Source organism: Phalacrocorax aristotelis, chromosome 3 (assembly GCF_949628215.1).
Source record: "Phalacrocorax aristotelis chromosome 3, bGulAri2.1, whole genome shotgun sequence".
Taxonomy (NCBI): domain Eukaryota; kingdom Metazoa; phylum Chordata; class Aves; order Suliformes; family Phalacrocoracidae; genus Phalacrocorax; species Phalacrocorax aristotelis.
The window spans coordinates 17,158,985-17,300,489 of record NC_134278.1 but is presented as its reverse complement, the minus strand read 5'-3'; the positions used below and the strand labels follow the sequence as shown (position 1 = coordinate 17,300,489).

Here is a 141,505-nt window from a genome sequence, read left to right as displayed (position 1 = left end):
TATCAGAGTTCAGAATCATACAGCTTATAATATAGTAGAAATAAAATGTTCTAATAATAGGGCTTGATGCTAAACGGAGACTGTCAGACTATTGCTGACAATGCAGTTTCCTCCTCTCTCCTACCACAAAGCTATGAACACAGTCCTCATTTACTTAAGGAATGAAAAATAATTCAACTTTTCTTGTTAGCAATGAATATGTTAAATCAGGCCCAAATAGTTTAAATTCAGGGATTCTTAGATTTTCCGTGGCAAAACCTTTTGTATACTGATCCTACTTTTTAACAAGTGTTGAAATACTAGGTATTTCTAAAAAGATGGGGGGGAAAATGCTGCTTTACTAAAATTTAAGGAACAGAAGGACTCAAGTAACTGTGCATTGGCAATTCAAATTGCAAACTTGGACAAAATAAAGGAAAAACTGATTCAAAATTCAATCGATACAGTAGATTTTAGTTCTTTAATTTTTATTTTTCAAATATATAACCTGTGAGGTAAAAGGCAAGGTGATGAGTACCTCATCCTCCACCTGTGGTGCATATAACTGGTATTGTTGCTGAAAGTGTGATGAATGCAAGGGCAGTTTACCCCAGAGCCTGATCGTCCCTCATGGCCTCTTCTTGCCTGGACTGCCAACTTCCACCTGCAGTCTTCTAGCTTTGTACAGCTTTCTGAGAAGGGTGGGTGTTGAAGAGTGCTCTTTTGCAGGTACATCTAAAAAAGGGGAGGTTTGTATGTCTCAAAGTACAGTAGTTAATACTAACTAATTTATTTCTGTGCTAAACAATGTTTAACCTTTTGATTTACCTTTAGGGGGTGGCTGTTGCCTTCATTGATCAGAATTGCACAAACCACTGCATATTTGCATAACTGGATGTGCTGTCGTTGCATAAAAGATGCTTGTAAAACATTCAGCACTATGCCACAGTATTCAGAATTCAATACCAGAAGTGTTTGTTGAGTGGATTAAGAAACAGTAGAACTCAAAAGTAGTTTTCAATATCAAGATTTATTACTGACTAGCCTCTTCCTAAGGAAATTCTGTAGGAATCAGAACTACTGTAGTGTACTCTTATTTTCTGATCATTGACAAAAATACAATGTAAAGTCCTGTCTGATAATCCAAGTAGTAAATTACAATTACTGGGACAGAGCAAATGGTTCACAGTAAAGAATTCTTGCTTAGCCCATCCTCTCCAAACGGAGAGAAAAATGAATTGTTAAGTGAATAATTAAATATCTGTTCTTGGGTTACTGTATCTTGGAAACTGTTTCTGGAAAGCATGTGGGTTCATATGAGGCAAATACGTCCTCACAAGTTCCTGTCTTGGTATGACGGTGTGGTTTTAAAAAAAACCAAACTATGAAAGTCAACTGCTAAGAGGAAATGTAGATTGTGGTGTTTGCATATTAATGGTATATTGCTGTATTTGGCACTTTAAAAATTGAGGACTGCAGAAAAGATCCATGACAATAATTCAGAACCTGGAGAACATCCTTTGTACTGAGATCCTTAAGAGCTGAGCACATTTGCTTGAAAGGATTTAAAGGAAATATGAAAACAGCAAAAAAAAAAAGCTGGAAAAGGAGAGAAGAAAAATCAAGTACCAAATATAGCACAGAAAGGCATAATCAGAACCTAATAATTGGAAACTGAAAGAAGATGATTTGAATGAGAAGATATCACTTAATTAGATACAATTTATGGATTTAATACTTTTAACAGTGGGTAAATCAAAATGATTCAGTGATTTTAGCACTGAACATATAAACTGAATGAAATGCAGAAAGTGATGTTTAAAAGGCTTTCATTTGTGTTGCAAACTTTTACAGTGATACGATAGTTATATAAGACGGTAATTACATTATCATGCGTCCCTCCCTACCCTTAAGGTCTTTGGCTTTAACAAGTTTGATGAAGAAGGGGAAAGAATTTTAAATTGCATGAACTGCCATAAAATTCAGTTTTCTAACTTCTGAATATTTAAGTTTAAAAAAATCAGACAGTGTCAACATTTTTGCATGCATTAAGATACACAGATCAAAATAGCAACAGAAAGAGATGAAAACTATGCAGAGAAAACATTAAATATTCAGCATTACCCTTCAAATCTTTATAGGCAAATTGTTTTATTTAAACCATCTGAATTACAGTTGTACTTAGAGTTCTGCCTTGTTTTCTCCCTACCCTGAAGTCAGCTGACTACCTCTCCTCCCTTGTGATACATGCTTAGGCACCATGGTAGGGCAATCTGCCAGCTTTTAAAGGATTTACGACACCAAAAATGTACATCTCCTAGCTACTTGACACACTTAGCAGAAAACCAGTACAATTACCTCCTCTCACAGGGATATTTTGGTTTGAAAATAACGTTTTTATCAACCTTCTACTCAAGTCTATGCAACACATTAAATCTTTTTCCATTGTGAATAATCTCACAATACTCCCTATGCTGTGTATTATTTATCTAAATAATAAAATTGTTGGCTTGTGGAAAAGGTTTCAAGATGCTAGACTTCGAGATTCTGAGAACGAATGCCTTTCAAAAGAGGTCATACCTAGCTGTGCTGGCAAGGCTAAACTTGTCATCAGTTTGTGGCATTACTGTGTGGCTTTAACAGATGCATCATTTCCTCGTAGCATGCAGAGGACCTAGGATATTTTTCGTACTTAGACCTTCTAATGTATGATGCTGCTGTAATTAAAAGAACATGGACTGTGCGCTGCATTTGCCAGTCAGGTTTTCAAGCGCTCCACTGATACAGTTGTAGTCTTACAAGCGTTTTGATTATCTGTCTGTTAAATATAGGCTTTGAAACTGTTCTGAAGTGCTAGTCCAAATTTGGGCTCTTGGAGTAAGTGTTAAAAACCTGAATCATCAGCACATTGTATTCCTAACAGGGCATTGACGCTGTTTCATGTATTTTTAGAACGTAAAAACAACTCTCAACCTAAGTGTGGAGAGCATTCTTTTGTATGGAGACAGTAATTTCAAGCTAGTAAAGATGGTATTATTTTTTCAGCAGTTGTAATGCTTTGACTTGGTACGGCCAAAGTAGTGGAAACGTTTTAAGGGAGAGGAAAAAAAAATTGATGGACATTGCTGGTCTTTTGCAGTGTAAGGATGTGGTTCCAGCATCTGTTTAAGGTGATCCAAGTTTCTCTTGCTGTGGTCCTGCTCTTTCTCTTGCTCTGGGTGCTAGCATTCATCTGGTTTATGGTATCCTAGTTGAAAGAAGTAGATCTGCAGAAAACTAATTTTGCAAAAGAAAGCTTCACTGGACATTTTAGTGCAAATTAATTTGCTTCACTGCAGTCTCTTTCCACCCTGTGCTGGCAATAATGTTCCTGCAGTCAGCTGAGTCTGGAAATCTGTCTGGTTGAAATCAGACCCTGGAAAACAAAAGACTAGTTCTCAATCTAATCCTCTGTCTGAGAAGTCACACAAGTGCTTTTGTCAGCAGGGAGGAGTGTGTGGCAGAGGACTGAAGGGGGGGTGGGATTTCCCATTTCAGAGGCAGCAAGCTGTTAGGGTGGTTTGGCTGCAATCACCACTATGCCACACCCGAAGGGAGGTCTTGATTGTCCTCTTCCAGCTGTTACTGGAACCTCCTGTGCTGGCTCAGGAGGTTGCTGCTCTCAGTGTCTTGGTACCAGCTCTTCAGATCTGACAGCTAATTGTGTGATTGTGCCTTAACACGTTGTCAGCCAAGGCTTATCGTCTGCTGAGCCAGTAATGGATCACTGTTGCTGAAAGAGCAAGGTCTTGCTTCCCTTTCTACTTTCCTCCTGCCTGTGTGATATATCTCCTTCTCTCTGCCAACTCTCATGCTTATTGGAGCCATCTGTGAACCTCCTCAGTTCATTAAATGATGGGAAACAAACCTTTCTTACCATAGGGGATGGGTAGTTTTCTGTTGTTGAGAGTTACATTTGTGAAGAGGATGCTGAGTGACAGGAGCACACAGCCAGACCAGGAGGAGGGAAGTATGACTAGTTATGTTGAGCTTTTAGGTTAGCTCTCTCCGTTTTGTGAAACCATCCCTCAAGTTTAAGGTCTTCAATTTAGTGCAGCTGACCTTGAATAAAATGAGCTAAGGAGCTGTTGTGCAGGCTGCTCAGCAGATCAGGCGGGACGGCAAGGCAAGCTACTGGTGCTGGGTTTGGATGATAACCTCACTGAGTACGTAGACCAGTGGACACCTCCACTCATGGTGGGAGAATGCTATTTACACTGGTTGAGGAAACCTACTTGAAATTTCGTTAGCAAAATGTACATCACACAATTTGATTAGAAAGGATTGTGCAGCAGCTTTTACCTCTTGATTTGAAAGACTAATACGCAGAGCTTCAGGAAAAAAAGTATTGGGCAATGTGATTTTTCAGAAATCATTATAAATGATGGGTTAATTCTAACTGAGATAATTTTTATTAAGAAATGCACTTTTCATTTTATTCCTGGTTTGAATTTTTTAAATTAAACTGAAAATTCAGTTAATGTTTAAAAAATTAGGATGCAACCGTAAACTTTGCAGTAATTAGCCTTAAATAGAACTTTAGTCAACTTCAACAGATATACGCTACATAACTTGCAAAAAAGTGATGATTAGGGCACTGGACTGGGAGAGCGAAGGTGAGCTTGTGAATTGCTGTAGGCTGAGGAGGGAGGTGAATCCTCCTCAACAGCGGCTGCACTGTCTCTGAAGACATTGTTCTACCTTAGTTTTGTTTGTTGGGTTTTTTTTTTTGGTGGTTTTTTTTTTTTTTTTTTTTTCTCCAGACACATTTTGAACGAAAGTGGCAGATTACTGTGCTTTAGGAGGAACTCAGTGTTTCAGGTTGTGGTATTGGATCCAACTAGCAATTGAAGTGCTTAGGTACTGCCCTGCATTGGGAGCAGATGCAGAGCCCAGCCTTGCAACCACTGTAGGAACCCAGGAAGGACTTGTAGCGTTCGTAGACCAAGAAGTTACTAATCTATGTAGCATGATCCGAGAGGTACGGTGTAGATAACACAGCTGGCAGGAAGGAAAGCTGTTTTCAAAACTCTGATATTATTTAAAGAATGGGGTCTTCTCTGTTTGGAATGTTAACTTATTCCAGTTCTGTGCACTGTTTTAACAGGATTGTTTTGGAGGAGACAGGAAAGCAGTTCTAGCTTAGGGCTCTGGGAGACCACTAGTATGCTTTAATAGGGAATGAGGGTAATGGCTATTCCCTTGTGAGGATCCATGCTTGTTCAGTGCTTGCTTTGCCTGGTGTGAATGTCAGCTAAGATGTTAGACAAGAGCAGGCCTTTGGTGTGGTGGTGCCTTTGTATTGGTTAAGTCCCATCTCTTATATATCTATATATCTAGAGAGATATGAAAAAGTCAAGAAAAATCCCAAATAATACTGTCAACCACTTACAAAAGCCAGTTTTTAAACAAAAAAATGCATTATTTGGATGTGAATAAATAATAAATTATTTTGTATTTATTAGTATACAAAATAATTTCTATTCATACCTGAATACTTTTTTTAAAAAAAATCAGAATACTGATGTAATTAACGGGGTTTCAGTGCTGTGTGTCTGCTCATCATTCTGTGACTTTCCTCCCTGCCTCATTACCTGACTCAAAGTCCTCCAGCAGAAAGTATGTATTTTAAAAGTAAAATTTACTTAAGGCTTTAGAATTTTGGAAAAAAAAAATCCATACCATTCAAAGGAGGCTTAAAACAGTTTCAGAAATGCAGTAGCTGAAGAAAGTCCCAAACAAACTCCATATAAGTGTGTTGATTGTAAGCTTACTGCCATAACATTATTATTGGTCAGTCACATGTCACATTGGTCAGTCACTGAGCTTGAACTTAAAGGCCTGTTAAATGGTGGAACTGGTTTTTGTCGTATGGAGCATTTAGGGGTGTGTAACTTAAGATAGAATTGCTTAGGCAGTATAATACTGATGTTATTTCAAATGAGAAGTTGATTTGCATATTAATTTTAGAATAAGCATATGCATTTGTCATAGTAAATACCATTTTGATTTGGTCTTCATTTTTTTTATGCAGGTTTGTTGTTGAAGGTCATATTCCATATTTGAATGTTTTTCAGCATTTTCCAGAGAAGATGAAATTATGTGGACTTGATCTTAAGATCTTTTGCGTAGAGGTAATTTTTGTCTTAAAGGGAAAGATTAAAAAAAAAAAAAAACATCAAAAAGCTAGTTATCTTGTGGTATTTTAATTTTTTTAGTCACTGTACTAGTAAATTGATTACATCTATTCTTATGTTTTAGAGTTTGTTTCACATTATTGGAGCCTGTGCAGAAACCAGAGTACTCAGAGTGCTTTAATCTTTAACCAGTTTTATTAAGCTGATTACCTAAGTTAAAAAAAATCAGTAAGTACTTGTGGAGAAAAAGGTATTCAGAACTGCTTTTAGAACACTTAGAAATAGGATTTGACTGCATGTCTACTGGCAATATATTAGCCTTTTTGGTGCTTATTTAAAATATCTCTTGAGTTTGTTTGTAATTCCATATTCTTTTCATAAAATATGGTTTAGATGCTATCTCTTGTTCTGTTTCTTGATGTACTGGTTGAAATATATCAAACCTAAAATCTACATAAGGGGTTACGGCCCTTTCAGAAGGTGAATAGTGATGGACAGTCTTGAGTAAATTTCCCTTATTTAAGGTTATTATATATCGTGGTAACAATTGTCCATTGGTGTTTCTGTTTCAGGTAAAAAAGTTTATTATTTTTGCAGTGTGCAAATAAAATTTTAGCTTTTAAGAGCAGAAAGCAGCAGTTCTGCTAACAGGAAAAGCTAGGTTTTGGTCTGCTAAAAGGTGTTTGCAGCCCAAGTCCTCAGTGATGATGTTGCGAGTAATGTTACTGTTCTCCAATATGTAGCTTATATTCAGCAGGTCATGAGTTGTTCAGAAGTTAATCCGTAGCATTTTTTTTATAGCCCTGCTATCCTGTATGGATAAAAAATAATTATGACCTCAACTTTTAAAAGTCAGGAGATAAATTTAATATAAAACCTCTTGATTTTTTTTCTTAGATCTTTCCTTAATAGAAAAGATACATCAGGTTGAAATGTGGGTGTAAACTTTTGTTTTTTAATTCTCAGTCTCTCTCTCCTTCTTTGTCTCCATCCTTTAGGGGTGTTCTTGACTCTCTAAAAATGGTTACATAGAACTTGTATTCTGGCCTGACTAGATAATACCTCCCCCGTCCTAAAAATCACACAGAAACAATTTTTGTATGAATTGCAGCTGTAAAACTTGTACCATGCTTCAAAGTGGGAGATCTGGTTTGCAGACTGATGATGACAATTACCCTTGGAGGATCCTACTGCTTTATTTTGAGATAGAGCTGTTTCTGGCATGCAGGATGATCTGATTCCAATTCTGAAGGTGATTTTATCAGTCCCTATTAGCTTGCTTTCTCCCAGAGCTGTCAGTTTGGATTATTCTACTGTCCCTCCATAAGCACACTTCCACTATGGAATGTAGCATGTTCTGATGTGGGAGTGGGACTTCACAACTTGAGAGCCACAAACTGGTCAATTCAAACTCATTCCAGCTTTTATATAAACAGGAAGTCTAGTCACTTCATCCTCTGTCTTAAACACTTAGATACCATATATGCACTTTCCATTTCTCAAAAACTGGGGCGAAAAAACCAAATCTGATTTTTTTGTTACTATTGCTTATGATAAGGCTATATCTAGTGTGGTCTGCTATTTAGCTTACAGGAAATTGCTGATCTAAAAGCTGAATTTGTGTAACTTTTGACTCCCATCTTGCTTGTCTGTGATACTGACACCTGCAACCCTCGCTTCCAATAAGTACATAAGTATATAAGTAGATAGACATACTAATCAAGTAATCTCTTAACTTAGTTTTCGTTGAGATACATAGGTAGAGTTCTGTAGGTTTCCTGTACAGTTTGTTTTCTATCCACTCCAGTATTATTGTGGCTTCCTCTTTCTAGGAATATCTGCTCCCTACTTTACCTTCAACATACCTTTAGTAATGCAGCTTCATGTTTATTTAGTTTTAACACTTTTGACTGCATCATTGGGCTGATAATTTAAAAAACCTTACTAGCTGCTTCCTACATCTTGTGTTTCAGAACTGATCTTGCTGCTAATTGCAGCACTGAGATTACCAATAGTTTACTGTATCTAATTTTGACATCTGAGTTTTGAGAAATTCAAGAGATGAGGTTATTGTCCTGGAGCAGGAAGTCAGATTGTATAATACTCCATCCTGAAAACACAGCCTGCATTCTTTTCTCTTTGGTGTTCTGTATATAATATTCTATAGACAATTATCTTCAAAACCTTTATGGGATTATGACTTAATAACCAGGCAGGTAAGATGCTCTAATGCCATTATTTGTTGTGCTTCAAGTCTGGTGAATGTAAGCTGCAAACATGTTCAAAAATCTTGATAACTGTCAGGACTATTCAGTAGGTCTCCTTTTTATTTTGAACAGATTTTTAGTACATTTAATTGTGTCCTGTGCTAATTCCCTGAAGCCCAAATTTGAATCAATAAGTAGTTATGTCATAGTAGCTTGAAGGATTTGAAGCCATACGAAGTATCATTTTATTAGTTAAGTACAGATGAAGCCTAGCTTGATAAGGCTTTTCTTATATAGAAACATTCTCAGGGGCTTAAACTTGGGGGTTTTTTCAGTAACAGTTTCCCAGATACCCAAAAGATACTGAATTTGTACAAGGTTGAAGTTGTTATAGCTTTTAAAAAATAAATGCAACAGTTATTACAAGGTGAGTCACATCTTCTTTCTGGGTAGTGGCGTGTGTTCGTGTACATGCACAAGGGTTGGTTTTTTTTTATTGCCTCAGCATTTAGTAGTAGTATTTCATAAGCAAGGAATGTGACTGGTCTCAGGCTTTCCAGCTGATGAACTTCTGTGCTGTTTAATACTGGAATGGAGTCCATATCACTGACAATTTTTCCCTGTCCTGCATATAATTTAGCAATTAGAGGTGATTGCAGCATCTGTCATACAAGGAGAGGCTGAGCGCGCTGGGATTTTTATCTGTGAGAAGACAAAGCTGGGGACGGATTTCAGTAATGTGTATTAACACCTGATGGGAAGGAGTGGGAATGGAGTCAGACTGTTGTCTTGGTGGTACGCGGTGGAAGGGCAGGAGTCAACGAGCACAAACTGAAATACAGGAAGTTCCATTTAAACATAGAACGATTTAATTGTAAGCATGGTTGAATGCTGGAGCAGGCTGCCCTGAACCACTGTGGAGTCCGCATCTTTGGAGTTGCACAAAACCTGACTGGAAACAATCCTGAGCAACTTGCTGTAGTTAACCCTCCTTTGAGCAGAGGTGTTGGACTCAACAATCACCAGAGATCTCTTCCAACCTCAAGTATGTTATGATTCAAATGGTATAGTATGGCTTGTATTCAATTTCACATTTTCAGTGTGGGTGGCAGATAAGCCCTTCACAGTTTAGTAATGGAACAGCTAATAAGAAGGGCATAATTCTTCATTCTGCCCAAACTGAACTTTAAAATACCTTCCACAAAGGTTATAGTGTCTGGACACCTCTGTCTAGAAGTCTGGGAGCTCTGGGCATAATCACCTCATAAATAGAGAGAAAAGGACCCTCCACCTCTTCGTATCATCTTTATTATGATGCGTAACTGTTAGACACATGTCAGGTCCTAGCTGGAGATAATTACTACCTCACAAAGTACCCCTGGAGTATTTATGAAGGATAAAAGTACTTTATAAAATACATTTGTGTATACTGTGTTGTTTATCTTCCAAATGTGTTTATCTTTCTGTTGCTCCAAGTCTCTTCTCTAAGCCTTCACTTCATTAGCCATCCTATTTATCTCTTCCTCTATTAAAATCATGTGTATGTTAGAAGTTAGCCTTTGGTAAATGGGTTTTACCTAAATGCACAATCAGAGGGTTCACAGGGCAAACAGCAGCAGTAGTAGGATGCTCTTGCTTGCCTCTTAGATCAGAAGTTCTAAGTTCCCAATACAAGAGAAGAAAAGTAAGATTTCCTCTTGCTCTACAAAATTTCATTTTTCTAAAACAACTATTCTTATTCCATTAGATTAAAACCTTTTAAGGCATCAAGAAAAAGATACATAAGTTTTGGGTTTTGTTCTGTGCAGGAGATCAAGGGGATTTTTTTCTTGCTATTTGCAGTTTGTTTAACTACAGTAAATCCCTGCTGATCTTGAGGCTTGTGACAGTAGCGAACATGTCCTCGACGAGCACAGTCATCTTCTCTCTTTTAGGTGGAAGTCATCTTTATTTCCTTTTTAATGCAGAGAATATCTATTTCTTTAAAAGCCTGCTAGTGTAGGAATTAAAACGAATCTGGAGATTAGTAGTATGCATAAAGTTCTGTGGGTAATTTGCTTTCAGCTTGTTTTATTTTTACTGATAGCATCTGTCCTCCAGTGGAGTTACACACTAATTTCCTCTTCCATTTCTGCTTGAAGTAGGGATACATCCTTAAGATACACATCCTCTATTTTGCTTTTAGGGTTTTATCTTTATCCTCATATAAAATCGATTAAGGCATCCCTTTTCTCTTGAGCTAGCAACAATTTGTCCTTGCTATAGATCTGGTTTTCCTTACGTTTTTGACTGAGGACTGTATACCTGATTATCTTTTATGTAATTATTTTGTTTGTGGTTTAAAGTTGGTTCTGCTTTGCTGTCTCAAGTTTACCTTTACCTTTCTTTACTTTTTATAAACTCATTACTTTTTGGTGTATTTTACCATTAATGCATTGTAGATTGATTTTTTTTTTTTAAATGTCAAAAAATAATTTTTCGTTTTGATTCTCACATGCTTATCACACACATGCAAACTTAAATGTGTGTGTGTATATATATATAGGTAAGCAGGTCACTCCTATGGCAACATGATTGAAGTACTGAAGATAACAAACACGTCACTTTGGAGTATGTGCTGTGTGGAACAGAATAGGTATAGTCTCATAAATAAAAAAGTCTTGGATCCTGTTGTTCTGAAGAGCTTCAGGAATGGTTGTTTTTTTTTAGATGCACAAGTATCTGGACTTGGCAAGGAGTCCAATGTTTGTCTTCAGTGAAGTTTCCTTCCTTCAATCTCCAACTTTAAAATATCTCCTTTTTTCCTAAACTTATTAAGAATCTGGATTTTCTTCTATGGGATGGGGGCAGGCTAGGAGAAAGTTGAACTTGGTAAGCTAGATGAATTCTGTTTAGAAATTGTCTACCAACCTGCTCTTGAAGACAAAAGGAATAGGTATTTACCTGATTATCCTTGCTACTATTTCTGCCCTGGAGTGGGGTCATGGAACAGCTTCTCTCTATGAGCCTTTCCCTTCTTTTTTTTTTTTTTTCCTCCTGTCTCTTTTTTTGCTTTTTTAATCTTAGATGGAAGTAGTTGCACAATTCCAAGTCTGTCTGAAACCTTCTGTATTCTGAAAGGGCCACTAGATGCTTCAGTGTTGACAGACTTTTCTTGATATACCTTGCTGTCTAGGAACCTGTATCTTGAAATGGTTCCTTTTTTGTTTTAAGATTTAATTCAATTCCTCTCTGTCTTCCTCTGTGTGTTTTCTTTTTTGGTTTTGGGTTTGGTTTTTTTTTATAATCCACTGAGTATTGCTGCCTATAACAAAAAAAGTACTTATTTAGACAGCTTTGTCCTTGCAACAGAGGAAAATTAATATTCAGGTTACTTTTTGGTTGTCTTAGTATGCATTATTATTTTTTCATTTCCTTTTACACATCCTACATTCAACTTATCCATATTAACAGAAGCACTGTTTAATTGGAATTCTGCTCTAATTCACCTGTTTCCATCCCTACATGTCTTGATTCTAAATAACTCCTAGTGTTACTCTTCAGGTTTTTCCATGATACAGAAATGCTTTCTGAACTTCCAGCTGAGAGGGATGTGAGCATCTTCCTTACCTTTGCCTGTGGAAAATTCTTGAATGCATCTTGGTAAAGTGGCAGCAATATATCAGGCTTGTCAGAAATTAGTGTTGTGGACAAGAGGAGAAGAATCATGGAACTCAAAAGCACGTGTCAGGATTTTCTCCCACCTAACTGAAAGGCTTCTTGTTTTTCTTCTCCTGGCTATCTTCTTTCTTTCAGGCTTATCTTTCTGCATAAAAATTATGTCTGTTTTTGTCTGTCAGATTAGGCCAGTAGTTCTGAGCAGCTTTGTGTTCAGTCTGATAAGGGTTTTAATTCGTGCTCTGTTATGAACTGATGTTAACTTTGATCGGAAAAGGAAGAATTTGAAAAGAAATATTTGCTGCCTTAAGAAACGTTCTAATTCATCTAGGGAATTCCTTTTCCTTAAGGTAACCTGTGATAGGTGTTGAAGTAGGTACCATAATGTATCTATAAAGTAGACTGGAAAACTTTAGCTCTTTTGAGAATGTGCCACTTCAGTGAGGAGTGTTTATTCTGTATGATGTTTTGGATTTATTTTATTTTAGTTGGAGTAGTATATGTACCTTGCATGCATGTGTGCACACAAACCCTCCCTAGCTTGAATTATTAAATTTATTTCCTCTTTTATTTGGGAATGAAAGGCTTGCTTTAAACACTGAGAAACAATCATTCTCTACGCTGTCAGTAAATATTCCAATTCTTTGCTTGCTTCTCTTACTGTATCCTATAGCTTCTATTTTCTTTTTGTTCTTTTCTTCTGTTTTTCTTTACTTTTTTTTTTTTTAAGTCTTCGTTGATTTTATTCCTGGCAGCACTTTTGTATCCATATTGCCCTGCCACTAATCCTTCTGCCACCCATCCTTCGATGTCAGCTTCAGTCAAATCTCACTTCTGCTGCGGATTTGAGAGATCTGATTTCTGAGATTAATTTGCCAAGATTTTCCTCAAGTATCAAGGATGCTTCTGTTCTGCTCCTTTGTTCTGCTTTGCTTTCCAGCAGAGCAGCTCTTGAGTTTTGAGTACATTTATAAGTTACAGTCTTTCAGTGAGACTTTTGTGGTAATTTTCTTTATTTGGGTCCCCTTTTACTATCCCATAACAAAGAAAAAAGGGATTTTTTTGGAGCAGCAACACCAGTAGATTGTGCTGTCTTCCTTGTGGCAGCTGGAGCTTCAGTCATCTCTCTCCTTTCCTGACCTTATGAAGGTTGCTTGACTGACAGGATATTTTTAGCTTCCATTTTTCCCATTGCCATTGTATTATTTTGTTGAGGATCTGTGCCAAGCTAATCATTCTAGAGTTCCTGAATCTCTCCTTTAACATTTTTTTAAAATACTGCATATTAATGTGGAAAGTCCTTTGATGTTTAGAATTTCTTAAGATTATTTAAAAACATTTGTGTTTCAGAGAGCTCCTTAGTTATTTCCTTGAAGCTTCTTGTGTGTAAATTATCTGGGCCTCTCCTTTGTAAAATACTCAGTTTTATCAGATACTGGTTTGCTTTTTTGCAGACATAATTTTTTTCTTCTTTACATATGATTTTAACAAGATGGAATCGTATGCTTTTTCCAGCTGTAGAAAAATTTTGCTTTTTCTTCCTATTTGTTTCATGACTTACCCATTTACCTGTGGCATTGAAGTTCAAGGTTTTTGTTTTTTGGTTGGTTTGTGATTTGTTTGTTTTTTTTTTTTTTCCCTTTTAGTTTCTCTGCTGCTTAGATATTCTGCAATGAAACAAGAGGTAAAGGTGACTAAGCTATATAGTGCTGTTTCTTGCCTTTTTTTTTATCCCGGGGTTGTCCACGAGCACTATGCAGTCAAGTCCCCCCTCTGCTTCAAAAGGGGAATCTTTTCGTTGTGGTTTTCCCTTTATCCCATTATCCCACAGTAAAAAGAGGGATATGACAGACCTGTCTGGGAGTGTAGTGACCTTCCAGGACTGTATGTGGAGAGCTCTAAAGCGTGTGCTTTCATATCTAGCAGCTACAGATTTTTGTATCATTTGCTGTCCTACTTGAGAACAAGGTTTAATCTCAGGACCTATATCCTTGTGTAGTACTACCTACACATGTAGTGCTTGTAACCTGCAGACTTGTCTTCCAGGTTAAAAATGATGATGTAATATTAATAATTTACATTACAATATGATTAACTGTTGCTGAGTTTTACTATGGCAAGAAGGTTAAAGATATTGAACCTCAGATGTAGCCCCTCTTTCTGATTTCTCTTTGTTACAGGCGACATTACAGTTGGAATACAGTTATTAATGCTTGCGCTGTATAAACATTTTGTGCCTTGTGACCATCTAACAACTCAGTTACTCGGTAAAAACTGGTTTGAATTAAATGGGGATGTGCCACAAAAATGTATTTGAATCAATTCAGCATTGTTTAAGCATAGTAAAAGTCATTTTGTTTTGTAAATTTAGCTGACAAGTTTAAGTAGTTTAAGACGCCTCCTGATTTTGATTTCCCTGTGAATGTTGGGGGCAGAAGAACTGTCAGGTAGCCTGGAGGAAAACATAAAATTAGAGGGTTTCTCATGGATTAAGAAGATTGCTCAATATTTTGATAATTACCTACTGTATACAACCAAAACTAGGACTTGGTTGTAGTCTTCAGCTTTCAAGGCTAATGGCTCATTTTTAGAATAATTTGGTATTAAATCCTCATTAATTTCTAATAATCTTTGCAGGTTGTTATAAAGTGTGAGGGAGGGTCATGCAATTTATTCTGCTAGGATTGGTTGAATAATTTGGCTATGTTCTGACCAGGAGTAGCATCAGTACTAGGTTTCTTAAAACCTAGTTCTTTGAGTATACAGTACTGAATAATACATGAAAACTGTCTGTCACTTCTGTATCTAAGCGTATTACTTGGTGTATTCACATTGGAAACACCTGTTTGCATTTTCTTGTTAGATACTTTGAGCTGCTTCTGTTTTGTTTCCTGCAGTCGGAAGCATATCACAAATTGATAAAATATTTTACTGTGTTTGAAGTGCCTAAACTTAGACAGATAGGATCTTTCTTGGGAGGCTTTGAAAAGTAGCTACGTCTCTCACTGAGAAAATTTTCATTAGATAACTTAATGTAGATACTGAAGAAGGATAGATAGAGATTAGCAGAGGGACTGTTATTAGAGTGTTGATGCTTCTCTCTTCTTGCCTACGCTCCACTCTTTTCCTGGAGGGCTGGGCAAGCTCGTAGAGTTTGCATGCTGCTTTTCACTCACGGTGGTGATTCTTCCCGCCTTGCACCAAGAACAAAGCCTAAGTACTTTTTCATCACTCTTTCAAATACAGAAAAAATTAGTATCTTCTCACATAATAGATGAATAGTGAGCTTTACACAGCACTTTATACTGTGTGGTGAGCACAGGAAAGAGTGAGGTCTGTATTCAAACCATGAGCTGCTCAGGGAAGAGCACAATGTCTGTGAGGACGTTACTTGGGGATGGCTGTAGAGCACACTGCTCATATCTGCCCTTCTGTGTACACAGAGCTAGGGGCTAGATATTTTGGGTAAACTCTAGTGGTGGCATAAGATTATATGAAGTTGTAATATTGACCACTGAAGATCCTTAGAAATCTCACCACGACTGTTTTTAGCATCGCTACAAATATAAGTATTTGTCCTGCTCTTCAGGCTAATGCCTCTTTCAGGTTGGCTGTTACTGTTCCTTGGTTTATACCCTAAATTGGATGCAATGTGATGGAGTGCTTTTATACAGCAAAATGGTATTTCATTCTTCGTGATTGTTTTATATCAAAGATGCTATTTATGGAACTATAATTTAATCAGCTTAAAAGCAGATGGATTAGCATTTGCTTTATTACAGAGTTTGGGTATGTGAATAGAAGTTTATAAAGTTGACAGTATTTCTTAAGCGCTCATGTTTCTTTAGTTGTGGGTGTGGATTTAGTCTCCTAATTATAGTACTCTTCTAGGAGGGGCAGATGAAGTGAATCACTGTTCTAGGGGTTTACGTTTTTGTCCCACTGTCTAAGGAGGATTGGAATTCCTCTGTATACTTTTGAATTCTGAATATTGCATGAGGTCAATGTACTGAAATTCTTACTGTGGAAATAAATGTTTTATACCATCTGGTGACTGCTTTGGTATTGCTAATTTGATAGGTGACAACAATGCATTCTCTAAACTGACATTACTGTTTTGAATGCTGATAAGTTAAATCATTTTCTTTCCTGAAGATAGTTTTTATAATAAAATGGTGTGCTGGCCATTTTTGATGAGTAAAATCTTGTAGGAAAAAGTAAAATACATGTCACTGATGCAGGGAGTTTAAAACCACCTATGCTTCAGAAGTAATTTTTAAAGAACAACGATAATTTTAAACAAAAAAAAAACCAGTGTAAACAAAAATATACCTACAAGTTGCTTAGCCTTCATCATTCTATTCAGTCGTGTTTTTTCACTTTTGTTCACTTCTTTCTTGGTAAAATTCTTAATCCTATGTTTTGAGCCGTTTGGAACGAGTCTTGAAAAAATGCTGCTTCCTTAATCGGATTTATTGGGGAAAAAAGAAGAACAAAAAAAAGGCAAACCCGCCCCATTCTGCATTTACCAAAATACGTAATTTCTGAGCCTTACAGTTATGAGCATACAGATAGAGCAAATACAGTTTGAACTGTCTCAAATTTTCTTCCTGTTCAACAGTTGACTTTAAAAAAAAAAAAAAATCTTGACTCAGTTTTGAGAAAACAGTAGTAAGTAAAGAAAAATTGAGTGGGAATGAGACCTTAAAAGACAGATACCATGCAAGTTTTGGGTTTTTTTGCATGGCATCATTACAGTGGGTAAGCATTACACATTAGTTTTTGGTTTTCCTTAAAAAAAGGTTATAATTCATTGACCCATGAGCGTCTGTTAAAACACACAGATAAACCTTTTTTTTTTCCACCAATGTCTGTTTTGTGTCCAAGCACACCCATGATATCAATCAACAGATTTGTCCATGCTATTATGTTAAATAGGCAGAGATTTTATTTTTTAAAAAGTAAATTTTGTAGTGTTCTCTGAAAGGTTCTGTTATCAGTGCTATTATGTTCATGTACTAGCCTTAATTTAAATATCTGCGTGAAATTAATTATAAGTGTTTTGTAATCCCTTCATGATGCTGTTTTTGAACATGCCGTTGTTGTAGCCCAGCTACATTGGAGTTATTTTCTAATAACTCCTGATTTCTAGTAAAGAAATGGAGATCAACTTTATGTTAATGTATAAATGTATCATGCACCCATATTTTAAGTACTTCATGGAATTCTGGTTGGGTTTTTTGCTTTTCTTACCCTCCCTCTTCTCAAAGTCATAGAAGACCCAAGAGGTACAGAGAGGCACAACAAGGATCATGAAAGGTAGGGACAGTTTCCTACAAGAAGTGATTAACTTTATCTACTTACCTTTCAACCTAAAGAAGAGGTGACTTAGGAGGAAGATGGGGTGATAGTTTGTAGAATGTGTGTAGGAAGCAACTGTTCAATGTCTCTTCCAATACAAGGACTGGCAGGTGTCAGAAATGTTGCTGGTCTGCAGGTTCAGAATCAAATGGCAGGAAATGCTGCATTTTGTGGGTAACTGGTGAAACTCCTCACGGTATGATGTTAGAAGGGCCAGATAATGACTGGACAAATGCCACAAAAGAAAAAGTATCTGGAACTAAAAAATGCAGAGATCTCACTGCTACTCAGCCACAAACAGTGTGAAGCTGGACAGATACTTGGTAAAGTGTCGTGGCTTCCTTGGTTCCTAAACTCCTCCCTACACATCTGGCTTGCTTGCTGCTGGATGCAAGGCTAAATAGAACTTTTTGGATTGATGTGGTACAGCCACTTTTTTTTTGTTGTTCTGGGATTTCAGTTAGGGTTTCCCTTTGTGGTTTTTGTGATCTGGGGAGACTTTTTTTTTTTAAGATCATAAAACTTCATTTTTCATTAACTAGTTATCTCGCAACTCTTTAAGTCATAGTTCAAGCCTGCAGTTACGTGAACTAAATGCCGTCCTTTAAAGTTTCATATTTAGAGATCTGGGGATGTATCTTATTCAACTTGAAAAATGTTGAGGAATGATTAAATGGAAAAAGTATGCAAAATTATTGCTTAAAAGGGTTATCTCTAGCCTATGGCAAAGAATCCTAAGCAATGACAACTACAGTTTTCTTAAAAACTGCTTTTTGAAAAAGGGTTTACATGCTTGTATTTTTAGCGAACCTTTGGTTTGCTTTGGTTGAGGAACTAAAGAAATTGCTTGTTTAAAAACTCAAAATGTAAAATTTCTTACTGTTGAGTAGTAGTGCTAATCCCAATGCCAGGAGGAAGAAGGAACGCTTGCAAGAAGTCTGGCCTAGAAACATGGCAAGAGCAGAAATGTGAAAAGCCATGTAAGAGTAAATAAATTCTAGGTCATGGGGGAGCCATCGTGGAATGGCAGAGGTGGCAGCTTAAGGGTTTTTGCACATTACCCGTAATATTTCTAAACAGCCTTTAGTTCTGCGCAATTTTTCTTGGCCCTAAAAGTAAGCACAGGTCTTGGATTTGTGAGTAGATCAAGCTAATACCATCTTCTTTTCATGTCTTTGTATAGCGATTATGGTTTTAAAGTTAAGCATATGGAATTTAGGAATTACTGGAATGAATTTGCTTTTACCCGAGACTGATGTATAAGTGTGCTAGGGTGTAGTCATTAATCATTTCATCTCATATTGTTTCTAAACCAAGACAGCGTCTTAGTTTAGCATGCAAAAAATAATGAGCTGCTCCGCTTATCTTTTCCTTTTCTTCACATAATGTGCGAGTTTAAGCCTGCTGTAGTGCATGCTGTCTGGAGCCAGCACAGTTGCAGAATATTTGGTTCTTTCTCTTCTTTTGATGCTGGTCATTCTCCCTTGTCATGCAACAGTGCCTTCAGCTGCCTGGTGGCTGTTCCTCTGGGGCCAGGCCGGGCTCTTAGGGGTGGTGGTGTGCTGCTCTGTCACAAGGTGGAAAACTGGGACAAAGAGACCTGCCTGAGGCAACGGGGTGGGTTTGTGGCACCATCGTGAGGAAACCTGAAGATTTCCTAAATCCTGTAAAGTTGTCCCTGTATTTAATTCTTTTTTTCACATTGGCTTTTCAAAAGGATTTTGTATCACCATCTGCTACTGGCTAATACCCATGTCTTCAAGTAATCACACAGCTCATAGCAAACTGCTGCTGTTTCGATTGTCTCACTCCAGGTGTTGGTGGATTGCATATTTATATTTTAGTTTCTGATTCAAACAAAGTAATTCCTACACTAAATCTATCTATTAATAAACTCATTAATGCAGTCAAAACGTTTGCTCTGTTCTCTCCCAGTGTTCGGGCTGGAATGACAATGGTTTTTTGCTTCCCTGGAAAGCGTATACACCAGACTGGCTTTTAGACGCATTCCTCTGTTTGCTGAGTTCCTTTTCTAAAAACATTAGAGGTCTGATGTGTAAGATCCTCTTTTCCTGACTAAAATTTGGATAAGCTTAATTGCCGTATGATTTATTTTGTTTTCTTTTAGTGGTAGCTATTTAAAGGATTGAAATTGTCAGAAGCCTGTCATTCCTGTTTATTTAAAAAAAGTCTTCTAAGAGGTATAAAATTCTAGCAATACAAATTCTGCAAATCAGCTGTGCTGCTTTTACTTTCCAAAACAAGCAGCAATTTCTGCTTTGGTCTGCTGGTGTTTGGAGATACCTTGTAATCTTAGTTTTGTTGGGGGTGGGTGTCCTTTTCTATCTGTGGGATTTTTTTTTCTTTCTAACTCTCTGGGTTGTTTTTTGGTTTTGTTTTTTTTTTCCTTCAGTTTAACAGGTGCGTGCAGTACTTCTTCAGGACAGAAAGTAGTACAGAATGAAAAGAAACAAGGGTGAGGCTTTTATTTGAAAGAAAAAAAAAAAGAGCTGAGGAGGAAGTTCACTGCTGAAAGGGTTATTGTAATCAAGTTTATCATGGGAGCTTGGTGTTGTGTAACTGAAACTCTAGCTTGTCCATACCTGTCTTAAAGCATTACTTAATGAAGAAAGAAAACAAACCTACCAAAATATTTATGAAATTCAATAAAATTTGTTCTCAAACTCTTAAATTTCAATACATCATGACAGTTCAGCTCCGTATTGGATTACTCTCTTAGAAAGACTAAATTTTTTAGAAAGGTGATATTCATCAGAGTTAGCTTGTGAGCATGATCAGGCTAACACTCAAGCACATGTCTCTGGTTTAATAATATTGAAACTCATTTATTCAAAAACCACTTTAGCCAGGAATCATGTAATCTACAAGATATCTTCCTCTGAAAGTAGCATATTAAAAGGTCTGCCATGCATCCAACAAAATTTTTTTTTTTTCTTTCTAGTAAAGGAGTACATCTGTGCTGGATGTTACTGTTGAGTTAGCTTTTCCTCTGTCTGTGGGTTGCTGGCTCATCCACATGCGATTTTGAATTCTTCATTAAAAACTGCCTGTGTCAGTTGAATGCAGTCTAATATCCTAGCACAGGTAGATTTTTTTTTTACCTCTCAAAAATGCGTGAGCATTGTTTACTAAGTCATCTTCTAAAATTAATCTTTTTTTCTCTACAAAGATCCTTCTCATTTCCTCTGCAGCAATGATCAGGAATAATTTGGGATGTTAAGATGTAGTAGCTGTTTCAGCTGAGACAGTTACCAAAGGAGAGAACAAGACAGAGGCTGACAGTGTGACGACTTCCATGATTTTCAAATGGTATCTTCTTTTTTTTCCAATTCCCCTCCTGCCCACCCATTTGTTGCCAGGCAGATAGTCTGGGCAACGTGTTTGCCTGGCTTCAAGACGGACAATTGATTTTATTACCTTGTGTTAACCTTTCAGTTATCCTTTCTGCTTGATGAGAGGCTTGTAAAGCAGCAACTATAAGTGTGTTCTTGGTCTCTATGTTTTTTCTAGTGGAACATGATGTGTATTTCTTAGCAGTTATTTAAATGGAGTTGTAGCAGTTTCATCCGTCTTTGTTCTTTTTGTCATTTGGGTTGGTTTCAATAATTCCAGGCACACCCTCTCTCTGTTACATCAGCATTTGTATGTGATTCATGGATATCAGGGTTTGAAGACATTTATCTGCTCATTTAGTCCACATAAAAATGGCTGCACTGAGTCAGACTCAAGGTTCATTGAATCTGGCCGCCTGTTTCTTCTGATAGTGACCTCGGAAAGGGCGTACGAGCAGGGTGCAGTGGCTCTCCCCACTATACTTTCATACTTCTCTCCACTATACTTTCACACGTGCCAGCAATTCACAAGCCTGGGACATTTCTACACAGCAGTGGTAACAGTTATAATGCCCAGCCTTTACATTGCATGAGTCTTTTCTGCATACCCTGCTCTCTGGCAAAGAAGGCATACATGAAAAATTTAGCTTTAGACTACACTGAATCTAACTGTGCAACAGGGTTGACTACATTACTTTTGCTGTCTAACCTAGCTGGGGAAAAAAGTATTAGTGAGTGCCGCTTATTTTTTAAAGTTTGTATTCATAATAGAACATAGTGCTAAAGCACATTTAATTTGTGTGTGATGGCTGTTGGATTAGTTTGATGCTGTTCCAGGTGGGATGGTGATGGTCCCTGAGAGGTGGACAGAGGTCAGGCAAGGGGGGGAAAAATGTTCTTTAAAAAAATATACATTAGCCAGATTTATTGGTGTGTGTTTGTATGGGAGGTCACCAGACTGTGTACTGTTAGAGTACACACAAAACATGAAAAAATAAAAATCTTTGGTAATCTAGGAGTTTGGCCTAGCCGATGACGTTAAGGATGCAGGATGTGACGATTGGCTCACAAGCTCATTTCATTCTATTTTAAATACTAATTTGGGCATAAATTTCACAGCTGATCCACTTATTGTCTTTTACTGTCAATTCTTTCATGAAACCTGCATGCACTGCGGCTGGCATCATCCCACATCTGGTCGTCTGCTGCATAAGCCTGATATATCTGAACCAGTTGAGCAGCAGAAGTAAAGTGAGGTGAACCAGGCTCCACGGAGCACTCAACTACTGTGGCCATTGTTGGTACTTAATTTTACCTTACGTAATTGTAAAGCTGGTTTGGGTTCCTGGCAATGTGTGTTTCAATGCAGGCTATATTCAAAGATGTTTACGCACATTAGGGCATCCACTTGATTTATTACTTTTCCAATAAATATATTTTGGTTTATGAACGCATCTTGCTTTATGCAAGGATTGAACCAAAATTCTGGATTGTCTTGCAAAAACCCCTTCACCAACCCTCTGAACTTTGATGTTTTCCAAATCTTCAGGTTAAATTGCTTTTCCTGAGAAGTTTGGTATACTCTCCTGCAGACTTGGTCATCTTAAAAATGATGAAGACTTGCTGGTTTTTAGATAATTCCAAGTGTATCCAAACTCTAAATGTCAAAGATTCCCAGAGACCTACAAAAAGCCAATAATGAAAAAGTGAAGTTGGACTGTATTAGGTTCCAGTATTAGGCGATTCTTTTAATGGCCATTTAGGAGAGATTGCTGCTGAACATGAACAGCACAGGTGAAGGCAGAGCTGTAGAGAATGCGCAGGCATGGGAAGAAAGGGTTCTTGGGGTGGAAATTCACAGGTAGAAGGATGATGAGGAAGGGAACTGAACAGAAGAGGAAGATGGAAGGGGAAAAACATAAAAAGGAGAATTTGAAACAACTCTTTAATTCATTCTTTTCAGAAAGGATAGAACATAATCACAATAAAATAAAATGAACTGTGAATATGTAAGTAATGGCCACTGGATATTGTCCTGATACAGGAGAAGGAAACGGCCTATACAGTCATCTAAGAAGAGAGTCAGTCAGACCACATTTAAAGCAAGAAGCTATGGAGCCCGCAAATGAATCTAGAAAGCCAGCCAGTGCAGACTGTTTTCTACTTGTTGATCAGCAACATTCTGATATTGTTCAAACAAGTTGGAGAAGCTGCAATCTTGGCTTACCCAAAACAATTACCTGTTACTGTGATCTGATTATTATGCTAATGGTTTGGCTCATCTGATTCTGAAAACCAGCTTGTTCTTTTCTAATACAGGTGAAAAAATCCATGTAATTTTCAAAGATAAAGCCAACCGATTTAAATAGTCTAATGAATATTTATCATCATGAAAATCTTGTTCTAGACACTTCTTCACCAGCTCAACAGTGTGTATTTTGTCCTCCTATGCTCAGTTGAGGGGGGGCGGTGGGGAGGGGAATAAAAAAAATATTCTCAAGTAGTAGTAATCTTTCCTATTGCTTTCTGGAGAAGACCAGAAGTTACTGTATTTGTCATGTGTGGGAATAAGATATAAAGACTTTAAAGGCAAAAGAGTTAAGAATTGTTCTTGGTAATCTCTGTACCCCATCCGGACAAGTTATAGACTCTGTCAGTGTTGTTGATCAGTCTTGAAGAAATCCCAGCTTGTGAAACAGCTGAAAAGACTGGCAGGTGGCATAACTTTAGAAGAGTTTTCTCTCAGTCTTCCTGAAATTATTAAGTGCCCTCAAGGGTTTGTAACTGAGTTTTATACATGGAGTGGTTCCTGGGTTCTCAAAACAAGGTGAGAGCTCAGTAACACCACATGCTGATGGACAGGGGAGTTGACCTAATATTTAGCACAGAAATACAACTTGAAAATCTGTAATGTAATATTTTTCAATTTTTGATTGGATAAGTGAAAGTTGTACTCGGAGAGCATGTGGCGTATGATCTAACACTGTCCCCTCTTGTCCAAGTACACCTCCCTTAGGGTTTAATCACAGGATGCTGGAGGCAGGGTTTTTTCACCTGAAGGAGGGAGGCCCCAGCTCTAGATCATGCTTTCCTAGTTGATCTCCTGGTTGACTTTCAGTGCAACTTGTTCTATCAGGTTCCTTTCTTCTGGCAGAGATACATAGCTGGGTAGAAGGTGAAACTTTAATTTTAAGGCTGCTTGTTTGCTGCATCTGGAATTTGGGTGTTCTTTCCGTTTTAACTCTTCCAATACGTATGAAGCTTTGCAGAATAAGATATTTACTATATGAACTCGCAGATCTTTCAGAATTAAACAGAGTATGAACAGGGTATATAATGACCGATGAAAATTATCAGTGCTTGATTACTGAAGCACTCTACGGTCTCCGCAGTCCTCAACCTTTCAGCCTTCAGCCCTTTGTTATGATGTGTCCTGAGGTGTGATATTGCATTGGATTCAGCTTACGCTTGCAGTTTACAGTTCAAGAGATTACCGCTTACTCCTGGAAGCATGATGTTCGGTTCAACTTGCATCGTTATGACTCAGCGCTGTGTTGTAGACACATGAGTACTACAGTGAATGCTTTTGAGCTTAGGGGGTCAAGCGCTGGAAAGTAGCAATTGATTTGATTGATCTTTATGGTGGATTAGTGTGCCTACTGCATGTCCAGTTGTATTTACATCTCTTTATGAACACACATAAAACCAATTTTTGTCTGTTAACATCCTTTCTAAAATAAGCCAAATAATAGCTCTTGGCATTAATTTTTATTTGTAGTTTTTATACCACTTGTTTGCTCTTCGAAAAACAAAAAAATGTGTTAGTTGCAATTGTAAAGCAAAGAGTGTTTTTTAACCATTTTGAAAAAGAATCGAATTGCCTTCTCTAAATTGCAAACAAAAGCTTTGAAGCAAGTCTGCTGGGCTTGAGGAGGAAGGGAATGATTCACTAGTACCTAGGATAGGAAAGCTGTCTCCTTAGCCTGATGCAGTGAGAGAAGCTCAGGTGTAGGTGCCTACCTTGAGCCCTCCAATTAAGAGCTATATTTGTTGAAGTACCTCTGTGTTAAGTTAGACTGTTCAGATAACTTCATGGGCAATAGGTTAATGTTTGAGAATGAAAATGCTTCAAATGACTGAATTCCTGTGTCTTAATTTGTTTTCATCTGTGATATATTATTAAGAAGCTACTAATTCAACTGCTTTTCATTAAAGGGAAAAATGTATTTTCTTTATATCTAATTAGGAATAGTATTTATGTGATGCTTTTATTTGAATTCTGTGGGATTTTAATTTTTTTCTAAATACACTCAGGAGACATTACATATGATCCATGTTTTGTTCCAGATTGTTTTGGTATTCAATTTACCACTGCTTTTTAAAAGGAATGGAAAGTACTGTGAGTCTGTAGAAGTCTGGTAATGCGTGTTTTTCTTGTTTCTCAGGATAGTCCTGTAGCAGTCTAAGCCAATTTTTAACACTGTTTGGAAAATATAATGAACATGATACAACTTCCTAACTGTTACAAAAAGTTGCATGTGTAATAGTGAGTGACAGCAGAATTATTCATTTGCTTAAGCATGTGCTCCTGCAGTTAAGCAAGTCTGAACTGCCATCTGAGGGGAGATCATTTAAAGAATGAAAAGGAAATGTTGGCAATCATTCAAAACAATAAAATTTGAGCATTGGCTGCACAGCCTATATTGAAATAGATGAAACCAAATGATTGAATAAAAATGCATTATTTCAGTCTTACTGGTGTTGTAAACATGACTTCTCTGGTTTTAATCTGATCTAGAAAAACCAGAAGCCTGAATTCACTCTTGTTCAGGAAAGTTTTGAATCTGTGCACAGAATGTAAACCCCTGCTAAATTCCTATTAAAGGAAAGTACCTCCTGCACAAATTGACTTGAAAAATATGAATACATGACAAAGTGCTCTGCTGAATTAGAACCACCAACACAAGAAGAAAGCATTTTTATATGTTTAAAATGGTAAAGTGGCCTGAACAACTGAAAATTATTGCTTTAAGAGGTAAATTCAAGTAATTATTTAAAATAAAAAGAATTAAGAATGTTTAATAAAACAGTTAAAGTATTAAGAAATTAGGGTCAAGTGTTACAGTCCATACTTACGCAAACTTCAGGTCTTGCTGAGTTCATTATGAATAAGCATGTCAAAATCTGGCTGTAAGTTATATTTTCCTTTAGCAGGAAAATGTCAGTAGAAACTGGGAGAACTTTCTCCATGCAATTAATTTTTCTAAAAAGAGTTGCATATTTATTTTCAAGAATAGATGTGGCAATATGGAATTAGATTTTTTAAAAATTAAATTATATGAGAGATTTTGTGAAAAGGTTCTAGAGAATGTGGGCCTGCTGCTGAATGGGAATGGGGACATAGTCACAAAGACCAAGGAGAGGGCTAAGGTGATGAATGCTTTTCTTGCCTCCGCCTTTGCTGATAACACCAGCCTTCAGCAGTCCCAGGTCCTTGAAACCAGTGGGAAAGTCCAGGGGAAGGCAGACTTACCCTTAGGGGAGAAGGAGCTGGTTAGGGAATGTTTAAACAAACTGGATGTATGAAGGTTCATGGGCTGTGATGGGATGCAGCAACAAGTGCTGAGGGAGCTGGCTGGTGTCATTGCAAGGACACTATCAATAATTTTTGAAAAGTCATAGTGACTGGGGGAGTTTCTTGAGGCCTGGAAGAAACCAAACATCACCCCTGTCTTCAAGAAGGGCAGGAAGGAGGATCTGGGGAACTAAAGGCCTGTCAGCCTCATACTGATAATATTCATATTGATAAGTATAAACAAATACATAAATATGGAAGGTGATGGGGCAAATAAATGTGGAAAACATTTCCAAATGTGGAAGGCCAAGATGATGACTGGGAGTAGTCTGAATGGATTTAGGAAGGGGAAATCGTCTGACCAACCTGATAACCTTCTATGACAAGTAGAAGGCTTGGTGGATGTTCTTTATCTTGACTTAAGTAAGGCTTTTGACACTGTCTTCCACAACATCCTCATTGACAAACTGATGAAGTTAAGAACTAGTTAAGAGAACTGCGAGGTGGATTGAAAACTAAGCAAGTTCACAGATGATGTGAAACTGGGAGGAGCGGTTGATAGACCAGATGGGCATGCTGCTGATTAGGAGGACCTTGCCAGGCTGGAGAAATGGGCTGACAGGAACTTCATGAGGTTTGACAGAGGGAAATGTCAAGTCCTCCACCTGGGGAGGAATAAGTACAGACACCTGAACATGCTGGGGGCTGACTGGCTGGGAAGCAGCTTGTCAGAGAAGGTCCTGCGAGTCTTTATGGACGCAATGCTGTGAAGAGGAATGTGAGACACCAATGTGCACTTGTGACAAAGCTGATCATCCTGGGCTGCATTAGACAGAGTATTGACAGCGTGTCAAGGGAGTTGATCCTTCCTCTCTACTCAACACTGGTGAGATGCGTCTGGAGTGCTGAGTCCAGTTCTGGGCTCCCAGTACAAGAAGGTGTGGACATACTGGAATGAGCCCAGTAAAGGGCCATGAAGGTGAAGGGAATGGAGCATCTGCCAAATGAGGGAAGGCTGAAAGAGCTGGGACTGGTCAGCCTGGAGATGAAGAAGAGAAGACTCAGGGGAGTATGAGGTCTGTATGAATACCTGACAGGAGAATGCAAAGGAGAACCACCAGATCATCCTTAGTGGTATCCAGTGATAGGATGAGTGGAAATGGATACAAATGGAAATACAAGAAATTCCATTTAAGCATAAGGAGGAAAAAAAAAAACCTTTTTTCTTTTGTACAGTGAGCGTGCTGAAACACTGGAGCAGATTTCCCACAGAGCTTGTGGAGTTGCCATCTATGGAGATACTCAAAATCCCACTGGACACAGTCCCGGGCAGCCTGCCCTAGCTGACCCAAGTGAGGGGCTTGGACTCAAGCAGTGCCTGCCAACCTCAACCCTCTGTGGTTCTGTGATCTCTTCGCTCTTTAGAGAGTTCACCCTCAATTGCACCCATTTGGGTTTTTTTGTTTGGTTTGTTTGCGGCTGGTGTTTGTTTTGGTGGGTTTTGTTGGGGATTTTTTGGGGGGTTTTCTGGGTTTTTTGTTTGGTTGGGTTTTGTTTGGTTTTGGTGTTTGTTTGTTTGGGTTTGGTGTTTTTTTTTTTGTTAATGCTTTTTCAATTTTGGAGCATCTGGAGACATACTGATCACAAAGTGGGTTGGTTGGAAGTCTGAAGCAAATTTTTGTTTGTTTTGGGTTTTTTATTATATTCTATGGGCTTTAAAATTAGCACGTTTCACTACTTTGCTGCAGTCTGGCTCCTTTCTTGCACATGTGTGTAGTCATATAGAGTGCTAAAAGAGTCTGTGTAAATAATGCTGTATTAAATAATGCAGAATCTAAAATGGATAACTAATTTAAAATCAATAACAAATATGGTAATAGAGCAAATGTGTAACACCCTCTAACCCTGTCTTTCAGTCATGGCCTGTATATGAAGAAGTATACAACAAAATGCTTGAGCTTGCAGTGTTTTTAGACCTGCCTCGTTTTCCAGATATAACAGACAGCTGCTTTCTTCATCCAGACATGTTGTGCATGAAGTACTTGATGGAAGCTAATTTGCCTGGTAAATATTTTCCCAAACCCGAACTGATAAAATTTTTCTTTGGTTTATTAAACTCTAGGAAAAAAACTTGATTTACTACTTTAAAAGTGCTTACTCTTTTCCTTCTAATTTATACCCATTTAAGCTTGAACTGAAAGATAACTTCTATAGAAAGCACCTTCATCAAACATTTAGAGGATGTATTACAGGCCCAGATATGCAGGAGCACTCTGGTGCTGGCTCTCTATGGCTGTGGAGTGGATACTTCATTTCAAATCTTTCAGTAACCATGTGAACTAAGAGGCACTAGTTGAAGTCACTTGACTTATTAACTTTAGCTAAATGATTGATGAAGTTGGGACCTGATTGCTTGCACTGGATTGTCATATATTCTATAATATTGCATATTAGCATTAATTTTAGTATTAACAAGGGATCCTGTGTGACAAATCAGCTGCTGTCTCACTTGATTTCCTATTTAGTTTTGAAATTGTATACTGCATAAATATCAAACATTTGTGTTCATCCTAAAATTAAGTCTTGAATATTGAACTGCCAAAGAAAGACCAATAAGTCCTAGTGCATGAACTGTCTGTTGGGCTACCGTACTTCCTATGAAATACCACTGTCAGTGAAGATGGGTTATACAAACAGCCTGTAAATTAATATTTTTTCCTCAAAGCATTCCAAGAATTAATAGTTTGGGGGTTTTTATTGTCTTATTTTACAGTTAGTTACATTGAACAAAGCTACTTGGCTTTTCTGTGTACTCAGAGTTGAGCAAAGAGAAGACAAACAAGAGCTTTAGGGCTAAAATTCCAGAGTAGATATTCTGATTTTGTAGTTTTACACCACTGTTGCACTAGAGCCTGTAGAGGATCATATTATGTTTCAGATTTTTAAGTATCAATTGAATCAAAGAAGCAGCTAGAAATTTGACTTTTTTCAGATTTATTACAGAGAAATACAATGCTAAGTACTCTTTGAAAATTACTGTAAAAGAAGAATACGTTGTCCTTTACTTTTTCCTTGCAACTAAACTTTGGATCATGTTAGAAGCATTTTTTTAGAATTTGAAGAAGGACTACTGTTGTTGTCTAACATCTCCTAATAAATAAATGAAGCAATGAATTGGCAGTGCCTCTTAGGACCTTGTAACAACAATAATAATGAAAAAGCCATTTTAAGTATCTGAAATAAAAGAAAAACTGACACTATTTGTAACAAAATCAAGAAACCAGATTTTCTTTAACTTTTACTGTCATGTATGAGAGGATTAAAAATTAGTTCCTACCGAACTCTGTAAGCAGCAAGAGAGTATAAAGTGTAGCTGGATTAAGGTTGTACTTAGTCAGACATTGTTAACCTTTGTGGAATCTGATGGTGATGTAATCAACTCCTGCATTTCTTGCTGAACAGGAAAGGTGAGAAATTTGGGGGATTTGTATCTCTGAAAAATAAGCATAGAGTAATAAGAGACTATATAAATATCACACTGCTGCTTTTGGAGCTGTAGTTGTATTTTGACACAACCCAGCTTTACAGTGTAATGCCAGTTTTAACTAGGCTGGGATTGTCTGTACCTCAGCTGGGTTTTGTTAGGGTAGGAGCAAGCGCTGCCCTGCCATGCTGGGCTGCCGTTCACACCCAACTAAATTCTTTAAAACTAGCCCCTGTTCCTCTTTGCAGTACTGAATCTGTCCTTGCATAGGTGTTTAGTCAACATGGAGGAAAAAAGTTTGTGCAAGTTTTTGGCTTTTGGGGTATTTTTGAAACTATATTTATGCAGATTTGAGATAAGCTTTCCCACAACAATATTCAGGATGATCTAACGTCATTCAAGTAACATCAAAACACTATTAAATATGTGAGGTTTTTTTTCCCCTCCATGTAAATAGATAATAAGTCACGACTGTTTTCCATGAAAGCACAGTGAAGGTTGCCTAGTATTTTTAAAAATACCTCAAAATACTCTTTGCTGTCTAATGGTCCTAAAAGACATCAGCATTGTTTTCCTCAAATGACCAGCATATTTGCACTGTAAAAGTACTTCTATCTTGACTCAACATACTCGTTTTATATTTTTATTTACATTCATCAGATGAATTGCATAATTGGACTTGTCGAGTGGTGAAAAAGATCTGCATTGGAGAAGCGGATTTCCTGACTCTTGTGCCTGGAAATAAGACAAGAAGAAATGTGAAATACGATGTTCTTGCTGCAGCAGTTATTGTAGTTGTGCTCAAAATATTGTTTTTATTAGATGATCACTATGAGTGGTAAGTGTACAGGCAAATCTGTAGCAAAGCCCAAATTTCAAATAGTGCAAATGATTGTCTTGGATCATTCTTTCTTTAGTAATATTAAATTTATAGTATTTCAATTTTGATTCAGTTCAGTAGCATAGAACATACACTGAAGGCATTTTAGGCATGAAATGTTACTACTTTTTTAAAATCATTAGTTTGAACCTGAAACTTGGAATAAAATTAGGGTGCAATTTTTGTTGGTTGTATTTGACCTTCATGTGAAAAGTACGGTATTTTGATCTACAAAATATCCTGGTTTTTTTTTCTCCAGGTTACTTTCAGACTTTGCTGAAGAAAGAAATAAAAATAACAAAGAAGGTACATAAATATTCTAGTAGAAGCAGTCTTATGATTTTGTAAATTAAATAACTTTGTAATCAGGCTTAGAAGGACTTGTCTTATTGATCATTAAAATGTGTTTTTGTCATTTATTCTTTTAGGGCAAGTCTTTATTCAAAGAAAACAGTATAACTTGTTCATGTAAAATCATCTCAGTTTACCTGCGTGATTCTTATTTTATTGGATAGGGGAGTTTGGTACACATTTTGCTAGGTACTTCTCTGCTTCTCCTTGTCCATGTTTGCCTCTTGTTTTAGAATTTTATGCATGGTAGGTGAAGATGAATGGATATACAGTAAAGAGGGAATGTGCTTTGATCGTAAATAGCAGATACTTATTAGGGGCATCAAACCACATTTATGATAAAATCCAAACCTGTTTAGTCTTGTTAAATAAAATGTCTTAGTGTGTAACATATTTCAGATGTAATCTATTTTCTTAGTCCAAATAATCCTGAGAGAGTGTGGAAAAGCTAGCAGCAATTGAGATACAGAAGATAATGGTGCGAACATGGTTCTTTGAGGGCAGAAAGACCAAATCAAAGATTAGAAATCTACAGGAAGATGTTCCGTGTCCTAATCCAGATCACAGTTGAAGATAAGATCAAATATGTGTTACAGTGGTTTATCTTTTAAGCCTTCCATCCAGTTTTGGGTCCATTTTGACCCTTTTGTTACTTTTGAAAAATTTAAGTCAATAGTAAAATCAGTGTTAGCCATGCATGAACACAATTACTGCTGTATCTAGAGATAGTCATCACTGTTAACAAAAACCAGTAATTTTCATTTTCAGGTGGATACACAAACTTATTTTAGGTCTCTTTTTTTTTTTTTTTCTTTTAATTGCCCTTGAAAACCTGAAGTAGGTAACAGTGACAAGAGTAGAAGTTGTGCAACTGCTTATAAGCTAAGGCTCAAAGCCATTCATGTCTTAATGGGGTTTCTCTCTTATTAACAAGGTGCACTGCCCTTGGAATTAACAACTTATCCTTTGTCCACTTTTTTACTTTAAAATCTGCTGGTACAAAATTATCTATGTGCTGTTATGTTGTACCTGTCCTTAAAATGTTGGGTGATGGTGAGCGGCTGCGCAGAGGAGCTGATGTGAGACTTTCTGTTAGAGGACTGATTACTGCCAGAGCTCAAAACTGCCTCTGGCATTTTCCCAAAGTTAGCATGCTGAAATGAATAATGGTTAATACCTGAGTTTTAAAGATCCAATTTATGTTGACTCCATTATCAATTTAACTATCCTTTCTCTAGTCTTTTTTTAATTAAAAAATAGTATTTCACCTCCAACAGTTTTTCAAGACAGGCTGTACAGTAGGTACTGTACAGTAGGCCCCCCACCACCCCCCGACTGCCCTCTCAGCACTTTAGGAGTACTTACTTAAACATCTGGGTTTAAGGAGTTCCTAAAAGAAGTTGTATCCATACCTTTGAATTTTAAGAACTACTGAAGGTCTGTCTTCCCTTCATTTGTCTGTTGCTTTTTGAGTCCATCATTTGTCTTCCCTTCATTTTTCTTCCCTTCATTTGTCTGTTGCTTTTTGAGTCCATCCATACTTCTAGCATCTAAGGCAGGATAACTCAAATAGTAAAAAATTCAGATAATACAAAATGTATTGATTATAAGAACAGTATATTCACCTTCAAAACAGTTTAAACAGCTAGCTGGCAAAGCTAAGCATGATGCAAGCATTGCATGCAGTGCAGCTGGGCTGATGGGGAAATGCAAAGCCTCGTTAATCACAATGCAGATAATCCACCCACGGGTAATAAGAGTTGATTATATTTTAAATATATAAATGTAAAGCATAGTTCAGTTTGGAATTCTTACACTTATTGTATGTACCCAGTTGGTCTACTTCAGTCCTGTGCCTCTTTGGAGCATTGATGATAGATGTGCTGCTAAAATGCTATAGGCCTTCACAGTTTTGCACGTGCTGATAAATTTTTGTTCACATATCAGTGAGTGAAGTTCCTGGTGCTCAAAAACATGGGAGGCTGATACAAAGTGAATACAATTGTCTAGTGTATCTTTCCAGCCCTGTAAGGTTTCACGGGTGGTAGGATAGACAGTGAGGAGTTGGTGAAACTGTTTGAAATTTTACATCTGAGCTTGTGTAGGTCTTATTTGCTTAAACCAAAGCTTGCTCTATAGTTTCATTAATCCCTTGAAGTCAACTTTCAGACAGGTGAAGGCCATTTCACACTGTGGAGATCTAGTTCATTTGGTAGAGCAGAGGGAGACTTTCAGATGTAACTTTCAGAAAGGAGGGGAAAGGTTTGAATTGTGCTAAATCTATAAAATCTATTCTATGCTAAAGGTTGTCTTCGCACTTCTTATGACATGCTGTTCTTTCACTGTGTTTCTGCATTTCTCTTTCGTACAGGATTGTTAGATCAAGTATGTTTAAGCACACAGAATTCAGGATAGGTTTGGATACAGGTGGAAGAAGCAGGGTCTAACTGTGTGGAGACCCCTTTCTGTCTACAACATGTTTCATACACTTCTTCCAAATGGAAAATATGTATGTTTTATTCAGGTGCTCCATATTTTGAGTTCAAAAAGTGGTACAAGGTTATAAAATGTTCCTTGGATGTGGAGCAAAAGAAATTGGATGAAGAAAGAGCCAAGTAAGAGGTTTTTCAGTACTTTTTATTTTTTAAGGTGGACAGTTTTACATGAAATCCTGACCCCCACAGAAATTAAGAAGGCTAGGAATTTGCTCCACACTTACACCCAGCAAGCTTGGTGAATAAAGCGATTAAATCCCTATCTTAATTTTCTCTTTACACTCATACTGTTTATCCAGCATATTAATTAAATGCTCACTTTCTGTGACAAGTAGCTTATACAGCTGAACAATTAACTCATGACAGTAAATCTAGGCTTACATGCCTCAGTTTGTCTACTCTAAGAAAAAGACTTCCAAGATTTATTGGGGGGGCAGTGGCTTTTAATAGCACTAATGATTACATTATTTTGCTTTTATTTTAATACCTCTAGCAGTATTTGTAAGAAATTACTGTTCTTTTACTTGTTTGACCAAGTTTATTTTTCCCAACAACTCTTATGTCTCTTACTGGTAGGTATCTGTGGAGATGTGAAAAGCCACTGTTTTATTCAGCCAAGAAGAAATCTAAAGTTCTTAAGAGAAGACGTGAGTAAACTTTGCCTCTTCCCAGCAACACAGAACTCTGCTCCTACTTTTCCCATGATAGAAAATCTGCAGCCCTGACTGTGATAACATTTACATCTTAGAATACTTTCTCTTCTCTCTTTCATCTCTGGGTACAATTAATGTAGTTCTGCTTTACCACCTGTGGCTGGAATTCTTCAAACAGACATTTTCCTCTTGCTTAACTGAAACTGCCTTTGCCGGTCTTCCTAATGACCTACTGAACCTCATCTCAGAATGAGTACTCTGTCCTCATCTTCCCTGGTTCGTCAGCTGCCTTTACATAACTGTGATCTTTGTGAATTTTATCTTCCATAGCTTTCCTGTGCATTTTGTCCTTTACTTCCTCATACCCTTTGGTATGGATATCCCACTATGTCCTTTGGTAGACCTTGCATATCCCTCTTCTCTCCCACTCCTTCTTGCAGTCTTCTACAGAAAGTGAGGAAGGCTTGTTTGAACGTGACTGTACTTGAATAGCTAGCTGTACGTAGTTAGAATGCAGGTACATCTAGTTTATTTTAGTAGCTCTAGAAGTACTTATAAGAAATTACTGGGTTTTCTGCTGACATAAAAGCAAACAAACAAAAAAAATCCCCACTTATCTGTGGAAATATGGAAAACCAGAATTTTATTCAACCAAATTAGATCTGAAGTTCTTCATTCTACATTTAATAGTATCTAGTAAGTGGTAGATATTTGGAGAGAGATGCTAAGTGTGGCAAGTGATATTTTTCCCTTTAGATGCTCTTCCAGTTTCTGGAAGTGACCGGTTCAGGGACTTCTAAACAAATTGTATTACTGTATTTTGTTTGTCTAACTCATGTTGGATTTCTCTTTCAATAATGCAGTTGGGGTTTTTTGAATGCTCTTACTCTTCAGAATTCGGTAGGGGTGATCCTGAAGTCAAGTCATGTTCTGTGGAAAAACATGTTTAGGTTTATTTATTTCAAGCTGATCATTTGCTGAGAAGCCCTTTAGTTCCTGTATTTGTAAGAAAAAATGAATAATTATTCACGGTTCATCATTTCTGTGGCACTCTGGATTCCTCTTCTGGCTCTGCTTCTCTTTGAGCTAGAAGACCACTTAGATTATGGAGCCTTACCACTGGCTGTTGCAAGCAGGAATATCACATAAGGATATTGTAAGGGCAAGATTCATGTTAAAACAAATCTAAAATAGTAGAGACGAAGAGTGTTCTAGAACACTTACATGCCCGATAAAGATTTTCAGAAACCTTCCTCAGGTATTGTTTTTGATGATAGATTTTAGTGTCCTCTTGAAAGATAAGCTTCCCAGTCCTTGGATTACTTTAGGATGTCTCTTCTGCTTTTTTTTTTCCAGTTTATGAATGAGTTTATTCAGAGTTTATTCAGATAAAGAAGTTGAAGGTCCAACAACAGTGGTTTTTAACCTGCTTTTTATCCTAGGGAAACAAGGCTTAGGTGGTCAGATTGTGTGTGCTGATCTATCATCATGCCCTCTTTCCCTTCTCAGCCTTAGTAATTACAAAAGTTTGTCATTCTTTCAATTCTTTCACTAGCAGTGGGGAAAGGCAGAGTGGTGTTTTTTGTTGTTTTTTTCACAGTTGAAATTTGCACTGTGAAAAGCTTAACCTTAAATCCCTATGTGTATGAAATCAGGCTTACTTAATTCTGATATGCTGGAAACTGGCCAAGATTTTTTGAGTAATCTGAGTGATAGCATAACACTGGGTAAATACAGTGAAAGGCATCCTGGCATGTGTTTTCTATCAGAATAAAAATACCAGCAGCATCAGATGGATTTTACAGGTTTTACCTGGGGAATGATTTTGGAGTACTCCAGTATTAATATCATTAGGTATGAAAGACATGGCATTTTGAATTATCTTTCAAAATCTTTCCCTAAAATATGTGACAGAGTTGAATTTTAAATGGAATGGGGGAGAGAACATACAAACCTTCAAGGTTTCTCAGTGTTCCACGCAGAACTTTAAAGAAGAAAAAAAAAAGCACAAATACCCTGTTTTCTTCCTGTATTAATCACCTCTGAACAGTATTCTAATACTTAATACTTTTGCGTTGGCTTCTTTGTTTCTATTTGTACAGAAATGGTTGTGAACTTACAAAATCAGTTTGGCAAGCTGTCTGGTTCAGTGCAACCTTCTGAAAAGCCAAATCCTTCAAGTTTTCAGTTAAGTTGGTTTGAAGAAAACACAGATGGGAGTTGTTTTCACGGGCATAGCCTGAAGGGAATTTTGCAAGAAAAATGTGGTTTACTTACAGCCATGAACCCTGACTATTGGCTGTGTACAGTTAAACTATGTACTGAGAAGTAAGTATTCAATTTTTTAAAAAATACATTTTGGAAAGTTCTCTTACAAGTTAAGTGTCATATATTTTTACAAACGACAACTGTGGGGTGTGTACACAGCTATGTATTCACATATAGTTAAAATCATTTGTAGAAAGGGGTGTGTGGAATGGTTAGTCTTGGATTGGGAGTAGAAAAATTGTAGTATGAAGAGTGATCAAAGTGAGCTTTCGAGAGGAGAGGAGATGAGACAAAAGCAACAACTAAAGTCACATGGCAAAAGTAGCAGCTAGATACAAATATTCACTTCACTTCCTTCTGCATAGTATTTTAGAAAAAACTTGCACCGCAGCTCTTTAGAGAATGGGAAAATGGTTCCATTCCTCTCTCCCCTCAACCCCAAAAAAGCATAGGGAATTAATTTTTTTAATTACTGTCCTTCTTCTGTGGTGTTCTTAATCAAAATTAAAGTTAAAATTAGCAGTTGGCGTTCAAATAAGAAGGTACATAAAGCCTAAAGAATATATTTTTAAAAGAATAATTACAAGTGAAAAGACTATCACTATTTCATCTAAGTATATTGGCAATCCACAGTTCTATTTTTTGCAAGCAGAAAAGAAAAAGAAGAAATTCCTTCTACTGAAAAGTAAAAGAATAAATACAGGAAAAAGAAACATTTTGTGCTATTAAGGAAGTTTAGTGTCTGTCTTTATTAGAGAACTTTACAAGTGAAAGGGATTTTTTTTTCTTCCCCAATTAAAGGTATATCAAAACAGTCATGCTATTTGTTAGTAGTTATTTTCTTTAAAGGACCTAAGTAGCAAGGAGAATGATAGCCCAGCTGATCCAGCCTTGTACAAAGTTACAGCAATATTTTAGTATCTGCCTGGTTTGTGTCAAACTTCTAACTCTTCCTTTAATGTCTTCTCTTGTGTCAAATTTTGCAAAAATTGGTGAGTTTTCTATTTGGTGGGTGCTGGCAGAGAAATATGGCCAGAGGCAGAAGGCAAAATCCCTGCTGAGGGAGTGTAGGAGTTCGGCAGTATTTACTCCAAGGAATGGAAAATACCTAAAATCGTGTTTCTCACAAACTCCCTTGGTTGTATAAATAAGGCTTCTGGATTGTAGACCACATTTTGGTTCTGCCATTGGTTGTATCATGAAATCCTAATCCAGAAAATTATTGTACTGGTGGGTATCAGTGAAAAAGATGAACTTTGCAGCTGGATTGGAGTCTCCTGAATTTCTTGCATGTGCAATTGGACGGTCTTTTTTGGAAAAGAGGTCGGGATCCGTTAACAAGAAATGTTATTCAATGCACTAATGAAATCTCATCTTAAATATTTATCTGGTGTATAGTTCTAAATGTCATGTTTAAGAGAGCAACAGCCCCTGCTAAATCTTAGTGATATGTTCCTGATTTTTAAAACATTAAATATTCCCCTTGAAAACAACTGGCATTTACATGTATGCAGTCTTTTCTGTCTTTCAGTGGATTTATTTGCTTATCTTTTTTTCCTTTTCACATTACCTTTCACATATCCACCGTGACAGAAATGGGTTGGAATAATGTAAACACAGTGTTATATTACAAGAGCTTTGGTTCTATGGATTCATTCTTTTGTATGAATAAGAAGCTTTTTTTTTTTTTCCTGAAGGGAGGAGAGGTAATAATCCTTTTGCCACAAATTTGCGTAAATCTTATGTACACACTGAATGAGTAGATATTTCGGTGTATGTTTGTGTGAATAATCTTTCATGCAAAGTCTGTTTTTAAGCCTACATTTTCATATGTAATATATTAAAATGTTAATGGCAAACTGTCATAGCCTTCATGAAACAAGATTTGAATTTAAATTCTTACCGGTTAAATTTCCCATTGTATCATTTGCAATGCAAGTAGTTAATTATACATCTGACACTTAACTTTGGAAAACATCATCTGCTCCCTCAGATATGAGGTTTTATCCTTTGCAAGTGTGTGTATGTATAATAGAACTAAAAACAAACTTACAAATTCTCTCTCTCTAAAATCAGCATGGTCTAACTGGGACTACTGAAATGCTTTAATCCTAGGACTAAGGTATGATTTCAGTGTGGGCAAAGCTGAGATCGGTCAAATGGTTGGTAAAATGCTTTTACATTTTCTTTTATTTTAAAACTTTGAGTTTTAAACTGGATTCTAAATTGGTTTGGTATAGAAGTCTTCAGGTGATATATGATGAGGTATTATAATGTGTGAAAAAAGTTGAGAAAAATGGCTTTCACTTATTACATCTAAATATAAAATCACTTGGGATTTTTTTAGCTCTTCAGAGATGTTCTTAGGGCAGATAGCACAGAACAGGGCAAAAATGTGTGTTTGTTTAGGTACTCTTGTGAAAAGTGTAACTCCAGTTAATCAGGTAGGTGTTTTATAGTATTGGCATAATTATTCCGAAGCCAAAGCATATACAATATCACTCCCCTGTCCCCCAAATTGAAACACCTAGATTTGACACCTAAGTTGCCACAAGAGCTGTAATTGCTACTAGGACATAGCAAAACGTCTTAATTCATATTAGCCCAAAAATGCAGATTTGGTTCAACAACATTTCCCCATGAAGCTCGTGTTTAGCAAATGCGTTGGGTTGTGGGGTCAGCTAATTTGTTCTGACACTGCTGAAATATCTGATTTAATTTAGTTTTTGTCAGAAGTCGCTGGCAGCTTTCAGGGAACATGAGGTAGGGCAGAGGGTGGGATGTATGGTACAAGAGACCTAGTTTCAGATTTCCAATCTGCCAGGCTTCGGGAGGCTTTAAACAAAGACTCTACTCCCCGAAGTGCAGCTTGCATGGCACTCCAGGATGGGTCCGTCTGCTCCTCCAGTTTGAGGTAAAATGTAAATGTTGGGCCAGAGGGAGTGAGCAAATGACTCTATAGTCTGGTAATTAGCACACTTGCCCATAAATTGGGACAGACAGGTTCCAGTGCTTGTTCTGGTGAATATTTAAGACTGCTGCTCTGAATCAGACAGAGGGGAAATTTTCAGCTCTGCTTCTCCACATCCCAGGGCAATAAATACCTAGTAAGCCAGAAGATGCACAGGGCTTATATGATGAATAGAACCTACCCCATATCAATGTAAAAGATTTTTTTAAAAACTTGAAACAGCTGGATTTTATGTTATTTTAAAGTTACCACTTTTAATAAAAACAAATTTGGGGCTAACCCAGAACAAGGTATTTTTCCAAACTAAATTGCTGAACTTAATGTTAATGGAGCTATCTCTGCATCCTGTCCTCTGTGTCATCTTTTGTTGAGTCTGGTAACAACTGTCAGCAAGTCTGGTCTGCTATTGTCATTACATACTTCATCAATAAAATCACCTTATCATTTTCGTTTTCACTGTGAAAGCTACCAAGTAATTAAGCAGAACAGAAGGCAGCTACAGCACTAATTACTGTCGACACGGTCAGTGGTTGCCCCAGTGTTTCCTATGTTACTCCATTGACTTGAACTTAGCTTTTGTCTCTTGTCTCTAGACAAGTAATTTATATTTACCCCACAGAGGCAAGGGACAAGAAATGGATGGCTTATAATCCCATGGCATAGTGCCCAGAAGAGGAGAGGAGACCCTATGGAGAGTGTGGGCAAAGAATAGAGGAAAGAGCCTGGGGTGTCTGCATTGAATAGTCTTAGAAATTTTAAAAATAGATTAAGGTAGCCATTTTCACGCTCTGCTACATTTGCTGAAAGCTAGCAGAACTAACACTGGTTCACTTCAGTCCTGAAAGGCAGAGAACGTATTCTTTGCCTGGTTGAGTATGATCCTGATTCATAGTGCAAGAAGCTATATAGGCTTTTCCTTCTTACCGTGTCTGCACCATCTCTGAACATGTCTTGGTCTGGTCTTCTACTTCAGGGTTTTGCAGCAGTGGATCCCTTCACAGAATTGACATTGTAGGTTAGAATTGTGATTTACGCTGTTGGTAAAATGTAGAGTTTTCCTCTAATTACAATTAAATGTATAAATGCTAGCTAAATACTAACTAAATACATTTATAATTTAGAGCTTTTTTTTTCCTTTTCTTTTCAGATTGTGTGGTCATCTGGCTCATTACAGAGAAGTGGGCTTTCCCCAGAGTTACCATTTTGTACTAAGGTTATTCTCCTTTCTTCTGAGGATACAGCCCTCGTATATCCATGACGAGGTGTGTGTAATAGAACACAAACTTTTTAATAAAAAACTCTGTAAAAAGCCAAAATACAGTGCCGTCATAAGGAAGTAAAAAGGTCTAAAAATAACAGTCTTAAGACCGTGTATATTGATTGTTTGGATCCCAAACCATGGTATTATATCTAAACTTATACTGATCCTTTTGCCTGCATGGAAATTTTTTGTTAAGATAGTAGTACTGAGATCCACTACTGTACTTTAGTTGTAGTGTCATTTTATCTATCATTTAAGTCACTTGTTTCCAGCTGGGAAAGTTACTAAGGAAACTGTTTATTACAATTTATTTCCTCACTTTACATCAGAGCCAACAGGAAGCCATGAAGTTACCATTTTTTGGCATAATTGTATAGTTTGGATGTACTGGACAGCATATTAGCATCTAATTACATTGTAAGATTTTACAAATAAAATATTGTCTATTTTTTACCTACTGTTGTAGGATGACAAATATATTTCTAGAAAGTAATGTTTACTTTGTTTTGAAATAGTGTATTAACAAATTAAAGGAGCAGTTGGTTGATGTTTTCTCTGCAGTGAGTGGTTTCTTTTTTTTCATTGTTTCTAAACAGGCTGTTCTGAGGTAACTCTGGCACTGTTTTTTCTACAGTTCCTTGCATCCTGTATATCTCCCAGTCTGTTGTTATGCCTGAGCCTCTCATTCAAGTTAACACCTTCCAGGTCCATGTTCCATGCCAGGGTTCACAGATTTTGCAGCTACTTTTATGCCTGGAACTGCCTATCCTATTTCTTGTGCAACGGTAACTGCCAGGTCCTCCTGTCATTCTTCTTTTGCAAGGCTACTGTTGTTTGAATTTGTTCTGACCGCTTTATAATTCAGCATCTTCAGCAGCTTGTGCCTCAGCCATTCTACCAGTTTCTGATGCTCACTTTTATTTATGCACTGTGTTTTTAAAACTGTTCCAGACAACGTGTAAATGAAGTTGGGTGCTCCCACTACATTAAAGACACCATAACATATACATATGTTGAACAGAGATGAATAATGCTGCTTTCAGTTGAATGACATAACATTCAGCAACTCCAGCTGTCAATGGAGAGTACAGAAGTTGCCAAATCTATTTGATCAAAACCAAAATCAACAGCTGTTTCTAAGCATTATTATAGACAAGAAAAATGGTGTGTGCAGACCTTAAAAAGTGTAATAGCTTCCTTCCTGAGCAAGGGCTTCAGTGAGATGTAATCTGGGAAGGTAATGTGTTCAACAAGCAGACTCTTGAGTATGATGGAAGGGTTCACAGTCTGTTGCAGTCGTCATCTAAGAATTGAGGACAGGCATATGATAGGAGAGGTGCTGCCCTACCTGTCTGGAGCAAAGTGATAAAGCAGTATTTCAAGCACAAGTAGAGCAGACAGGACTATTAAAGGTAAGTTGTAATAGTTACTTGGAAATACTGTCAAACGAGGAGGCTTTGCCGGCTCAGTAGAGGCAGGAGGTAACTGAGCATGGTGTCCTGATGTAAGGTGAGAGAAAAGACACGGTTTGGGTGAAGGTTTTTACTTTTTCAGATACTTTAAGTAGTTAATTGTAGAACAGGGATTTAGAGCAATGGTCCTGTGAAGTGATTGTAACATACAGATGGGAAGGCATAGCTTTAGCCATACAGAGCCAAACTATGCTTGATGGGGGAAAAGAGTAGACTGAGCGGTTACTGTTGTATGTGTTAGAGATTTCGTAAGTGGGTACAGTTTAGTATCTCTTAAGTCTGTTGCCACGTTGTGCTAGATGCCTCAGACTTGTAACAAGATGTGTCTTGAACTGATGTTCACATTAATGGGCTCAGAATATACTGATTTGAATCTCATCTGTGTTTGGTGTTTGTGTTTTAAAATCAGCCATTACCTATTATGTCTGACCTCACTAAAGTTTGTAAACATTTGGTAAAATTATTCATTGTTCTTGTTTTAGATGAGTGTATGTTCAAAATCTACAGAAGTGTAATACGCCTTGTCGGTGTTTTCAACAGTGCTTGCTCAAGTGACTGAAAGTGTCTCATTCTTTTTACTATGATATCTGTTAAAGTTTTGAATTAACTATCTAAAAGACACCTTATTAGACATAAAGGATTAATTTAATTCAGAAGTCCTTATTTGAAAGACTTATACACTTAATTATAGGTATACCTTTCTTTTAAAACTACTGTAGTAGTAAAATCTGAGCTTCATAAATTAAAAATACTGTGCTCATTGTTCATCGTTACAAATGTAACAAAGCTCCCTTAGATGTTAGAATAAATTAAAGCTGTACTTTAATAAACTGGAATAAAGCTTGCAGTTAATCATCGAGGGCCATGTGCCTTCTGGACACATAGGCCAAGAGTCAGATTTAGAAGTAAAGGGTGTGCCCCTCAAATACTTAATGTTAGTTCTATCCAGTTTAATCAATCAACACTTATGTTGGAGTAATAATGTTTAAGAAGCTGACGAGCCACAAGAGTGCCTTATCTTCAGTGAAGTGTAGTTGAGCTCTCTTGGGACAACTACTTTGAGTCCAGTTAATATAACCCTGTGGTGGAGCTGCACCGGTTGAACAGACAGCTACTGGCAGATAGCTGAAGGGCAGGGCGTCTGCTGTGACCCAGCACTTCCAACCACCTCTTCTATCTGCTTTTAAGTTACAGCTCCTTTCTGTAACTATTTGCTGAAAATGTCCAGGGAAAGCTCAACTTTCTGATAGCTACTTTTTTTGCACTTCTTCCCACGCAAATGTTAAGTAAAGAGGCTCGGTTTGTTTTGTTTCTTATTCTAAAAGTTGAATGAGAGTTCTTGAGTATATAGATAAAGGCAAGTGGGTTTTTCAGATTAAACTTTTAAAACATTATATGTTGAGAAGATTTAGAATAGTTAATAATTATTTAACTTAGACAGTAGCAAATCAGTTATTCTGAGACCTTGATTTGCTTTCTACAGTGAATTGAGGCTTTCTCCTAGTTTTTGTGTTATAACACGGGGTTTTTTTTTCTATCTTTAAGAGTGCAAAAGTAACCTTGCTTTTTGAATTCTCCTAAATAATGCAACCTTCCTGTTGTTTCAGTGGAGAAATATGAGAGATGTCTCATTGTCTTTTAAAGGTACAGCCTTCTGCAGAATTGGAATTTTACTACCTCAGCGTATCTGCATTCTCAATATCAACCTAGTCTCAGTCGAATATGTTTTTCTTTTTAAAGTTTTTAACTGTTTTCTAGACATGAAGGAGAGATGTTTGACTTTTTCCTTAACTTCTTACACAGAGTGAGGGCCCTGAACCTGATTTAACCAGAGAATGAGAATCAGCAAAGCCCTGTGCCTGCAAGCAATACTAGCTAATTTATTGTCCATAGTGTGTTGTATGGGCTTCACTGTAATTACGTCTTTCCTAACCTATTTTTAGCATGACCGCTGAAACAATCGTGTTTGGAAGCTTTGAGAAAGCATCGTGCAATGTTGCAGGCAACACAATGAAGAACTCACTTTCTTATAACTTCTTGGGAAGCTCAAAAGTCCCTTCCTCAAAGTGACTTTTCTGCCTTTATGGACAAACAAGTTGCTGATGGTCTTGAGAAATTATTTCAGGATATTTACTGAAAGTTGTTAAGAGGATGCTTTTGCAGGGCTGGGAGCAAAAGGACTGGGGTCCTCACAGGGCTTTTGGGAGAGGTAAAGTCTGGAAATGTTGTCCCTGAATAGGTGTCTGCTCCCTGGTTCGTCCATCCCTTCCCCATGTCAGGTTGAGTAAGTTTTATGCTGCTTCACTTGCAGAGAAGAGACAGGATAACTTTGATTAATGAATCTCCTATTTTGATCCAAAATGACATGGGCTTCCCAGCACATACACTCATACATACTTCCTGGCTGAGCGTGTTAGTATGTGGATTTGCCAAAGCAGTGTCTCTTGCTGCATTTGTCCTTGCACTGAATGCAGAATGTTTGCCTTTCAATGTCTCCTCCACAGTTACTGGTCTTGTTGCTCCTAAAGTGTGAACCTCCTTTGTTCCTGGCCAGACTAGCTGAGGGAGAGCATAAAGGGGAAGCCAAAATACAGGAACAGGCATATGTGAAAGAGCTTTCCTCACTGCTGCTTGTGCCATGATGCTGCTGAAACAGTGAACAAGAGTGTGAGTAAGGATTGGCAGAGCGGGAGATGATGAATGCATGTGTCCTCACGTGAGGTTATAGCTGCCCTTGTAAAACTGCTAATGGCAGCATTTCCAGAGCCAGAATGCTCCTCCCCGGTCCTCAGCATCTACACTCTGCCTTCGGCAGTACATCAGGTAGTTTTAAAAGAAAATACAAGCACATTCCTCTAATAATCTCACATGGCTGCTCTGTACTGTAGAAGTATTGTGTGTCTGCTTGCTGTTGTCCTAGCAGTGGCTTTGCTCATCAGCTGCAGACCCTGCCATTGCCTCATGAGAACACCATGGAGTGTGTTTAGTGTCTAATGTTGTGATCCAAAAGCTTAATCTGGTTCCTGGGGTGGCTCTGTGCCACCTTTTCATGGGGGACACCTGCGGTGGCTGGCTGGCTGAGTGAGCACTGCCTGCCTCTGACGGCTGCCTGAGAGGTGTGGAGTAGGGGCTGCTGCGAGGGAAAGGGGTGAAGACACCGCTTCTTTACAGACCCAGGGAAGAGAAGGGTGTCCTAAAACTATATCTAAGTGCCCCAGTTCTCAAGGCCAGGATATCAGGCTGCAAAGCTAGTGAATTCCTGGTGAGCTGTTAGCTCCTTGCCAGCTTGGCAGGCTTCACGTCTGCAGGCAGGTTGGTTCTTGTGCTTCTGAGGAGGACTTCGACCGTGGTCCCTCAACACAGGGCAGCAGGGCTTCCCGTGACTGCCACTTGCAACTTGCTCTGATGCTGTGATGTGAAGGAATCCACCTGGCCCTGGATCTCATCAGCGCAGTAAGTTGTGCTATGTTGATATAAGACTGTGACAAAATGTTTTTGTTTACTGAACTGAGAATCACAGTGTTCGTAACTCCTAACTGGGCAGCTGGGTGGTTTCCGTGTTGTGGAGCAAAGCGGATTAAGCAGAGAACAGTATGCAGCGAAAGAGCTAGCTGCACACACTGTTCTCTTGCTACACCATCGGCCTGTGTGGCAGGACCTATGTACATAGAAGTCAAACCCAGAGGAAGCGTGATATTGAGCAGAGACAAGAAATGTTCAGTAAGACTGGTGAGCATGCTAAAGATTTTCTCTTTCACAAAATTCTGGCCTTCAGGCTGACTTTTCTTTAATATATAGGCTACTGCCAAAGTGATTGATTTACATTGCAGTTATTTCAGAGCATACTCAGTCAGGCTGATGGAGCTGCGTCTCCTACCCCTGAATAGTCTGTATGCTCTCAAGAGTTTCTATGTTATCTTTAGGGCTAAATACAGAGTTAACAGGCAAATCTTCAAGGAATGCCTGAAAGATTGCATATAGGGATGTGATTGAAGTGAAAACCAAACTCTTTCTTTTCCTGTTCTGTATTTCACACATTGTGCTTTCATTTGTTTCTTTACCTTTTTTCCCCACAGCTTTTTCCATCTCTTTCCAACAGAGCATTTCCAGCTTCCTTTTCCACTGTCACTTGCCTTTCTATTTATTTCTTTCCACTGTGCCTGCTCTCACCTAGCTTCCTAGTGAGTTCATGAACCAATGCCTGGGCTTTTCTCTTTTTTGTTTTCCTCTCCCCTCCCCCCTGCCCAAGTCCTTTGATGCCTTCAGGCTAATTCTGTGGGGGTCAGTGATCAGCTTCAGGCTTACTTTTCCAGCTCTATCATTAGTGACCACAGGCCCATTGCAGAAAAGCAAAGCTTGCCTGGTGTGCTGTGTAATGGAGAAAAGCGTAGAAGATTCACTGCTCTTTACAGCCAGCTCTGCAGCCTGGCCTTCGCCCCTTCGGGGTTCAGATTAAGTAGAAAGTATCTTGTTTTGACTCCCTGCTGCATTTTGTGAAATCAAAAGTACTGTTACACACTTGATGCAACTTGTTTATTGCACAGCTGTGAACGGCCAGTGCATGTAGATGATAATTATCAGGTATGAGATTTTAAAACCCTATTTGTTAGGTAAGTCATAACAGTAGCTAATCCTTGTCCAGAATAATTCCCAGTTTCTCTAGACAGCGATATCAAAAGACAGACTAGAAAGAGGTGCAAGCAAGTCAAGACAGTGCTCAGCCAGATGGTTGCAAATGGTGCGTGAGTTCGCTGGGGTTCCTTGCGTGTTTCGAGTGGGATTCATTTAAAGGGAAATGAATGTGTGAAGAAGGGAAGGAGAGTGCCGAAGGCAGGATCGAGGCGGAGGGAAGAAGGTAAAGGGAAGGGCATGAGAGGCTGGAGGAGAGCAGTGAGATCGAGGTGAAAGGGCTGAGTGAGGGAAGCAGTTGGAGCAAATGCCAGTCAGTGCAGGGCAAGGGAAGTCCTGCCAGAGCGCTGTCACATCAGCTGGCAAGGCTTTATGCCCGAGCCAAAGCTCTGCTAAATCCCTTTGTGCTTCTTGCCCGATTTTATTCAGCAATGATGCAACCCAGTTAGTGACATCACAGAAATACACCTACAGGTGGTGTTACAGAGTCTAGATTGTGACCGGCAGATTAGTCAGTGGTGTCACAATCCGGTGTTTATATCATTCTCTCCTGAATGTGGAAGTGATTGCTACATTGATAACTAAGCTTTCATCGGTGGATCAGGCTGTTAAGAAAAGCCGTCCCTTTTGCAGAGGCAACAGCTTTGATTTATTTGGAACAAAATCATGGTAAATTCTAGTTAAGCAGAAATAACAAGCGTGGCACATTACTAAGATTTTAGCAATTCGTGTGCAGTATAAACATGTGACTGAACTCCAGCATGTACTGCATCTGGGTCGCTTACCGCTACAGGGTAGTATTAGAGTTTATTGTTAATGAAAAGTATGCACGTGTGCCAAAAAGCAGTGATTCTGTCTGCACGTCCCAGAATTCTGCAAACAGAAGCGGGGAGCATGAGGCATGAATAACACCCAAGAAAGTCAAAAGTCCTTTCCAATACTTGCAATTTTGACCTGGTTTTGTAATTTGTATCAGAAACAAAGTGAGTTATATGCATTTGGAAAAAGATAACTTTCTGACATCTTAATTGGGTGACGGTATTTTTTTTCATTTGCAGAGCAGATAAGAAATTTTCTTCTACATAATCTCAAATTAGATTTTAAAGTGGGTTAAAAATACAGAATTGCATGCCATAAAGAACAATTTGTATCAGTTCATTTCACTTTGTAGAGCAAGATCCTACTTCAGTAATGGTATTTGTCTTTTGCCATCCTAACGGCAATGTTTGCAGATCCAAACAAAGCATTTTGTTTCTAGAACGCTAGTTGTAATCCAGTCAGAGGATATTAAGCAACTTCCAGGATTAGACCCTTAGTGAAAGTTTGTTCCCTTTAGTTTCATATTTCTTTTTGGTTGGCTGCTTGAATTATCCTTCTGTAATTTTGCATTGGAGTATATCTGTACAAATAGGGAAGAGATTGTGACCTAGAAGGAGAGACCTCTTATTAGTGCACATACTTTTAAATTACAGCAGTTATCTGAAGCATCTTGACATATGATAGATAGCATTGTTGCTATATGGGTTTGATTCAACTTGTTACTTAAACAAGCAACCTCCCACCCTTATTTCTCAAGGAGAAACTTTAAATCAGAAAGATCTTAATTCATGTGCTCCACTTTGGTTATATCCAATGCATTTGTAATGTTGCTGCTGCTGTTAAGCCAGAGGACTTAGATGCGTTTCCAGCAGAAAAATCTATCATAAACCTTTCTCTCCAAATCACGGTTCATCCATGAAGCACGTAATGATGCTAGGATCCACTGTACATGGTGCAGGTGGCACAGTGCTCGTGCAAAATAACGTGCCTTACACCATTTTTAGACTTTCCTAAAACTGCGTTTAGTGCAGGAAAAAGGAAGAAGGTTACATGGGAGAGGGAGAAAGGAAACCCATTTTATTTTTTAGTACAAAAACCAGCCCAGGGTAATTCCTGAGTCCCCTGCCGTGAATCCCGGCCCAGGCCCGGGGTCCGGTGAGGCGACACCCCGGGCAGCCCGCACCTACCGCGGCCGGGAGAAGAGGGCTTGGCGGGAGGAGAGGCAAGACGGAAAGGAAAAACGTTTTTTTTTTTCCTCAGGAAAGCGGGGTTTGACAGCGGGGTGCGCTGATGGGGTGAGGGGGGCTTCCCCCCGCAGCTTCCCTTGCTTGCACCGTCCCCGGCATTGTTAGGAAGGGGCCGCGGCCGGTATCACCCGCCACCCGGCCCGGTTCGTCGCGGCCCCGGTAGCCGCCTCAGCGCTGCTGCCGCCGCCACCCGCCGTCCCCCGCGGAGCCCTGCACCGGCACCGCCCCGCCCCCGCGCCCGACCGCCCAATGGGGGCGCGGCCACTCCGCCCCGCCGTCCGCGGGCAGCCAATGGGGAGCGTCGCGCGGCGCCCGTCCACCTGCGGCTGCGAGAGCCACCTGAGCGGGCGAGAAAAGCCGACAAAACCCGTCGGTGCGGCGGGCTGCGCGCTGCTCTCTCCGCTCGCCCCCGCCTCGCCCTCCCGACCCGCCGGGCCAGTTCTGCCGCCCGCTGTCTCCGCCAGACATGACACAAGACTACGACAAGTGAGTGAGCCGGGCGGGTAAGGGGGGGAGGGGGGGGAGAACCGGGTCCGGTCCGACCGGTGCTGCCGCCCCTTCGGGGGGCTGCAGCGAGAAGGAACCCGCTGCCCGCTCTCTTGTGGGGCCAGGCCGGGGGGGAGCCGGCTCTCCCTGGGGGCCCGCCCCCCTCCATCTTCGCGGCGGAGCAACCGGAGGCTGCGGCGGGGCGGTGCGAAATGGTGGGGGGGTGGGGGGAGTCTATGAGCCCCCAGGGCGGGGGGGGGCGCAATGGGGCGACCCCGGCAGCCACCCCGCCCCGTGAGGCGAGCGGCGAGGCAGGGCCGGCTTTGAAACCCGACACCGGCAGCGAGGCGTGGGTCAGGACCGCCGCCATCCGCCCCCCGCCCCGCCGCGCCTTAAATGCGGGAGGCGGCGGCGAGTGGGGCCGCGCTGTCGGAAGGAGCGGGCGCTGCCGCGGCGCCGGGCTGCCCCTCTCCGGGGGGCTGAGGGAGGCGGGCGGAGCCGCAGCGCCGGGCTGTCCCGTCCCACCCCCCAGCCGGAGCCCCCCGCCGCAGCCCGGCGGCGGGAGCGGCCTCCATGGACTTCTACGAGGCGCACCCCTCCGGCAAGGTGGATTTCGGCAGGTAAGGGGGGCGGCGGGCCCGCCTGGCCGGGGGCTGGCGGTGAGCTTGGCTGCGGCTGCCTCGCGCTGCGCCAAAACCGGCGTTAAAAGAGCTAAAACTGAGCTTAAAGCCTGCTTTCTATGACCTCGTGGTGTCGAATGCCGAGACGTCGTCTTCAGGCGGATCCCGTGCTGTGTTTCACGGCTTCAGTTTACGTGCGCACTTGTCACCGCGTCCGTCGGGAGACGGTGGCCGCGGACGCTGTACGGTAGTGGAAAACGGGGTAACTCTGAGGTGATTTGAAGAGCCGATTATAAAATTACTGCGTTTTGAATTACCAGTGACTCAAATGCACTCATTTCCGAGGGAAAGCACAGGATTTTTACCAAAAGGGATTTTTTTATTATTCCTCTTTCTAGAAAGAGGGCTAACGCAGCAGCTGACTACCTTCACCCTGTGATTAAGATTTTTCATATGGTTTTTTACCTCCAGTGGCGCTTAATAGACGAGGCCATAGTAATTTAGGTGCACGAGCTTCGCTTTCCTGGCACGTAGAAGCCGGCGAAAGAAATCCTCTGCTGCCTCAGCACTGAGGCGTGTCTGTGCCCAGAGCAGGTGTAAAGCACGGCGCGGCTGAGGATCTTCTCAGGTCTCAAGCTCAGCTGCGCGGTGAGGGAGGGAGAGGGTGGGTTTTGGATCCGTGAAGTAAAAGTAGGATTGGTTTCTGTGATGTGAACGTTGCAAGCTGTGGGATGCTCACAGACAGAGGGTTACTTGGTTTTTGTAATATGCCTCTGCTTCCACTTTGGTCATGTAGAAAATAAAAATCAGAAATTATTAAAGCTGCAGTAGGAAGCTTATTGCCAGCCTTTGCTGGACGTATCTACAGCTTTGTGAGCCGACCCATGTGCCAGTAATCTTGAAACCTGAAACTTAGGAAATATAAATGTTTGCTGTCTCTTATTAATATGTTCTCATTTTCCTGAAAGAAGCTGTGGTTTTGCTAAGGGATTGAGTTACTGCCAAACCCTGCACTTCGCTTGATAATTCTGCAGAATAATTCTTTTTATGCTGCTTTTGGGGTAGGGGTAGGTTACCTGCAGGGCAATAGGCATTTTATTTAGGTGTTGCAATGACAAAGAAATCTCACAAAAATATGTAGTGTTTGCTACATTTCTGGTTAGTGGCTGTTTTAGTTCTCAGTGTTTTTGGTTCTCTCTTTCCATGTGAGCATTGTGTTGCTGAAGGGAAGCAGCTTAGTGGTCTTGTGAGTCCCAGCAAGGCTGTCTTAGCCCTTCAGCTTGGCAGAGATGGATCAAGTGAACTGCACCCAGCTGCCTTTTTTTTTTATGAAGTAACTCTAACTGAAGGATCTACCCATTTGTGATTGATATTTTAGGTTTCTTTTGTCACATTGTATAAGAATAGGAGCATGCACCATGTCCCTGAAGAAAATTCTGCTTTATCTTCTCCTGTACAGTCTTGATAGAAAGTGGGTGTCCTCGATACCATTTTGGTGCCTGTGTCGGTGTGTACACAAATATGTACAAAGACCTAAAGGGCTCGGTGCAAGAGCTTGTCTCTGTTGTTGTTGTTTGCTTTTTTCCAACGATACAATACTACTTTATAGCCACAAAGTGCTCTTACAAGTCCTGGAAACTCCCACTCGCTTTAAGTGTCTTCAGCTCAGCCAAGCTGTCCCACTGAAGTTCAGCGAGAGACTCCTTGTGTAACTGATAAAGGATCGAACGCGTAATTTGCAAAGTGCTTTGCAATCTTTTTGGTAGAAGGTGGTGATAAATGTAGGATACTGTTAAGCTGATTATAGTGATTAGAGTATTTCACAACTTTGTTTCACAACTTCTTGTAGTATATTTCAATCTCTGAATGCGTCTGGGTAAATAGATGAAAAGAATGCTTATCTACTAGGGAAGGGGTGTGATGGTGGTGAACTCGTTTTTGTGGGGTTTGGGGTGGTGGTTTTTGTTTTGTTGGTGGGTTGGTTTGTGTTTTTTTAAAATATTTCTTTATTTTAAACTATTACCAATTCATCCAAAAATGCCGAGTTTGGGATTATTTAAGAAAATAAAAAAGCCTCCCTCCTCTCCCTGCCAATCTGCAGTAAACTAATGTTACGCAGACACTGGAAAGAAAGCTGTTTGAACTGGTTTAAAACTCAGTTCCAAACATTAGCTTGAGCTGACTTGAAAGATGAAGCGCGTATTTTAGCAATAGAATCAAAGTACATTGCCTGAGCTGGTAGGACAGCATTTTCTACAGGTGTCCCACTTTCACCTGTGGGCAGAAGGTCCATGTCGTCTGCTTCCCAGCAATCTCAAAATGTTCAGAGTAAAAGTAATTCTTCTTGAATGCTACAACATAAAGGGCAAAACTTCAGGTTTATTCTCTTTTTTCCCAGTCATCTGTTGAGAGTGGTTCAAACTAGTGTCACAGATTATTTCAACAGTAACCAGGCAGTAAGTCTTTAGGCTTCCCTTGTTAGAAAAATTAACTGCCAAATTGAGTTGAGGTCCCTTTGACCAATTTCCATGTGTAGTCTATAACTAATCAGCAGCTTCTAGGTGGTGTTTTCAGGTATGATCTGAGAGGGAAGATGCCTTCTGAAAGCTCTGGGGGAAAGAGATGTTTAATTAATTCATATTTCCTAGTCCCACATGGGGACTGGAGCAGGTTACGGCTCGACAGAATTATGTAGGATGTGCTAGAGGTTGTGTAGGTGGTAGGCCAGTAAGTGCCTGTAAACTTCTTTCTGGGTTGGATTCAGAGTGTGAGCGGGTCAGTGGTGCTCTTAAACAGCCTTGTGATTTTATATAGGCTGGTGTAATCCAACTGAATTTGGTCAATTTAATCCTGATTTACACTAAGTGTGAGTGAGATGAGAATTAGGTTTCTGAGCTTTTTGTGTTGACTAATCCTTGCAGTGCACTGAATCAGAATGTGAACCCTGTGAAACTGGGGCAGCTAATTTTGAAGAACTTCAGGAATGTTTTTCATGTGTGCTAACAGGTGGCTTTTTCTTTCTTCTTTTTTTTTATGATTGAAGTAAAAGACCTGTGTTGGTTCTTCAGAATGACTCTCTCTACTCTCAGAGACGTCCTTATACCAGTGAAGATGAGGCCTGGAAAACCTTTCTTGAAAATCCCCTTACAGCAGCTACCAAAGCTATGATGAGCATCAATGGTGATGAAGACAGCGCAGCTGCCCTTGGACTGCTGTATGATTACTACAAGGTAGATTGGTGTGGGTATGCTCTGGCAGCCAGCAGAGCTCTTGTTCCACCTCTGGAAAAGGTGTCATTTGCTAGAGGGTTTTACAGAAGCTATGAATAGATCATGAAGACTTTAAACTATGTGGGCTTTAAATGAAAGAAATTCCATCTACCTTTTTCTAAAAATTGGTTTATTTTTAGCTTAGTAAAATAAGATCCCCGGATCTTAATGTAATGGGTCAAAAGCTTCAGTTGCACTTTGCCTCTCGACGTCAGGTTCTGCAGGAGATAATGCATTATAGAAATAGTCGTGACGAATGAGACTTTGGGATCGTTTCTGAGCATAAATACACACAGAGAAAGAAACTTCTCTCCTTTTGCTCACGTGATCCCTATTCTGTGGGACCATTGGCTTTTGCTGGGGCTTTAATGTGCTACCTTAGTCTCAGCTGATATGAAGCTGTAACTACAGTTTTTTGTGGTGTGTGGGGTAGAAGTGGCCACCTGAAAGAGTTGCTGTCTGCATCCCTTTAACCTTCATTGAGCTTCAGCTGCTGTGATCTGTTAATCCTTTGGCAAGCCTGGTTGTCTTCTCCAGTGTTCATGGTTTTCCCAGAGACATGTGCCTTCCTAGATGCTCACAGGTGGATTGAACACAGTGAAACAGATAACCTTCTTGTTTGTGTGGAATACGTTTTGCTGAGCTTTCTTTACTTAATACTGGAAGTTATCACCAGTCCATGTCCAAGTCAGTGGAGACCAGCAGGCATTTCCAGGCAGGGAGGCGTCCTGCTTGTGTTAGATGGCTGCATTACGGTGGCCTGGCTCACTGGGTGGAGATGCCTGTTTCTTCTTTGCTGAGCATGCAGGGGGGCCAGGAGGCTGACTTGGCTCATGTGCCTGACACTTTGGCTAGTGTCTTTTAACAGTAGTGAGTGCAATTGCCAGCCTCAGTATTTTTCTCAAGCATGAGGAGAGGCTGCCTGGTGCATGCAAAATTCTTGCCTGTCCTTTTAAGAGTTGAACATGTCTGAGGTATCAAAATATTCTTGTAATGCTTAACATGGAGATTAGGACTACATACACACACAGAACAAAATGCCACAAACTCACTGATGTGGATGTTATTCAGCTAGTTTTGTGAGAAAACTGGCTTTCTGCTTTGTGCTTGCACTTGCTATGCTCTTAGAAGAAAAAACCTAACACTTTTACCAGAATGATTTTAATCCACAAAATCAATTTTGATTTCTAAACTTGTAGATTACAAAGAGAACATTGATGTTGATCCTTCACGCTTGGCAAAGCAGAAGGGATTTGCTGTACATTAATATCTAATTCGGGGTTTCCTCTTGTATCAGTGGGTATACAGAAAAATCAGTGGAAGAACAGGTATGCTGCACACTTGTGTGATGCAAAATGGTTAGAAGTTGAAAGATTTACTGAGGCCTGTTATGAAGTAATGCTAGAGGGAAGATGTCTAGGCATTTCTGATACACCACCTCTGCAATATTAAAGGCAGCCGATGAGATCACCTTCATATTACCAAAAAAAAAGGCCAACAAACCCCAAAAAAACAAACCAAAAAGAAAAAAAAGAATTGGAGTTTTCTTCCATTTGACTAATAGGCTACCCTGATAGGTCAACTGTGGTTAATAAGGCCTTACAGGAAACAAATTTTTGATCAAAACCTAGAGTTTAGGAGTGTTGGGCTTGAAGCCAAACACAGGTTGGAAGATCCTTTTTTTCAGTAACCATCATTGGTTGCCTAGCAGTCTCCGGCTAGAGGTTCTCCAAACTTTGCTGGTTACCGTGGAAAAAACACAATAATTCTGGTGTTACTGGAATTTCCAGGTTATGCGGAAGAGCCAGTACTTAGGTTTTAATCAAGGGCTGTTTAGAGAAGTATGCCATTAGTCTTCTAGTTAGCAGTAAAGTGGTGGTTCCCGCTGGCAAAAACAGACAGTATCTGAGCAGGCTTCAGTGAAGGAAAGTGGTAGGAGTTTACTTATCCTTACACTGCGAAGTGTTTGCTTTGTTCATTCAGGAGGTGCGTTGAGGGTGACAAAGGCCCTGGGCACAATGTGTGTGTTCAGAGGAGCTTGTGTGGACTTGCTGGGCAGTTGAGGGGACATGAACACCACGGGCTTGTGCCAGCAGTGGTGAGAGCCGTTTGGGGCGCTGGCTATGTGCTCTGGTGAACCGAGCTGCCATAGGTGGAAGAGTTTATCGTCTTCTGTGTGCCTTGGCCTTCCAGCATAGCCAGGAAAATGGTGTGCGTCTGTGTGTGGACAAGGTGGCTTGTGTGATTGGTGTTGTGGTGTGTGGTATTTTCAGGGCAAATCCTGTCCATGGCATAAAATATGAGGAGCGGTATTGAGCTGTCTTAAATCCAGAGCACTGGTGGTTACCTTTCCTTTATAAAAGATTTAATACAGTTTGATCCAGTGTATTGTACATGGCCATACACAGAAATGAGCTGTTGCATCCCAATACACATCTTGACCCTCATCCTCCCTCAATCGTGTGGTGTCTGAGGAGAAAGGAAAGCATTGAGGGGTCTTTGAGGAGGTGGCCTAGAGAGCACATGTTCATGGGGAAGGAGCTGCGGAGTAGCATCCTTTGACAAGCCTTGAGCTCATCCAGCAAACCTCTGCCAGCCTGCAGAAGAGAAACTCTGCACTGTCAGGGTAAACCCTAGGGTCTCTCCTCCTGGTCCTGCTCACCCTGGTGCTGGTGCTCCAGCCAGGGATGGCCAGTTTTCTGTGCCAGTTTTCCCACTGCCTGGTGCTGGTAGGAGCGCAGGGCTGGCACAGCTGGCTGGGTCAACTACACAAGGATCTGTGGGGCATCAACTGGGGCGGGCCTGGCATCCCAAAGCTGTGCGAACATTAGTCAAGCTCGAATGCTAATAATGACTTGTATCAGAGAGCAATGCTTTCTTAATTTGACCAAATGGCTGTGTTTTGAGGAGCTAATTTTTTTTTGTATGGGGGGAAGAATGCAGTTGTGTGTTGTATTTCCTAGGTTCCAAGGGAGAGGAGATCTTCGACAGCTAAACCAGAGGTAGAACATCCTGACCAAGACCATAGCAAAAGGTATTAGTTGTCATTATTGTATGTTTGTTTATCCTTCCCTCCTAGACCACCAAAGCTGCTGAAGGAAAGTAACTTGCTACAATGCAGTGTTGTGCTGGAAGAGAGAAATTGCTTTTACTCTGTGCCCCAAGTTCCTGTGCTGCCTCAGGAACAGGATGGGGGTTGGACTGTGATGGGGAGAGCTGAGGCCCAAACTGCTTCTCATCACCATCCATCTGCTTTCTGTGTACTGGTGTCATAGAGGCTGCAAAAGCTGTTCTTAACACTAGGCACAGCCTGGTAGCACAGGCACCCTTTCCCAAGGCTGTGGAGGTGACTGGTGACCCTTTTATTTTTGCATGTGTTTGCCTCAGTTGCTCACTGCTGATTTTATTCTCAGGCACCAGCAGCATTGCTTCTTTGCATGGGCTGACAGGGAAGGACTTCGAAGTACTTGTGACTTAGTTTTGGTTTTGTATTGTTTGTAGACTTCTGTATTCTCTGGAACTCCTTTCTTTCTTCCTCTTCCTGCCCTCCCTCTCTTGTGCCTCCCAAGCAGAAGAAGATACTGATTAAGTAAATATTACGAATGTGAGGTTCATTCAAGCCAGGCTTCCACTCCTACCATCTTCTTCCTTTGGACAGACTAGAATCCGTTAAGGACTTGAGGTGAGGTTTTGTGGTCTGGCTGAGCCAATTGAACGACTCGTTGAGAAGAGCAGTCTGGTTCCCAGCCAGGTGTTCCCACTGCTCCCCTCATACCAGCTCTGGTCTTCCACTGACCCATAACCTAGCAGGAAAAAAAAAGTGGCAAGTTTTCTGCCAGTGGAACAAGCCGAACTGGCTCACCAAGGGGATAGGGGAGTGTCAGAATGGTGCAAAGGAGAGGGCAGGATCACGTTGTGGGGAGGGAGAAAGGGAGGGCAGGCTGACTTAGTGGCTACTAGCTATGAGGTCAGCTCAGCCACAGATCTTAGTGTCGTCCTGGCAGAAATGAGCGTGGTGGGGTGGAGAGTATGAAGTTATGCAAACCACTCCAGGGAGTCTCGGTGTGGATTTTCTTGGGGGTTTGTGCATGAAAGGAGGGGTGTAATTTCCCTATTAGTGCTTCCCGGGTGGTGTGCAGTCCTAGGGCAGAGGAGCAGCAACCTTGCTCTCAGTCCTCCTCCAGCCGCCAAAGAGCAGTTTCATGGAGCCTGTGTGTGCTGATGCATGGTGGGAAGGGCCTCAAAGGGCTTAGTTTTGGACCGCTGTTTTCCAAGCAGTGAGAAGCTGGGCTGTGAACCTTCACCCTTTGCTCCAGGGTAATTCATCTCCCAGGTGGGGTTGTTAGCAGTGGGTGAGGTTTCTTTTTCGAATGAGTTTCGCAGCTTTTCAGGTTAGGATTGAGCTGTTCTGCACAAGCAGGAGAGTTGGTATCAGCGGTCCTTGTCCAAAAGGCTGAGAAGTATTTCTGCCTCTGTTTAATGAGAAAATGAGCTGTGTAATTTATACATGATTTATTTTTCTTTGTTCTTTAAAGGAACAGCATCCCGAATGTGACAGAACAGTCACTCATTTCTGCTGGAGAAAACAGAGTCCAGGTTCTGAAAAATGTGCCTTTCAATATTGTCCTTCCACACACGCCCCAGATGGGCATGGACAAGAGAGGCCACCTTACAACCCCTGACACAACAGTCACCGTTTCAATTGCCACGATGCCCACCCATTCCATCAAAACGGAGACTCAGCCCCATGGCTTTGCAGTGGGCATCCCACCAAGTGTCTATCACCCTGAGCCCCCCGAGCGGGTGGTGGTCTTCGACAGGAACCTCAATCCCGACCAGTTCAGTTCCAACACCCAGCCTCAAAACTCCCAGAGGCGAACACCAGACTCCACCTTCTCGGAGACTTTCAAGGAAGGCGTGCAAGAGGTACCAAGGGAGGCAGGAGCAGAGTGTGTGTGCGCGTGTCTTGATCTGAATGGAGAGATCCAGTTCCATCTTAATTGTTCTTGTTATGTGAGACAGAAGTCTGTCCAGTGATTTAGGAATAGAAGACTTTCTCAGAAAGGTGCATAAGTATAACTTAGTAAATAAAACCTTCACAACATGAAATCATTATCAAAAGCATTATCTTTGGCTTGCGGAGTGTGGAAATAGATATCTCTGTCCCCAGCACTGGGCCAGGTTTTGCAGAGTTCAGTGCTCTGCAGTGCCTTTGCAGGTACCGAAGTGAAGTGTCTATATCTGTAAGCTTCCTCACTGCCAGTTTCGAGGTGTGGTATGTGTCAGTGGAAAACAGTTGGTTTATTAAGGGGTCTTGAGTGAGAATTAAACCGGATGAAAATCCATGGGTTTTGTTTTATGGTACCAACTGAAAACAGAAGCATAACTGTTTTGATTTTTAAGCCAGACCTCAAGGAACTGTGTAGCTATGCCCTTGCTTTAAAATGTTGCCCTGAGCTGACTTAGAAGGTTTGTGTGATGTTGTGCTTAGTTGATACCCAAAAGTTTTGGATTAAAACCCTGCTCAAGGGTCCTATTTGTACAGACCAAAAACCAGTTATCTGATGATCAGTTCGCCTGTCAGAAGTTCTGTGGTAAAGAGTATCTGTTTAATCTTGACTTTTCTTGTTGCTGCTATGTTAATTGTTGTATTGCTTTGTTTTGTGTCTACCTCAGGTTTTCTTTCCTACTGAACTGAATCTCCGGATGGCCAACATGAATTCAGAAGACTATGTGTTTGACAGCATTTCTGGGTAATGCTGTAAGCCCCCGGCTTGCCTATACCTTCCTCTTCTCTTACAGATGGCTTGTCCACGAGCAAGCAATACCACTCACTCCCTTTTGTGTGAGTCTCTCATGCACTGGGGCCGCTGTGGATCTCAAAACCACAACAGTGCCTGCTCATTTGAATTTCACAGTTGAAAATCCTACCTGTATCCTTAAGGAAAACTGTATGCAGGGTTGGAAATAACACCCTGTTTCAGTCGATGTCCTTGTACCAACTCCCTGACCCATGGGCAGATGCAGTGCTGTCTGTCAACTCTGCGGTTGTCTTGTAGCTGGCTTCCAGCTGCGTCCCTCTCCCTGACCTGCTTGCCTTGCTCTGTCCCTGTTGGAAATCTACAGCAGAAATAGGAAGCATGAAACTCATCTGAACTCCAAGGGAGGGGAATAAACTAGTTGTTTGGTTAGCTGCAGTTGACCGAGAGGGAAGAGGAAAGGACCATGGCCACTGAATGGCTTATTAGCTTGTGTATTTAATTGCCGATAGATACTTTTCTGTTCCATGAGAGCAGCTTGCTGCTCTCAGCCTGAATAGGGAGCTTCCAGTCTTGCCTGCTGCTGTGTCTTGGGATTTAGCTTGCCAAGAATTCCTCTTAAATGTTCATTCATGAAGGAATTGGTTGAAAAAGGGGCTCATCCTGTTTTCCAACTTCCTTGCCTGTTGATGGCTTAGTGAGTCAACTAACAACTTTGGAATTTCTCCAAATTAAATGTGGAACATTTAATCGGCTTTCCAGGAAAATGCCTTAGCAATCACTGCCCTCTTTGCTCTGTAGGAATAACTTCGAATACACTCTGGAAGCCTCCAAGTCCCTCCGACAGAAGCCTGGGGACAGCACAATGACTTACCTGAATAAAGGTCAATTCTACCCGATCACACTGAAAGAAGTGAGCAGCAGTGAAGGAATCCATCACCCTATCAGTAAAGTCCGAGTGAGTGGCAGCTCTTGTGGGCTCTTGGGAAAGAGGGTGTGTACAATGGTAGCCTTAAACTCTCCCAAAGTGCAGTAATCTAAACCAGAGCATCAGTACTAAGGCCAGCTTACCCACTGTCTTACGTCAGTGTTCGTTCCTTTGCTGTCCACCTACTGCCAGACCAACCCATCCTGGCTCAGTCTGTTAAGAAGTGGTGTCAGCACTTGTGTAAAGGTGATGCAACACCTGGAATAAGATCCTTGAACTCTAGTTAGGAGAGCAATTCTGCTCATCTCTGTGACCCAGAAAGCACTGCTGTCTGCCTTCCTGTTTGGCAGTGTGTGCCAGGTATACTGCGATGCGTCAGGTTGGAAAGCCTAAAGCAGAAAATCTGATACCAAGGAGAATTTCCAAAACAAATGTACTCTATGGCCTTTCCTCTTCCATGTGTTTGCATGGGTTGTTTTTTTTTTGGTTGATTGGGGTTTTTGGGGTTTGTTTTGATTTTTAATCTTACCCCCCTCCTTTCAGAGTGTCATCATGGTTGTGTTTGCTGAAGACAAAACAAGAGAAGATCAGCTCAGGCACTGGAAATACTGGCACTCAAGACAGCACACGGCCAAACAAAGATGCATTGACATAGGTGAGGAACATTTTCATTGCTGATGTCAAACTCCAAACCTAATTCCTTGGCAAGGTTTGGCTTTCTGCTAAAGGTTTGTTATTTTAAGGAATCTTTGGATCACGCCCTCTGCTATTACAAAGCTTTGCTGAAAGCCTGGAGAGAGCTTTAGATTGCTTGGAGTTAATGCTGTAGTTTTTAGGGCTCCCTACAAGGCTGAATTTTGGAGAATTTTGGTTGGTGAGCAGTCTGAGTTTAGGGTTTTGCATTGGGAGATCTAACATCCCTCTCCAAACTACAGTTGTTTTGGCATATTCTGGTACTTGTAGCTAAATGGCTAAATACAGTGTTTCTTCAAAGGGCAAGATCCTCGTAGAAATACCTTGATACTAATGATCCTCTTTCCCACAGCTTCACTCATAACTAACTGGTCTTCAGTACACACAAAAAAAGAAAACACTGCAAATTTCCACTTGCCTCCAGACGAGGCTGGGGCTGGCTGGCTTCCAGCCTTCTCTGGCTGAAGACTGGCTTGTACTCCTAGTCCCTTCCTTCTGTGAATAAAAGCAGGGATTAATCACTTGGCACTTAAAGCAGACGCGCATGCAAATCTTAGTTTGTTATTGAAGGAGTTTTATTGAGAGCTTATGCCCTTGCTGTACAGGGTAGAGTTTCCTGCACATAGCAGGCTATGGCGCAGGATGTGGGATATTTGGGATGTCTGCTTCTCTCGCTGGAGTTTCTAGTTTGGAATTTCTGCCGAGTACTGTCTTCTTCCTTCATACCCTTTGTTGTATTTTGGTTTTGTATGAGAACCATTTCCAGCCTTTTTAATGATCCATTCTTAAATACAATTCAGCTTCCCTTGCCCTCAAGGGGTTGCTGAGGAGTTGCAGTTTCTGGCTGCCTTGTGTGTGATTAAGGACTGTAGATGGTATTGACTCTTCCTCTCCCTCATGCATCCTTCTTTCTAACAGCTGACTACAAGGAGAGCTTCAACACCATCAGTAACATTGAGGAGATTGCATACAATGCCATATCCTTCACTTGGGACATCAATGAGGAAGCAAAGGTATGTGACCACAATTATATTTCCTGTCCTTTTAGCAGATTTGGGGGCTGGGGGAGGGGAAGGGTGTGTGGCCTACCTGGTGATTAGCATGTAACAAGTTTGTTTACGCTCTTACATTAGGCAAAACCTTCTGGCTATTTCTTAAGAGGGTTTGCATGTGCAACTGTGGAGAGCTTTGCAATTGCTTTGAGATTCTTGGCAGAACTGCCTACCTGACAGACAAGTACTGACAAAAGGAAGTGCAGAGCGTTTCTAGAGCAGATGAAGTGGTGCTGGAGGTGCGATGGAGCCCAGCTGGGCTTGGCAGGGAGCACAGCCTCTTGGAGGACCCCTGCAGGAGGCAGGGGGCAGCTTCTGAGGGAGTTAAGGCTGTGGCAATGGGCTTGCCTTTAGCAGAAGAGGGAGAAGGTGCTGCCATTGAGCTCCCAAAGCATATGTTGCAGAAACCATGGATCCCAACACCCAGTGACCTATTTCAGGTTACAGCAGTCTCCTGGTGAACTCTGGTTTGATCTTTTTTTAGAACTGTGGGCACTACAGTAGATGTGTAAGTATGGGCAGCTTCCCTAGCCCACGCATCTTCTGGGTGCCAGGACAGCAGGTCAGAGAGTGGAGTCCCCTCTGTTCCAAAGGTATTTCCCACTGGTTTGTTGCTGGAACCGAAGTGCAGGAGTTTTCTTTGGAGAGTTTCATTACATCCTAGATTTTCATTAAAATTGGGAATGGTTTCCTTCAGTTCTTGGAAGCTGGCTGTTCCCTTGCTAGTACATCATGTGGTAGTCATCAGTGTCTTGGGGAGAACCACTGGTAGCTGCAGAGTGCCATGGGTAGGGAGAGCCCTAGCTTGGGCAGGTAGGAGCTCTCAGTAGAGAATTCAAAGGTCCTCTGGAGCTGTGTGCGCCACTGTGCTCTCTGCAGGAGGCACAAGGGATGGTGTCCTGCACAGAACTCACTGTCACCATGAGCTTTGCTCTGTGCAGCACAAAAGCTTTGGACAAAAGGGTGTGAGGGGTTTTGTGGGGCCTGCTTGTTGGGTTTCAGCTCCAGGGGAGAAGTTTGGGATGTGTGGCAGGCAGCAGCGAGGAGCTGTGTGTGCTGCTGCTGAGGAAGTTCTGCCTTGCAGCATGTGTGACATTACTTTTGAGGCTGGTGTTGTGCGCCAGCTTCCCCGCTCATCAGGTTTGGCTTCAGTTGGGTTGAGAGGGATGCTAGGGAGGGCCTTACCTGCTGGAGGATGCTAAAAGGCTGATGTGACTTCTGAAGCATGAAGCACTTCTGTGTGTGAACAAACAGATGAAGCTTCAGAAGGCTGTGAAAAGGAGGCACTAAGTATTCCCAAAACAGTGTCCTGCTGCCATAGCCAGTCTAATGTTGTCCCACTCAAGGAACTCTGGTAATCTGTGTCTGTGAGGTACTTGAGGGCTTAGGATTTGCACGCAGGGATGGATAATGCAGACAGAGCAATGGTTTCAGGTCCCTAGGGAGTTTACAGCTCGGCAGCTGCCTCTCTGCTGGCTGAGCCATCACTACAGCAGTAGGGTGGCTGCCCCAAGGCTTGCCATCCCTTCCCACCAGGTGACAGAGCCCAGCGCTATGAAGCAAGTGGTTATTGCCCAGGTGCCCTACAAACCTCTGAATGAGTAGTTTCAGTAGTGAAATTGCCAATAGCAGCTTGAAAAGGTCTAAGGACCCTTAAGGTGGTATTTCAGCTCAGAGCTGAACTTCATGGGATGAGGTGGTGCAGGGAGGTGTGACCCTGACTGGTTTTGCAGCTATATAGGAAAATTTACCTCCAGATTCACAGTCTTAGTGTGTGAGATCCATATACTTTGAGTATTGATTTGTATGAACCTGCAGAGTTGATGCTAACAGTGCAACCCTGGCTCCTGGGATCAGAATTGTATTAAGACAAAAATACTCTGGACTTCAGTGTTCAAAGAATTGGCATTTTTAGCAAATGCTCTGTGTGTTTAAGTGGCTGTTTAACTTTCTTTTTCTCCCCTGAGTGAATGCGTTTTGTCAATGGTTGGATTTCTCACCAGTAGAGCTGCAGTTCTTTCTCAACTCCTATGATTTTATCAGGAGATGCCTGAGCCAATTTCAACAATTTTAATTGCATGCTTCATTTACCTTGCATACTCTCTCTTTTATATTTTTTTCCCCCTCCCTTCTCCCCTGCCCCATAGTAGTCTTGAAGTATATGAAGAGAGCAGGCAATAGAGAGCTGAGTTTCTGATGCTGCAGAAAGTCCTCCACAGTAATAAATAGTGTCTTCTGTTTAACAACAGCAGCGGTGTTGCATAGATGATATGTTTAACCAGCTAGCAAGCCTTGATTATTAGAAACTTGCTTCCTGACTTCTTGAGCCCTGGAGTTACCTGGACCAGAGCCAAATGATTTTTCTGGGGTTGCTGCTGCTTCCATTTCCCTCCTGCTCTTGCTCCCAGTTTGCTGTGGGAATGTCCTGTGCAGCAGTGTCAAACAGGAGGTGATGAGGCTCTGCATGTGGGGTTTCTGATGAAATTACTTATTTAAGCACCCAGGGTGCTGGGTGTGTCTAGGTTTAAGGGGGAAATAGCATATTATCATGAGAAGTTTCCCATAGCAGCTGTGGGACCAGGTACTTGCCCTTCTTGTGCTAACCCTCATCGTGGGGATGTACAGGAATATCAGACATCTACCACTTTGTCGATGCAGGTGGGTGTCACCTGCATGAGAGAGTGCTTTGCCAGTCCCCTTGGGGCACTTCTGGGATTCTGTAATGTACAGCTTTCTGGTGAAAAAACACAATATAAGTCATGTGCTCACTCTGTAGCAAGGGAAATGTGTGAATTTTGCAGCTGCTGAGTTGGGGGTTGGAAAGGATGTTTGAGATACCCTCAGCAACCAGTATTTCCCAGTTGTGTTATGCTGGGGCAACTCCAGGGCTTTGAATGCCAGATGCAGCAGGCAGTTCTGGGTTTGCACAGATGAAGTTGTCACACAGCTGGCTGCATTGGTGTGCTGTTTGAGAGCCCATGTGTGTAGAAACTAGGAGTATTTCATGCATCACATAGACTTCCCAGTCTGGGACCAGTGTCCATAGGTTTCAGAAGCAAATGCTGTGTGCTTCTTTCTGGCAGCTCCTTTCTGCCCTCTTCTGTTGCTTTGGGACATCACAGGAGCTCCTAGAAGTGGCTGCTTTATAAAAGTGGTAGGTTAAGTATTCTGACCTTTGCAAGAGTGTGTTCAAGCTGGAAAAGGGCCCGGGATCCAACACTCCCTTGCTCTGAGACAATGAAGGGAGCCAAGGGTGGGGAGGAAGGCCAGGCTTCGAGAGAGAAAGACTTACTGCCCTGAAGTGGTGTACCTGAGATTGGAAGGAAAGGGAGGGCAGGGTTGTAAAGATTGACAGGAGACACTGCACTGTGGTGATTAAGGTGGGCTTCCAGGTGCCTGTGTTAGAGGTGAGGACTGACCCCACCACCTGGCAGATTAGGGGAAGGGAAGAATTGGATGAGGGGGCAATCACACTTTGTGAGAAGAAAGGTGGAGGTGGTGAACTGGGAAATTAGTTGATGAACTGGTGAGTTGTTAAATAGGGTATTTGGGAAAGCCAGAGCAGCTACTCAGCCAGGAGTCATCCTGGTTGGGTGGAAGCATGGTCTGATGAGTCTGACAAAGATGTGTAGTTTATACTCACTGCATGCAGCAGGTAATGCTGGACTTACCCTGAGGCTGGTGGAGACTTCAAACAGTTTTCCACCCTGTCCCGGATGTCTGCTGTGTTGGGCAGACAGCTGAGGTGGGGTTCTCCTGCAAAGAAGCTTTCAGATGTCTAAACAAAAGCTTGTCATGTTTCACTTCCATGACTTCATTAGGGGGACGGGGTGTCTAGAGCTGGGATGCAGCTTTCTCTGGAGGTTCCTGTTCCCCTTGTTGACTGAACAGGCTTGGCTGTCTTTAAAATCAGGATTTTAAAGGTAGAGAAGAAGAATCCTGTCCTTGCAGCCCTTTTTGTGTCTTTGACCTCTGTATGTCAATCAGCAGAAGTATTTTTAGGCTCAGGTCGTGAGTGTTTGAGGCTGGGAACTCTCTTCCCAGGTCTGTACAGCATGCCCAGTTCTCTTGGTAGGTACCCATTAGAGGTCTTTTAATGAAAATTGCCACTACGTGCATAGTTAAGTGCATGTTTCTTTCGAGTGTTTCCTGCTACTCTTTGTAATGCTGGCCATTTTCCTGATACCTCTGTTGTGTTACCCGTTAGGCTGTGAAGCAAATTCTCTGTCCCTTAACTCTGGCCTGGGGACATGGCCTGCTCTCAGGTCAGTCGCCGTTGAACAATCTGGTCAGATCAGTTTCTCCAGGGTTAACTGGCTTTGCTGGATCCCGCTTTGCTCAAATCCCATCTGAGCTCCTGCCCTATGGAGCAGGAGGGCTGGGACCTCATGTCTGAACAGGGTGAGTTGTTGTCTGCATGGTGATCGCAAGAGCCTCCTTGCCTCATACAATCCCAACAGTGCAAGGACCCTGCTGTTGTGCTGGAGCACCCCTTACACACTCACGAACAGGTCACTTTTGAAATGTAGCATTGCTTCCAGCGGCTCCCAGAGAAGGGCCTCTCCATGGAGGTCTTCTGTCTGGCTTGCTTTAGGCTGGATGGTGCGACTGTAGCCAAAAATGATGTCACTGCACATTAAGGGCTCTATTGTCCTCCCACTCCTTCCCTCAAAAAAAAAAAAGGGCATTGTAAGCTGGATACTCTGTGAAAAGAGCCATTCTACTGAAAAGGGATACATGGTGAGGGTGTAACGGGCATTTTGAGCTGGAGAATATCATGGTAGAGCTTTCTGCTGTCTTTCCACTAAAGGGAAGGTGCTGTGGTATATCTCTTAAGAGATGTCCTGAATGAGAGCAATTCAACAATGCTTTTCTTTTCCATCTTTTTTGAACAAAAAAAGAAAGTCCTGTGTTAAGGTAATTTGTGGCTTATTTGGGTTGGCTTTTGAAATAGCAGATTGGGCAACAAGGGTGGCCTTCTGGCAGGTCCTCATGTGTGTTGACTAAAGTTCTTGGGCAGGATTTTTTGTTCAGATGAACTCAATTTTTTGAGAGGGTGGATCTTGTGCTACAACTTGAAGTTGTACACCACTGGGGTGTATACCACTGATTTATTTTAAGAGTTTATTCTAGCATAATCCTCACTTGCAGGAAGAATTTCAACTTCTTTGATTGATGAATATTGCATGCATTTATATGGATGCCATTGTAATGAAGCAGCAGTCATACGCCTTATTAAAGAAGGTGTTTCCACCTTCAGCAGCATTGAGGAGGTACAGGTTTGGCTAGCTGGAAATGAAACTATGAAATGTGATGAGTCAAACGTACTTAAAGGAAAGAGATTGGTTTGAAGCCAAGGCTGCAGACCACAGGTACTTTGAGGCACAAGTATACACAGCCTTTGGAGCAGTGACATAGGAAAGTCATAGCAAGTATTGCTTACTTGCCTCTTAATGCACACCTCTCCCTACCCTGACCTGGGTTTTCTTAAAAACAAGCATGTGTTGCCCTTGATTTTAAGCATTGAAAATTAGAAGCATGTTTTTAACTTGGTTTTTCTTAAACTTGGTGTCCCAAACTCTGCCATCCATCTGGTCTTCCAACCAGCTACAGAGCTCACAGTGTATTTTGTAAAGCTGAAAGAAAAATCTTCCTGATGTTAGTTTTTCTGTAGAGAAAAGTGGGAGGTGAATTTTTTTTCCTTTTCTCCATTCCTTTTATACCTGATGGCAACATTTCCTTTTCAGCCATTTTCTGCCTTTATAGGCTTAAGCGTTTCTGTTTTGTTTTGGTTTTGTTTGGGGTTTGTTTGTTAAGGGGGTTTGGTTTGTTCAGGGAGCGGGCTGTCTTTTTGGGGTGCATTTTTTGTTTTTGTTTTGTTTTGGCATATTGCCACTTTTTTGCCAAACTGCTGTTTTTACTTTCTTTCCAACCAACCTAACAAAAGCTGACACCTGGCCCCACACCTTTATCTTATCAGAGTGTGGGGTGGGAGGAAGCATCAGTAGAACTGGGAACCTCTATCTCCAGATTTCCCACGTGTTGTGAGCAGAGACATTCCTGTATTTCCTTGCCTCAGAACAGGTCAGAATAACAATCAGGGTTGCTCTTTGTGAACAGGAATATGTATTTTCCTTTCATTACCATTCATTTTCATTTTCATTTTGTTGATGGAGTGAACTTGCTGGGAGGATGTTCTCTTACCTGGGGCTGGGTCATATTTCCCACTTGGTATTCCTTGGCATGGTGTAGGACCTGCATTGTCTTTTGTGTCAGTCACCCAAACTGGGCTTGGTAGGTTTGACTGTAAACTAACATCCCTGGGCTGCAACAGTGGTGGGTCTGGCCGAGCGGAGCTGGAACGGATGCAGCCCTATCACACATCTGCCAGACAAGCCTTATTTGGAGCATCCGATCCCAAAGGCAGGAGATGGCTGCGGAGCCCACAGGTGCATGAGTTGCCCAATTTTTTAATCTCTCTTTCCTGGCTCGCCTCCTGCTGATGCAAAACCTGTGGTGCATGTGGGAGGTGAAGAAATGAATGTGAGAGAAGTAAGATTAGCCACATCTCAGGTGATCTGTACCAAGCTTTTTTTGTTCTTTTAAAGTCAGAACAGTCTTCCTAGCGCTGCTTTCTTAGGACATGCCTCCACGGATGTGTGCAGGCAGACCTGTGCTTGCCCTGCCCGCACCCTGAGCTGCCTGGCTGTGACCCAGCACCAATCCAGGAACATAGCTATGTTAGCACAGCATGGTGCTCAGCCTTACAGCTCTGCCTCTTGAAGGGCTTGGAGCTGCACTGGTGTCATATGTAAGGCTTTTGGGCTGGAGGTGATTTGCGTCCAGCCAACTCACAGCATAGATGAAGCATGTTAAGGCCTATCTTGTATACACCCATGCGGACAAATCTTTGGGAAAAGACCCTTTATTTTTCCCTTTCATGTTTATATTTGTTGAAGACTTTAGAGAAACCATGTGCTTTCAGCCATCAACATTTAAATAACAACCTTTGAGCTTCGAGTAATTTTTCTTTAGTGGAGGGCTGATAAATGAGTAGTTTGTGGAATCTGGGCCTAGGGCTGCTCCTTCAGCAAGGAGTGCTGTGACCAAATGGCTGCATATCCCTGAACTGCACACACATCTGTGGGAGACCAAGCACCCTGATGGCTGCTGGGCTTTGCACTGACATTCCCAGAATTCCTGCTGGCAGCCAGGCCAGGGAGCAGCTGTGTCCTGGTGATGGCAATAGCTGTGTAGCTTCCTGCTCCCTAGTGTTGGATGGTGAGAGACGGTGCAGGCAGATGAGGAGGGAGTTGTTACTGTTGTTTGATCCATACCCAAGTCCTGTTACTTAGGTCTGATGGATCCTTTACCTTATTTGTTCCTCTGGTTTTTAATCTCCATTGTAGCCTCAAAGGCTCCTCTTCACATCAGTGTCGTTGAGGGTTTCTATGGCCCTTTATCCTGAAAAAAGTTAAAATAACACGTAGATTAGGTCAGTTGTACAGTAACTGCTGCCCTCCTGAGCCAGAGACCACAGGAATGGCCTTGCTGCTCCGAGAGAAAGCAAAGTGAGACACAGCATAGGTTCTATGGGTCCCATTGTGCAAGGGCTGCTTGCATCCTCAGGCTGGCCTGTGAGTAGCATGCAGAGTGATCCGGTTCACAGGTGGGACGCTGCCTTTGTGTTGGGAAAGTGGTCCGAGGACAGACTGGAGTCCCTTTGGCTTTTGTGTCTTGGGCAGAACACTGGAATTATTTAGCCAAAGTCAAGAAAAACAGTATCCAACTGCATTCCCTGGAAAGAAGCTCATCTCAGTTTAACCTGTCCCTGGTTGTTACATTGTAGGCTCCAAACTCTGTATTCTGTCCAAACACAATAATCCAAAATCAAAAGCATCCTGACAATTTTAAGTTGAATATAACATTAAAATGAGAGGCTTTTGCCTACTAGTGCTAGAAAAGAGCTAAAGTTTTATCTGAATTCTCAATAGAGAAATACCCAGTAGACTTGGATTATGGAGTGATGTCTTCATCCTTTGGGTACAAAAATATAATGGAGCACAAATTGGAGGAGGTGAATTCAATTTACCTGTTGTCTTTTGAAATGAATGCCATGTGGAGCAAGGTGGTCAGACTGGAATAGTCCCAAGTCTGTCTATGTAGGGTCTTATCCAGAAGGATGTACAAGACTCTGCATGATGGGGAGATCTGTTACGTGGCCATTACAGTCTTACCCATGCCTGTGTTTGCTGGGGACTGGCCAGAGCATAGCGTGCTAATACCCATCCGAGTTGCTTGCCATTACCTATGGCAACCCCAGACATTGTTGATGTGTACCTACATATTGTTCCTTTTCAACTTTGCTTTGCAGTGAGTCAGAAGAGGCTGTACAAGGTGACATTTCGTCTAAAGCTGCTGCATATATAGCCTTTGGACTAATCAAAATTGCTGGTGCTTTTTGTGTGACAAAAGAGCACGGCGTCCAAGATAAACCGAGGAGAAGAGATCTGGGTATGCAAGCCTTCATTTAAAAAAGGCATCTTTCATCTCGCTGACAGCGAGGTTCCTGCAGCGCTTTGATTGCCCTTTAATTATGCCTGGTTTTCCTGGTTTGTTTGAAAGGCAGATCTTGTTAGAAAAAGGTGCTGTGTGGAAAGAACTTGGCTGTCTCTGCTGCCCTTCCTTGAGGGCACACAGCAGAGCTGCCAGATTAATATTTTTTTCTTCATTATTAAAATGGAAGATTGTTTCTCGTAGATTTGAACGTAGGTGTGTTTCTCCTTAGTTAGGTGAGGAGGGGTGCAAGTGGTAGGGTGGTTAAAGCAGACTGGGAAGTCATGAGGTCTGGCTTCTTCCTACGCTAAGTTCCAGCATGATTTTGGAGGAGGTGTTTTAACCCTTCTGCCATCAGTCTTCCGTTGTGTGCGGCTGGCTGCTGCTCGTCTGCCACAAAGGCTGCAGGAAGCCCAACCTGCTCTTGGGTGGAGGAGGGTCTGCAGCGTGTTGGGGTGAATGTCACCAGATGTGCGGGGTTAACACCTCATACCAGCTCACAGGTTTCATGCTGTTTGGTGTTTTGTCTTTAAACCTCGCGTTGTGGAGCCATTTGTCTTGATGAGAATCTCAGCTTTCGTTAATAATTTAAAAAGTGTGAAAACATCAACCAAAAAGAAGGAAAATAAAACCTGGCTTTGGTTGGAGAGAAAAGCCTGGAAATATGATTCAAATATAGACTAAAGGCTTAACTGCCAAGCAAGCAAAATAACTTGAGAACAGGTTTCTAATCCTTCCAGAAATCTCAGTTTTAAAGAAAATCTGCATAACTTTTGAGGGCTTGACTCATGTTTGTAAGTGCTTGGGCTTGACAATGCTCTATTTTTAAGTGCTGTCTTTACGTTGAATCTTGGGAGGTGAGATGAATTTTTTTTTTTCTAAAGTAACAACAAATCTTAATATAGCTGAGAATGCGGAACTGCCCTTAGAAAAATAGGTTGGACACATGAAAAGGAATCTTGCTCAGCAGGCTGAAGACGCAGAACAACTTCTGTGGTTACGTTTTTCTTTCTTCTGGCAATTTTGGGGTGGGGATGTAGCTGGCACAGTCACTTGGCCTTACGTTTCTTTTCAAACACAAGTCAAATCTTCCTGAACAAAAAGCACCTGGCTTGAAACTGTTTTAGCCCAAACTGCAAAAGCTGTTTGTGAAAACTCTGGTTTTGTGGAACCTGAGGCAACCTGAAGTTGCTCAAAAGTGGGAGTTACAGGATGGGTAAGGAGAAGTAGATGACTCTTTTGAACTGTATAAACAGGAGAAGACAGGCTGGCTCTCTGTTGCTGCAGAGAGGTGATCAAGTTTTAGTTGTCATCTCCTGCCCAGAGTCTCAAAGACTTAAATGGTATGAAAATTAAGTCAGCTGCTTAAAGCCAAAAGTAATCAAATGAGGAGACTCTAAAGTAGGAGGATAATCTGTGTCATCTGACAGGCAATCCCAAATTCCCATGGGATACCCATGCAGCTCTGCTGCCGTAGCCTGTGTTTGTTGTTCTGAGACCAATGCTTCTACCTTGAGCCCAACGTGCTGTGTGGGCTTTGCGTGGCTGGGAAGCCATGAAAGCTGAAGACATAGCCCTAAATTATCCAGTGAAGTGACACCACTTGTTAGGGAACTGGTGGCGAATGCTGCATGTCAAGTCTGCTGGTGTCCAGTGGCATGAAACTCAAATGAAGGATTTCACAGAAATTTTGAGGCTGTGGTGGACCTGCTGGCACATGACTGCTTGGGCATGCTTTCTTGAAGAATGCAGTAATTTCTTCCTACAAACATGAGCTGTGTATGAATATTCAGTATGGGTCAATAAATCTAAAATTAAAATTTATAAATGTAAAAATATGCAAACACCAGAGCTAAGGCTCTTTTTAAACACACAGAAACCCTGCTCAGGGAACACAATTATTCAGGCGGTGCATACATCTTGATTACCTAGCTCCGAAGTGGGTGAAAGTAGCTCTTCAAATTCCTTGAAGCTTTCCCCCAGGGAGTGCCAGCACTGCAAGCAGAATGCCCTTGTAAAGCTTAAGGTAGCAAAAAGGGAAGGGGGGTGGATAAAAGCTGGCAAAGTGTCATTTGGGTTAGTCTGGGGAAGACTGAGAAGAGCTTATTTTGAAGTAATTTTCCTGGCTGCAATTTGTGATATATTTAATGCTTTCAGAAGAAACTGTCTTCGAACAATGTGGGTTTGGGATGCTGAGGCACAGGCTAGAGGGTGAGCAGACATTGAGGCTTGGCTCGCCTTCAGCGCTGCTGTCCCTGTGCGTTGTCCTGACTTGGGCCACCACAGAACAAGCAGGGCAGGTCGGGGTGGCTGGGAATGGGGCTCTGCTGGCATGCCACGCTAGTGTGAGTTAGATGTTTTACACATTTCAATTTCCCTTTGCACAAGCGGGACTTGGCAGGGGATTGCCAGCTCTGTGAGATGTTGTGTGCGCACAGGGAAGGGACAGGGGCTGTTTGCTGAGCTGGTGTGCTGGCAGCTGTCTCCCTGCTCTGGGGCAGCTGGTGCTCACAGGGGCTGTAAGAAATTGCATGTGAATCTTGAACATTCAGCTGAGTTATTATGAGAAGATGCTTATCTACACTACCCTTTCCCTAGCCCGGCTTCTGCCCCCCCCCATATATAACGCAGTAGTACAAAAAGCTTATATCCCTAATCTGGTGATAGTTATTACATTTCCATTTCCCCTCTTTTGTTAAAACTAGTAATGGATGTTGCAAAACTTGTGCGAAGAAGCCCATGATAATCACTTCAAAACACCACAAATCCAACTTACCCAGAGACTTTGCAACAGCAGGATGGCTCCGGGAGGTGGCACTAACTCACTGCAGAGACTGTCTAATGGGTGCTTTGTTTTAGTAGCACAATAAGTGAGCAATCCAGTGATGGGACAGTATGCCTGCAAAATCTCCGGCAAGGAGGTGCTTCTGACTGCCAAGGCTTTGTTTTGTTTTTGTTTAGTTTTTTTTAAGTGGGTTCCTACTTTGCTCTTGAGGCAGAGAGGAGAGTAGCCACTGCAGGTCTTAGCCCATAAATTCCTGGTAGTTAATCATTGCAGCTTCTTCTGCGACATGCCAATAATGAGCATTGTGTCTGGAGAAGAGCCTAGCACACAGCAAGCCCATGTTCTGGATAAAAAGTACTCTGGTCTATCTGTTTATATCTGTGCAAAGGTATTTCTTCCTTCTGTTAAGCAGCATTGACTTGTTTTCTGGTTATGTTGGGGTGTTTTAGTCAATTATGAAAATGAAATTAGGTATGTTGAAAATAATTCTTAATTCATTTTTCCCATAATTCATTTTTTATTAGAAGAACGAAAATATTACTCTCTTGATCTGAACATTAACAGGGTATTGTAGATCTTACTGGGGATTATTCAAAAAGGTGTTAATCTTTAAGTGTGAAGCCCAGAAACTCCTTCACTGAAATAATGGCATTATTCCTGTGTTTAAAGATAACATGTTGCTTAATACCTTTTAAAAGCTTTAAAATCATTCACAAAAAAAAACACCAAAAAACTCGAAGTAGTTTCAAGCATAAGCTGTGCTGACAGCAACTTATCTAAAACTCTTGGAAAGCTTTCTTTTAACTTGCCCACAGTAACATAAATTTTTCAAAGCATGGCTGTGTTCTTACCAGGATGGTAAAACATTGGCCAGTGAAGGTTGGGTATAGAAGGATTCCTGTTGCTAAAAGTTTGATAATAGTTGATCTCTTGAGTGGAAACATCTGGGGAAGGTGGGTGGAGTCTTCATAACATTTGAAGAATTTGTTGAAACTCATTCTGGACAAAGTGGCTTTGTCCCCTGTAAATTTTTTATATAGAATTAAGAACATCATACCACTTCTTGGGGATTTTACCTGATCTCTCAGAAGGCAGAAGGTCTTGTTTATAGTGGGAAGCACCAGCATTTAGATCTCAGCACTCACCAAGTACTCCCTTACTCAGCAGCCAGCCAGGAGTCTCTGTGTCACTACTGATGGGAGCTGCTTTCCTCTTCTGCAGGTTTTCATTTCTGTGAACTGCCTCAGCACGGATTTCTCCTCTCAGAAGGGAGTTAAAGGCCTGCCCCTGAATCTTCAGATTGATACCTACAGCTACAATAACAGGAGTAACAAACCTGTCCACAGAGCCTACTGCCAGATTAAAGTCTTCTGCGACAAGGTAAGGTTGGGTCAATGTGCCAGTGACCCTTTGGGAAAGGCTGTTCCACAGCTTAGCAGCTTTTTTCTCCCCCCCCCCCCCAGTTCTGACACTTGCTATTTTGGCTCAGTGAAAACTCCTATCTGTGTTCAGCCTTTGCAAGGAAAAAATTTCAACCCCTTCTACTTGGCTCATAGCTGTTACGATGACCTCAGATAAATTTGCTGCTCTCAAAATATTGGAGTGCTGAGAAGTGTTCCTGAGCATTGACTTTGGGGAAAGGTCAGTCAGTGGCAGAGACTGACTGTCAGTACTCCAGACACTGGAAAGTCCTGCAAAGTGCCTTCAGGAGGAGAAGTCACTGCAATTCATTGGAGCAAGCGGAGGGAGGCTTGTCTTTGCCCAAGCGATGTCGTGTTGGTCCTTTTAAATTTCGTTGTGCGCTCTTACTGCAGTTGTTATTAAAAAAGCCCCAACAACTTGCACATCTTGCGAACAGAAAATGTTGCTGTTTTCATTGTGCCCCTGTGAGATATAGCAGTATAACAAAGCCCATTTACAAGCTGGATGGGTGCTGTAATTTGACTGCTCTGCCTAATGCATTTAGCACACAGAGAATTAACACCTTTCCCAAAGCCACTGGTTCACCTGAAGCTGTGAAATAAACACAGCAGGAGCTGAGCTGAAAGCAGGTGTAAAAGCTTAACTGAGTTTGCAAAGAAAGGATGTTTCCCAGTCTTTTTAACCTGTTCCTGTCAGAATAGTCTTTAGAAGGACTAGAGAAAATAACACGCAATGCTACTATTTCCAAAGTGACCAAGATGAAGGCTGGGATGAGTGCTGCCCAGACTTCCTCAGTCCCTCTTTTGATCACTGAACCACTCTGATGTCCTGTTTTGCTGGCACCCTACTTGATTAGGGCCTCTCATTCTTCATATCTGGACTGTGTCTCCATTGCATGGACTCTTTGCAAGTGAGATCTCAAGTACCTCTCTGTGCAGCTGCAGGTCTGAGACAGGCTCATGGCCCTGACCCTTGAGTCCTGTGCTAGCTTTGCACTGGTTGCATACTGTATGGTCTTGCCTTGGCATCCTCCAGGGGACTGCCACAGATTCATCTCAGCCATTGCTCTGCCTCCACTTACCTCCAAACTACATGGAGCCCTCTACAGTCTGCCTCTGCTGTAGCATCCCATTGACTCATCCTGCCATGTATATTGTCCATCTATAAGCTTTTAGATAGGCTCCTCTGTTTCCCTGCATCGTTGGGAGAAGCTGCCTGCCAGTGTAAAGCTACTTAGTCATCTTCCTTCAGGTGCCTCCCGAGATGGCTCCTGTTGTGATGATTTTCTGCAAAGAATTTACCAGGAAGCTGAGTGCTCTCCAGAGCTATCTTAAAGACTTGCCAGTAAGCGTAAGAGGCTTGGGTCTCATGGGCTTTCTTCAGGCTTTTTTTTTCTCTTCCCCCCCCCCCCCCCCCCCCCCCCGTTTGTTTCCTCCTCTAAAACGAGACTGAGGAAAGTGTGTCATCTAAAGCTTGCTCATTATCTGGGAGTCTTTTGTGTTATCAATCTGTATTTTCTACAATACCCGTGAGTATAGATTTGCTGCAGGGAAGGGGGGGATCTCTTACTCGTAAGTTGTCCAGTCAGTTTAGACACTGTACTAAAATGACTGACAGGCTTGGGCCACTGCTAATAAGACAAATTGGTTAATAAAGGGGTAGATGTGTAGTCAATACATAGCTTAAAGGAAGCTATTTGAGTCTATACCATAAATTTCAGCAAATCGAGTAGTACAGTAGTGCCAGTGTATCGTCTATTTTGCTTAGGGATTTTGACCTTTTCTCCTGCTTTATTCCTCCAGATACTTTGCAAGTTGTACCTGAATTAAAAGAGGAGGGAGGGAAGGAGAAAAGATTACTTCTCTGTATTTAATCTGGCGGTTGTTCGTTCTGTGAACATGCAGCTGATGTGAGGTTGGTGCCTGAAGATTCAGAAATTTGCATTTGTAGAAATAGTGTTCGAAGCTTGCTGTTTTTTCAGATCCTGTCCAGGGCTGGGGACAGAGGCCAACAAGCTGAATACTGTTTGTCACCTCATTGAATCAAACTCAGTACACAAATGCTTGTTTGAGGTGCTGGGCAAGTGTTCCTGTGAGCAGACCTGTGTCCTTACAGCTGCAGGTACTGACAAATTGTGGTGGGCTGATCTCACTAGATGTCTGGTGCCCACCAAACTGCTCTGTCACCCCCCGTCCTCAGCTGGACAGGGGCGAGGAAATAGAATTAAAGGTTTGTGGGTTGAGGTAAGGACAGGGAGACTAGTCACCAATTACCATCATGGGCAAAACAGACTTGACTTGGGGAAATTAATTTAATGTATTGCCAATCAAAATTAGAATAGGATAATGAGAAATAAAACAATCTTTAAAAGACCTTTCCTCACCCCTCTCTTCTCAGGCTCAACTTTACTCCTGACTTCTCTGCCGCTCCTTCCTCCTCATGGGGAGGACTCCACACTCTTCCCCTGCTCCAGTGTGGGGTCCCTCCCATGGGAGACAGTCGTCCATGAACTGCTCCAACGTGGGTCCTTCCCATTGGCTACAGTTCTTCATGAACTGCTGCAGCGTGGGTCTTCTCCACGGGTCCATAGGTCCTGCCAGCAACCTGCTCCAGCGTGGGCTTTTTACAGGGTCACAGATTCCTTTGGGCACATCCACCTGCTCTGGTGTGGGGTCCTCCATGGGCTGCAGGTGGATATCTGTTCCACTGTTAATCTCCATGGGCTGCAGGGGCACAGCCTGCCTCACCATGGTCTTCACCACAGGCTGCAGGGGAATCTGCTCCAGTGGCTGGAGCACCTCCTCCCCCTCCTTCACTGACCTTGGTGTCTGCTAGGCTGTTCCTCTCACATATTCTCACTCCTCTCTTTGGCTGCAGTTGCGCAGCAGGTTTTTTTTCCCCTTCTTAAATATCACAGAGGCACCACCACTGTCATTGATGGTCTCAGCCTTGGCCAGGGGTGGGTACATCTTGGAGCTGGCTGGCACTGGCTCTATCAAGCGTAGGGGAAGCCTCTAGCAGCTTTTCACAGAAACCATTCCTGTAGCCCCCTGCTACCACAACCTTGTCATGCAAACCCAGTACACCCATAGACCTGAAAGCTGCTACCTTCTCCAGGTTCCTGTAAAAGCATTGACATCTCTGAAAAAGCACTCATTTTCTGCCCTGCTTTGAATCTTAGGTAACCAGTCAGCTGGTCTTGGATGTTTACAGGACCATTGTTACTATAGCATCAACACGTATCTCAGTCCATTAATGTGTTTGTCCTCATGTGGCCAGTCTTACCTGTAGAAGTGCTGTTATCCATGTTTTCTTCTTGGAGGGCCAGTTCTATAGTGTGGAGGTCTGTTGGAAAAACAGCAAAAAAAAAATTGTTAGAAATGATGACAGCCACCTAACAGGGACAGCTCTGTGTAGGTCCCCTGTATTTCTTTGTCTTTTAAGGCTGTGCTTGTATTGCATGCCTGAACTGACTTTGAACCCAGATACTGGCATGACGGTCCTCTGCTGTCTCTGTTTTTCTGTGTGCAAATCAATAGGTATCCTATGGAACGTTAAACAGTCCAGTTAATGTCGTGTGGTGGCCTTTGCATGGGAAAGGAATGAAGGAGGAGGGTTCCCAAAATTGGGGTGGAAGGGAAGGCTGCTGATACTTCTTTCTAGTTTTTGGCCTCTGCTTCTGAGACCAAGTTTCTACATGCATTTAGTCTTCCCCTTCACACTCTCTCTGTGGAAAGAAGGGGTCCACAGGTACCCAGGATGTTTGGTTTTCATCTAATCTTATGTGGTTTCAAGACCTGAGTAAAGCAGTACGGGTATAATGGTGTCCTCCTGTAGCATGTTACAGCACAGGATTTGTTCAGGCTTGGCCCAGCAATATTTGGGCTATGCAAGGATGGGGATGACCTGTCTCAGAGGAAGATGAGCTTCTCTGCTGTAAATGGTGCCTCAGCTAAGCATCCACATGGGGAAGATAAAATACAAGATTTCCCAGGCTATAGCTAGTGTTGCTCTCTGGCACCTGTTGATACTCCTGTAGCAATGGGCAGTGCTGTGGGAAGGCTTTTATGGGATCGTAGGAACATGTGAGTGAGATGCTGTTGGAAGGAGAGATGGTGCGAGGCAGCACTGATGCAGATGGGCAGCAGCACAGAGACTGTTCCTTCTGTTCCATGATCACAGAATCACAAAATGGCTTGGGTTGGAAGGGTCTTTCTCATAAGCCCTTATTCATATACTGAAAGGCTCCAGTAAGGTCTCCCAAAGCTGCCTTCTCCAGGCTGAATAAGCCCAACTCTCTCAGCCTGTCCTCATAGGCAAGGTTTTCCATCATTCTGATAACTTCTGTGGCTCTCCTTTGGACCTGCTCCAACAGGTGATAGAATAGTTTTGATTGGAAGAGACCTTTAAATATCATCCAGTCCCTGCTCACTACAGGAGGGTTGGACATCTTCAGCTAGAGCAGGTTGGTCAGAGCCCCATCCAACCTGACCGTGAATGTTTCCAGGGATGGGGCATCTACCACCTCTTTGGGCAACCTGTTCCAGTGTTTTACTGCCCTCATTGTAAAAATTTTCTTCCCTATATCTAGTCTGAATCTACCCTCTTTTTGTTTAAAACCATTACCCCTTGCCCTATTGCAAACAGCCCTGCTAAAGAGCTTGTCCCCACCTTTCTCATAAGGCTTTGTTAAGTATTTAAAGCTGCAGAAAGGTCTCCCCGCAGCCTTCTCTTCTCCAGACTGAACAACCCCAACTCTCTCAGCTGTTCCTCACAGCACAGGTGCTCTGTCCCGTGGATCATCTTTGTGGCCCTCCTCTGGACCTGCTCCAGCAGCTCCGTGTCCTTTTTGTGCTGACGACTCCAGAGCTGGATGCAGGACTCCAGGTGGGATCTCACCAGAGCGGAGTAGAGGGGCAGAATCACCTCCCTCGACCTGCTGGCCACACTTTTGATGAAGCCCAGGATACAGTTGGCCTTCTGGGCTGCCAGCTGCACACTGCTGGCTCATATCCAATTTTTTGTCCATCGGTATCTCCTCACAACTTGGCCACTGGGATTACAGTGCAGGAGAAAAGCTTGAACAGTTCTTGGGCTGTGCACCAGAGCTGCATCCAGCTCAAGAGGGCATGCAGAGAAGGGCCAGGGAGCAGCCCTCCATCCTCAGAGCACGTCTGACTGATGCAGACCACGTGTGAAAGCGCGGAGTCCTGTGATGTCACGAAGGGTCCAGATCCCAGTGTGCTGTGACTCAATGTCGCATACTTTTTCTGAATCTCTGCTGCTTATCAAATTAATCGCATTTCTCTGTGGGAGGGAGGGATGGTAGCTCTCCCCAAAATGCCACTTCTCTTTCTCAGCCCAAGAGTCCATTACACAACTGGAGACTTGGGGAGGAGGGTGGGGGCCAAAAAAACCCTGCAGCCTTTCACACATAAACAATAGTATGAAATCTTGCTTTTCAGACTGTAGGCTGTTCTCTAGGTGATGAAGTTGGGAAAACCTCTTTCTTACAAGCTTGTTTATTCCATAATGGTGGAATACAGGATTGCCAGTATCTTTTCTTCAAAAGTATATCTGATCCTGGCTGTCACTGAGCTCTGCTGACAAGGCAGAAAAGCCTGTTATCGAAGACATGACTTTTTTTTAATGTGGGATTCAAGATGTGTTTACCTGGGCCCCTGTAGCCTGGAACAAGTTGACATTCAATCAGGACTCTGGCTGTAGGTATGGGAGGGGAGAGGTTTTCTCAGAATGTGTGCTTTTGGTGGATCAGCGTGTTCTCTGCAAGGAAGCAAGTGCTGTTCTGTGGCACAGTGTCTGAGTAGCAGAACTTTATTATTGCCACATGAAAAGTAAAAAACAGGTCTGGAGCCAAATCTGATCTTTCTGTTGTCAAGCGGAGATGTTGTGACTATTCTGGTAAAGGAGGTCGCAGAGAGGTGCAGGTCCAGCTGTGCTGAGGTTTAGGTGGGATGTCTTTGCTGTAGTGGGCTGTATCAGCTTCATGTGGTCAAGTAAAGCTGGCAATGCCTGTGTCTTCATTAATAACTTTTTCTGTTTTTCACAGCAGCTTCCTGGTAGGTGGGAGAAAAGGTGATATATGTTAACGCACATCAAATGTCTCTACTAATTTTCTTTTTTATTGCTAGTGCAGACATGCCCGCTGCTACCTAGCAGACGTAGACATCCTGTCATCTACAGGGTATTGATGGGAGGTTAGGAGGACTGTTGCCCTTCTCCCATGCTGTGCACCATTTTCCACCCCATTGCTACGTGATTTTTGACATCTCGTTTGTTATAGCTGATCTAGTCTTCCCCCAGCACTGTACAAGGATGTTGGGTGTGTTTTGGCAGCTTTGCAGGGGTGGGACTGAGAAATAATGGCTTCCTGTGGCCAGATAACTGTTACCTTTTACCCTGCTTTGCAGGAGGGTATTGGGAGGCAGGCAGAACTTGTGTATACCAGTTTGGACAGTGATCTGGTGGTAGCACCAGGACTGAGTGTTGGGGATCTACTGTGGGGTTAGCACCTCATGCAGCTGGCAACGTGACATCCCTGACTTAAACTACAGTCATGTGTGAGGTCCGGGCAGAGCTGGAGAAATGAACATGATTCCAATTACAAACCTCCCTTCCCTTTCTCTCTGTGTCATAGCTGCCTCACCTTGCAGAAAATATGCTGCTGTCCCCACTGCTGCTTGGTTTGGAGGGCCAGGACCCGTGCAGGCATGAACCCATATAGGTATCTGCAGATTCTACCATCGCCTGGCCCTGATAAAGCAGACATTATTTCTTTTTTTAAAAAATTATGCACATCTACAACTTGAGATCACTTAAGGCGGGTATAATTGCTGCTGGCTGCATGTGCAATGTGCAGGAAGGTAGCTTGCGCTCAGTGATTCAAGTGCGGCATGACTTTTATAGATTGGGATTTAATGATGATCTAGTGAACACTTAAACTGACAAAACTTGTGTGTTTTGTTGTTTTAATCACTTCAGATATATTTTTATAGAGTAGAATCATTAAGGTTGGAAAAGACCTCTAGGATCAAGTCCAACCGTCAGCCCAACACCACCATGTCTCCTAAACTATGCCCTGAAGTGCCACGTCTACATGTTTTTTTTGAACACCTCTAGGGTTGGTGACTCCACCACCTCTCTGGGCAGCCTGTTCTAATGCCTGGCCACTCTCAGTAAAGACATTTTTCCTAATATCCGATCTAAACCTCCCCTGACACTGCTTGAGGCCATTTCCTCTCGTCCTATTGCTTGTAACCTGGGAGAAGAGACCAAACCCACCTCACTACAACCTCCTTTCGGGTAGTTGTAGAGAGCAATAAAGTCTCCCCTCAGCCTTTCTTCTCCAGGCTAAACAACTCCAGTTCCCTCAGCTGCTCCTCATAAGATTTGTGCTCTAGACCCTTCCCCAGCTTTGTTGCCCTTCTCTGGACACGCTCCAGCACCTCTGTCCTCCTTGTAGTGAGGGGCCCAAAACTGAACACAGGATTCGAGGTGCGGCCTCACCAGTGCCAAGTACAGGGGCACGATCACTTCCCTACTGCTGGCCTCACTATTCCTCATACAAGCCAGGATGCTGTTGGCTGCCTTGGCCACCTGGGCACGCAGCTGGCTCATGCTCAGCCAGCTATCAACCAGCACCTGCCGTCCTTCTTTGCCAGGCAGCTCTCCAGCCACTCTTCCCCAAGCCTGTAGTGTTGTATGCGGTTGTTGTGACCCAGGTGCAGGACCCAGCACTTGGCCTTGTTGAACCTCATACACTTGGCCTTGGCCCAGAGATCCAGCCTGTCCAGGTCCCTCTGCAGAGCCTTCCTACCCTTGAGTAGATCAACACTCCCACCCAACTTGGTGTCATCTGCAAACGTAGTGAGGGTGCACTCGATCCCCTTATCCAGATCATTGATAAAGCTATTAAACAAGACTGACCCAGTTTAAACAACTGGTGAACCCCGCTCGTGACTGGCCACCAAATAGATTTAGCTCTGTTCACCGCAACTCTCTGGGCTTGGCTGTCCAGCCAGTTTTTTACCCAGTGAAGAGTGCACCTGTCTAAGCCATGAGCTGCCAGCTTCTCTAGGGCGATACTGTGGGAGACAGCATCAAAGGCTTTGCTAAAGTCCACGTAGATAATATCCATAGCCTATCTTGCACTTTATGGGGTTGTTATAGCTGTGTGTGTATTTTTTCATCATATTCCCATCTGACTTGAAAGAAAAACAAGTGTTTGCATCTTGGATATGGTTGTTGGATTTCATTACATGACAGGGCTCAAACATCTCCAAGCTGGCATGCTCTGGCAAAACTGCAGCTCAGAAGAATCGGTGGGTGTTCCTGCCTCTGCAGATGAAAAACCCCCCAAAAAACTAAAAAGACCTTCTTTCTCTCTCTCTCTTCCCTTAATCTTTTGTCTGGTAGGGAGCAGAGAGGAAGATCAGGGATGAAGAGCGAAAGCAAAGTAAAAGAAAAGGCAAGTGCACTGACCCCAGCTCTCAGTTGAATGCCTGTAAGTAGAAATTATTTCATCAATATTTTAAATATCAGATCTAATTTTGGCTCCGAATAACTTGTACAGTAGAACTCTTAAATCTGTTTTTTATCCCCTATGGAATAGTGCTTGTTTTAAGCAGTTGCTTATGGAATCATTGTGTTTTGCAATATACTGGGTCATTTAAGACTTCACTTCTACATAGTTCTTCCTGTCCTAGACAGGGTGATGGAATCATCAGGTATGGGTTTTAGCAGTTGAAGTGACAGGGTGAGGTGGGATTTTTGGGCACTGCTGGAGCCCCTGCAGCTCTGGGTGGCAGGGAGAACTGGAGCTGTTCCAAATGTTTCCAGCTTCATCCTAAATGTAGGCTTTAACTCATGTTAAAAATGCATTTAGAACTCTGCAGCAAGGCAGTGGCAACCTTGGGACTGAACCACCAGCCCCTACGCTCATTCTTCTAGAGCAAAGTGGTCCTTAGTAAATAATTTCAGTAGAAGTTGTTTGTGCACATGTGAAGGCCTCAGCACCATAGTATGTAAAGGCTGTGGAGCTTCTTCCTGCTGAATATCTTTCATTTAACTGCTGCAGATGACTGGAAAACAGATCCTGTGTTTGGATGACTAGTTATTCACCAGTAGAGCTGCTTAGAGGAGGAAAATGTACCTCCCTTTCTTCCTTTGCACGGTGCGGATGTGTGCTCTCCCTTGCTCTGCTCAGTGTGCTATGAATGGTCCAACTGGTTCAACAAGCATGCACCTTGCAGCTTGTTGGGCAGGAATTTCCTGATGCAGCTACAGGCTGCTGGAGCAGCTTCAGAAGAAGATAATGCTACAAGGGAACCCATTTGCTCAGGGGCAGTTGCAGAAAGGGCTGGGTTTTTGGTTGATTTGTTTGGTTTTTCTTTTCCCCCAGAGTACATCATGAAAGGTAGGTTTAGCACATTTCACATTTCACAAATATCGTAGCCTTAACAGCTCCCAGAAGATTACTGCATGCAGCCCTTTGTGTAATGGCTGGATAGTGCAAACAACTTCAATACAGATTTCTGGGATCTTACGATTTTACAGAAGTGGCTTTCCAGTATGAATTTCCTAGGCTTGGGATTATCCTGATGTGACCTTCATTTTCCTGGAAAGTCCAATCCATTGTTGTTTAGTTATTGTGTGGGAAGTTTTTGATTGCTTTAAACCATCAGCTGTTATACCCACCTCCGGGATCACAAATGCTTTGTGCACATGGGCTTATCAACAGCAGAAATGGTTTGTGGCTTTTGGTCAGTTATTTATACAGTGAGCAATCTTTGAAAACTGAGGGTTTTTTGGGGGAGAAGTATATTTTCCACTGGAGACACAAGAAATGAAGTGTTTTGTTTGCAGCTGGTTTGACCCAAAATTGAAACGTTTCTACTTGGTAAAATGAAGTCGTCAGTTTGACATGAAGGTGCCTGAAGTGCAGTTTAAGTCACCTCCTGCCATATTTTCTCCTTAGCGGGTCTTTGCAGGTGAAGTCTGTCCACTTGGTTGCTTGTGTTACATCAGCTGCTGTGTCTTGAGAGCCAAAGTGCTCTGTGGGAGACAGTGCTGGTCCTGCTGGGGGGTGAACTGGGGTCTGGCAGCTTGAGGTGACCAAGATGAACAATGAATGTAAAATTTTAAAGTGTGGAATTGAAATGGAACTCTAAACATAGCATCTTGCAAGAAACAGTATTTGTACCACCCCTATAGTGTGATAGTGCTTCTGTGGTGCTGTTATCTTTGAGAGGCTCCCAACTGGAACCACATGGGTTGCGAGTTGTCTCTCTGTCTTCTTTCTGCCTTCCTGGTGTTGGAAATCAGCAACCTTTTGAGGGAACAGCTAGGGAGAAGGGGGAACTTGGACTAGCTTTTGCCCTCTGTTTGGATGGTTTGCTCGGTACCTGGAAGATCCAGGTTCCTCTGGGGTGAGTGGCCAGACCATTCTCCCAGCCCAGTTTAATATCTGAACAAAGTCAAGCAGCTAACTTGAAGCGATGAAGCAAATTTCTACTACTTTGTGAAACAAGCTGTTTCCTCAGGGTCTGGGCCCTCATCTGAGAGGTAGACAACGCAGGTTCAAACACCTCTGCCACAGGAGCTTCTCCCTTTGACCCTGACTACAGAGTACCCTTGTTTAGCAGCATATGTGCCTTTTAAATGATGTAGGAAAGCCACAGCCCCGTCAGTGCCTTCGCTATACTCTATTCCAATCTTTGGTCTTTGCAGTTTCTGATGTCAAAGTGCCCATGCTTCCTTCACACAAACGTACGGACATCACCATCTTCAAGCCCTTCATGGATCTAGACACTCAGCCTGTCCTTTTCATTCCTGACATTCACTTTGCAAATCTTCAGCGTGGGGCTCATGTAAGTAAAGCTTATGGGTATGGGGATGAGGAGGGTATGGGATGTATTTGCAAAAAGCCTGGGATGCATACATATGAGATGCCAGACTGTCTGCATTGACGCTGTAAACAAATACAGGCTGAGTCTCATCTGCGCAAGAGGTGTTGCTCCTAGACAAATTGGCTGGAGTTAACTGGGGATGTTTTATTATTAAATTATTTTCCTATGAACTCTTGTTCCCGTGAACCTGAAAGGATTTTTCCACAGTATCTCCAGCCGAGAGTTCGTTGAATGAACTGCAGGCTGGTTTTCTCTTTTAAAGTCTGCTGGGTTCCTGGTGCACTGCTGTAGACCTTGGGCTCCTCCAGCCTGCTGCTGCAGGGTGAAAATCCATTCTGTGGAACTGGCAAGTGTGTCAGCTCTGTGATCTGCTGCCAGAGCGCCCTGCCTCAGCGTTCCTGGAAAGTCCCAGCTGACAGGAAGCTGGAAGGGAAAAAATCAGAGTGCAACCAAGTTTCAAAATTTTGAACTTCCCTGTGCTGGGAGTTCTGGCATGCACTAACATAATCTAAACCTTACTTTTTAAGAGCATTGTCTAAACTCATGGTAGGGCTGGAGAATAAACTTGTATCCGTAAAGCTGACCTTTCCGCATGTTTTCCTATGTAGGCTCTAGCACTGAGGTCTGACAGAAGACTCTATGCCAGTCCAAATAGAAAGCTGGTTAGCTCTTGTATGTTCCGGTTTCTCTCATTTGAGGTCCTTTAATTTCTCTTTATGAAAAAAGATAAAGATGATGCTTACTAGCTGTTAGAAGATTGAGCCAAAGTGTTGTTTGATATAGGGTTGAAAGGTAATAGGAGGAAATAAATTATAGTTCTGCATAAAATTTTCACAACCCGAAGTGCGAGTATTATTTGTGTAATTAAAATGAAGGCTGATATTTATTGCTTGGCCCAAAGCATCTTCTAGTAGCATAGCTGTGTCTGGCTCCCTATTTGACAGCCTTGGTTTCCCCTATGTCCTGTACTGATGTGCTTACAAGTGAGTTGGGTAGGTGAGCCATCTGCCTATCCCTTGCAGCTCCTGCCCTGGGCTCAGGCATTCCCTCTCTTTTAACCTGATGCTGTTGGACCTCTGCTCATGCCGGATGCAGCAGGATTGTTGTTCTATGCCAGTGACTGTAACGCAAACAAAGCTATTGCTAAGGCGCTATTAACAGATAGCACTTAGAGGGATGGGGAGGGCATTGCTGACAAGACCATGTTACATTAGCTAATGGGTCTGTCCTTATGCAATTTTGTTTTGTATCGCTCAGAGCCCTTTGTAGTGTTTTCCGAGGACTGAGTACCATATAACGTTCTCACTAGCTAGCTAATTCAGCATGTGTCTTTCTGCGTCTGTCAAAAAAATCTCCCCTTTGTTTTAAAAGGTCCTTCCTGTTGCTTCGGAAGAACTGGAGGGCGAAAGGTAAGAGCTGTGCTACTTCAGCCTACTGAAGTCTTGCCGTCAGACAGGGGTAAGTCCCTGTAATTGTACCACGGCTAACTTTTTGCTCTGTCAATGACAGCTCCAACCTGAAGAGAGGAGCCTACATCGGTGAAGAGGACTTTATTGCTACTCCGAATAAGATGGCCAGAATAGAAGAACCAAAAAGAGGTATTATTTTCTTCTTTCAGAGGCTGAATTATTGGAGTATTTGACCATCATGATAGAGAGATGCATCTGAAATTAATGAGTTGTTTTAATTTATTTTGGAGTATACTTTAGCCTAATTTTTCTGGTAGCCTGATTTTTTTCAAGTAGTAGTAGAAAGAATTTGTATATCAGGCTGTAGTTCAGCTCTATAAATCTCTTACAATGTCAGGACTTCTGGGTTTTTTTCTGCCAACTTGGACACTGACTGGTTCTGAACCTGTAAGGAAAGAGACTCAGAGGAGGTGAGCATTTTACCAATCTCCTTGGTGAATTGGGGGAGAGAATTCATCACATAATCTGCTACAAAATACTTTGGAAATCTTCTCTAGGACTTAAAGCAAAGAATGCCAAGAACTGGTTCTGGGTATAAAACTGTTGTGTCTTTTGTGGTGCTGGAAAATGGGCTATTTACCATTGAGACCCAAACTGGGAGAATGTTCTCCCTATTTTTAACCTGTTGTCAACCTTTGCAATTTGATGTGGGAGTGGATGTTGATGTGGTGTTGTGGAAGGAGATGAAAGGTCCCTTTGGAGATGGTGTAGAGGATTACCTGCCTGTGATGACAGTCATGTGTGGAAGGACCACGACAAAGCTTAAGGGATTAAAAGAAGAGGATCAAACTTGTGATGCGGCAAAGGTTAAGTCTAGCAAGTCTGACCTTAATGGGGCTGCATCTCTGTAATCTGGATAAACTAGTAAGGAAGGGTAGATTTTGTAAAAGGAAATCAGACTACTTGGTTTTTCTTGTTTCTGTATGTCATAAAATGACACCCGCGGGATTCTCTCTCCTTTGGCTGGTGTTGTCGTCCAACCTGTGCTGTAACTGAGTGTGTGTGTGTTGCCTTTGTTTTTTAAATCTACAGTTGGTTTTTTTTGACCTGCCTTTAGCAGAGGAAATCCATCAAGGTGCTGTGCTGCCCTGAGTTCACCTTGTTCAGTTAGATATGCCAGTAATTGTTCCATGTTAACAGGTGTGTCAAAGCTGTGGCTGATGAACCCTTTTAAACAATCCAGTCTGCAATACCTGGTCATTAGAAGATAGATTAAAGACAGCAAAGCTGTTGAAGTCCAAGCTTTCTTGCTCTTATGGCTTATTCTTCAGCTTTAATGCCGTTTTTAATGAGGTTGATGTTACATACAATGACTCTGCTAGCTTAAGAACGCTAGGGATGCTTACCTAATTGGGTTTATTACTATTTCATTCCCCTCCTAGGAGGAGACTGTCTGCATTGTATGTCAGCTGTGGTGGTATGAGTATTACTGAAACATGGCAAAGGGTAGGAAGAGAGATGAGACAGCATAGGAGGAGCAGAGGACTGTAGAAATAAATTATTTTAAAATGAGAAGGTGTCCAGGATGGCTTCATCTGCTGCGGCAGCATCTGTCAAATCATTTTATTGTGCAAAGTCTATGGCAAATGACTTGCGAGATATGGAGGGAACTATGAGTCTCAAAGCTCCGTGTTTTGTGTACCTTGTTTCCATCTTTCAGATATGACCTTTTGTCAAATAATAGAGAAAATACCAAATAGAGAGAAATGTGGTAGTATTTTGACAATCAAGATGCTTAAGCATGCAGTATTTCTGTGTGCAAAGAGTATGTTTTGAGCTAACCTAGCTCTGCGTGTTTGTGATGCGATCTTCAAGGTATATTGAATGTATGTGTGTATATCTCTTCATAAGATCCTCAGTGTATGTTACTGAGTGCTTAGCCACTACCATATACAGATCTTTTCTGAGGAGCGGTTATGCAGTTCATTCTTCTCTCCAATTTGCTTTTCAGTGTTGCTGTATGTCCGAAAAGAGTCAGAGGAAGTCTTTGATGCGCTAATGTTAAAGACACCGTCTCTGAAAGGTCTAATGGAAGCGGTAAGTAATAAGGCTGTTTTGCAGTCCTCACCTCCAGTTTGAGAAGAAGCGAGTGTAGTCCCTGGCTATCCAGTCCTTACACACTGGGCATTCACTGGACCTAGGCTCTCAATCGCAGCTTGTGTCCACATATTCCTGCTCTCTGGATAAGAAGTGTAAGGCTGATTTCCTTTCAATAACGTGGAAATTAATGTAAATAATGGTTTAATTCCTTATTAAGGGACTTCAGGAATCTTCGCTTTTAAGTACCTTACCCCACATTTGTGGGGTCTGGGTGTAAGAAGGTATTTCTCATCATTCCTGAAAATACAGGTGTGTCATTTTTGGACTGGATACCTAAGACAGTCCCAAAATGACAGGCGCTGCTGGAGAGAGAGCCTCCTAGACTCAGTCCTTATTCAGGCTCTGCTTTGGCCAAGGTGCAGAAGCAGCTGTGTAGGTCTCTTCTTAGCTGTATCAAAAAATGCAGCTTCAAATCAGAGAGGGTATTTTAATTAGAAGACGGAGTGATTTCCAGTATGAGTTCAGTGGCTTGGGTTTATTTCAGCCTTTCAAAGCTTTGTTTGGGGACCTCCTCTCCCCTTTCATAACCTGCCTGTGAAGAGCTCCAAGTCCCAGCTTCTGAGCGTGCTTGAAGACTTTATATATCTGTGCACACATGTGCGTGAAATTGCTCTCTGGTACTCGACTTCCAAAATAGCCTTCCACTACCCCTGCTGCTGCAGTGCTGCAAAGGAAACACAGAGCTTAGCTCCGGGGAATGGTGTAATGTTTGGCACAAGCTCAAAACTGACATTTCTGGCTGCCTCTTTCTGTGACTAATGCCTTGTCGATGCTTAGAGGATGGAGGCTTTGGGGCTGTACAGCCAGGTCTTGCCATTAGCTTTGGGACCGAGATATGGTTCTGTAACCTGAAGCTCTCTTCCTGGCTATGGGGCTTTGTCAGCACGGGCAGGCTGGAGGTGGGGGCTAATGGGGAGGGGAATTGAAGGCTATGAAGTCCCCCTTACCTCATGGTCCTGAAGTGAGGCTGCACATTTGTTGTTTCACTTGGACTCCTTAAAGCAAGGAACCAAGAGCTCACAACTGTAGCTTGGAGGAAATCCCCTGTGCTTTTGCATCCTGAAACAGCATATTGGTTTGGTATTTGCTGTTGGTATGCTAGAGCAATCTGCCAAGTAAACCAGGCTTAGGTTACTGACCTCATGACTTTCTGGAGGTTGGTACAGCGAAGTGTTGTGATTAGTGGCTGTGGTTTCACACTTGAGGTCACCCTGCTGGGTAAGGGGGACATTTCTGATCAGCACGTGTTCTTAGCAGAGGTCTTCGCTCTGTTGCTATTTTCTTCCTAGACCAGCCACTGTGACAACTAGTTTTCACTTGATCCCTCTGACACTGAATTTAAAAATTGTTTTTGGTATGCTAAGAGAACAGAGAGCCAAGAGAGGATGAGAACCAGGGTGTGGGGTAGATTTTTAATGTGTGGGCTTTTTGGTGTGGGGGCAGGGGTTGCTATATGAGAAGTCAGTGGCCATGTTTAGAATATGGTTTGTTTTTTGCACAGAAACTGGCAAACTGCAGAGGAGGGGTTCTCATGTGTAGGCTTATGCTATAGTTCAGGATTTAGTATTGCCTTTATAGGGTAGAGCAGTTGTCTTCATCTGCAGACCTTTTTTTTTGTTCCTTTCTGTAAAATAGTAAGTGGAAGACAATGCCAGCAGTCTCCGTGCTTCACCAATGCTTGCTTTCTTTTGTTCTAGATATCTGACAAGTATGATGTTCCTTTTGATAAAATAGGAAAAATCTTCAAAAAATGTAAAAAAGGGTGAGTATGCACCTGTGCAGCAACTGTCTGAGGATATGAACTCCTTCTTTCAAACCTGTAGACAAATCTGCTTTATAATTCCTCCATGCACTGCACGTATGCAAATGCCATTTGCAGATATGTGTGTGTGCACGCAACCTACGCACATTCCAACGTCATTCGTAGAGCTGAAGACCAGAAGGGTCTTATAGAAATATGTAGTCTGACTTCCTGCGTAAATACAAGTCATGGAACCTCTGTGAGTTAATTGCTATTTGAATCAGAGTTGATCATGTCAGAGGAATAATAATTCAGTTTGTTTAAAGACTCCAGGTGACAAAGAACCTACTTCAACCCATGTTAAATTGTTCCAGTGGTTAACTGTACTCAACTATGTCTGCATGTGCCTACAATCATTAAACCTGTTTGTCTTTTTGTGGGCTAAATTGAAGAGAATTTTATCGAGAAGTGCCTGTTCCCCACAGAGACCACATTCCATGATCTTTTTATTTTGTAGCATAAATAATTGAGTTCCTGAAAAATGTCTGCTTTTGTTTTTCCTTTTAATATCTCAGCAATTTTCTTGGTTTTTCTCTAAAGTCACTTTGGTGTCTCAGCCCCTTCCCCAAAGCCCCTCTGGCCAGAAAGTTATGTCCTTTAATCACCTTTGGAATGTAGTTTCAAGGGTTGTGCTTTCATAGCAGAATTACCCCACCAAAATAACTGCAGAAGTTTTAAATTGATGGTAGCTAAACCACTGCTAAGGACAGCTCTGTGTGTGTGTGTGTGCACAAGCATACAAGTATTGACCTTTCTGGCAAATGAAAGAAGTAGCTGGCAAAGCATCGGTGGTTTCTTCCATGCAAGCTCTGTAGAGTTGTGTGCTGATTGTCCATAACTGTCAAACAAACCAGTTCAAAGCCCCAAGGCTGCCCAAGTGTCCCTAGCTTCAAAAGGATTTCTGCCAGTCCCAAGATCTCTCTCCTTCCCTGGTCCAGGAGCCAGGCTTAACCCTTTTGCTGGGATCCTAGAAGCATGGATGAAAGCCTTGGCGGCAGGCTTGGGTAAGGACAGGTAGATCTGCTATAGGGAGCAATGAGTCAGAGAGAGGTAAGTGGGGACCTTCTGTTACCGCCGGACAGTCCAAGCTCCCTGAGGTCTGAGGGCGCCTTTGCTGTCTTTGGCATTCAGAACTATAACATCCCTGATTTATTTTACTTTTTCCAGGATTTTGGTCAACATGGATGATAACATTGTGAAACACTATTCTAATGAAGATACCTTCCAGTTGCAGATTGAAGAAGTTGGAGGATCTTACAAGCTCACTCTGACTGAGATTTAAGATCACGGATCCTCTGTGGATTTTAAACAAAGATCTCAAATGAACATTTTCCCATAATTTAGTATGTTGGGCAAAACACTAATCACCTTCTCCAGAAGAAAGCCAGGTTTTGACTTGTTCTGGGGAGCAGAGCAGTGGATTTGCTTAATACATTTGTGTTTCTGTTCTTTCCAAAGAACATTGTAATGCTCATGACCTTATTTGCACTTGAAATGAGCAAGCAAAGATCGGAGATTAAATAGAGAGCATGTATAAAACACTAGTAAATACGGGAGGGGAAAACTCCTGGAAAGTGGCCTTTTAGAGTGGTGATATCTTATTTATCTATTCAGTAACCATGTTTGAGCCCGTTACCAGCTAATACTGTTTTTATTGGACTGTTTTCTGCTAGGTAGAGCTGCAAAACTACTAATTGATACTAGTAGGCATTGCGTGCAGGTTGGAGAAAAGTCTTTATAATGTTTACTCTTGAACAGGGCAGACTGTTGAAATCACTTGTGTCATTTGGGGGGAATGTAAAACTGCCTTGCTTATGAAGAACTCGCCTTAGTAACTGTGTGAACTCTCATCAGATGAAGCTATATTGTATATAAGTGCAATATATTTTTGAAGGTTTGTAAATGTGTACATACAAGTGATATATAATATATATAAAATATGGTGTTCTGTATATACCGTGAATATATGCAATGAAGTCCATCTAAAAGGATGCCATATACAGAGAAAACAGTTATTTAACGTAGCTATTTAAAAACGGGCAAACCCTTAACAGGCACCAAAGGTGAGCACGTTTGTACGTTCATAGAAGGCACAAGAGACCTGCTTGTTCAACATGGATCTTCCTGTGTGGAAGGAAAAAGGTACCGGCTCTCTCCTAAACCCTCCTGCACAGCCAGTCCTGGCTTCTCTTACAGACTGCCAGTTTGAGCCCTGAGACAGCTGTGTGCTGCTGCCCTGAGAGGTGATTTCAGCTGAGCCCCAAGAGGAGCTGAGCAGACATAGTTTCCTTGAAATCTCACTTCTTGGGGTCAGGAAGGTCTCCCAGAGGGTAGAGTTTTTTCTGTAGCAGTGTGCTCAAGGCTCAGCTGGATGCTGCCCACAGCAGCAGCTCAGGCTGAATGAGCCCGTGGGTCATAGCCAGCTTGCAAGGTCCTAGGATGTCAACAACTGGAAGTGCACAGGCAAAGCTTTTGAGAGAGGAAGGTGGCATCTTGCCTTGGCAGGCCAAGCGGTAGCAAGAACCAGGGGCTGTAAGCAGGTTAAGTATTCCTGGTGTATGTACACTGCGTTGACCGGCTGCTGAGGTGGAGAGACCAAACAGGGGCAGCTGGTAGCTGGCGTCCTGAGCCTAGCCCCAGCTGGGAGTGCCAAACACCTCCAAAAAATACTGCTCTGCAGTAGATTGTACAGTATTTACTCATTGCCTGCATGTGCTTATGAAGGAAAGGCACCTCTGGTTAGTAGCAAGTGGGAGAGGAGCATTTGAACAGCAGCACTTGGCTCTAAGGCAAAAACCTGCATTACAGGGTGAGCAGATGAGCATGAGTACTAGGTCCAGTGTCACTCTGCTTTTGTTAGGGATCTGCATAATGAAAGAGGTTTATAATATTTTCAGACAGCACAAAGCTGCACACGCCTCACCTAGGACATGAAAGTCAATCTGGATAGGCTGGAGAAATAGTCTGGGAAAAGTAGGCTATGATTCTACGTAATGGCTAACAATTCTAATTAATGGTTAACAAATCATAACCCAGTGTTGTTCAGCTGTGTCATGCTGCTGTTTGGAAGAGGGAGGCAAATGCCACGTTGAGTGGATAAACAGGAGCATGGCCTGCAAGAAACAGGAGACCCACCTTTTGTGCTACTCGGCATTGCCGAGGCCTGTGCCGGAGCGTTACGCCCTGTGGTGAGCCCAGCCCTTACAGCAGAGCCTAGTCCTATCGGATGACCTAGAGAGGCCAGACCTGCCTGGTCCTTCAGCCAGAGCTCGTGGCTCTGAGGAGGAAGGGCTGGACGAGTTGCCTGATGAGGGATCATCTTCAGAAGGGAAGGTTGAGGGGAGCAGCCTCCCAACACATGGGAGTGTTCTCCTGGTCCGTTGCAAGCATAATGAGAAATAGTGGGTGTAAATTGTAGAAATTCAGGTTAGGTGTCAAGGCAGCTTTCTCTAGTGAGAAGAGCAGGTTGCCCAGGGAGGTGGTGGAGTTTGGCATCAGTGGTCTTCAGAGCCAGGCTGGGCAAAGGTACCTCTGCACTGGCAGAGGCATAATTGATTCTCCCTTGGTGCAGAGACTAGGTGACCACTTGAAGTCCCTCCCTACCATATTTTTTTAATGATTTACATGAAATGTAATATTTTGGGATTTGTGTTTGGACCAATCCTGAGCTGGTTCATAGACAGCTCCATTCCCCCCTCCTCCTCCATTGACTGGCCCCACAAAGGCTTGCCAGCACTCTGGTCACCCTGCGCTTCCCTCTTCACTCTGTGGCCAGAGTCGAGCAAACTCTGTGTGGATGCATCCATGGTTGTGGGCACATGGACGGAGCCCATGGGCTTGAAGCCGAAGGAGAGAAGCCGGCCTGCAGCACAGCGCTGAAGAGGCTTGGCTGACACCTGCCACCCCATACAAGAATCCAGCACCTGCAGAGCAGCCATGGGACTCGTACCCAGCCAACACCAACCTGCTGCTTGGGCTTCCGTTCAGCAGTCACGCGGAATAATGTTACTATGGCAAGGGAATTTTTTTTAAACTTGATATATAGAATACTTATATATTTACACATTTTTACTGAAAATGGAAGTTTTATTACAAAAACTCAGTCTAGGGTCAGGGAAGTAGATTTAGAATCTCCATAGAGGTAGGACTGACATGAATGTTATTTCTTTTTACTGCTTAATGAAGTACATGAACTAAATCTGACGATTGTTTTCCACTCTAAGATGTTCTGGGACACGGGTCTTGTAACAGTAGCAGCAATGTCATGTATGTTTTACGAAACTGATTTTTTTGGTTTTGCCTGCTGTTTTTTAATTGAGAATGTATTTTAAACCAAGCTATTAAATTTTATATGTTCATTTCTAATGATGAGTCTTTTATATAGTAGGCGCTTCTGCTCTTCCCCCTTTATTTTTTGACAGGGGATCTATAACATGAATTCACAGTGATCATTTACTAGTTTCTCTTCTTTGCAGAAGCAAATAATCCCAATGCCAGCCTTGCTGCTAGTCTCACATAAGAAGTGTTTAGTCCCATTCTTATTCCCTGCTTGATTTCAACTGACCTCATAAATTTTTGAGCGTGGGGAAGCCCCATAGCATTTTGTTTCAGTAGGACCCTTTCCTGTGGCAGTAAAACAAAATGGAAAAGCCATCAGTAAGCTTGGATGCATAGTGGGTCAGTGATGCTTGATGGTCTCTGCTGGAGGTTGAACAAAAGCATCGGGGGGCATTGCTACCTTCTGCGCCCCATGCGGCGGTGGATGGCATCTCCCGTGGCCGCACCTCTGGAGCAGGGTGCTGTGGCTCACAGCAGTGCCAGCAGCTGTCCCTGGCTGCCAGGTCTGAGGTGCTTCATGTAAGCGCCAGCCCATGATGGCTACCAGGAGCGGTGGGTGTCTCTCCAGGAGGAGCGGTTGCAACCAGCACTTCCCAGGCGGCATGGGGGACTACCAGGGAAGCTGCAGGTATTGACTTTCCCTATATGAAAACACTCTGAAGTCCACACCAATTCTCCAGAATAATCCTAATGCTGCTGTTGCTGCAGTGTCTGGAGTGGTGTTCACCTCCTCTTCTTCACTGTTAGAAAATGTCTTGACAAGCTTTTGCTAAATTTAGCTGGCTCCCCAGCACCTGCAGGGGTTGCAGGGTGCTGTCCTGGGGCAGCTTCTGCACCGGCAGCTTCCCAGTTGCTGGGCTTGCGTCGGCATGCCCAGGGCTCAGTGGGGAGCAGCGTGGGCAGCAGGAGATTTCTGGGCTAGAAAAAGGCAGGTAATATTTCTTATTTATTTCAAGTTCTGGGACGGGCTGTGCTTGCGGAGTTTGTGTCCCAGGTGTAGGGAGATGCTGCAGGACATTGCCCAGCAAGTCCCGGGATGCCTGAGTGATGCGGAAGTGCCAGGTGATGCCAAGTGTCATCTCCCCTCAAGTTGGTGTCCACTGAAAGGCTGAGTGGGGTTTAGCCCCTGTACTACCTGTTTGTGGTGTGGCAGCTGTCTCGCAGCAAACCTCAGCATGAGGATGGACCCGCTGCAGGGCTGGCTGCAAAATGGCAGCAGTGCTTCTGCCTCTTTGGAGTGTGATGGCTGTGTCTTCCCAAGGCTTTACGCAGCGTGCGTGTGTGCGCCTACGCCATCCCTCCCTCCTCCTGCTGCCATCGGCCCTTTTCCGTTCATCTAGTGTATTTGAAGAAAGTGTGTTTTTAAGCAGCTGTTATCTGCAGCGGAGCATCAGTGGATGAAAGGTGAGCTCCTAAAGATGCGCTTTGAACTCCCAAGCCAGGCAGCCTTACAGGGAAATCTGTGCTACTTCCCTGGCGTGTGACTTGGGGCTCTAATATCACAAACGGTTAGTTAAGCTTTTAAGATCTGATCTTTTTTGCATGGCAAAGCTGAATTCTGCAGCTTGGTCAAGGGTCTTCTGTCTATATAGATTAATTGCAGGAGCTTTTTCTCAAGGCTTTGCAAGAGCATGGTGCTCCTCAATTTGGGTGGTTTGTTATTTTAGATTACTTGATTTGTTATGATGATTAAATTATTAAATATTATATTTAATGAACCCTCAACTAGATGAATTGCTTTAATGAAAAAATGAGCTCTTAAACTTGTTTTTCTGTTTGTCCTTGGACTGCCCTACTGAACCACCAGTGCTCTTCATTGGGTACCTTTGCGTGGTTCACAATACCGCAGAAGGGATATTTTGGCTTTTCTTCTCGGCTAGTTTCAGTAGCTGCTGCGGCTGGGGTGGCTGTGGGGGTTTTGGTGCATCTTGCAGTTTCTTGTTTGCGCAGGGCAATCCTCCGTTACCCCATTGATCTGTTTGCCTACACACACAGCTTGTGGATGGATGGCATGACCACAGGCTTAAGCGTTATTTATTTTGCCATCTCTCCAGCACGGCCGCCCTGTAGGCTGCAGATGCGTGTGCAAATACCAGCTGGTGACTGGTGTCAATGGCACTGAACTTGCGTGCTCCCACTGCAGTGCTGGTCATCTCGGGCGGCATCCTGAGCCTGGCACTGGCCTGCAGGTCAGTCATCTCTGCTGCAGTTCAATGGGTGGGAGTCACGCACCAGGCAGAGGAAAGGTGCGTGGCTGAGCCTGGCAGCAGCTCTGAAAAGTGAAAACATAGTGGAAAAAGTGTTTGCACCTCTTGGGGGCTTGACGCCTGGAGGTGGGGAAAGCCCCGGGCTCGGGGAACGATGGCAGCAAGGGATGGTGGAGCATGGTGTGTGGGTGGCTGCTGCCGCCAGGCTGGAAAAGACGTGGAAATTCAAGTGAAATCTGGAGCGGGGGCGAAGTGATGTGGGGAAAGGCAGGCAAATCGAGTCCTGTGGTTTTTCAGCACTAGGGGAATCAAGTCCCGTGGTTCCCTCAGTGCTGGTGGGTAAGGGGAGCCAGACGGAGCCCCGGGTGGGCAGCACCAGCCCTGCCAACCTGTTGAGTCTGCACCCACAGTTTCTGGGCTCGATGGCTTGGGGCAAAGAGGGCGCAGTCCTGCCGCTGCTGCCAGGCAGCTCTGCTTGAACCAACTTGCCTGCCTCAGCCGTCGGCATGTGCCCAGGCAGGGCCCAGTCCCTTGCCTGGAGAGGCCTTGGCTGGATCGGCTGCCGTTGGCAGGGACCACACCATGGGGTGATGCTCAGCCCTGTGCGGAGGGGTGATGGGCACCCAGGGACAAGGGCGCAGGAGTGCAGAGATTGGCACCAGCTGTGCTGGTGGCACCACGGTTGTTGCCAACACTTCATGCTTTTAATTCTGTCATGATAAGGTTTGCTGGATTTTTTTTTCTTAAATTATTACATGAGCTTTGCAAACATTAAGTAAATAAAGTAAAAATATTTGCTCAGTGGTCAGCTCTGCAGGTTGTCTCTCCACAGCCTCTGCTCTGTGACTCTTCCCCCTTGAAATACTTTGCTTTGAGCCCATCATCCAGCGCTGGCCAAGGGCTTTCGGGGACAGGAGTGCTGGGACCCCCATCTTGTGGGTGTCAGGGCCCTAAACCAGTCCTCGCTCTCCTGCTTGCTTCTTGTCTCTGTGCTTAAAAAAAAGCCCAGGCTGCAGGTGAGAGCCTGGTCGAGACTTGCTGCGTACAAAGCCCCAGGTCAGGACAATGGTCAGGACAGTTAGAAAAGCAGCAATGGCAAGCTGAAAACAAAAACACCTGTTGCTGCTTAAATCACCCCTTGCCATGCCATGTGGCCATTCCCAAATGAGCTGGCACCTCGTGGTAATCTTGTGCGGAGCTTTGCCTGTGAGCAACCTCCAGCCTGGCCTCAGCAGGGGCTGAGCCGTGCCCGTGGGGATGCTGCGTGCCTGTGGCTTCCCAGAGCTCAGCAGGGGCAATGGTTTTGGCAAGAGAGGGGCCCAGATCCACCCAATCTCTGTTGAGGCACAGCTCATCCCTGCTTGTCTGTATGTGCTGCGGTGCTGGGGACCATGGCGCTGCCCCATCTGTGGCCGGCAGCTCCCCTGGGGCCTCATGCTGACTTTTGTTGCTTTTCAAAGGAAAATTTTGAGCCCTTCTCTGGGACTGCAGAGGAAATTTGGAAGATGCCTCAAGTGGAAGATAAAGGAGGTAATTATGGTGCTCAATCACTTTGTTTTACTTTTCTTTTTTTCTTCAGGCCCATCTTCCAATTCCTAAATGCTTGGGGTTAATGATGCTGTTCAATGCCATCAAATTTTTCAGTATTTAATTTCTTGGCAGAATTTCTCCCCATCACCCTGCTTTGAAAAGCCTCTCTGATCCTAAGGTTTTTTCACGCTGCATTACATCTATCCATTACCTCGCTGTTATTTTGCTCCAAAGGTACATCTCGAGGCTTTTCCAAAGCATATTCGAGGTCCCTGACGACGGCGCTCAGGCGGATGAAATACAGCATGACAGACCATGTGAATGCCATAAAGTGCAGAGATAGCAGGTGGAAACCTGGCTGGCGGGGACCTGCCTGCCTGCAAGCGGTGCTGGGATTTCATGCCCAGGTGAAGGGAGAGGGAGGACCTGGCCTGAGACTGATAGAGGTGGGGAAAGAATAAGCTCTCGGACAGGCAAGTCTGCATTTGGCACTGAAATGGAGGCACAGACCTTCGGGTTAAGGGCGTTACGATCTCCGCTGTGCAAGGGGAGTAACAGCAAGTAAGTCCAAGCAAGCACCAGTTATGAAAAGAAGCATTAAGTCATATTCAGCAGCCCAGGCTGGTGGGATACTCTGTTGATGCAGCCAATGGGGTATGTTCTGCTTCTGAGCAAAGGGGTGGAGGAGACCGAGTCCTCTGTGACCAGCAGTACTGCTGGGGAAGTATCACAAGAGCAGGAATTTCAGTTTTCCAGCTCCTTAGCTGGGGCAGGGATGGGATCTGGACATCACCAGGGTGAGGCACCCCCCTTAGACACTAGGACAGGGATTTAAACTGTTAAGCAACTCAACTGCCACTGAGTTTTTCCCCCAAAACCGCAAAGGCTCTGAATAACATAGGTGGCTTTTATTCATTCATCTTTTAATGGAAAAAGTATTTGTCGGTAGTAAAATCCTATACTTGATTGTGTCCATTTAATATATACGGTTAATTGTAAAGCATGCTGTTAATTCAGCATTATACACACGGAGAGCAGTCAGATGTTTGAGTGTGTGTGGGGTGGGATATTACCCTTGCAAGCAATCTCATCCCCAGCTCATGCCCTCCTTCGCTTTGGCTGCTGTTGAATAGGGACATGTCCTTGTCCTTGGCTTTGCCATCCATCCTGCCACGTGCAGCTCTGCTCAGGGCCCCCAGCAGGAAGGTGGCATTGGAGGACACAGAAGCCCTGTCACCCATGAGGGAGCGTGGGCTAACTCGGCTGGAGACAACAGGTTTTTAAGAGCACCACTGTTTTGCCCACCAAGCAGCTTTTGGGGAGGCAAAGGGAGGTGTCAGGTGAGTGCAGACGGAGACCCTGTGATGAGGAGCAGAGACAGGAGTGGGCACAATGCAGACCAAGGAAACTGGAAGAAGGAGATGCCATAGCCACGCTGGTTGGTGAAGAATTTATTTATAAATATAATGGGTTAGCAATCGCATCTGGGTTCAGATGTCAGTGTAGTATGACAGCTAGCTGTCATGGGGAGGATTTTATACAGCAAAATTCACGGTGGCACTCTCTCAGACATTATTTCAGACATTTATGTTGTTATAGTAAGAAGCAAGCGAAGCTGAGCATACAGAGCAGGGGTAGCTCAGCTTTTGTCTCCTGCTCATCTACTCTGCAGACCCTGTGCAACTGTGACCGGCGAGATGGGGAGGACCATGCTCCCCCTACACTGGTGGCCCTACAGCCAGGTTCTTCAGCCCTGGCTGGGAAATGTCTGGAGGCAAGCAGGGCTGAGCCTTGGAGTCTGTGAGGACATCCATGTGCAGGAGGGCAGCAGCAGAGGCGTGCTTGGTGCCAAGGTCAGTTGCTTGAAGGTGGCCGTCTCATCCATCCCCTTCTCTTCCACACAAGCTCTTGTGCTTACTTCTGTCTAGGGCTGTGCTGGCTGGTCTCCTGCCCCTCCTCGGCCCCTTCATCTGTCTTGTTTTCAGTGATGGTCATTAACTGCAACCCATGAGAGTTATTTTTTAATGTGGATGTTCCTTATTCTTAACATTTTGCCAGAAGAGCACCAAGAAGGTAGTGGGAGAGAGGCTCTTTCTGAAGGGCTGGGGAAGGGAGGAGTGGGAGACGGAGCTCCAGGGAAGAGCAGGGGAGACTGCTGGATGGACAACATGAAGCAGGGGTGTGTGAGTGATTAGTTCCCTGGGATGCGCAGGGTTAGGAGTCACCACAGGGTGGGGGGAGAAAAAATACAGATAAGGACCTAGCAAAATGGACAATTATGTTTAGATCTGCTTAGAGATGTGATCCAAGAGGCAGTAACTTTTCATTGGGCATCCAGGTTTGGGATGTCATGGCCTTTCCCAGGCACATAAGAAGGGCCCATTCCCAGAAAAAGGTGTTGGGTGAAGCTTTTGAAGATGCTCAGTAGTGTTGTCTCAGGTCATCAAACATGATGGGGGACGGAAGTTGTACACCTGAGCTGTGCAGAAAGCCCCTGATATCAGCCAGGTAATCCAGAAGCGGTGCGAGGAATGGGGAAAAGTGCCAGGATCTTAAACAAACTCCATTTGGTGTCAAAACAGCCTTGGTGAGCTGCCCACTGTGTCCGTGTGGGAAGACTGCATCAACCACCTCTTCTGACCATACACGGACCTTGGCCAAGAGCCAGCGAAGAGATAACTGAGGACATTTGATGAGACAACTGGATGCCTGTGATCAGCAAATCCAACCACACACAGACCTGCCCCGGGCTTGGCCCCGTGCTGTGCTCAGTGCTATACGGGTATGCAGGTCAATATGGACAACATCCTAGAGGAGATGGCACTGTTGGTACTGGAGGACCTTCTCTCTGCTTGCCAGGACACCATTGCAAACTCTGTGTGCGAGGTCACTCCTGCTCAGTGAAAGTCTGCAGTACCAGTCACCCGCAGCTGTGAGTGTGAACCATGTCTCGTGGTCCAAAATTTGGTCTCTGGTCACACAGGACATCTTCCCAGCATCCAAATGCTGCATGAAAACACTTCAGAGTTAATAAAATATGAAAGATGATTCAGGATGAAACACACGTTTACACATAGGCTTGATACCTGCCCAAACACGTCATAAGATGACGAAAAGAGGGGATCATCCGTCAGCATTGCTAATGCTTTAATATACTGTGTGTCAGAAAATACATGTGGGTTTAGCTAACAGTAATACTGAGGGTCAAGAGAATGGTGAAAATGATGAAGACGTCCACTTAAGCAGAATAATAAAAAAATGTCATTTTTATTTTTGCTGGCATTTGAATCCATCTTCTGGTGCCACTAAAATAAGATCAGGGCACAAATAGCAGCAGTAGAAAAACCAGGTGGTGCACTGGAGCGAGCAGATGGTGCACTAGTGTGTCATACTTATTACTGTCACTTACTTTATTATTTCTATTACGGTGGATCTCTGGATGGTCCTCACCTGTAATCAATATTATGTAACATTATGTTTCAGATACCTGGAAAAAATCTGTTTGAGTGGTGATTTCCCTCTGTAGTACTGCCAAGTCTCAGGAAGCATTTGATGCAGTCAGTATTTTTTCAGGTAGAAACATGTTTTTGGGAGTGGAATAAAAAACAAATGGCAGCGTGTGTTTATTCTATAAGCACCCAGGGTCCAGCATAAAGTGGGAAACAGTCTGTGTGACTCTTCTCTTAAACCCTTTCCTTATGCCGTGCTGCCTCCTTAACCGCTCCTTGGATGCTTATCCGAGTACTGAAAGATCAAGCTGTTTCTGAAAGTGAATATGAAAGATGCAGGCAAGGAAGAAGTTGACTTTTGACACACACCAGTTGGGGATGGCACGCAAGGACCGCGTTTTTTGTCCTCCCTTTGGGCAAAGGCTGCTGTGTCACAGCCTGTCCCTGCTAGCAGACACGTACGCAGTTTGCTGGGGAGGGCTGGGGCTCCTCGCCCAGCGGTGGCGGGGTTTTGCTGTGCTATTCGATAGCCTGCAGGGATAAATGAGACCTCCCCTCCAGCAGCTGGCCCACATGCAGCGTGGCAGCGCAGAGGGACGGCACGTTTGCACTCCCCTTCCCTCCCACGCGCTGTCTAGCACCGGGCTCGCCTCCGTCGGCACGTTGGGAGCATGTCCCTTCAGCTCTGTGATGCTGCTGGGCACGGCGGCAGGCGTGAGAGCAGCCAAAGGCAGAACAGTCTGTACGGCTGCACCCGTTTGCTCGCTAGGAAAGAGGCAATCCATCAAAACAGACCCTCACTGTCAGCTGGGGACAAAGTCCACGTAAAAGCCACTGGATTTATCATCATTTTTGCATTCAGAAATTATTCTAGCGAGAAATATTTCTTGTCAGTCTGTCTGCTTTTTTTTTTTCCCCCTTCTCTTTTCCTTCCTTTCCCCCTGCTCTATTCTTCATGGATATCCCTTATATCCATTTCCCCCTCTATTCTTCGTGGATGTCCCATGTATAACTCTGTGACTATAAATCCCTTCTGTAACTCTGCTATTCCCACGGAGCTCAGTGCATTCACCCTCTGGGTGAATCCCTCCGGTCCCGCTCTGGCCCTGGGCTGGCGGCTGCTGCAGCTGTTCCCGTCAGCTGGTGTCAGGCACTACCTGGCAGAGCTGCTTCATTTGCTCCATGGTGGGGAGCTCCTCCTCTGGATCCTGCTGTCACCCCCAGCAAGCATGTTTTGGGGCAATCCGGGGCTGAGGCAGCTCCAACCGCTCCATCCTTCAAGTGCACAACAGAAGAAGGAGAGTAGATGGAGAGATGCATCCTATGTGTGCATCGCAGTCTTTAATTTCTTCTGACGCTTCTTCTCATGTCTCCTGTACAGGAGCTCTGATTGCAATAACCTGTATTTATTTAATCCCACCCCATTTGCTAGGCTATATGTGCTTGCTACGGTAGCCTGCTGCTGTATTCAGCCAGACCAGATGCCGCTGCCAAATTGCTCTAACTCTAAAGCTGCACCCAAGACAACTGCTTTGGTCTATTTTTAACTGCTGGTAAATGTTAGGAAAACTGTCTGAGCCCGTAATATTCTTCCTCTAGTCTCTTTTGAATTGTTTATTGTATAATTATCTGCAAAAAGGGAATTAGGGAGAGCTGCCTGTGTGCCCTTTTGTTGTTTCCAGTCTACACTATTAAATATTTTCCCTCCTACTCGCACGCAATGTTTGATTCTTTTCTTGTCTTCTCAGCCGAAAGGATAAGATAACCCGAGCGGAGCCTTCTCATCCCTCCCCCGAAGTGACTTACATCTGCTTGCTCCTACGTCAGAACAAAGACATCGTCTGTCTTTGACAAAGAAAGCTTTTCTCTGAAGTGTTTGCCAACAGCCTGATTTAAATACGCCTTTATAACACCAAATGGTAGTCGGAGAGCCAGATCCGGAGGACACCGGAGCAGCAGCAGCAGCACTGCAGGCACAGGCTGGCGGAGGATGGCTCTGCTGGGCTGGGGGCTGCACGGCCTTGGCCAGGCAGGGCAGGGGCACCGGCATCCTGCAGCCGCCAACGCAGGCAGGCCCCTCGAGCTCTTCGGAAAGGAGTGTTGGGGATATATGGGCCCTGACCCAGGTTACTAGCTTCAGGAGGGAAACCACAGCCAGTGGGGATCATCCCGATGAGCACGCTTGTACGTTGCTCGGGAAGCCGTGCTGCTGGTGAAACCCCCAGGGAAGTCGGTGGGTGTAGTGGAAGTGCAGAGAAGGAAGATGATATGAACTGCACCAATGCTCACCTTAGTGCAGCCTCGGGAAAGGAAAGAGAAAGGGGGGAGAAGTAAAAGGGGGCAGAAATGAAAGGGGGAGAGAGGAGGAGAAGCTCTAGGCAGTTAGGGCTGGGGGCTTGGGCTCCGTGGGGTTCACACCCGCACTCTTCTACTGACATCTGATGCGAGGATGAAGAAGATGCTCCTTCCTCATCTAACACCGCCTTAGCTGGCAGCAGAACAAGGCAGCCCAGGTGATTTTGGTAAGAACAAACACACTTCCCCTGTGGTGCAAGTGGGAGTACAGACGTGTAACGTCACTTCTTTTAACTGGTCTCGCACCGTATGCTGTAGCAAGGACCCCCGGTCCAGCAATTTCCACCTCGGGACTCAGAACATGTAGGCACAGTCTGTGGTATGTGACATGGGAAAACATCCCACTGGGAGTCAGGAGACGTGATCCACTCTGCTCCCCTGCGACCAATTCTTCACCGGCGAGGATGCTGTGCTGCCTTCAGATGCTGTTACTCAATTAAAAATCTGTGTTGTAAATGAGTAAGGCTATGCGCGTAAGCGCTTTAAGCAGAAACTGCATGTGTTTCAACAAGCAGCAAAGAGACAAACACAATTGTTTCCCAACTACAGCGGAACTGGAGAAAATGCAAAATAGAACAGCACAGTATTTTCCTAGTTTTACAATTCCCTAAAGGCTTCCCTCGAAATGGGACCGCGTGAGGGGCTCTGGTCTTACAAGGAACAGCTAGTGATTTACAGAAGAGGCACGTACCCTGTGCCCCCACTGCGCTACCCCCCACCGTGCTTTTTAGTCACTGACAGCATTTTCCCCAAATCTGTTTCATTCCCTGCCACACACTCATTTCCTTTTGCGAACATAACTAATGTCAGAGCTGGATTTGCTCTTTGAATTATCAGCATTTTTCTTACTGTCGTAAGGCACGGGGCCCTGCCGCATAGGCTGCGGCAGGTACCGCGCAGACAGAAAGGCGCTTGCAACCGAAGCACGGCACGAGACGCCGGGCAGAGGCACGAGCTTGCGGGTTGCAAGATGCAGGCAGGAACAACGTCACGTGGGGAACCCCGTGGGACCTTCTGGGGTGAAGGGCCTACAGCTGCCCCTGCTGCCGCTGTCCCTGTGGGACCCCCCATGGGAGAGATGGTGGTGGGAGGCCTGGCAATAGGGAAAAATAGCAAGGTTAGGCTAAATACGGGAGGCACCGGGGAGAAATGCAGAGAGGCCAGGGGAATGTCCCAATGGGCGAGCCGGGGAGATCATTGTAATTCGGTATTTGATGGGCTGGGGAAGCTGGAGTACGTGAAATGTGCAGAAACGGTGACCAGAGATGAGCACAGTGTGGTGAAGCTTGAGAAACTATGTGGACAGTAGGGAAGGACCAGGATTCAGAGGAGCTGTAATGGAAAAAATGAGCCCCAGCGGTCAAGTGAAGCTAGCAGCAAATGGAGATGAAAGATTCAAGATGATCCCTCCCATGTCCTCTGCATCGAGAAGGGGGATGTCATGTCTTGAGAAACCAAGGAAGGAAAATGTAGAGATAATCCAGCAGGAAAAAATGCTTGTTCCTGTCTGCATTTTGTTTGAGCGGGCAGCATGGCATCCGGCGGGGCTGGGCTTGGGTAGCGCTGGCAGGGCAGAGGGCCGAGTCAGGCTCCGGGGCGCGGGTCTGTCCGTTCGGGGCTCCGCGGGAGCCCAGCCGCCCTGGGCGAGACCCTGGGCACCGGGTCACTGCAGCTGCCAACTCCACCGCTGCCGCCAGGATTCGGTGCTGTCCCATAAAACCACAAACCCTGCTGGGAACCGGTTTCAGCTCCCTTTAAAAAAACCTAAGGGGGTGGGGAATGGGAGGTGAAAAGCAAAGAATACAATTTAAAAAAAATATATATATAGTGCGATTTGAAGGCTTTTTAAAGGACGCCTGCCAGGCTGGTGCAGGGGAGGCCTTGGCTGGCCGTGCGTGCCCCTGTGGGCTCCCAGCGAGGCAGGGGCCGTGGCCGTGGCCCCGGGAACCCAAAGAGCCGTGCTAACTGCCCTTGGTGACTTTCTGGGGGGCGGCAGGATTATTTTTAATACAGGGTTATTTTTAATGCCGAGCCCTGCCGCGGCCGGGGGGGAGGAGGGGCCCGGCCCCTTCCCCGCCACACGCCGCGGGCGGGACCTCGCTGAACACGAAGGAAAATTGAAGGCGTGGGGCGGGAATCTGCGGGAAAAGGGAAGTTTCCCCCCAAAAAAACCCGCCCCGGCGCCGAGGGGGCGCGGGGACCTGACTGGGGGGGGTGGGGGTGCCTGCGTGCCACGCCGCACGCACCCGCGTGCGGGTGGGGTGGGGGATGGGGGCGTGGGGAGAGCCGCGCCCCCGCGCCCCGCCCCGCCACACCCCCGCGCGCGCGGGCATTCCCGGCCGCCGCCCCGCCCCCGCCCGACCTTTTCCCCAGTTTCAAGCGCGCGCTCCCCCCGCCCGGCCCCGGCCCCGGCCCCGCCCCCTCGCTGCCTGCCTGCCTTCCTGCCTTCCTGCCTTCCCGCCCAGCCTGCTCACGCGCCGCCCTTCCCGCCGGCAGCCCCGCGGCACGCCGCGATCACGCCGGCCGCCGCCGCTCATTGGCCGGGCTCGGGCCGCGGCGGCCGGTGATTGGCCGAGGAGCCGGGCCCCTCTCCTCCCACTCCTCGCCACCGCCCCGCCCGTGCTGTCTGGCGCAGGGTGCGATCCGGGGCGCGTCCGCAGGCGCGCGGGCCGCGCGGCTGCCGGAGGGCGGGGCCAGGGACGGGAGGGGGCGGGGCCGGCGTGTGCTGCTGTGTGCGTGTGTGTGTGTGTGTCTGCGTCTGCTGCTGCTGCTGCCGCGCGCGCTGCTCCCGCGGCTGCTAGTACCCGGTCACGCCGCCGCCGCCCGCCGGAGCCGCGCCATGCACGGCTCGCCTTGCTCGGAGATGGGAGATGCGTCCGCGGTAAGCACCGGGCGGGCGGGAGGGGAATGGGCGACGGGCGCCCACTACGCTCCCCCCCCGAGTCGGGGGCAGCCGGCGCCGGTCCGGTCCGAGCACGTGCTGTGCGGGGCCGTTATCGCCTCAGCGGGGCGGCGGCCGTTCAGGGTCGTTGCTCGCTCCCGGCCGGCGGTTGGGACCGTCACCCGCCGCAGGGGGCGGCGGGCCGGTGCCGTGCCGGCGGGGGTCGGTCGCGCCGGGACAGAGCCCTCAGGGGCGGGTGGTGCCCCGGTCACCTGCGGGGGGGGGGGGGGGCGGCCTTCCCGCAGCGCCCGTGCGGGGGCGGCGGCAGGGCGAGAGCTGCCCACCCCTCCTTCCTCCTCCTCCTCCTCCTCCTTTTCTTTCCCTTCCCGCCATCCGCCCCTCAGCGGCGCCGCCCGGCCGGGAGCACCCGCCGTGAGGCGGGAGCGGGCGGGGGTGGCGCGGCCCCGCGGGCAGGAAGAGGCGCTGCCCGGCGGTGGGGGCACCCGCTGCCCGGCCCGCCCCGCCCCTGCCCGCACCGCACCGCCCTTGCCCGCGCACGTACGGCCCCGGCAGCCGGCGGGGTGATGTGAGGACAGGCGGCCGGGCGCGGTTAGCCATTTCCCTGGCAGTGGGAGAGCCTGGGCTGCACCGCCTGCCTTGAGAACGGGCTTTTATCGGTTGGGTGGGTTTTTTTTGTTGTTGTTTTAAAGCGGGCAATATTTTTTCATGTTTCTTTAGGGAAAACTGTTCTCCTGAAACGTGGGGATGGGGGAAGAAAAAATATTCAGCTGCTTGGTTGCCTGCAGTCACGCTTTGAGGAACGCTCACAGGCTTTTCTGGCGGCTTAGTTCAGAGCCTCGCCTGGTGCGACTCCTGCTTGACAGGCCATCTACGTCCAGGCTTGCAGGCGACACGTTTTTTTGCCCTGATTCCCGTTCTCATTGATTTCAGTGGAAATCATGAGAAGTCTCTCTCGGGGCAGTTAACAGCTTAGATCCTGTTTTAGAGTGCTTTTGCCCCTCCCTGCCCCCAGCCTTTACATCTCCATGTGTGGTACCTCTTGTTTTAGGCAAGTCCTCTGTGAGTCCTGTGCTGGCATTTTGGGTCCGTTATGTTTAACATGTTTGCCATGCGCATACCTGTAGCCGGGACAATGTCACGGACCTTTGCATCTTTGTGACTCTGTTGAGCCAGGATCATTTGTATTGTTGACTTAGGTGTGCAAGTGGTGCCACCCAACGGGTATAGTTTCCTCTAGGGCTTTAGGCCATGCTAACAGCATGGTGGTGTTCAGTTAAAAGCTTTTTGCTGCAGTATATAAGCATGCTGTGTAACAGCGCTAGGCTCCAGAACCTTGGTCCATGCTTCTGAATCCCAGCCTTCACAGTTAGTTGGTGTGCCTCAGGACTGAAAGAGTGGACACCTAGCTGAGACTGAGCTAGCACATGAGCAGTAAACCAACAGCACAGTGTAGTTTTCGGAGTCACTGCCAAGCACTGGGAGAGCTTTTTGAAGTTTGGATATCCTGCAGAGTGGTCAAGTGATTTGCACGCATGCATATATGAGCGTATGCACAAATTTTCTGTGATGCTTGCAGCTGGAAACAAATCAATATGATTACATCTGTCTTCATGTTATTCATAGTGTGTTTTGGGATACCTAGCACCTGTGTAGTATCATACCTTTCTAAAGTACAATACCGATAATTCCCACTGTACTTTGAAAACTGTTTTCCTTCCATCCCCCCACTCTGGCTTCCCTATTGGTAAAAACAAGATTAAAATGCTTTTGCAAGGTGTGATACTCTGAATCAGTGATCATACCTTAAAGTGTCTTATTGTCAGCTGAAATTTATCTTCCAAATGTTACCAGAATGAGGATAATGCTAAATAGTCTTTCAGGTCTGGGAAACAGCCTTGTCTGAACAAGGATGGAAGTCAGGATTTTTTCCCTCTTTTTTTCCTGTATGCAGGTGTGGGATGTGTTTATTCAGAACTGTGTAAGCCAAGAAAGTAACTCCGGAAACATGAGCTACACACATACCTGTTCCTTTCCTGCAAATCACACCTCTTTTGGGCTTTTTATTTTTTTTCAAAGAGTAACAGGGCTGGGGAGATGAGCTGCTGGGGGAGCGTTGGTAAAAGTCTTGCCGCGGGCTTGGGATCTGTTTCAGATGACCTTCATTGTGAGCAGACAGTATGTGGGTGGCGTCAGCTTTGTATTCTGACTTGTGCTAATAGCCAGTAATCCGATTACATTTAGGTTGACATTGTGGACATCTATGAGTCTATCCGTGAAAGGCAGCGTCATGACAGTGAAAGGTCTACCTGCAGCACCTTGGAGCAGAACGACATTGAAGCTGTTGAAGCGCTTGTTTGTATGAGCTCCTGGGGTCAAAGATCACAGAAAGGTGACATATTAAAGATAAGGCCACTTACGCCATTCTCAGATTCTGGTGATTTCACAGCGCACGCTGAGGCTACGTCTGAATTACCAAAGGACTATTTGTCTACCCTGGTAAGAAAAACACAAAGGCAAAATAAATATGCCCGACATCTGGATGTTATATCTCTGCAATGGATGGAAAAGATTGCTTGCTCGTGTGTCCCTGTGTAGAGTATCTACAGGATAGCCACTGCTCTGTGTGTGTGTGCATAGAATAGTGAGGTGGGCACAATGAGTTTGGGTTTTTCTGCTGTCTCTGGAATGGCAAACGTAGGAGCTTGCTCCATTGTTAAATCTAAATGCGAAAGACCTTGCGGACAGGTTATTTAATTTGACAGGCACACTGAGGATGCTGTCTGGGTGGCTGTTGTAGGTGTCTTGGAGCTCTTCGAGTAAGAATGGCAGAGTGAGCCTCAGCGATTTGGCACAGACTTATCCGCAAGTGCTATATCAAAAAGGCTCTTCATGACATTTGGCTTAACTGTAGTCCTTGTAAGAGAAAGTACAGGTTACCATCATGAAATAGACAGCTCAATGGGTTTCTGTGCTCTGTGTTTGTACATGTAGTCTGTTATTTCCCCAGAGCATTGGTCTACTCTAGCTGACTAATGTAATGTAGTGTAAATCACAAATTTTTTGGTAGGAATTTATGTTGTAACAGAAGTAGGTGTTTAAAAAGGGCTTGATGCCATTCAGGTTTCAGATGGTTAAGGCCCATTCCAACCAGTAGGCTTCTAGTACGCAGTTATGTCAGGAAAAAGGGGAAGATAGAGGAAAGAGGCTGAGGTGGTATGCCAGCTGGTTGATGGGCTCTTCTCATACTTCTGCCACTCGGTGTCGGCACTGTCTCGTGAGCTGCGCAGGAGGTAGGCATGAGTTTTCAGTGGTAAAGGAGGAAGGACAGGTGGTGGTAGCAAGACAGCAATTGATGAATAAGAAGGGAGAGAGCAGTTCCATTTGTCTTTATTTCAGAAGTAGCCACCAGCTGATGGGGTAATCATTGATAAAAATCTAGAGCTTGCTGGAAGCTTGAAATTGAAACAGTACAGGATCGCTGTCTCCTAGTCTGTTATCTGTGAACAGCAGAGAGCTCATAAACTCTTACAGCTGCACCCATTGCTGAGGAGAAAGGAATGAGAGTTTTTTGTAATGCAGCAAGTAGACATGCAATGTTCTATGCAGGTTTACATCTGCCTCATTGCCTTCCTTTTATTAACATGCTCTTGAGCATAATCAGAATGGCTCAGATGAGGCAATGTACGCTTTAATCAGTTTGTCCCAAGAGGCAGGTTCTGAGATTCTGGGAAGGGATTGTAATTTTATTTTTCACAGTAAAGGTAGTGAAGAATTGTGCTATGGAATTACACTGCTGTATAATGGTGTGTTCTTTCTTGCAGTGCATGACCCCTCCCCACAGCCCTGACTTTGTTGAGATATCAGCTGCTATGCTCCTCTCCTCACAAGTCACCTACTCCAAACCAAGGACTGTCATGGCAAATACAGCTGCCTGCTCAGTCACATCAGCGACCGGTGCCTCTCTTATAACCAAGCCGTCTGTTATCAATGTGGAGCGACAGTGCAGCCAGAAGCCAGGGATATCTGAATCCTTTGCCCCTCGGCCTTGCAGGGCCATGGCAACAAGCGTGATACGTCACACAGGTGATAGTTCTGCTTACCATCACATTCCTGCTGTGCAAGAGAAGACAAAGGTAACTTCAGGCTACAGCACTTCCAGAGACTGGTGTGAAGCAGATGACCGAAGACATTCCAGGCTGCCACAGGACACGTGTGCTGCAGATGATTTAATTAGCAAAACCTCTCCAGTACATCAACCTTATGCACATGACTCCAGTGATACTGTGACCAATAAAGGACAACTACCAGTCCGGCCCATTTCGCCACAGACCCGCTTACCAAAGAATTGTGAGAATGACTTGCAAAAAAGAGCTACCCCGGTGACACCAGCCCCCATTTCAAGCCCCCAGGTTCTCTGTCAAATGATCCCTTTAAATGGACAAAGCGGTATGATCAATGCCTATGTCAAGCCTTCAGCTCCAACAGTCTCAACTCCCATGAAACCTATTTTACCGCAGGCAGCTCCGCTCTCGCAGCCTGTGCTCATGGGACCTTCTGTGCCTCAGGGGACCGTCATGTTGGTTCTGCCACAAACTGCTGTCACACAGACACCACAGTGCCCACAAACAGTGATGACTGTTGGGAACACCAAGTTACTGCCCCTTGCTCCTGCTCCTGTGTTCATCACTTCTGGTCAAAGCTGCGCACCACAGGTGGACTTTTCTAGACGGAGGAATTATGTTTGCAACTTCCCTGGGTGCAAGAAAACCTATTTCAAAAGTTCCCACCTCAAAGCCCACCTTCGCACCCACACTGGTGTGTATGACAGGGCGGGTCCTTTCTCGCTCCGGCACTGGCTTATGTTGGGGTGCTGAAATGCACATTTTTGGGGGGAGGGGGTAGGAAAGGGGAGAGGCAGGTGATTGGGAAACTTGGCTCTTCTCGGAGAAGAGAGGAATGTTCATTCTCTGTGGGCAAGCAAAACAAGACAGACTTTGTTCTGAGACCTCAGCTGACCCCATAGCGTTAGTTGAATTTCACATGCTTTAGCTAGAGTGAAGCTTTGCCGTCTGTGTGTGTGTGTGTGTTTAGATTTGAGTGGAATCCTGCCATCTGGACTAGATCGAAATGAATTGTGCAAGTCCCTTTTTTGGGGCATGGAGAGGTCTGGTGTAAGCAAACTGTAGTACAGGTAGTTGGTCTTAATTGTTACATGAGTAAAAGAAAAGAAAGTCAGAAACTGCACATTTTTTCCAGAGTTTGTTTAGGCTAAATGGGAATGCGTTGAGATTTTGGGATACTGTGCTAGGAAGCAGAGGTGCTACAGGTACATAGCAGATTATTCAGTTACAGAAAGGGAATTTTAAAAAGTAAATGAAAATTAGTGGTAATTGCCGTGAGCTGATTTGCTCCATTAAAATTTGGCCAGTGTGGAGACAGTATACATGTGTTTTACTTATCCTTTCTCTAGCTCCAAGATCCTCTTAAGTTAACACTAACTTTGAGTTCTCAGGGACTGTTTTTGGTGTTGAGGGACAGGCATAGTGGGAGACTGGTACATAACAGCTCATTCAAAAGTTTGTCTAACTTGGTTCTTCCTTGGCTTTTTTCTCCCAGTCCCCCTTGCCCCACAGGCACTGTGGTCTTTCAGGAGTTGGCTTCCATGGCAGGATTTGCATTAGTTTGCCAGCTTGTCTTTACAGTTTCTTTAGGGAAAGAGCTTAAACCCTGTGTGAAGCCGATAATCCTGTAAATCAGAGCTTAGAGGTAGATGATGATGCTTCTACTTCTGGCTTGAGAGTAAGTGCTGGGGGCTGCTGAATTAACCTGGCACTACAGGATATCATAGACTAGCAACATGTGTCTTGCGTTGAGCACATGCTGCTGATGATCCGTAGGGAAGCTGTGCATGTCCCTGTATCATGATTAAGGCTAGGGCATCTATGGGAGGTGAAGCACGCTGACCTTTCACTAGCCAGTCCATGTTACAGGACTGGGGGGAAGAGTAGTTTAGCTTTCTTTTCCCACCTTTTCCCTGCGCACTTTACTCTCAATATCTGAAATAAGAACAATGTTTCTGTGGGGCTTCCTTTTTGCTGGATGCCTTTGTTCTGCTCCAAAGTGTTACTGTAAATTTGGGTCATGTGGTAGATGTTTATCTGGAGCTTTACGGGTGTTGCAGGCGGTAGATTACGTCGTTTAGGACAGATCTGATGTTAAGCCGGATGGGTAGAAGCTGACTTGGACAGCTGTCCTGACTGCTGTTGTTCCTGGGCCTGCGGAACTTCCCCAGCTGTCTGCTGGACCTCCAGCTGCGTGGGGATGGCAGGACGGGCCGATCCTCAGTAGCACTCACTGGGGCCCTGTGTTTGTGTGCAGGACTGGATCCCTGGAGCAGCAGCACTCTGAGGCGCGATTCCAGGCTTCCTGTTTGTCCACAGTATGTGCTGATGACTTGCAGCAGCCGTAGAGCTGTGGTCACACAGGGATGGGGCAGGGGCTTGCTTCTAGTTCAGTCAGCGGATAAGGTAGCTTTATTAAGAATCTTTAAGATGGGGTTTTGGACAATTAAAAAAAATAGACTCGATTAAAGAACACTTAGAGATATGAGGGAAGAAGTAGAACTGATCCCTTTGATTTTTCTCTGGAACGCAACTTGAGCTTAAGCTCATGTTGAGTGCACACATGAGCAGTTCTGTGGAATTCATGTTTTGCAAGGCAGGGTTTAAGTTAGTTCTTTGATGAAACTGTAACACAGCTTCTCAAAAGCGACTCATGCTGCTTCTCTCTCCTGCAGGAGAAAAGCCTTTCAGCTGCAACTGGGAAGGCTGTGACAAGAAGTTTGCCCGCTCAGATGAACTGTCACGCCACCGTAGAACTCACACGGGAGAGAAGAAGTTTGCTTGTCCCGTGTGCGAGCGTCGCTTCATGCGCAGCGATCACTTGACAAAGCACACCCGCCGCCATATGACCACAAAGAAGATCCCCAGCTGGCAGACGGAAGTTGGCAAACTCAACAAAATTGCCACAGTGGAGAAACCGAAAAGCAGCAGTGCTCTGAGTATGCTTATCCCTGTGCCGTCGTCTTGCCAAGGCTAGTGTGAGGAAGCGCCTTCTCTACAAGCTTTCTGAAGACCAGGAAGAGCTCTGATGGCTACAACAGAACTGACAATGGCTTTTTTCCCCTGTGTTTGTGCATACTTTAGTTTCCTTGAGTTTAGGTCCTCTGTTAATAACGCTACGTGAGAAATCAATCGTATCTTTCCTTGTCCCTTCCTTATTTGTTTTTTTCGATACTTGGGCAAATGCAATCACCAGCACTTAAGGAAAGCAGAACTCTTTGGAAATGATTTTGGCAATAGGTTAAAGTCACTTGTAATGCTTGCTGTTAATATTTTGATGGACAGTAAAACAGGGTGGTTTTTAATTTTTATACTAGTATTTTCTATACCAAATATATTTTGTATTTATTCATTTTGGTCTCAATGTGCAGGCAAATTACTTGACCTGCATTAGTAGGGGTGTGCAGGATGAGACCCAGTGTTTTGGAAACTCCTTTTCAGTAAACCTAAAGAATTGCATTTGGAGCATTTTGTAAACACCCGATATTTGATAACTCATAGTGGTTGGGATTTCCACACTTGCAGATCCTGATCCTGCAGTGGGCTGGTCCTGTTACACCCTCCTTACGCAGGTGGCTTTGGAGGTTTGGAATCCAAGTGTGTCGTCACTTTTAAAACAAACCAAACCAGAATGACTTTCTTGTAGAAAACAAGTGTTGAAATCCTCCAAATTTTATAAGTTCATACCCGTTGCAAGTGGAAGCTGTTGTGACTTTTGGTAGAATTTTGATGTACTGGGCATTCCTGAGTCCACACTCCACCAGAGCAAAGTTTGGAGGAGCCAGACTGCTCTGAGGGAGGTAGAAGCACAAACACTATTTAGAAGCTCTGACACTAAAAACTATGCTTTACTTTCAGTCCTACTAAACCAGCGTATCAAAACCTACAGAGAAATGCAAAAACGGCAAGAGAACCTGTGAATAATTAGCTGGGTCTCTGTTTGTATTTTTTTTGAGTACAGGAGAAATGGAAAATTAAGGGGTTTTTATGTATTGTGGGTGCTTGTGCACCTTATAAGAAACTGTTCAAGGCTTTCATTTACCTGTATCAAAGCACCAGAGGAAGTACTAATCATGTCTTGATTAAGAAATAGCCACCATGTCAACTTGATGATGCTCTTCATGTGGCCTTACACTTCTCCACAGTGCTTTGTATAAAATCACCCTTTTCTATTAAATGAGATACTCCCCCTGTTGAATGGATTTTCTTTTACACTAAGTGTCAATCTGGCTAAGAAGCAGAATCACTGGCTGCAGGAGTGCTGTGTTGTAATGGCATGCTATGAGTAATAAAACGAAATGCCCATAGCACAATGGGACTGCTCGGTTTCCGTGGTGTGGAAGGATGTGCATGTGTATTTTAGCAGAGCTGTTGTGCTGTGAAGCACCGGGTGTTGTTTTGCCGGGAGTCAGCTCACCCGCTGAATGAAATATTTCTGTAGTGTTTGTTCCTTCTGGACTCTTCTCCCTTCAGCACCCTCTCCTACGCTGAAGCTGAGTTGAGCACTGAGGAGGACTGTTTTTCCTGGATGCGTAAAATGTGGATAACTCGGAATGCACCAACTCTTGCACTGCTTTTGTTGTTCTGAAATCCCGGTCTTGATTCTTGGTGTGGGCAAAGAACGGTTCTCATCTGTGTAAGTGCAGACTTGCTGACCTCAGCTAGCACTCCCCTGAAATCCCTCAGCTGTTTTAGTTGAAAGAAGAATACGTCATTATCTTTAACGCTTAAGTCTATAGTTCTAATTAATGGTAACAAGTTTTTGAACTGCACTGAATTGGAGTATTGTGCTAAGTTTTTGTGCCTGACCTTTAAAATGCCCACAGCCTGTTCACTCAACATGTGCCGTAATCCCGCAGCGTACGTGCCAGTGAGCTCATGTGCGTATGCAGACCTCGTGTTGTGCTCGCCAAAGAGCTCGGTTGAAGCCCCTCCTCCTGGTAAAGTGGGTGCTCGTGCTGTTGCTGTTCTGTGCCGATACCCAGTTTTCCAAATTCATGTGGTGAAGAAGGAGACGTTGCTGCTCTTTTCTGTGCTCAGATGTCCCTTAGAACGAGGCATTTGACTTTCTGATGCCATTTTAGCGTGCTTATAACGAGCGGAAGAGCATCCTGTCTCAGTCCAGTAGCCGATTTAGTACTTCATTATTTTTACAGACTTATGGTGTTCACCTGAGCAAAACAGTTTGGAAACTAGTGTCATAATTTAATAAGCTGTCATGTTAGCTTGTTGCATTGTGGCAGGGGAAATGGTGGACCAGAGAATATGGAATTTCAAAAACACGTCTCTTGTATGTACGTTGCTGTGCAGAAACACAATGGCTCGATTCCTCACTCCTGCGAGGTGTGTGCTGCCTCCTGCCACCCGTGTCCAGGATGTGCAGGCTCTTTCTCCTGTGGATGTGCATGAAGCTGAGCCGCTGTGTGGCTGTGTCCGCTCTGTTTGATCTTCTATTCCTTCCTGCTGTGTAAGGGTTATTTATGGATTAAGCATGACTGGGATAACTGCTCTCTTTGCACTTTACTGCCTGAACTATATTGTTCAGCCTTTTTATTTTAAGCCTATATTTCAAAGAAATGGAATCACATTTTTGTACCTGTTTTTAACTTCTATTAAATAAAAAGTATGTAATGTGACTGGTTTTAAATAATCAAAAAACTGTGAATTTTCAGGTTTCATACATGTCCATTCCAGAACTATGTAAATCCCTCTGGATTAGGTTATATATCTAGGCCAGTGGAAGGCTTTGGGGCTTGCTAGTTCACTTACCTGTAAAAGCAGGACTTTTTGGATCCTGCTGTAAATTGACCAGTGCTTGTCCATTTATAATTTTACACAATGCTTCTTGTGTATTTTCTAGAACGCGTACACCACCACCAGGGTTTGGGGTGTTTGCACACTGTCTGAAAACAGGAGTCTCGGGGTTCGTAACTGTTCTTCTAGCATGGCCTCCAGAAGCTGTTGGCAAAAGGTGGTGGTCCAAGTGCTGCTCTGTTCGTGTTGCAAGCTGTGCATGGCATGAATGCTGGAAATAAAGAGGAGACGAGAACTTGACTCAAAAGGTGGCTGCATTAGCCCTGGTTCTTCCTGTTCCCGTGGGCCTGTGCTGTGGCGGGCTGGGTGTCACCTCCAGGTTTCGCTGGGAAGGAGGTGTCTAGCGGTGCGACAGCAGCAGCGATCACTTTTCATTTTCAAGCATCAGTTCCTGCATTGCAGCAATGTTTATTTCTAGCAGGGTTACATTTCAATGGCAGAGAAGGGGAGGAGGGGGCGGAATGACAGCAGCTTTCTGCCACAGCCTTTCCCTGAAAGGTGATTCAGGCTCTGCAGTCAGAGCCCTCGGAGAGCAAACTGGGAGTGGTGACTCAAGGCTTTGTCTGCAGAAGAGCACATAATCCTTGCAAGTGTGCAGAAGGTGAAAAGAGAAGACCCTGTAGATGGTCCTGCTTCCCCGACGGGAGAACAACTGGAAGGGAAGGCCTTACTGGGGGATCAGTGCTCTGGCAGAGTAGGACAAACTCCTCAGCCCCTGGGCTCTGCAGGTCTCCATAACGCTTTGTCTCGCAGGGGAAGGTGTCCCACCTGTCTGTTCCTACTACTATTTTTCAAGTAAGGTTTTTCTGAGCATCAAGTCATACACTAAACAATACCCGTAATTTTTCTGCCCGTTTTTATATCATCTCCCTTGCTTTGCTTACGGGAAACGCGACTATGGATTTCACAGTTCTGTGCTCATCTTTCTGCTCTTTGAACCAAGCTGCGGTCTGAGTTGTTATGTGCTGCCAGGAGGTGTGGTCGGCATACGTCCTGACGGGGCTGGAGTCTGGAACAGCTTCATCCTGTGAGAGAAAACAGCTGGTATGTGAGGAAGCTTTCCCAGCTACCGCTGTGCTAACGCGGGCATTGTGTGGGCAAGAGTCTTTCTATCTTGTTAGCCATTCTAAATCCATGAGGATGAAATGTTTTCTAAAGAAAAATGCATGTGTGCTCAAACGCGTCCGTTGGTTTAACGCTACACTTTGCAGTTAGACCAGCATTGCTTTCCTGTGTGTGGCTATACAGCCGGTACGGCCAAACCTCCAGCTGAGCGGCAGCTTGCCTGGTCTTGCTCTCAAACCTGACAAGCACCGATCCACTTGCAGTTCGCATACTAGAAGTGTGAATCCATTCTGAAGCTGCAGTGCCAGGAGGGCAGAGGTGGCCTGTGCTGCCGAGTGGTTGCCTGCTCAGTGTGTTCCTCTGGCTCAGGCTACAGCTCTGGCTAACTCTCCAATTCCAGCTGTGAAAGCTGCGCTTGACAACCTGTGAATGATGAAGATGGCGCTTCATCCGTCATCTCTTGTGAGCCGAATACTGCCTCAGGGTTGCGTCTGGCTTGAGTTCATCTGCTGGGATAAATCTTCTAACAGGTTTTGAAGTTTAATCTGTGAGCCCATCTGCCTGTTTACCTTCTGTTCGTGTCTGGCAAGGCAGCTTGAAGCAGGCAGGCTATGGCCATGAGAAGGCAAACTTCTTCCGTGCATGCAGAAAGAATAAATCATGACTCAAAACCCAGCAACCTACAGGCTAAGGAAGCGGCGAGACAGCTCAGGAGGATGCTGCAAAGCCTCAGCCGGGCCTGTTTGCAGTCCATGGGATTACCTCTCCTGTGGCAAGTATGTTAGCACTGAGGCATTTTCTTTCCAGATTGGTTCATCCTCTGTCAAATGCAGTCGTCCTCAGTTTCTGCTTCAGTCCTTGAGTGTAGGAGGAGGAAATTGGGCATCATTTACTTTCTGATGTGTGCAGGTGGCCATGGGTGCATCTTGCAGTGCAGAAAGCTCAAGAAAGCTGGAGCATGCCCTTTCCAGGGAGAGATTTTCCTGGATGGGAAGGATACCTTAGGTTTAACTTTCTCCCTTGTAGTATGTGTCGAGTTCAGACCAATTTGTTTTCTCTTGGTTATCATTGTCCAGATAAATGCACTTCACCCTGTGCAAACAACTGCCATGCCCTGTGTCCAGGGTGGAGGGGGTGGTGGGGAAAAGCCCTGTTCTGGATGAAGTCTGCGCCAGGCAGCTGGTGCTCTACCTCGCCTGCCAAGTGCAGTGGGGAGCGCTGCCACTCTCGTGTGGCGCAACTCCAGGGCTGCATCTCACCCGGGGCAGTGGTTCTGTTTCAGCTCCTGGGGGGGGTGTGTGTGCATAGTTTGGCTGCAAGCTTCTGGGAGTTTGATCCTCAGAGGAAGGAGGTTGGAGAAGAACATGCCTGGGGTGGCAAGGGTGCCACCCTCCTTTCTCCTCTAATGTGAAGGTGCTGGACGTGATGCATCAGATGCATTAGTTGCTCTGCTCTCAGAGGTCTTGACAATGGGGTGCTGGCAGATACATGCGTACGGGAGCCATCCTCATGTACACTGGGCAAAAGGACTGGCATTTGGAGTCCCAGAAATGGAGGTGGACTATAAAGACCTCCTCTCCTGAGGAGGTTATGGTGACCATCTGTTCTTCATCGTTCTTTCCAGCCATCTCACCCAAGCATGGATCGTCACAGCTTTCTCCCCACTCAAATCTACCTACAGCTCCCAGTTGAATTCTTGAAGCTTGTAGATCTCACTGCGTGGCTACACACCAGGTAAAAAACAACTCACTTCCTAAAACTGATCCGTCACCAATCTGTTTTCTTAGTTGCTCTTTGGGAAAGAGTTCTGCCCATTTACTGGGCTACTGAAAAGGCAGAGCTCTGCAAAAAGAAGCAGCATCCATCACAGTGCTGTCAGAAAGAAAAGGCATCTACAAAGATGGGGAAAAGGATTCAAAGCACATGAAAAACCCAGATTTGAGTGAAATTGAGAGTCTGAGTAAGTGTGCAAACTGGGTCTGTAGTTTCAGGTTAATTGGTTTTGCTTTTTAAGATCTTGGGTTGAGTAATTTTAAAAATATGGCTTTAATGCTTTTACCACCCTGACCTTTCAGCTGGCATCTTCTTGCATGGCCAGGTAAGAAACCTTGTGAACTCATGGAAGTCACTAAGCTCAGAAGTGCTGATATCTCTTCATGCACTAAAGGGTAATTTTTCACTATCAGCTGAAAAAATGACCCTCTTCAGTCCTCTCAGCCACTGGTTTTGCCTCACTTAAAAAATAATGGTGATAGGAGGTATGTGTAGACAGCCAGCTGGCCAGCAAGGTGCTCCCACTCCTTTTGGACTGGTGCAAAACACAGTGTGTAGCATTCGTCGTTGTTAGATGAATAATGTAGTAATTCAGGTAATATGCATAGACTGTTGCTGTTTTATTAATGGGGATTAATAGCATTAGCTCAAGACCTGTGCTGGGCTGCACTGTCTTACGCTGTGTGTATTGGACAGGAGGGCAGTTTCTAAAATGATGAATGAGAGACTCTCCTGAACAACAGAAATGTTTTAGGGTCAGAAAGTACTGGCAAACCAAATAATTTTTCATTTTACAAGCAGTTGTGATTTGATGAAGGTTATAGAGGAATACAATGAAAAGAAAATAAACTTTCCAATAATGAAGCTGGTGGGATGTCAGCATTCACTGCCTGAAATGTGGCCAAGTGATCTCCGTAGTGCAATTGTTCTTTTCTGTAAAAACCAATTAATTGAAGAAGTTTCTCTTGAAATTAGTTGTGGGCTCAGGTACTTCCTCAATATGATTATTTACCTGCAAATGATCTAGTGTTCTATTTTCCCTGAGCAAAGGATGGATCAAAAGTAGGGTTACACTGACACCAGGTAGTTACACCGTGCAATCGTGCCTTCCCAGCTACAAGCCCCAGTGCCACCATCCAGGTTTTGGCATGCTGCTGGGTGCATGTTTGACGCAGGTGGGGGAGCACAGTCCCTGACAATTCCTGGGCAGACTGGGGAGCTGGTTGGGTACCACCATCCCATTCTGCATGGTGTGAAAATAAGATAGATGGTTGTGAGCCTTTCTGTGCCAGCTGACTCTCTGGTCAGAGCTCAGCACAGAGCACGCATCATTTAATGGCACGGAGAAAGCCTGCAAGACCAATACATAGTTTGAGGCCCCTCCTTGCATCTCAGAACTTCTTTCTCCCACCTTTTTTCTGGTGCAATGGCTGTCCCAGCTCCATCACTCCCTTCTGGACTTTCTTGTGTTCCTGCAGCTCCTCCTTTTCTCTCAGTGATGCTGGAAAGGTTGCCTGTGAAACCCACTGCACCTTTATTCCAGGTGCAGCAACATGCTTGTCCCCTGGCTATTTGATAAGCTAATTTTGTGAAGAAGCCTAATGGTTTGCTGTGTTCAGTCAAGAGAGATTTCTGTCAGTTTAGGTTTTTGTGGTTTTTTTGTCACTCTCTGCAAACTTGTTAAACTTGGGCTTTCTTTTAGGAGAGCCTGAAATGGGTTGTAGAGCTATTACCTGGGCTAGTCACCAGATGCAGTCTTAGAGGGAGAAAGTCTGCGAGGAGAGACAAGGCACAGGCAGAGGGACCCTGGGGGAAGGCAGAGCCCTGGTCCCTGCCTGTGCCATGCTACGGGATGGAGCTGCCCGCTCTGCCTGGCGTAGGGGCACCTGCTGCGGTGCCCTGTCTGCTCACGTTGCAGCGTGGTCTGACAGCAGCGTGGCTTTCCTTCTGGTTTGCTGTGTCACTGGAGGCCACCCAAAAGGATGGCAATACGCTGGCCCTGCCCTTGTGATGGGGGAGCTGTGACTGAGGTCCTCGAAGCATCTCCCCATGTCTGCCGGAGACTCTGGGGACCTCGGTACAAGGAAGGTCCTGGCCAGGAGAATGAAATCCATATTGAAGGAAAATCTAAAACAGTGTGGTGATTAAGGCAAGACAGGGTCTGGAGTACCGTGATTGCCTCTGGTGCTGGAGTCTGCCGGTCGCCCGTGTTTTTCCTGCTCTCCACAGGCGCATTCTGCTCACCCCAGTAGGTCTTTGAGAGCTGCTGAAAACTAATACAAGCTCTGGGAGGTCTGGCTGCTGACGCTTGATACACTGCAGAGAAACTGCGGTCCCACTGCAGCTTAGTAGCATTAGTAAGTCTAAAAATGACTGTTCCTGCCAAAAAATAAAGCGCTATCATTCAAAATCAGATTTTTTTCAGGAGGGTTGGAGAGCCCTTTTGCTCTAGAGGGCCCACCTGACTTCCCCCAAGCTATGCAAGGACATCTGCTTTCTACTCTGGCTGCTTCTGGGCCACTGGGGTATCACAGAATCATAGAATGGTTTGGGTTGGAAGGGACCTTACAGATCATCTAGTTCCAACCCCCTGCCGTAGGTAGGGACACCTTCTACTAGACCAGGTTGCTCAAAGACCCATCCAACCTGGCCTTGAACACTGCCAGGGATGCGGCATCTATCACATCTCTGGGTAACCTGTTCCGGTGTCTCACCACCCTCACAGTAAACAATTTCTTCCTTTTGTCCAGCCTAAATCTACCCTCTTCCGGTTTAAAACCATTGCCCCTCGTCCTATCAAAGCACTGTGGCCGGTGTGCTGGGAGCTCTTGCCTCCAAGCTTGTGTAGCTTTGCAGGAGGTCAGCTCCCTATCTACTGCCCACCTCTGCTGCCTGCCTGGCAGCTCCTGAGCCCTCGGGCAGAGTGCGATGGCCAGCCTTGCTGAAGGCTGCTGCAGGAAAGACAACTGGAGCATGAGTATGTGTGCCAGGGGTGTAATCTAGTGTCTGCCTCACGGCGTCTCTCCCACCACCCTCCAACAATGTGTTTCGCTTAGTCTCTGCAGGTAGTCTAAGACAATTTGCCACGTAAGCTGGAGAGCCTTTTTCAAAACATTTGATGCCTTTACTGAGAGCTACATAGAGTACAGATGCGTTTATTTCTGTTTCACAGATACCAGGAATTACAAAGAAGGTAAAATGCAGCATCTTAAGACGTGTCCTGCTGTTTCCTCTTGCATTTATACAGTCTATGTGAAGATTTCATCTGATGTCTTTTATGAAGACAGAAATAAGGTATTTTTCTACTTCTGATAATAAGCAGGTACTCATAATACATTACGGTGCAGGTAAAATAAAGGCAGAAACCCTGAAATACCAGGCTTCCCTGTCAGGGAGCACTGAAAATACATATTTTTCTCTGGAGAGCCAACTTTCTATTTTATTTTGCAGTCAGCTAATGGTAGAATATAGTGTTTTCTCTTCTAGGTTACCTAAAAGAAATAAATGGGAAGGCCAGGACTGATAATTCTGAAAACTGATCACAAAGAGCTGCTCTGCAACAGAGTGCAAATCCCTCTAAAGATGGATGATCACTGTGCACAACAAGGCAGCACCAGGGACATGCCTCCTGCTTTTGCTGGAGGATCCACGCCAAGGAGCCCCAGGTACCACACTGGTGCTGGCAACCCACCCTGAAGGGATAGAAATCCTATGCTCCCTATTAGGTTCCAGGAGCCTCGTTTGCCTAAGTGGTGGGATTTGAACTCTGGGATGACACTGCCTGTGTACTGGATGGAGGGCTCAGTCCCCTTTTCATCTTACATCCCATGCTGGGGACCACGTTTGAAGAAACAGTGCCAAATTTAGACCTGGAGGCCTGCACAGTGCAAGGAGTGAATTTGGCCTGTTTTAAGTGGCAGGAATATTAATTTCATGCAACACTCCCTTAAATGAGATCTGAACTGAATGATATTGCTGCATTTTTCTTCTGCTAAGAGAAAATATTATCTTCCTTCAAAGCACCATTCCTCAAAACTTCTAGTATGACACTTCAATTGTAGTACATCTTCATTTGTAAATACCATTTAGAAATGAGCTTCTAAATATTGATTTGCAAGGTGAATTGGTCCTTCTTACAGCAGCACCGATCAGAAATTAGCAGTTGGTGAGGATCTTCACGCTCTCACTCAGAACTGGTCAGGAGGGCTTTCTCCTCCATGCTTCCCAAGCAGCCGCACTGCCCCTCACGCTTCACCTCCCTTCACCACCCACCTCTCCTGTGCCATCTCACTGTGTGAGGTGTTGTCAGCAGCCGTTTTGCTCCAGCTGGGCTTCCAGGAACGTGCTTGCAGTTCTCGTGGCAGGGGGTTGGGTTCAGCGGCAGTACTCCTGCTCGATGCTTGCCATGAGCTCCTCCTCTGAGTAATCATATGATATTGTGGACTGTCCCGCCGGCTTCTTGCCATTCCTCTCTGGGCACCTGCCGGGGAAGGGAATGAGTTATTGGTGCTATGAGAGAGAATCAAGCTCTGAAGACACAAGATGACCCTTCATTTTTTTTTTGTGAATGGAAAGATCAAGCTGCACATGCCTTACTGAGACACAGATACTGTCACGTCTAGTTCCCATAGTCCACAGGCAGATCGCTTGCTGACATTTGCTATCGCTTGGCAGCTATTTTAGTCTGTGACTTCATTGCAGTATAGCCCTTGCTGTTGTAGAAGTCACTTTCTAGCTCAAATGGAATCCGATATGCAGCATTAGTAGCAAGGCTTGCTAAAGCCTTAGGCCGCACACTCTGAACTTTCACCTAGATACGCTGACCGTATACTGAACTTTTACTTAGCTGCATGAAGGAAGGACCCAAACCCAGTGCAAACCAGACAGATAAGGTAGCCACGACCCTCAGAAAAAGCTGCATCCATTAAGATAAGAAAGGGGGTGTCCCAGCTGGAGACAGAGAAAGGATCCAATAAGGAACAAGAAGACCCCAGACCCAAATATTGCTATTGGACCAAACTGTCACATGTGGAGAGGGGAACTTAGATTGTAAGAGTATAATTGCCCAGGGGTTTCTTTGTTTGGGGTCCCTATCCCGAGGCACCCAGCTCAAGTTGTTCTTTACCAGTATACCACTCAATAAATTCATCCGGCATATGTCGTATCAGAGACTCTGCCTCAGGGAAACCTAGGGTCAAGCCTGAGGGGAGAGGAAGCAGCTGAGAGTGAGTGTGTATGACTGAGAAGCCAAAAAGCAACATCCATCAGCTCAGTGGAGCTGCCTGCTGCGAAGGGACCGTGGTCCTGGCAGTTAAAGTCTAGGTTGGTGTGTGTGTGACTCCCAGAATGGTGTGTAAATGCTCAGCCAGTGGCTTCTCCTTTAGCATTATGATGCTCCAGATCAAACTCACAGATCCTTTTGGTGAGTTCGGTTCGAGGCCCAGCTGAAGGACTGTATAACCTCTATGCTAGTTACTAGTTTTCAGGTTTTATGCAGAAAGTGGTTTTTTTTTTGTTTCTATCTGTAAGGCATTTGAGTTTCAACCAAAATATGAACGCTTTTATGGCTTTCATTTATCTTCATATCAGCACAACTCTCTCGCAAGTGGGAACTGATGTATGATTCAAAGGGAACTGGTATGGTTATTTTATTGGTATTATCAGTGGTGGTTTATGTTGGGTACAAGGGAAATCTGCCCCTACCTGCATGAGGGAGAACAGTGAAATGTCTTCTGCAAGCTTTGATCACTGTAGCTCAAGCTAGCAAATAAGTCTACTTGATCTTGCCCTCCAGGACTCAAGAACAGAGACAGCAGCTGACAAGCGAGCCCTCCTCCTTGACCTTGTAGAGAACCAGGAGATGAGTAAGCCAGGCCATGAGGCTAATCTCTGGAAGTTGGGGCACGTGGCTCCATGAAAGGGAGGTCATGGTGAGGTACAGAGCTAAGTGGAGACTTGAGTTGGTACATACAAACTGTAAAGTGCTCTGCAATGCCATGTCAACTGAGATTGGTGGGCTTACTTTGTGGCCATCCACTGGTGAAGAAGAAACAAACAAGAAAGAAATGGTTTTGTGTGGCAGCTGGTTGGTTGCCAAAGCAAAGAGATTTTCATATCCAAATGGCTCCAAATCTGTCCCAGACTGATTATGTAGCATCTATTGACTTACCATTTCCCTGAGAATGAGATCTATCTCCCTTGGTCTTGTAGCTGGCATGAATTTGGTCATTAGCATCCTTCAGTGAAAAAAACTGAGGACCTATTTATTAGATGAAATCACAGGAGCTGCCCCAATGCAGGTAAGTAAATGTAGACTCAGAATTGTAGAAAAGGGCCCTGAAATGCTTTTCTAAGGAAACTCTGTCATAGGGGAAGTGCTTTCATGAGCCCTTAGCTGTCTTTGGCAGATGAGAACTGCTCTCCTTGGGTGAGGGAGCATCCACAACACTCCTGAAACAGGCAGCAGCCAGTCTCCTGCTGCTGCCTCTGTGGAGCAAACGGCACCAATGCAACCCTTCCTCTGTTCATATCTGTCCAGATCAGAAAGTCTTCTGCCTAGTCCAGCTGCTCTGACCTAAATTCATTAACACTGTGTCCCCTGCATGTCAGAAATAGTTCGATGTTTTCCCTGGAGCCGCCTGATGACCAGCTGGTGTGGCAGCTGGGTCATGTGGGTGTCCTACACTTATTTACGCTGCCCCATGTCCTTGTTGGCAAGTTCTGATGGCAGCAAGTAGGATTTAGCAAGGAGACTCTTCTGCTTATTCCTTTTATTCATTTTTCTTCTGGTAGACTGCAAGCAATTTCGTTTCCACCACAGTAAATGAGAGCTAGGAAGAAAGCTAAAAGCCCAAGAGCTTGAATCATACACCAGCAGCTACAAAGCAAGAAATGGGAAAAGGAAATGCAGAAATATGACTTAAATACACGATTTATTGATTTAAATGCCGCACTGTGACAACCCTTAAACTAATTTATATGGCCTGATGAATTAGAGGCAGACCTCTTAGCAATTGCTTGCAGGCCCACAGAGGAGTCATTGTTTCTCTTAGAGGTTACATAATTTCCCACTGTTAATTCTCGATTCTTTGGCTTGCATGGTGACCTCCGAGCATGGGAGAAAATCTCCAGGTAAAATTGGAACTCACTGAAACATAGGTGTGCTTTTAAAAAGGCAAAAGCAAACCCCACCTACCATGCACATCCCAGAATTGAAAGGAACAGAGTGTGCTGTGTTTATTTCAAGAGCAAAGGAAAAGCAATTTGCTGCTTTCTCTCTATTACTGTGGCAAAGTTCTGCATCATTTAATATGGAAAAAATGGAAATAAATTTAAAAGGGAGAAGGTCTATTTGGATAAAAGGAGAAACTTCTGCACCCCGAGGACAGCAAGCAGAGGAACAGGCTGTGGTTGCACAGGCTCCATCCCTGGAGGCTTTCAAGACCTGATGGGACAAAGCCTGGAGCGTTCTACTTCGACATCACAGCTGATCCAGATTGCAGCAGGAGATTGGACTAGAGATGTCCTGAGGCCCTCCCAGCCTGAACCTTGATCTCAAAGGCACGTTGGGGCAGCTGTTTCTGCTGGTCCTGGAGTTATGCGAGAGGCTGTGGCAGGGAGATCCCAAGCGCAGGACATGGGTCAGACAGGAGCTGGTGGACCACAAGCCTGGTCCTGCGCTCCTCCAGCTGCTCAAGCAGGAGAGGTGGCCCCTTGTTGCTCTCATCAATTTGCAGCCAGGGCTGCAGCTCAGGGCTTGCAATCACATTGAATCCAGCTGAGGGCTGTTACGCTTTCTGATTCAGAAAATAACAGATCAGTACATTGAAGGGAAAATTTTTCAAACCCCAGATATTTTGAGGGAGAGAAAAACCTGGAAAGGAGCAATGCTGAGAGGGAAAGAGCTAGCTGAAAAGTTTATGAGAGGGGAATTTGCAGCATGGTAGAACAGCAAAGAAAAAAAAAGACCAGTGCAACTCCATCAAGAGTACTGTGCACACCTCTGGGTATCTCATTACTCAAAAGTTATTAACAGCTTGGAGGGAGTTTAGAAAGCAGCAATAAAAGCGATTTAAGGGGATAGACTGAAGCAATTTAGGAAAGAGGAAGGCAAGAAACGTGCTCCATTTCAGCTAAAGGCCTCTCTGTCTTCAAGGATTATTAAAAGAGAGAGGCTTTTTTTTGTTTGTTTTTAATGGAAAGACAATGAACTATGCAATAAGAAGGAAATGCAAAGGGCAAAATTAGACCAAAAGTGAGCAAAAACCACCTTTGAGCAAGGCACTGGCGGTGATGTGCCAACCTCCTCAGCAGTGGAGATGGCTGGCAGTGCCGCGTCCCTGGTGTCAGGCAGCTGCCTGGCGTGGGAAGAGCTTCCTGCGGGCTCTGGTGACCATATCACTGATGGGCAGCTAGGGTGACAAGCTCCTAGGTAGAAATGTGAATTAAGTGGCTGAAAATTTTGTTGGAGTGACTCTAGGCCACTGTTTTTTTATCATTTTGCTGAGGGCAGGGAAGTCCAGGGTTAATCATTAAAATGCCTTCTCCAAGGCCTTGCAGGTGGAAAATAGGTCAAAACAATGCCCCAGTAACTCTGCCAGTGACACGAGCCTTGGCAGCAATTATGTGATCATTACAGCGTTCCCGGGCTGTGTCATCCCACCCATGCACTACCAGATGCTAGAGAGCGGTTCACAAAAGAATTGCAGGGGGAGAGAGGTAGCACAGCATGATCAGGAGTACATCCAGCTGTGTTCCCATGAGCACCAAAGGTATTTATTAGGGCTGGGTTTAGATGCTTGTGGGGTGTCACACAGGCATATTTGCAGTACAGGAGGTGCACACCTACAGCATCTATCTCGCATGACTGCTCTCTTGGCAGACAGTATTAAGTCTCCATACCTACGTTTTTTTCTCCATGCTTGACATTTGTTTCTTCTTTAATTGGCTTTATATGAATTCAGCAACTTCAGTCAGCAACTCTATCAAGACAAGGCTGATTTTTGCTGCTTATAATGTGAGTGCTTACATAGAATAGTTCTAGCTGCAGAAGCAGTATCCATAAAGATTAACTTAGCTGACTTTACCCTAACAACACTATGGCATAGTTAAACGGGATCTCTCTGCCTCAGAACAAAAACCCCAAAGTGAATTATATTCTGCTTTGTTAACGGCTAATGAAGGCCTGCTGAGTGTTGCCAAATTTAAGTGAAACTAGAGGAAAGGTAATGCCGGCAGGGGGAGATCACGACCACCCACTCAAAGACCATCCACTCAAGAAACCTGCTGACCCAAAAGGTTAAGGAAGTAGAGGTCTCAAAAATCATAGTGGGCATGCATAGTCATTTACATGGGAGGTGAAGAATTTTAACCAATCATTTAACAATGAACAAATTAGATTATTAAATATGTTAATATCTTGTGTATAAATAACTGTTAGCTTACACCAAGGGTGTGCTGGTTTGTACCTTGTACCCGCACCTACACATTTACATAAGAAAGGAAAATACCTCAACTCTGTGTGTAAACTGGGTGACACAAACCAGGTAGCGGACCCAAGTTTTGGGACAACAGAAGTGTGAATGATGAGACACCGACGCTCATTAAATGCTGTTTCTGGGGCTTGATTTGGTTTCTTTAAAATGCAGTTTTGGTGGGTGTTGGACCATTTCCAAAAAAAATGTTTGCATGCACTTCTTGCCAGCAGAAATTGCAGCCCTGCTTATCACGGGCGGTACAGGCGCTTCACACGTGAGCTGCGCAATGGGGCTCTGCAGTAGGTATAAAGCAAATGTTATTCAAATGAAAAGAAGCCCCTGCTTTGTCGTCCCAAATCAAGAACCAGTTTCTGCTGTCTCAAGCCTTCCCTTTGCGTGTCAAAGAGAGAGGGAGAAGGAAAGCCCTGGCAGGGGATGAGGGGCCAGTGAGAGCCTGGGGCTGGGGAGCTCGGTGGGGGACTGCAACAGGGCTGCATGTGCACTCCCCAGGGAGGCTGCTCTGTTGCCACCATAGCCCAAAGCCCATCGAGGATGCTGAAGGGCCCAGGAGAGCCCACAGTCCTTGCGAGTGCCCATACAAGCCTCATTGTTGGGAGAGCGGGGACAGGTGTGTTTTCTGAGCACTCCCAAAACCAGCAGCCTCTTCACAAGCTCCTTCAAGGTGCCTCTACAACATGTGGACATCCTGCTAAATTCTGCATTGCTCATGACCAGGAATAAATCTCTATATTGTACTTGAGATGGAGTCGGGATCTCTTCAGGCAGCACAGCTCCAGGATTTCTTTTAATTGGCAAACAGGTGGAGGACAGAATATTTAGGGCTATGAACTATTTGACACCATTCCCACCTCTCTTTTGCACAGCAGAGGCATGCAGAAATAGCTTTCCCCTTTATGCTTCCTTTGTTCCAGCCACTTTTCCCCTGTGAAGATATAATGAAAGCACAGGGTACTCACTGATGGTCGGCGTTGTTCTCTGGGCCTGGTAGCCTTCTGGGTGACAAAGCCTGGGAAAGAAGAAAAGCCACTTATTTCAGTTACAACACTTTAAATGCATGGGAGGTGATTCTTCTCTACTTCACTCTGGGGAGACCCCACCTGGAGTACTGCCTCCAGCTCTGAAGAAAGAGATGGACCTTTTAGAGTGGTGGAACCATGGAAATAACCAGAGGGATGGAACACCTCCTATAGGGAAATGTTGAGAGAGTTGGCGTTGTTCAGCCTGGAGAAAAGAAGGCTTCAGGGAGACCTTATTGCAGCCTTTCGGTATATAAAGGGGGCTTATAAGAAAAATGGAGAGAGACTTTTTACCAGACCTGTAGTGACAGGACAAGGGGCAACCATTTTAGACTGAAAGAGAGGAGGCTTACATCGGACATAAAGAAGATTTTTACAATGAAGGTGGTGAGGCACTGGAACAGGTTGCCCAGAGAGGTTGTGGATGCCCCATCCCTGGAAGTGTTCAAGGTCAGGACAGACAGAGCTTTGAGCAACCTGGTCTAGTGGAAGGTGTGCCTACCCATGGCAGATGATCTTCAAAAGTCCCTTCCAACGCAAACTATCTTTTATTTCTGTGAAACCTAGCTCTGCCTGTAGCAGGCTATGTCTGTCCTGGTTTAAATCCCCCTCTCTCTGTGGAGACAATACAGGTACAAGAGAGCCCCTCTGACTAACCATCCTTCTGCTAGCTCTGTTTCAGCATTCAGGGCTGGGTGGCTGCAGGCTATGGAACCGAAATCACCAAACGTTAACTCATTAAACCTCCCAGTTTTCCCATGAATACACACTGCCCTGCTGGCTGACAAGTAGAAAGTATGAAAATACCTGCTAAGGAAGGATGTTATGGCAAAACAGACCTAATTCTTTTCACCTGACAAAGCCATTTCCCTGTAATGATCCACCTGGAGTAAAACATCCACCTTCCCTACGCTGGAAGCCCACAGGTCTCCAGTGGGACACAAGGCGGGCAATCAAAGCCAAATGTAATAGCATTTAAAATGGGAAGATGATGAGACCCTGTGTCTCTCTGAGCCCCCAGTTGGACCAGTAATAAAATGAACCCCCGGCTGCCAGATGCTACTGAGAAGAATATAACTTTCATCTTTTTCCACTTCTTCACTGTACACTTACGGGGAAAGGGAGGGGGACAGGGACAAGGGCTGTGGTTTTGCACAGAAATAGACCCATTTTGGCTTGCCGTTATTTTTTCTGAGCTGCAGCCCTGAAGCTGGTAGGCTGCCTTCGTACAAGTTAGCCTGAGTTTCATGATGATGCTAAAAGACATTAAACGGGTAGCACACAGAACCAAAGCGAGGACTTGGCTTCCAGAAAATAGAAATGAACAGTTGTTCCATCAGCATGGAAAAGAGGAAAAAAAGGAAGCAAAGGAACCACGAGAGGTGTGGAAAAGCTTGCAGTTCAGAGCCATTGCCTATACACCTGCTGTGTGGTATTTCTGCAGGGCTGGGTGGGATCAAGCGATTCCTCAGTAAGATCATGTATCTGCTTTTGAAATAGCTCAAACCTGTGCTGTCTTGTGGTTCAGCCATGCACAGGACCGGTACTGCTAAATGTGGGAGCTATAGAGGAGAGCTACCCCTCCATAGGCAGCGCCAGTACAGGCATGATGGCTTTAGGTGCAGTTTTGTGCTCATTTAAATCAGTTGGTATTGGCCAGGCTTATATGTGCCATCCACTGGATAGAAACATCCACCTGGAGATGTTGTCACTACAGTCCTTCCTTAACTGCTTCACATGCAGATGGACAGGAGTTGAGGTTTAAACACAGCAGTCTCACATTCTGCTAGGCAGATAGGTGCTTGTCAGCAAACTGTTCAGCTCTTTTCTGCTTGTTGGGTGGGCTTTGTGCTGCCATGGTCACCTTTGGATCCCATGCTTAAGCGGGTGAGGTGGGGCTGCAGCAAAGACACCTCTCTCATGGCACTGGGTCAATGCCTGTTCCAGGTGACTCCTAAGCAGCTTCCATTTCTGGAGCTGGGAAAGGTGTCTGCTGTCCACAGTCTTTCATGTCCTAGCTGCTTGCTTAAAATTACAAACTAAATCTCTATGAAGGACTTGTAACATCTTTTGATACCTGTCAAAAGGCACTCTACTTTCTTTCAGTAGAGCCCCTGTTCTTTGGCAACATCTTATTTTCTCTGGAAGCGCATGAACTGTTCTAGAAACAGGTCCTGGGTCCAGGTGGAGATGAGGCTATGTGAGAAAGCTGATGGTGAGGGAAGAGAGTTCCCTCCTGGTTATTTAGCATCATTTCTTGGCAATTTCCCACAAGAGATGAGAGTAAGCAGCAGTGCCAGGAGGATGTCATGCTAAGCTCAGACAGCTGACACCTCCTGGGAGTGCACCCCACAATGCATGCCCTCACCATCACCATCACCCACCAGGCTACTGCTGCCACCCCAGTTTCCTTCCACCACGTGAAGAACACCACTCATCCTCAGCACCAAGGGGAATACAGTTCTCCAGGAGCGCTTTGATGCTGCTCTTCTCACGGCAAGAACCCAGCTTCCAACACTTCTGGGCATAGGATGGGTTTGGATCAGTTTAGGGATGGGTTTGAATTGTACAGTAGGTTGTCTTTTTTTCTCCCCTTGTGGCTGACTCCTCCATATTACGAGCTGTACGTGTTGTGTGGGTGGAAGACAGAATTAATTAGTCATCAGAACGGAGCAGCTCTGGTTAGCAAAATCTGCTTCTCTGTGCAAAATCAGCTCCCACCTTCTCCAAGGGATCTGTCAGCAACAACGCTTATTTCACAAGAGAATTCGGCATTGGCACAGGTAGATGCCTACCGACATTTAATCCAATGTATCAGGAAAAACTGGGGGGGGGAGCGAAAACAAAAGGCAACTCCAGCTTCTGCCTTTCCTCTGTGCTCTGACAGCTCCGCTCCTAATTCATCCGGGCACATGGCTCCGTGATGTCCGAGTGACACCATGTGCTGGGCAGGATGCGGAGCAGGGGCAGTCGCACGCAGTGAGACATAATAAAAACAGACCCCACCCAGCCCGCTCGGGGATTGCTGTAATGTTTATGTTGCAACTTAAGCAGATAATTAGTATTAGCCATTTAAGTGAGCTAAGATGATGCGCACGTCAGGACACTTTAATATTATGGGTTCCTATCCTACAGCTAAATAAGTAATTGCTGGCCTGGTTGGCCTATGCCCTGTTAACAGATAAATGAAGTCAGCTTCTCCTTTCTGCAGCTTGCAGTCATCTTTTTATTACTCATCCAGACCACAGCATGTCTCCTTCTTTTCCACTCTGTTCCCAGTGTAGGCATCTCATGCTGGGGTCTGTTGTGCTACAAAGCCCCTCATCGCCACTTCCACCAACTTTAAAGGCTTTAATATTAAGCTCACCCAGCATGTACTTGGGTTTAATTTAACGTAACGAGATGTGAGGTGGGGTGGTTTGGCAGCCGTTGCACGCACAGTTCAGCTGTTCTTTACATAAGGGCAGCGGCTCCTGGGAGGAAGGCAGAGCAGAGGGCTGGAAGCAGGAGCTATTTCTCTTTACAGTGTGCATGAACCAGCACTCCCAGGGTGCAGCTTCCAGCTCCCCCCAACCTAGTGTGAGCTGTGGCTGGTGTTCCTTATCTGTCCTGCAGCTCTTACCCCCACAGTGCCCTCCCTTCTCCCTCTGGCAGCCCTAGCAGCTGCAGGTGAGCTGGATGAGAACACCCTCCCCTGGGAACTGCAGGGGGATCTAGAGCCATGCACACTGGGGGGGCTCTGAACAGTCCCTGAGCTGCACTGAAACGAGTCAGCTATAGTCTCAACTATAGTCTCAACCTTATTGTCTCCAAAACCAGGTAGCAAAATTCAAGCTGCCTCCTGGGGATGGTTTCCTGTACTGACTCATGAACCATGTCCAAGCATTACTTGGGAGACTGCAAGTTGGCCCAGGCTAAAACCCTGCCAGTGACCATCCTAGCAGCTTAGCAGGGCAGACCATCATGGTCTGATGCCAGGCAGCTGCTATGGTATAGTGTACCAGTACAGATACAGCCCTAAGAGATAGTAGAGTTTTGACGCTGTCTCCCATAGCATCTTCACAGACAAGCTAAGAAAGTGTGGGTTGGATTGGAGGACAGTGAGGTGGATTGAGAACTGGCTCAACAACAGAACTCAGAGGGTCATGATCAACGGAGCAGAGTCTGGATGGAAGCCTGTAACTAGTGTTGCTCCCCAGGGGTCTGTGCCAGGTCCAGTCCTGTTCAACATATCCATCAATGACCTGGATGAAGGGATAGAGTGTAACCTCAGCCAGTTTGCTGATGATGCCAAGCTGGGAGGAGCAGCTGATATGCCACAAGGCTGTGCTGCCATCCAGCGAGACCTGGACAGGCTGGAGAGCTGGGCCAGGGGGAACCTGATGAAATTCAACAAGAGCAAGTGGAAGGTCCTGCACCTGGGGAGGAACAACCCCATGCACCAGTACAGGCTGGGGGCTGAACTAGTGGAAAGCGGCTCTGTTGAGAAGGACCTGGGAGTGCTGGTGGGCAGCAAGGTGACCCTGAGCCAGCAATGTGCCCTTGTGGCCAAGAAGGCCAACAATATCCTGGGGTGCATTAAAAGGAGTGTGGCCAGCAGGTCAAGGGAGGTTATCCTCCCCCTCTACTCCGCCCTAGTGACACTACATCTGGAGTGCTGTGTCCAGTTCTGGGCTCCCCAGTTTAAGAAGGACAGGGAACTGCTTGAGCGAGTCCAGCAGAGAGCTAACAGGATGATCAGGGGACTGGAGCATCTCCCTTATGAGGAAAGGCTGAGAGACCTGGGTCTATTTAGCCTGGAGAAGAGAAGACTGAGGGGGATCTTATCAATGCTTATAAATATCTGAAGGGTGGGTGTCAAGAGGATGGGGCCAGACTCTTTTCAGTGGTGCCCAAAGACAGGACAAGGGGCAATGGGCACAAGTTGGAACACACCTCAAGGTTGGAAGTTCCAAGTCAATATGAGAAAAATCTTCTTTCCTGTGAGGGTGACAGAGCAGTGGAACAGGCTGCCCAGAGATGTTGTGGAGTCTCCTTCCTTGGAGACATTCAAAACCCACCTGGACATAGTCCTGTGTCCCCTGCTCTAGGTGTGCCTGCTCAAGCAGGGGGGGACGAGAAGATCTTGAGAGGTCCCTTCCAACCCCTACATTCTGTGATTCTGTGATATAGACCCTGAGTGATCTCATCATGTACAAATGAGCCTAGAGAGTGACTGAGTTGCTTAAAACAGTTACATGGAAGCAGCATGATCCCCTGCCAGTGCTGCTCTGCTGGGCTGTGGTTTCATAGCACAGCTTTTCTGCAGGATGTAAGGCAGTGCTTCCTTCCCTGCATCTGCTGTTCCCAAATCCCTCCTCACATACACCTGTGAATTGGACCAGGGGATGAGTGAGCTGAAATGAAAATCCGCCCCCCTTGGAGGGGAGGGTGGTGATGTCAGCCAGAGTGTGTCGCAGATGCAGTTTGCAGCACAGCTGCAGATGGCTGAGCTGGTACAGCAGAAGGGCAGCACCCTCCAGCGATGCCAGCAAATGATGGGTGGCTAAGCCAGTCATCGCTGCTGAAATCAGCCTCTCATGAACCCACAGCCAGAGTTATCACTGGCAAAAAATCTAGCTTACCTAACGTGTCAGTAGGTACCAAATGGGACGCATAGCCCCAGCTGCATCCCAGGCAAAGCACACCCAGCCTTGCTCCGGTCTGCAGCAACATCCTCTGGCCAGTGAAGGAATTAGGAACAGGCAGTGGATAGGAAGTGGGCAGGGATGCGGGGAGTTCCCACGCTTCTCCTCTCCTGCCAACTAAAACACCAACTCCCGGCTATTCTGCGCATGCCCTGTGCTTAGTTTGTAGATCAGGAATGGTTTCAGGGCAAAAGTGATCCATGCTCTGCCAAGTGATGTTGGGGAAATTAAAACCCTCATCAGCAGTTTTCTGAGTCCAGCTGCAACACAGCTGTGCTGTGAGGGTGACACTGGCTGAGGGAACAGCATAGCTCACTGCTTCCTGGCTTTGGTGGTGTTTCAGGTGCTTTTAAAAGGCGAGGAAGGTAAAGCGGAAGAGAGGGACACCTTTTGCTCAGCAACTGCCAGATCCACATCTGGAAATTAACAGCAGAATCTGAAATAATCTGGCTTTGGACTTTTCACGTAGCTGCTTCCCTTAGCTGTTTGGAGTTCAAGGGGTCCCAGATGTTCAGCTGGAAAAGACCGTTTCTGAAGTCACCCTGGCCAGTGGAGCACAGCTCCCTGGACAACTGTAGGAGAATATCTTGACTTGAGGGCATTTTTGACCATTAATACAACCAGGAAGAAGATGCTGAAATAAATTGCTAAGAGCACTGAATTAGAAAGATCAAATTTCTGTTGGGAGAAGCATATTTTAACAAGAGTAGAAAAATAAACCTATCTGAATTCCTGTAAGAAACTAATGGGCTATGACATTAAATGTCCCCACAAGACTCCTGCATGTTTGCAGCACGGACCAATCAACCATGAGATGAGGCTGCGCCACACCAATCTGCAGAAACAACGTTTACCTGGCTGAAAAAAAAACCACAAAACCAACAGGCAAATCTTTGAACACTTGGGCTTTTCGAAAATATATGATAGTCCCTCTAGAAGACGGTTAATACACCCTCTACCTGTGTTATTCCTGCACTGCGGCTGGGGTGACCGGCTTACTGTAATCACACCCCATCTCCAGTCAGGAGAAGTGATGACTCCATGGAAAAAGCTGTTAAAAGCAAGACCCTAACATGTCTGTGTGATTTTTCCATTTCAGGAAACCAATGAGGAAATGCCTGAGGCTGTGGCCTCCCCCCTGGTTTTCACCAAGAGCTGCCACCCTGCTCTGTTTCTGTGTTGAGCAAAGAAAGGAGAAAAAAGTATGCACAATGAAACAGGATGGAGGGCAAATGTGAAAATGGACATTTGATGCTGACAAGGAGGTGTTGGGCTCTGCTCCAAGCTGGGTTCATGTTCCCCATCAGGGTTTGGTTCCCAGCCCATAGTTTTTCTCTTCTCGCTCCCAAGCACTGTCTGAATGCAATAGAGGTGGCTCAAGCCTTTACAGGATGCAGCCGCATCCCTCTCCACCAGCCCTTGCCACCTGGCCTGACAGCCCATCGGTGCTGCCAGCTTGCTGCTGGCTGACAAAGTGCATCGGGGTTCAGCTGGGAAAGCACAACATCGATGCACATCACACGCCAGAGAAATCCAACCGCAACACCAGGGGGATGAGTCCTGCCTTCATGCAACCACTCTCTTCTGGCCGGTGGCAAACCTCTCCTCTCCTCCCACCAGCCGGAATCTGCTCCTCCACAGGCTATTTCTCATCAGACTTTTCTACTGTAACATCTCTTCATTGCCTTTCTTCCTCCTCCCTCATCTTTCCCCCATTAGCTCTGCTCAGTCAACACGTCCTTTCTTCTCTGAAATTTCTTTGCTCATCCCTCAGCTTGCACAGCTGAACAGGGCAATGCAAGAAAATTTCTACTACGAGACAGAAATTATGAACAACTGGCTGAGAAACTGGCAAGACCAAGAGAAATCGCCCTCAAAATTTCTAGCAAGGAACTAGTGACGCAATGAAGCTGGTATCCTTTTCCAGAAACCTCCTCCACCGGCCTCATGGGAGGGGTGGAACTGCAGTTTGCACAATGGCCTAAAAGACTAAATTGCATCCAGTAAACAAGCAAAACTTAGTGCTGCTTGTTTCCTCCTTCCTTCTCCCAGGATAGTGACTTTTTAGGCCTCAAGGAGTCAGAACAGTAAGCCCATGACAGCTGTCTCAGCAGGACCACGTTCAGGTAAAGAAAACACTAGCAAGAAGAGCCTCAAGTTCACCCTGAAAGTATCTAAGACTTTTTTGTCTTTGCAAACCACTGGTAATTCTTTGCTGTCTTTCAAACAACCTGTCTGGGTGCAGCAAGAGATGTGGACATCCTTCCCAAACAAGAGGCAGCAGCAGCAGCCGGACGAGTAGACACCCAAGACGCTCAGCATCACCATCACCTCCCAGGCGGCATAGCTGCATGCTCCAACCGCTTGGCCACCCTGAGCGACCAAGGCCCCACGTGCCTGCTTCAGCCTGAGTTTTGAGGGCCCTCACAGACATCTCTGAGCTGCAAGCCTTGATGGTGTTCCCAGCCTGGGTTTGTACTGGGTGTGACAATGACCCAGGGCAGCTGAGGCAATGCTATGGGTTCCTCACCATCATTGTTGCCAGAGGAGGAGGTCTGCAGCAGGGAGCTGGGCACAGTGAGACCCCCCATGCAACCCCAGGCACCACATCTTAAATTCTTCATCCTTTCTGGTTTGCCCCTTGTCATTAATTCACTAGTATCTCTGCCACGGTATACTGTCTCTGGATTTTTGCAAAGAAAGATGGGGGCAGTACTGTTGCCTTTCTGATATGTAATTACCCAGACTACACATCACTTCAGAATAGAGCTAAAATACCACTTTATGCACAGGAAAATTCACGACCAATATAATAATTATTTTTAAAGATCCAGCCATGATACTAACATGTGGAGACAGAGGAAAAATGGACAACAGTAGCCTCTGTTCCCATAAGTAAAGATAAACGGGGGGAAGCCAGGAGGACCCCTCATAAATAAGAGTCACTCAGGGGAGAAAGTGGTGCTGGACTGAGCTCCCGTTCATACCGCAGGAGGGTTTGGAGTTAAAAGGGCAAGGAAAAAAGGAAAAAGGGTTTTCATACTGAACCCTGCCAAGTTTCCTAACAGAAGAATTATTTTGTATCAAAGTTATCCTTACCCCACGGACATGCAGTTGGCAACAGAAACAATACACTTCTAAAAGAGCAAAACTGAGGCATGCAAGGCAGAAAGTCCCCGGTCCCAAATATTAATTTCTATTTTTAAATATATTACTTTAGTCTGATGACTTTTGTGCATCTGCGTGGAACAGCGTTTATCTAACAAACAGCAGGCAATTTCCAAAGCTGAGCTAAGATGGAAGAATACGGTGTTTTTTTGGCCTCATCACCAGAAGATAGAGATGCTGCTGTTATTTTTGGATAGGAAAAAAAAAAATCTCAGCTCCCGCAGAGAAAAATCCACTGTTTGTTAAACACAAAGAGACGGAAATGCTTCTTTAGGAAGAGCCAGGCTGCAATTGCAGCGGATCAGCAAACTCTAAGCTGCAGCTTTACGTTCACATTTTAAAACTTCTGTATACAAGCCCGACCCAGAGAAAAGCGCGAGCCGTACTTTATAAAGCCCAGCTATTTCCATAGGGCTGGAAAGGAAACTTTCAGTAGCGCAGAGGAAGGGGAGAAGGGGATGGCCCTTCTCGGGACGGCATTTCTCTTTCACCAGAGAGAGCAAACGCAAAGAGCAGCAAACGTGATCGAGCATGGTTTGCAGCAAAGCCAAAAAGAACGTAATGCCGCTTATTTCGAGGCAGCCCCGGCTGCGGCAGGTAGCGTCGCTGGGGCAGGGCCCCGCCGCCCAGCGAGGACCCCCGGGGGGTGGGGGCTCCCGGGGGCGCCGCCGGTGGGGTCCGCCCGGTCGCGGGGTCCCGGCCGGGGCACTTACCGCCTGCTCGGGCGGGGGCCCCCCCCCGCCGCCGCCGCCTCCCGCCGCCGCCTGCCCGCAGCGCCCGGCGCCCCGGGCCGGGGAGATGCCGCCGGCGGCCGGGGCTCGGCGGCCGGGGCCGGGCAGCGCCGCCGCCTCCTCGCACTCGGCCAGCACCCTCTCCAGCAGCTCCCGGTCCTCCGCCGCTGCTCTGCCCGCGGGCACCGCCGCCGCCGCCGCCGCCGCCGCCGCGCCCCGCCGCCGGCTGCTGCCGCTGCCCATGGCCGCCGGCCCCGGGGCCAAGGGGCTGTGCCGGCGGGGGGGCGGCGGGAAGCGCGGCCGGGCCCCGCCGCCTCTCCCGGCCGCGGCGGGCGCGGCTCTGGGCCGCTCCCCGGAGCCGGGGTCTCCCAACCCCCTTTACTTTTGTGTGCGTGTGCGAGAATCGCACCCAGAAGCGCCCCAAAGGCCGAGGGACGGAGCGGGTGATGCAGGCGCGGGATGCGCCGACGTTTCTAACCGCGGTTTTTGAGCTCCGAGCGCGGGCAGGCTGCCTCGCTCCGCTTATCCTTCCAAAACCTTCAAAGCAGCCCGTTACATCAAAAACTTTCAAAACCAGCCCGTTATCTCAGGCCTCCCGATCCTCCCGTTCCTTACACACATCTCCCGGCGCCGGGGGAGGAACCGTGTCATCTTCAGGAGGCGTGCAGCGGGAGCGGCAACCCCGGGCTAAATCGAAGCACCCCTCGCTCAGACGGGTCTTGCAGACCTTTGGAAAATAACGCAGCCCCGAGGATGTCGTTTGGGGCAGGTTTTGGGCAGTGAGCGACGTTCTACCAGTGTTTCTGGGGCAGGGAAATTTTCCACCCTGGGATTAACCAGCGAAAGGAGTGGAGTTTCGGGGAAGCCGCAAAGGAGGGGACAGCTGGGCACCTCCGCGGCACACCTCCACGGCCAGGGTCGCTCCCTGCTTCCCAGCAGCCTGCTGAGCCTGTGGAGCAGATCCCCCAAACAGCCTCAACTGCTTCTTTTTCTTTGCTTCTGACAATAAAGTATTAGAGCAATCGTTGGACACTCTGGGAGGTATCACTCAAATTTAAAAGTACCTGTTAAAGGCAAGACTGTCGTTTCCCTTCTGGGGAGGAGAGCAGGGGGGTAAAGTGGCTGCTTGGTTTCCAGCCCCTACCT

General features: G+C 44.5%; 4 protein-coding genes across 6 annotated transcripts in view; 3 read left to right on the top strand and 1 right to left on the bottom strand.

The window, feature by feature from the left end:
* Positions 1 to 41,231, top strand: part of TAF1B (TATA-box binding protein associated factor, RNA polymerase I subunit B) — a 50,770-nt gene extending 9,539 nt beyond the window's left edge. Inside the window, exons 8-15 of one of the 2 annotated variants that reach the window (XM_075086839.1) lie at positions 6,053 to 6,152; positions 28,225 to 28,372; positions 30,453 to 30,630; positions 30,932 to 30,978; positions 33,548 to 33,638; positions 34,095 to 34,165; positions 36,274 to 36,499; positions 40,558 to 41,231. In XM_075086839.1, coding sequence (XP_074942940.1) covers positions 6,053 to 6,152; positions 28,225 to 28,372; positions 30,453 to 30,630; positions 30,932 to 30,978; positions 33,548 to 33,638; positions 34,095 to 34,165; positions 36,274 to 36,499; positions 40,558 to 40,750 — 1,054 coding nt within the window. In that variant the 3' untranslated portion in view covers positions 40,751 to 41,231. Of the gene's footprint in view, positions 1 to 6,052; positions 6,153 to 28,224; positions 28,373 to 30,452; positions 30,631 to 30,931; positions 30,979 to 33,547; positions 33,639 to 34,094; positions 34,166 to 36,273; positions 36,500 to 38,032; positions 38,140 to 40,557 lie in introns of those variants that run through there. The other variant, XM_075086840.1, reaches the window with a different exon arrangement.
* Positions 41,232 to 49,193: 7,962 nt separating this feature from the next.
* GRHL1 (grainyhead like transcription factor 1) lies at positions 49,194 to 95,069 on the top strand. Of its 2 annotated transcripts, none has more exons than XM_075086838.1 (16): positions 49,194 to 49,324; positions 52,988 to 53,174; positions 56,177 to 56,247; positions 57,749 to 58,139; positions 58,890 to 58,966; positions 59,774 to 59,930; positions 60,444 to 60,555; positions 61,512 to 61,606; positions 74,208 to 74,366; positions 82,845 to 82,932; positions 85,158 to 85,297; positions 86,708 to 86,745; positions 86,846 to 86,934; positions 88,757 to 88,842; positions 90,603 to 90,667; positions 91,874 to 95,069. In XM_075086838.1, exons 1-16 carry the CDS (start codon positions 49,305 to 49,307, stop codon positions 91,986 to 91,988), a joined length of 1,890 nt encoding a protein of 629 aa, XP_074942939.1. In that variant the 5' UTR covers positions 49,194 to 49,304; the 3' UTR covers positions 91,989 to 95,069. The 2 variants fall into 2 exon arrangements, with proteins under 2 accessions (XP_074942939.1, XP_074942938.1); XM_075086837.1 differs by lacking the exon at positions 49,194 to 49,324 and adding an exon at positions 49,822 to 49,944.
* Positions 95,070 to 107,301: 12,232 nt separating this feature from the next.
* Positions 107,302 to 115,915, top strand: KLF11 (KLF transcription factor 11). Its single transcript, XM_075086836.1, has 4 exons — positions 107,302 to 107,466; positions 109,729 to 109,983; positions 111,309 to 112,302; positions 114,284 to 115,915. Exons 1-4 carry the CDS (start codon positions 107,425 to 107,427, stop codon positions 114,583 to 114,585), a joined length of 1,593 nt encoding a protein of 530 aa, XP_074942937.1. The 5' UTR covers positions 107,302 to 107,424; the 3' UTR covers positions 114,586 to 115,915.
* Positions 115,916 to 123,358: 7,443 nt separating this feature from the next.
* Positions 123,359 to 140,971, bottom strand: CYS1 (cystin 1). Its single transcript, XM_075086835.1, has 3 exons — positions 140,342 to 140,971; positions 130,714 to 130,763; positions 123,359 to 124,740 (listed from the first exon to the last, which is right to left on the bottom strand). Exons 1-3 carry the CDS (start codon positions 140,600 to 140,602, stop codon positions 124,635 to 124,637), a joined length of 417 nt encoding a protein of 138 aa, XP_074942936.1. The 5' UTR covers positions 140,603 to 140,971; the 3' UTR covers positions 123,359 to 124,634.
* Between the last annotated feature and the right edge of the window lie 534 nt (positions 140,972 to 141,505).

What these genes read in the sequence shown, in the direction of transcription:
- GRHL1 (XM_075086837.1), top strand. Translation starts at nt 49,898, where the DNA reads ATGGACTTCTACGAGGCGCACCCCTCCGGCAAGGTGGATTTCGGCAG. An exon ending in GACCAAGACCATAGCAAAAG is followed by an intron (nt 56,248 to 57,748) that starts GTATTAGTTGTC and finishes TGTTCTTTAAAG; the next exon opens with GAACAGCATCCCGAATGTGA. An exon ending in ACCCTATCAGTAAAGTCCGA is followed by an intron (nt 59,931 to 60,443) that starts GTGAGTGGCAGC and finishes CCCTCCTTTCAG; the next exon opens with AGTGTCATCATGGTTGTGTT.
- KLF11 (XM_075086836.1), top strand. Translation starts at nt 107,425, where the DNA reads ATGCACGGCTCGCCTTGCTCGGAGATGGGAGATGCGTCCGCG. An exon ending in AGATGGGAGATGCGTCCGCG is followed by an intron (nt 107,467 to 109,728) that starts GTAAGCACCGGG and finishes GATTACATTTAG; the next exon opens with GTTGACATTGTGGACATCTA. An exon ending in AGGACTATTTGTCTACCCTG is followed by an intron (nt 109,984 to 111,308) that starts GTAAGAAAAACA and finishes TCTTTCTTGCAG; the next exon opens with TGCATGACCCCTCCCCACAG.
- CYS1 (XM_075086835.1), bottom strand. Translation starts at nt 140,602, where the DNA reads ATGGGCAGCGGCAGCAGCCGGCGGCGGGGCGCGGCGGCGGCGGCGGCG. An exon ending in GGCCCCCGCCCGAGCAGGCG is followed by an intron (nt 130,764 to 140,341) that starts GTAAGTGCCCCG and finishes CTTCTTTCCCAG; the next exon opens with GCTTTGTCACCCAGAAGGCT. An exon ending in GAGAACAACGCCGACCATCA is followed by an intron (nt 124,741 to 130,713) that starts GTGAGTACCCTG and finishes CTTCCCCGGCAG; the next exon opens with GTGCCCAGAGAGGAATGGCA.